Source organism: Cupressus sempervirens, chromosome 6 (assembly GCF_028749045.1).
Source record: "Cupressus sempervirens isolate cs-2001-9-10 chromosome 6, ASM2874904v1, whole genome shotgun sequence".
Taxonomy (NCBI): Eukaryota; Viridiplantae; Streptophyta; class Pinopsida; order Cupressales; family Cupressaceae; genus Cupressus; species Cupressus sempervirens.
The window spans coordinates 243,192,944-243,337,122 of NC_143123.1; the positions used below are offsets into that span (position 1 = coordinate 243,192,944).

General features: G+C 35.6%; 2 protein-coding genes across 2 annotated transcripts; both read left to right on the top strand.

Moving 5' to 3' along the window:
- The first annotated feature begins 4,383 nt into the window (after positions 1-4,383).
- Positions 4,384-82,627, top strand: GTF2H2 (general transcription factor II H2). The gene is made up of 4 exons (XM_089787634.1): positions 4,384-5,288; positions 46,487-46,948; positions 47,037-47,406; positions 82,123-82,627. Exons 1-4 carry the CDS (start codon positions 5,016-5,018, stop codon positions 82,254-82,256), a joined length of 1,239 nt encoding a protein of 412 aa, XP_089643760.1. The 5' UTR covers positions 4,384-5,015; the 3' UTR covers positions 82,257-82,627.
- LOC149552158 (uncharacterized) lies at positions 39,357-41,873 on the top strand. The gene is made up of 3 exons (XM_089787633.1): positions 39,357-40,437; positions 40,595-40,759; positions 40,882-41,873. The coding sequence occupies exons 1-3, from the start codon at positions 39,761-39,763 to the stop codon at positions 41,711-41,713; spliced, it is 1,674 nt and encodes a 557-aa protein (XP_089643759.1). The 5' UTR covers positions 39,357-39,760; the 3' UTR covers positions 41,714-41,873.
- Positions 82,628-144,179: the final 61,552 nt, after the last annotated feature.

Genomic DNA, 144,179 nt, shown 5'->3' on the forward strand with positions numbered 1-144,179 from the left:
AAGAGAAAAAAGAACAAAAATGGGATATAAACAAAAGGAAAGGACACAAATAGGAGTACCTAAGACGAAGGGGCAACGAGAAAGGTGAAAAAGGGAGGTGGAGGGCACAACACACCTAACTAAGAGGACCCGAGAGTCGGAGGAGTATAAGAGCACCACCAAGAACCTAAAAGAAGAGCAAAAGAAAAATGAGGGGGGGAGGGACCCCAAAGAGAGGGAGAACCACGATGACACAAATGATGATGCCACCCTAGGGGGAGGGGGGGGGGGGGACCTAAGGATAGGAGGAGAGAGAGGACAAGAGACAAGGTGAGGGAGAGCAACCAAGCAGGAAGGAAAGGGGAGAAAGAGACTAACTAGTACAACGAGGGTGTTTGTCTCTTGAGATCAACATAGGATGCCAAGAGGCGTTGAGAATCCAACCATCATCATGATTGAGGTTGATGGGGTGGTTATTGATTTTGATGGCTTCTTTAAGCTTTCTTTTGAAATAGTTGTCCTCATTGGAAATGATTTGCATATTCTCCAAGCATATGTGATGTTTGGTAGAAAAAGAATGTTCAGCTAATGTCGATTTGTAAACCCTATCGTGCCTAATGTCTACCACATGCTCTTTGAGTGTGGAAGGGGCAACTCGTTTCACCAATATAAGGTGAGGCACAGGAGTAGACCACTTTGTAGACCCTTGAGTTGGAGAACATATCTCTGGGGTCTTTGATTGGTGGGACATGATTCCTGAGCTTGGGGAGGGGTTTGAAAGCAACACACAAACCATTTTTTGATAAGATCTTGGCAATATTTTGGGAGATGCCTTCCACAAAAGGGAGGGAGGCATGCAGAACATGAGGGGGGAAGGAGAGAAGGATTAGGACTTAAGGAGGCAAGGTGGAGGGACCTGGCTTGTTTGAGGGCCCTGGAAATTTGCCTCGAAGAATAGCCATTAAGCCTGAAGACCTGGCAGAGATGGTTGAGCTCAAGGTTTAAGTGATCATCATCACAAATCCTCTGGGTTCTCAAAGCTAGGGTATTAAGAATGCCTATTTTTTGGCTGGGATGGTGGTGGGAGGATGAGTGTAAGTACAAGTCAGTATGGGTGGCCTTTCTAAACACACGATGACCAAGGGTGCCATTCGACTTCTTGATGAGCAGAACATCAAGGAACGATATTTGGTTGCTAGACTCGAGCTCTTTGGTGAACAAGATACAAGGTGCTATGCTATTGATGTGTTGGTGGAACTCTTCTAGTTTGTCTAGCCCATGAGGCCAACAAACATTAGTATCATCTACATATCTTTTCCACCCCTTAGGTTGAAGAGGGAATTGCTTTTTTCTCTCCCTTACTATTAATCTTTTTTTGGCTTGCAATTGTGAGATGTCTTCTTGTTTAGTCTTTCACACCATTTATTTTATTATTATTTTTTCTAACTTTGGGGTGTGTGCAATCCCTTTCTCTTGGTCTCCTTTATTTGGTGAGTTTATGCTAAATCTGCAACTTACATTATTTTTGCATCTCTTGCTCTCTCATCCTGATGATGGATCATGTAGTGTGATTCAAAACATTGATGGCAAAAATCTTTACACAATCTAATCCAAAAACTATCATAACTATTATGGATTGTGGGAATTTGATCGTGTTAATATTCATTGTTTATTTTTCTTTCCTAATGTGACTTTTCACTTGGAGGTGGGGGTTATAATAAATAAAAAAATGATTTGACATTGAAAAGATATAAGACTGAATATTTAAAAAAAATACTTCTCATAGTTGGCCATCCTTGTGTTAGAGAAGATATTTTATCTAGTTTATTAGTCCCTGCCATGGGCAGGAATACTTATGCACATGAGTGCTAATATGACATTAACACTGACCAATCAAATCAATGAATTTAAAAGATTATACGAGACTTCAAATATTTATATATTTTTCTAATTTTTCATTATTTTATAAATCACATTTTTCATTCATTCTATAGTCCATACTATTTTTGGTTGGGGAGAAAATTATTTTTCTTCTACAAAAATACAAATATTTTCTAACAACTTCATCATGCATTAATGAATGCATTAATTACAACTTTATCTCTTTCACATTTGTGACAAGTCGATAAGATTTTTTTTTCAATCATTTTCTCTTCCACCTCACACAACATGTCTAATCAATATTAATTCTCAATAGCAATATAATTTCAATATGTTATATCTTTGTATTTGAATTTCTAATTTTTTTAAAACTTTGATTTTTTAATAAAAGTAGTTAAATTATTACTATTATTTTACTTTTGTAAAAATAAATTAAACAATATATATTTTTTAAATTATATTTTATAATAGTCTTTGTAATATGTATAATTGATAAGTGTTACAGTTTGTAAATTATATCATTTATTAATATTAATATTTCTTATTTAAACAATTTATCATTTAGTTTAAATATATTTAAAACTTAAATATATATTTTAATATTAAATTAATAATTATATTTTACATCAAAATAATATACTGAGGGAAATAACCACAAAAAGAAATAATTCAATTCTAAAAGATATATAAATTTTTATAAACTATGTATTAAAATTAAATAGTTATATTCTATTTCTTATGTATTACATCATATTTATTCATCAACATCAAATTTATATGTATTACATCTATTTATTATTTACAAATGTACATATTAAATTATATAGATATTATTTCATAATTAAAATTTACTTAATTTTATGAAAAAATTGGAAATACAAAACATTAAATAATAAACCTTCGTAAAATTAAACAATTAGTTTTACTTATAAAATATTCTTATATTTCAATACATTTCTTTTTTCTTATACAAATGTGAGTTTTAATATAAAAATTAAATTCTTAATTTCATTAATTAAAATATAATATATTTTGATTTTTTATTATAAACATGATTTTATTGTGACTATTTGTTTTGTTAAGAAAAATAATTATATTTAATTCTCTCTCTCACACACAAAACTTATGTTGGTATCACTCTATCTTATTATTTTATCTCTCTTCCTCTTCCTCCTCTATATTATCTATCCTTTTTTCCTTTGCATATATGTTTATGTTGTTATTGTTCTATATTGTTATTTATCTCTATCTAATGATTAAATATAGTGTGGCTTCCATTTGATAATCAAGATGAGAATAATACATAGTTAGGGGAGTTTTTCCAACTACTTATGGTTCTCTAGTAGCATGCATAACATGCGTAAACATATAATGTGATAATCCAAATGCTTCATCACTTCTTCAAGTTCTATAATTCAAATATTGGTATGGATATCTTTCCTCATTGCACATATTTTAAGTTGTCAATGTAGAAGGTGCAAATTTGTCTAAATCATATGTATTGATAGTAGTATGATATTAAGTACTTAGTGCCATATTGGGGACTTTAGCCTCTTATTCTTAGGCTTAAATGCCCAAAGATATAATAATATAACATGAGAACTTAACAACAAAATATGAGTCATCCCATCAGATCACAAGTGCATTTCTAGGACGAGAATTTAACAACAAAATATTAGTTATCCTATCAGATCACAAATGCATTTCTAGGCAAAAAATAATGCATTCACAATGTTAATTTATAATTATTTAACCTTATTCTCACTCATCTATACCTCTACAACCATTATGCGTTAGGCAGGAACTATGACACATTGCGTCTCTTGTTATAGAAAGTCTTTATTGTGTTAGAAAACATGATTTACTATAATACATTAAAAAAAGTGCATCAATAAATAGTCCTATTAACTATATTCAAATTATATATCCTATATAATATAATACTTTTTGAAATTCTTACAAGGTTCTTAAATTTGAGATTCAATTTCCGATAAATCTTCGTTAGCTTTTGTTTAGATATCAAAGTAGGTATCCCAACAATCTATGGGACTAAAAACTCAAAACCATCTTTACAAGTCACTAAATTCCAAATCCGGTTGTTTCCTTAATTTCTTGAATATGTAGTTCAAAGACATTTTTGCTTAGGACAAGGATCTTCAAATTTATATAAATGAAAGGATAAAACATCTAATTTTTTCGATTTTTCAACTTATCTCCATAAGCATGTACATATGTACACAAAATCTAGATAGATCATGTTGTTACCTCGATTTTTTTGTTATACTATTTGACAAAATGCCTAGAAAAAGATGTGACCTAATGAAATGCTAAATTTGTAAGATATTTTAAAAATAGATGTATTGGAAAGGCTTTAGAAAATTACAACAAAATACTGACAACATAGATATTGAGTGTTGGTTTTCTATGATTTAGATTATATGTTTTTTGTTTTTGTTTCTTGTATGTGAAAATAATGCTCTTATAATAATTACATTCAAAAAAATTTCTTACAATAGTTATTTTGATTTATTTTGTAAATAATTTTCAGCAAATCCGAGTTCTTCGGCGTACCTATCGCACATTTTAGGGAGAGGGAGAACGCGAGGGGCTGCGGACGTTGCAGTAAGCCTGAGAGATGACTAGATTTGAGAAGCATTGCTAAGAATTGGACCTCAGTCGGAACAGGCTATCTGCTTCTCTTCCACCGGAGAATGGAAATCTGGTGGACCTTGAATCATTTAACGTCTCCGAACACCACCAATGTGGTTCTCTTACACCAGCGATTGGAAATCTGCTGCTTCTGGCCAGTAACTGTCGTCTTTGTCGGGATTGGCAAGTCTTTCAAAATTCAATTTTACATTCAAACGATTCAGGGGCCCAATTCCTGCTGCGAAAGCTTTCGCGAAGGGTGCATGAGAAAGCCCCTTTGATGGTAAAAAAGCCCTGTGCGCTCCACAATTAACCCTAGCCATACAAAATTATAACACAGGAAATTTGTTACATTGTTTGTGGCTTTTACAAATTTGGTTGTTAGCAACGGGAAAATGCATAAAATTCGGTCAATAATTTGAGGTGCGGGAATTCCTAACAGTACATTGCTTTTTATATTCCATTTACCTTGGGCCTGATACAGACGGAGAGGTGACAGAGAAAAGATGAACAAGAACAGGAGGGGGACGGAGGTGGAGGAAGAGGAGGAAGGGGAGGAAGACGTTGGAGGAAAAGAGTTGGAGGCTTGGGAGAGGGCTTATGCAGACGACAGGTCTTGGGAAGCGCTGCAGGAGGATGAATCAGGCATTCTTCATCTGGACAAAAAACATCAGCAACTGCAACAGCGCCAGTACAGACGCCGTCTGCAAGCTGTTGCCGCCTCCCATATTCAACGCGGACTGATTCGTTATCTTTACATCATACTTGATTTCTCTCGGGTATTTCTTTATTCTAATGCCTTCTTGTATCCAGTTAACGGTACTGAGTATTCTTGGTATGTTCAGGCGATTATTTATTTAGGTTAGATGTCTCCGTCAATGTGAAACTCAGAAATTTAATTTTAAAATTAAATGTTTAAGAAACAGACTTTTCTATCTTGTGGGTTGGACGATCAACACTAAAAGCTTATTGGTCACCCTTTCCATTTAGTGCCCTAGTTGATAGATAGATAGATGATTTTTTAACGTCCATTAGGCTAAACATAGCCTATTATGCTTTGGGCGTGTAGATAACATTTTATTCTAAATTTTGAGTCCGGAAATCTTAAAGCTGAAATTGCATCTTATCCTTTCATTTGTTAGGATATTAAAACATTTTTATTGGCAAGGTTTGTATGTTGAGACTTATGAATGAATGAATGCTTTTTAATGACGTCCATGAGACCATAGCAGTCGAAGGGACTGAAGGACAACTGCACTAGATAATTTTCGAATTCCTTTCTATTTCTAATCTTTTGATATGTATCTTAACTAAAAAACCAGTAGTCTGCTTTATCTTATCCCTTTCAAATAAGCTATGCATGTTGTCCGCCTTCAAGATGACATCATAGAGAGATCAGATGTTGTTGTATGCCGCGCATTCTAGAGAAAATGCCATTCTGTTTCAACTGCTCCAGACCTGCAAATTATGCAAATTCTCTGCTTCCAAGTCTGATATTGTCAAGATTCAACTTCAAATGTTCAAGTTTTCTTCCCATTTCATGCCTTCTGAAACCCTAAACTTTTAACTGAAATATACACTTCCTGCAAATGTTTAAGACCCAAGTGTTTTTCCTAGTACACAGAAATGGTGAAAGATTATTGGGCATTTGTCTTCATTACAGGCCTTTTTCTTCTCATTTTGTGGTGATTCATTCATTGCGAATTTAGAATTATTTATTAAACCCATCATGTGAAAATTCAAAGCTAAAGATGCATTCCATTCCATTCATATTTTAATTGTAACATAGATTATGCAAGGAGACAAGGTGAAAATTATTGGGTATCTTTAATGGTCAATGCCATTGTTCTTCCATTTTATGTTCCTCAATTACAGGAGAAATTAGGATACTAAAAACCGATTAATGCATTCTTTGTAAATGTTGAGGCACTACCATCTTTTGTGAAATGAGGTAATTATTGGGTGTTTTATGCACATGCATTGATTCATTTTTAAGGATATTTTATGACCTTGAAATTCTCAACTTGAACTCAAATATACATATATATTGTAAATGTTAATGTGTAAACATTTCCTATTATAAGGTATGTGTCTGGAATTTTGGAAATAATGAGGAGATAGTTGCCCCTCGTAACATTTGATGTCCGTTTCATACCATTTTATAATGACCACTCTTCGCAAAATTAGAGAATAAATCCTCTCTCACAAAGACTTTTCTTACAAACGATAAGGAACATATATTTTTGTTTCTTTTTTCAAATTAAGTGCTTATGTGACCAATGACACTAGCACGACATGCCCTCTAGCTCCATGTGAAACACTTTGACCTGGAGCACTGTGGAAGGAAGCCAAAGTGCAGAAATGCTTTTAAATACTAAGTCTAACAGGAAATATATTGCATAAATTTCTCACAAATCTTTGAGCTTTTCAAACTAGATAAACACATACATAAATAGATAAACACATAACACTAGAAGAGTAATCAGTTGTGATATCTAGAGTAATTCTGACAGCATAACAATGCTCCTTTAATACCTCTCTCTCTCTTTCTCTCCATTCTCTTGAGTAATACATTGTATTTATAGAGTTTTCATGCAAAAGGAAACAATTTCTAAAGTGTGTACACTAGTGTATTTACAACTTAATTTGGAAACTTACTTTGTGCACAACTCTTTTATAAAAAACAAATCAAAGAGTTTAAATTTGAAAAAAGATTAAATTTTTTCTTTTTTTCTTACAAGTCTATCCTTGTGGAAGTTTTAGTTTCATTTAGCATCTTTCCAAAAAAATGCATAAATAAAAAAAACCAATAAAACGTCCTAAGGTTGAGTCACCTTATCCTAATAATCTCCCACTTGACGAGGACCTTACAAGATTCATTGTCTCACAACTTAGGCGCTAAGGCCCATGGAACCAGCACACCATCTGAACTTCTTGGTGCTCACTAGCTTTGTCAACGCATTTGCAACATTCTCCAAAGTAGTAACCTTTTCTGATTTCACTTTCCTATCTTCCACCATATTATGAACAAAATGATATTGTACATCAATATGCTTTGTTTTGGCATGAAAGGTAGCATTCTTTGCTAAATAAATAGTACTTTGGCTGTGACAACATATAGTAATCTGTCCTGCATCAAAACCAATATCAGAATACAATCTCTTAAGCCAAATGGCCTCTTTAGAAGCACGAGTAGCTGCCATATACTTTGCTTTTGTAGTGGACAAAGAAGCTACAACCTCTCACTTACTCATCGAACTAATTGCACTGCCAAACATCATGAAAACATATCTACTGATAGATCTTCTTCTGTCAATGTCACTTGAACAATCTGAATCCACATACCCATGAATGCAAACAAAGTGTCGAGATCCAATAATATTACCATGAAAATATAAGCAATACCTGCCCCTTAGATACCCGAACGCTCTCTTAACTGCATCCCAATGCACCCTTCTAGGATTAGCTATATACAGACTAAGGACTCCTACTGCTTGGGCAATGTTTGGCCTCGTACAAACCATAACGTACATCAAGTTGCCAACAACACTCACATAAGGTACTCGGGACATGTCCATCTCAGTAGAAGATTTTGGAAAATCCTCCTTATAAAGCTTTGTTCCTATAACATTGGAACAACTTACTGCTTGCAAGCTGTCATATTGAATTTCTCCAACACAGTTAACATACTTCCGCTGGCTCATTCAAAGCTCTTTGCTAGCTTTATCTCTAATGATCTCAATCCCAAGAATATATCTAGCTACACTTAGATCTTTTATTTCAAATTGTGTTGCTAATTGAGACTTCAAATCTGAAATCATTCTTTTATCATTCCCAATTAACAACATATCATCCATGTACAAGACTATTATAAGAATTTGACCATTTTCAGATTTATAATATACACAATGGCCCGATTTCAATCTCAGAAATCCCAAGGACAACACATAGGTGCCAAACTTTTGATATCACATTCTAGGAGACTGCTTTAAACAATACAAAGATTTTTTCAACTTACAAACAAGATTTTCTTTACCTTTCACAATGAAATGCTCTGGATGTAGCATATAATTTTTCTTCTTCAAATCATCATGAAAGAATGCTGTCTTTACATCTATTTGCTCAACTTAAAAATCATAAGCTGTTGCAAGTGATAACAAAACTTGAATGGATGTCAACTTCGCTACAGGTGAGAATATTTTGCCATAATTAATTCCTTCCACCTGTGAATACCCCTTCGCAACGAATTGTGCATTATACTTCCCAATATTGCCATCTGGAGCCAACTTCTTCTTGAACACCTATTATATCCAATAGGTTTTTGCCCTTCAAGCAAAGGTACTAGATCCTATGTAGCATTCTTCCTCAATACTGCCATCTCTTAATTCATGACTTCTATCCAAGAATCTACATCATTCATATCCGTATCCTCTCTAACAGTCCTAGGCTCATCAGTGTTAGCAATCGAAGCAAATATACAACTGGAATACAACAAAGAATATCCAAACCTTTTAGGTAAATAACCATATCTATAAGGTTGTTTCTATCATGAGTAGACCTCCTCAAAGTTTGAGGTTGAGGTTGTTGTTGTTCTTCAAAACTTTAAGATTTTCTTAAGCTCTCCTCATTATCAGGTCCATTAGGAGCTCATAGTTCTTCCTTAGGGGTAGAAGCAATAGGGCCACTTCCTCTTTTTTGTTTCTCTTCCTTATCTAGCTGCAAATTAACTGTGGAAGATTTCAGCTCACGAAATATCACACTTAATACTATAGAGCACCTTCTTTGTAAGGGTATCCCATATTACGATAATAGATAGTTTCTATTATCTTTGTTTAGTATTTAGTGGTTATCTATTATAACTTTCTGTAAATATTAGAATGTTTCTAATCTTTAGTTTTCTGTTTCTAGAATAGAATGTTTCTATTCTTTAGTTAGTTGTAGATAAGTGTTAGTTTTCTCTTAGCTAGAATAGAATGTTTCTATTTTTTACGATTGTTTCTTAAGGAAACATCGTTTAGTCTCTTGTATAAATTGATCTCTTGATCATTGTTAATAACAAGCAAATATTTTCCAATTACTTTATAATATGGTATCAGAGCCAATACTAAATATTTTTGAAAATAATTATAATATTTTGATTGAAATTATATGCTTTTTATTTTCGAAATTATTTACATGCATATTTGCTTCCAACTTTCTATAATTTGACTAGGGTTTTTGTTTGAGAGATTTGAATCCACTGCCTTTTGATTCCTTGGTGGGTTTTTCGAGAGTTCAGCTGGGTTCTCATCGGATTTTTTTGGGTGCCTTGAGTCTCATGCCTCGATTTTCGAGCCAACCGATTCAGAAACTGACAACATATTCTTTCTGAGTTTTTCAAGCTCTCTTCTAGGTCACCCTTCAAGTTTTTTGGGTCTCTACTTTTTGAGGGTTGCATGTGTTGCTTTACCATGCAAAGTCTCATGTTTTGCCTCCCATAAAAATTCTAGAGGGTTTTCATAAGTTTTTTCCTCAAAAAAAACTTTCTAATGGGTTTCTATAAGTTTTCCCTTAAAAATTTTTAATTCTGTAATTTGCAAAGTTGTGTGAGATTCCTCTGTTGGGTTTGTAATTTTTTTCTCAAAAATTATCTATTGGGTTTTACCGTTTTTTCTAAAAAAACAAAGCTTTGTAATGTCAGGTTTTGATTATTTTTTCACCTCAAAAATCATGTTGTGTTTTGATTGTTTTTTCACCTCAAAAATTATGTTAGGTTTTGATTGATTTTTCACCTCAAAAATCATGTTGGGTTTTGATTGATTTTTCACTTCAAAAATATGGCTTTTTGAGGTTTGTTTTGGGGCATTATCCAAAGTACCATTAGCATTCTTCTCAGAAGACATCCTTTGCTCTAGATTCGAAAGGCTCCAGAAAGAAAAACATTCAATGCAACTATTGCCACAAGTTTGGGCACATGAAGGTTGAATGTTGGAAGTGCTTAGCTGCCCTATTTAAAAAATCTGGTTTGCAACCCACAATGAACAGTGCGGAGCACCTTGAGTAGACAAAATCTGCCTTTTACACTTTTTGACAGCTTCATGCTCTGGATAGATTAACCATTAAGGGAGGGTATTATGATAATAGATAGTTTTTATTATCTTGTTTAGTATCTAATGGTTATCTATTGTAATCTTTCGTAAATAATAGAATGTTTCTAATATTTAGTTTTCTATTTCTAGAATAAAATGTTTCTATTCTTTAGTTAGTTGTAGATAACTGTTAGTTTTCACTTAGCTAGAATAGAATGTTTTTATTCTTTACAATTGTTTGTTAAGGAAACATCGTGTAGTCTCTTGTATAAATTGATCTTTTGATCATTGTTAATAACAAGCAAATATTTTCTAATTACTTTGTAATATCCTAAAGCTTGTAATCTTTCACACCAACACCATAGCTAATGAAGATACACTCAACTACCTTGTTCTCCAATTTTGATCTTTTCTCATTTGATGCATGAGCATATGCCTCACAACCAAAGATTGAGAGATGTCTCAATGAGGGCTTCTTGCTAGACCAATTCTCCATGGGTGTCTTCTCAACAAGTGCTGAATTGGAGATTGGTTAATTAAATAACATGCAATGGCTACAACTTCAGCTCAAAACTTTTGTTTGTGCCCAACATCACTCAACTTACTCCTAGCCCTCTCCATCAGTGTTTTATTCATCCTCCTTGCAACTCCATTTTGCTGTGGAGTGTATGGAGTTGTTTTATGTCTTTTAATTCCATGATTCTTATAGAACTTGTCAAATTATGTTGAACAAAGCTCACCGCCATTATCAGTTCTCAAAATTTAATTTTCTACTTGTCTGATTTTCAACCAAGGACATAAATTCCTTAAATCGACTAAAAACTACAAATTTACTTATGGGAAAATACACAAATGTCCTTATACCATAATTTTTTAATGATTGAGACAAAGTACACTTATCCAGATATCGAAGGAACATTAACTGGACCAAACACATCTGATGAATACAGTCTAAAATCCCAAAAGTCTTATGAAAGCTAGAATAAAAGGAAACATGATGTTGTTTACTATAAATACAATATTCACAGGAGTCAAACTTTGGATTACAATCATCAAGGCCTTCAACAAGGCTCTTATTTTGGAGGTTTTTAAAACCCTTCTCACCAATGTGACCAATTCTTTGGTGCCATAACATTGTCTTCTCAACTGGGAGCTTGATGTCCAAAGCATTTGCACTCTTAGGTACATAAAAGCACGACCATCAAATGTAAGAGCAACAATCTTCTTTTCTTGATTTGCTAGTGAGGATAAAGAATCCACAACCCTTTTCTTGGACTCTACAATAGTACTATTGCGCTGAATCATGCATGCATCCAACCTATACAAGGTGCCAATTCTAACACCCTTAACAAGCACCATAGAGCCTCTTGTCATCTTGTATCTACTGCTCGAGATAATAATCTACACACCCACATTACCAAGCTTGCTGACTGAAATTAGGTTCCGTGCAATACCAGGGATATGCAACACATCACCAATCCCCTTCACACTACCATCTGGGAATTTGATATTGACTCTACCACAACCAACAATATCCTGGTGGGAGTTATCAACCAAACACATCTTTTCACACACTAAACTTTGTGAGATGTCATGTGGAAAGAAGCACATGAATCTATTAATCACACATCTTCTGATGCATGTGTTGCCAAGGCTGTGACAAAAGCATCTACATCATCTTGAGAGGATTTTTTCAGAGTAAGAATTAGAGAAATCCTTTTTGCCTTTTTTTTCCATCTCCTCTTTGCACTCTTTTCGTAGATGACTAGATTTGCCACAATTCCAATAGTTTGCCTTTGATTTTTTACTAGAAGATTTAGACCTCCCATAAGACTTGATTTACCCTTGTTGTCCTTCTTACCTTTCTCCATTGTTCTACCACAAACAACTAGGGCCTCCTTAGCCATTTCAGAAGATTTTCTTCGCATCTCTCCAAATAACGGTGAACCACCACATCCTTCAATTTGAAAGTGGTTGTTGTGCTTCCAATGGCCATAACAAGGTGATCCCATCAGCCTGACACAAAACATAAGAAAAGCATATATGTGTCTTGATTATCAATCTTATCACCAACAAAATTCAACTAAGCAACTAGCATATTGAATGCATTCAAGTGATTGTCAACAAACCTCTTCCCTCCATCCTCAAAGAATACAATGTCCTTCTCAAGAATAACTTATTAACCAAGGATTTTCCCTGATAAATATCACCAAGCTTCTTTTACAGATCAGTTGTAGTCTTCTCTTCATGGACACTTAGGAGCATTGAATCAGCCAAATAGAGCCTTATCAAACCCTTGGCTTTTCGATCCATTTTATCTCAATCATCATGCGATGTAGTTTGGGGTTTCCTTGAAGAGACTACAGCCCATAGATCTCTATTGATAAGCATGTCCTCCATTTTGAGTTTTCACAACTCAAAATTGCTGCCATTTAATTTATCCATCTCTACTCTACTGGATGTGCTTGCCATATCTAACCTGCAAAAAGATTATGAAAAAATCCTTTGCAAAACTCCCGCTGAAATTAGATCAGCACAAAAAACTTGTCTACCCAACAATAATAACAAAGTTGACTAGGCTCTGCTACCAATTAAAAGGAAGTCAAAGTGCGTAAACACTTCCAAATGCTAAATCTAATAGGAAATATAGTGTATAAATTTCTCACAAATCATTTAGCTTTTCAAACTAGATAACACATACATAAAACATAGACAAACACATAACACCAGATTTAGGTGGGAAAACCCTTTTTGGAAAAATCCCACCACTCCAAAGCCAAACCCAATTGTATTATCAGCAACAAAACAGTTACAATACAATTTGAAGAGCCAATGCTCTCCAAGAGTAATCAAATGTTATATCCAAAAGAATTCCGGTAGCATAACAACGCTCTTCAAATACTTCTCTCTCTCACCATTCTCTTTAGTGAGTTTTCGTGCAAAAGGAAACAATTTTTAAAGTGTCTACATTCAACCTATTTAGAACTAATTTTAGAAACTTCCTTTGCTTAAAAAACAAATCCAAGAGAATAAATAAAAAAACAGATAAACTTTGTTTTTTCCCTCCAAGTCTACCCTTGTGGAAGATCAGGTCTCATTTAGCATCTTTCCAAAAAATGTATAAATAAAAAATCAACAGAGTATCCTAAGGTTGAGTTACCTTATCCCAACACAATAAACTAGTGAGGCCATAAATGGGGTACCTCATCCCCATATTACAATGTTGAGGCTCAAACCCATGAGCATATTAGATCAGCGGAGGCATAAACTTGTGATCATAATGGCCCAATGGAGGTTTGAACCTGGGCAGGGACAACAATATCACCACCACTTAGCCAACACACTATGTGGTGAACCCATGGGATAAGGAACACATATCTTATTCATGTATTGTCATCGGTTTGTTGGGTCCATTAGGGATGTTTGACGCAATGCAAGGCAGGAGTATCCTCAAAGGAGATGTCCTAGCCCCCAGCTATATAACCACATAGTGGAAACACAACAACAAGAAGCAACAATGCAAGATTTGATACCAAATTACAATAATTTATTCATAAAATATAATTGATTACATGCAATATGCCGGGTTGTAAGGTCTTCCAGGTTAGGGCCAAATACAAATAGCAATTACAAAATCAGTTCTGCAAGATCCCTCAAGATCCAACCCAAACACTATCCCAGCCAGCCCAGATCTGTAACATAACAACAATCTGGAAGAAACCACCAAGGAAATCTAAACTTGTTCTCACAAGCCAACCAAACAATCTCCTTGTTTTCCAGCCGTAGCCCTAGCTTTGCTCCAAGTTTATCCAAGATCCAAGTGTAAACTGCCTTGGCGCTCTGTCCACACAATCACAACTCCATCATAATCCTGCTGTAAACTGCCTCACATTCGACGCTCTGTCCATAGACTCAGGAAAAACTCGCTCTTTAGCTACTCTCCACACACCAAGATGGATCATAATCCCCAAAAAACTTTCACCACAACCCCTACTTATACCAATCTAAGCCACAAGTCGGCCCAAAATGCCAAAAACCAACATTAAATACTTGAAGAGCCACAAGTCGGCCTCCAACAGAAATTAACTATCCAAAAATCGATATTCGAGCAAAATCGTGATATCTCTTAGCTCCGATTGAATTAGAACTCAAGCTTCAAAACAAAGGTAGAACTTTAGGTCCACTACAACTCCTTAAAGGTGCAAAGGCTGAATCATCAAGGATATCTGCGCATCCATCCTGAAAGTCATGCACAAAAACCTGTTGCGCAAACTGCTAGAAATCAATACCCCAGGAGAATTGCCATATCTCCCAACTTATAAGGAATTAGAACTTGCGCCTTGGACCATAGATAGTACTCTAGGCCCTCTTCAATCCCTGAAGTGCACATTCTCTCATTCATTGCGCAAAACTAGTTACACGGCCTGCAACAGGCACCCAGAAACCATAAAAACACAGTTCTAGCAAGAAGGTAAAAACAACTCAAACTTTAACTCAATCCATCCAATCTCTATGCAGTCATGAGGAAAGGTTCCCCAATGTGTCTCCAACACACCCTCAACCATGAAAAGCATAACTCCACCAAAATCCAAACTCGATGCTCTTGCATCAGACTCCCCAGGTAAATAGAAAAGTATGTTCCATACTTTGATGCCCAAAGAAAGATTTGCAACCAACTCCATTTTTACCAAAGGCTTCCACTTCATCAAAGTCAATAGAACAAATCTGAAAATCATCCATCTACGCTTTATCCATTGAAACATCAGAATCAAATACATAGCAGCAACCCAATCATCATGCTCATACCCAAGAACAAATTGAACATAATGCTTCATCAGCAAACGCTCATTCACATTAGCAACTAGTGAATCCACACCAGCAGCAACAAACTCCATATCAACAGCAATATGTAGATCTCCATCAACACATGTCAAACTCTCAACGCCAGCAACCTCATTGGTTACAACAAGATGCTCTACAACACACAACTCATCACCAACAGCAACCGGATCATCCATGACCAAGTGCTTTGCAATTTCCATGTCAGATCCAACCAATTGATCATGAAAACCAATGTCTATCCCAACATCAACCAGGTTAGGAATATCTTCAGCAATAACCTCCTGCTGCTCTACAAGTTCTGTATTAGACTTCACAAATTGATTAGCAAAACCAACCTCTTCCACCTTGACCTTGCTATGCCATCTTCTCTCACAAACAAGTCTCTTAACCGGCCAAACAACTCTCTTCCAGATCGGTAGACTCCAACTCCACAAACATCTACAAAATGCCTTCCTCATCCTATCCTTATCTCGATCAGCCAAACTAGTTTCAAATTGAGCAACCACTTTCTTATTTCAATCAGCCAAACTAGCTTCAACCTGAGAAGACATCTCAGAAAACCTCCTCTCCAGCACATCATGGAGATTTGCAATCATCTCAGGATCCAATCCTCTTGGAGCCATCTTCCAAGATATTTGCAAACCCTTTGCAACAAATCCTTTCCATGCTCCTTGTGACAACTTTCAATTGTTTGCAAGTCAGATCGCAACTTGCCACCTCGCATGAACAATCAAGAACCACATACACAAGTCTAGGACCACGGATCTGCAATCCACAACTCTCTACGATCCAGAAAGAACAATCCACAATCAGATCAAGATCAACTCATATCTACTTCTCAACCCAAATCCTAGTGCAAACTGCCACAACTTCGGCGATTTGTTTACACGCTTAGGAACAACCTTCGCTCTAATACCACCTAACGTAGTACAAGGCAAGAGTATCCCCACAAGAGATGTCCTAGCCCCCAACTATATAACCACACAACGGAAACACAACAACAAGAAGCAACAATGCAAGATCTGATACCAAATTACAATAATTTATTCATAAAATATAACTGATTACATGCAATATGCCCGACTGTAAGGCCTTCCGAGTTAGGGCTAAATACAAATAGTAATTACAAAATCAGTTCTGCAAGATCCCTCAAGATCCAACCCAAACACTATCCCAACTAGCCCAGATCTGTAACATAACAACAATTTGGAAGAAACCACCAACGAAATCTAAACTTGTTCTCACAAGCCAACCAAACAATCTCCTTGTTTTCCAGCCGCAGCCCTAGCTCTGCTCCAAGTTTATCCAGGATCCAAGTGTAAATTGCTTCACATTCGGCGCTCTGTCCACACAATCACAACTCCATCATAATCCTGCTGTAAACTGCCTCACATTCGGTGCTTAGTCCACAGACTCAGGAAAATCTCACTCTTCAGCTACTCTCCACACACCAAAATGGATCACAATCCCCAGAAGACTTCACCACAACCCCTACTTATACCAATCTAAGCCACAATTCGTCCCAGAATGCCAAAAACCAACATTAAATACTTGAAGAGCCTCAAGTCAGCCTCCAACAAAATTTAACTGTCCAGAAATTGATATCCGAGCAAAATCGCAATATCTCCTAGCTCCGATTGAATTAGAACTCGAGCTTTGAACCAAAGGTAGAACTTTAGGTCCACTACAACTTCTTCAAAGGCTCAATCTTCAAGGATATTTGTGCATCCATCTTGAAAGTCATGCGCAGAAACTTGTTGCGCAAACTGCCAAAAATCGATACTCCAGGAGAATTGCCATATCTCCCAACTTATAAGGAATTAGAACTTGTGCCTTGGACCATAGATAGTACTCTAGGCCCTCTTCAATCTCTAAAGTGTGCATCCTCTCATTCATTGTGCAAAATTAGTTACATGGCCTGCAATAGGCACCCAGAAACTAGAAAAACACAATTCCAGCAGCAAGGTAAAAAGAGCTCAAACTTCAACTCAATCCATCCAATCTCTATACAATCGTGAAGAAAGGTTCTCCTATGTGTCTCCAACACACCCTTAACCATGAAAAGCATAGCTCCACCAAAATCCAAGCTCGATGCTCCTGCATCAATGTTGCCCTTAGACTCCCTCTAAAATTGTTCGATTAGCTAACTACTGAACAAATTTGAGTTTGCAAACTATGCCTCCATCTTTGTCTACAATATCATCATCAAATTGGATAGTCTTCCCTAATTTTACTTAACGTTTTTGTGTATCTAGTACCTTCAAGAAGACAATTTTTTTGAGGGGGATCGCGTAGTTAGTGAACAATGCCTATTATTTTATTATTATAATATTGATAGTGATGATATTTTTGAAAATCAACGTGTTGGTGTTTGATTAGTAATGGTCCATTGTTTTTTATATTAGTCAATAGCAAAATAAGGGTTCTTTTTCTTAGAAAACTACAGGTTAAAGGCATAGCAAACCCAATAAACAATACACTAACAACAAATTAACATAAAAAAAATTTACTAAGGAAAATCAGCAAATTGTGAGCAACAACTATCTGCACATAGTCTAATAGTATTTTCACATCTAAAACTAACAACAAACTATAAATAGAACGAAACAAAGTCCAATGAGCTCGTAGTGAAGACTGAAAATATAGAAAGTAAAATGATGTTAACACTGGAACCAAATGATAGTTTATCAACATACATGAAAATAAAAGGTTTTCAAACTAAAAGCTCCTATAGGTAATGAGCAACGTAAACAAAAAAAATCCAAAGAGAATTATGTATGGTTTGCTAGGTCTATGTCACATCTTGATTGTTAGAGCACATGGCTTTAGTTATCCATAAGGAACTTGAATAGTTCCTTGTAGTTTTCTCCATTCTTTGCATCCTTTCCCAACACCTTGTACTATATGAGACACAAGAAGCTTGCCGAAGTGTGCATCACATGTAGGTTAAAACCTTGAGATGCAACCCCATCTTCTTTTCCATGTTGTTTGTCTTAGCTTTTAACCCTCCTAACCTAGTCCTCAACATAGACAATTCAATAGCCACAATTTGACAATCAATGTAGGTGTCGTTTGCAATACCCATGTTAGTATTCTCCTCCTACGACATCATATCCCCAATTAAATCAATATGTATCATTTTCATACTGTTAGAAATGTGAGTGGAGCTATCAGTTTTAGATTTCTTAGAACTGTTAGTGGTTTTGGTTTTTCCTCTTTCATCATCAACGATCTCCTTTTCCTCAACTTTCCCCATAGTTTTTCCGATCCCTTGGTCCTCTTCCTTCTCCTCCGAATTGTAATTGACTGATTGGACTTTTTTACTTTATCTAGAGTAGGTTACCAACCTATTTGTCCATTGTGGATTGTTATGCTCTTCCCTAGCCTCATCTTCCTCCTCACTTAACACCCTCCTAAATGGAGAATTTGGGCGTTTTGGTTGGAAAGAGGGGCTTTTTCCTTTCCTTTTACTAACAGTCAGGGGTTTAGAGGCATTGCTTTTCAAACCACATAATTTCATAGTAATCATAGATAGAGTGGGAGTTTCAAGAGTCCCTAACCCATAATCAAGCTTAGAGGCATTGGTGGGTGAATGCACTTCATTTTACTTGGGCCAAGAGGGTCAATGATGTTGCTAGGTGGGGGGGAGCTTGCGTTAGGGACTTCTTGGAAAATAGGGGGATTTGTGTAGAAAAACAACCAAGTGAAAAATGGACAACTTATGAATCAACCCTTGGTTTAGGGATTGGTTTTTTGCACTAGCTTTTGTAAGCTCCCACCACTTAAGAAAACTTGCTATGGAGTTTAGCAAGAAAAATACGAATGAAATAAGGTCATGGTTCCTACAGTGATTAAGATGTGGCATATGATTGACATTTTTATTTTTCAATTTTAATATGAGTTTGACTAATTGACAATGTAATATTTTTTTTTTTGGCTGTCTTGTTTATTATACAATATGTGATGTATGTATTGTATTTTGAACTAAATTATGTATCTATACATCTATACACAAATAAATAAATAAATAAATAAATAAATATACATATACATATATAGACATATATACATGCACACACATATATATACAACTTTAAAATGTTTTTATAGGGATGGATCCAATATGAACCTAACCCTAATTGTTTTTTAACCGAACGTGTGAACTGAACACTAGAACTTGAACTTGAATCGGAATTGGAACCTGAGCCTGAACTTGAACGTGGATCCTTGAACCTAAATATGAACCAACTTAGATCATGTAGTTTGTATGTGGAGAATGGTAAAAATTATTGTTTATTTAAAATATTATGAAATCTTCATCCTTCAAAGCCTTAGCTTGTATTTGGTTAGTGGTTCAGCAATAACTAGTAATTACTAATTTTTGCATTAGAGCTACAAGTATTGCATAATATTTTTGATATTCAACTTTATTTGTAAGTTATATGGGGTCATTAAAATCATTTTAGCATCTTAAGGTCTTACTATATTTGGCTTGTTCTTCTAGAACCTTAATTAATGGTCATTTAGGAATTAAATTATTTTAGTATCTTAGGTTTGGGCTATATTTAGCTTGTTGTTCTAGAACCTTAACTATTGGTCATTTAAGCTTTTTCTTATTAGTTCTTTTAATCAATTATATTTTAGATGTCGTCTTTATTTAGACAAATTTGCTTTATGGTTCAAGCGATTATTAGCTTTTGTCCTATTTTTTGGCAGTTAGCGTCATATTTTTCTTTGTTTTAGTTGCCTTGTCACCATATGCTGTCATTAGCACATTTTTTGTTTCTAGAGTCAATCCTCAAGTTGTACTCAATTATACCAATTCAAAAAAACATGCCATTCTTTTTTGCATCGCTTTGCTTATTTCAACACATTTTATTTCTACACACACGCTTTTCACTTCAAAACAAAAATCTTGCGACTTATCACACTACAGGTTTTTTTTATCACCATTTTTCTTCAATCCACCGCCATCGTGTCATATTTTTTATTAGAAACCCTAATCAACAAACTATGCATTTCTAGATTTTGGTTTTCCTGAGATTTTTGGAATTTTGGTTTTTTAAACCTTAATCTTGATTAGGGCCTTTATAAAGCCTAAAACAATTTTTTTTTAAATGATGAAATTTTAATTTTTTAGGTTCATCGAATGTGTTTTTAGGTTTCAGCCTTTCTAGCATGTTCTGTCTGCCTAAATTTCTGTGTCCTCACAGGGTTGACTGGCAACCTTTCTTCAATGATAAATCTTTCACCAACACTATATTGGATGGAAATCAATGGTTTAATGGCCGCAATTAGTATGCTTGGAAGCAACACATGATAACGATATTTGAATATCATTTTCTTGATAAGATTGCTCTGGGTATGGAGACATGTCCTACCCAAGTTTGGATATATCAGGACAATTGGAATTAATGTAATTGGGAAGTTGTCATGGTGCTCAAGCTTTTGATCATAGATGGTCAACTCCCTCAGGTGCTTTCTAGTAAAACAACTAAAGAAATATGAGACATCTTGAAGGATCTTTATGAGATGTTCGAAGATAGCTGCGCTTTCTTTTCGAAACATGCTGTTTTATATTATGATGAATGTGAGGGCATCTCTCTAGGCACATCTTTCAAAAATCAAGGACCTACCTAACTAGTTAGAGGCTCTTGGCTGCAAGATGGAAAAAGAAGATATGGTAGTAATCACGCTGAAAAGCCTGCTCCTATCATATGAACACTTCATACAGACAATCAATATCACTTATGTTAATGCTGCTTTGACATTCTTAGATCTCTGCAACAAGCTTTCGCAACAAGATAGATGGAAGTAACAATTTGGATGTCATGTCAGTTCCTTAGATAAGAAAAAAAAACCCTTTGTCCACCCCATAGAAAGGTTCATCTAAACCTCTTGATTCTTCTAAGAAGAAGAGTGTTCAGTGCAATTATCCTCACCAATTTGGTCACTTGAAGATAGATTGTAGGAAACAATTGGTAGTTGCGCAGTCTTCCTAGAGAGGGTCTCAAAGGAAAGCCCAAGCTGCTACACATTTTGATTAGGAGTCTACCTCTTTTGCGTTCATGATCATATGCCCATCAGATCATGACACATCCTCAACTTTGTACATTGACTTTGGTGCCTCTCAACATTTCACACATTGTCAGGGTTAGTTCATAGAGTTCATGCCTTTTGCCGATTAAGGTGTTTTTGGAGGAGGTGAGTATACAATTGTTGATAAAGGAAATTTACAGATTTTACATTGTGGGAGGGATTTGGCATTCTCCTCTCCTAGATGTCTTTAGTTTGCACAAGTGTACTATTGTTTACAAGGAGTCTCATATTATAGTTGTAGTTGGCCTTGAGGATCATAGTCTTTATGGACTCATTGATATAGGTGATTCTCCATAGCAGCCAAAAGTACTTCCATCAACAATCGTTGGCATCGACAATATGGGCATTTGAATATTATCTCTCGTAGTTGGCAGGAGATAGTCTAGTTGTTGGATTGCTTGCAATTCAAACACAAAATCATGGAGTTTGTGGAGCATCTCAGGTTGGGAAGTAGCATCAAACTCCGTTTTTAGATGGTGATGCTTTTGTGGGCATCTAAGCTCTTGCAGTTGGTCCATGACCATTCACTAGTCACAAGATGATTTTAGTAGGAAAATGTGGGTGTATTTTCTTCAGCATAAACCAGAAGTGTTCAACATATTTCAAAAGTTCAATATCTTCATGGAAAAATAGTCTGGTTGTCTGCTTGTCACTCTTAGGTTTGACAATGGTGGAGAATTTTGTTCAATCTGAGTTCCTCAACTTTTGTGCATCATGTGGGATTAAGCATCAACTAACTACACCTTACACCACACAACAAAATGATGTTGAGGGTAGGAATTGTATAGTCACAGTGATGGATTGATTGATGTTGGAGTATCACAATTTTCCAAAGAGATTTTGGGCAGAGGTAGCTTTATAATTGTTTATCTTTTGAATCAGTCTCTCACACAAGCCATTAAGAAGATAACTCTAGAAGAAGCTTGGTCTGGATGGAAGCCTAAAATCGATCAACTGAAGGTTTTTGGCTCTACAACATGTGTTTGGATTTGAAATGCCAAGCACACCAAATTGGATTCCAAGACTCATAAATTGATGTTATAGGATACAATGATGCACATAATGCTTACTGACTTATTGATGTTGACACTGATGGTCTCATATTCAGTCGCTATGTGGTGTTTGATGAAGCTTGAAGTCCTCTAGTTTCTAGCCCCGAGGATCAGCTTCCACAAGCTCTAGAGATGGCTGTTTGTCTTCCATTTGGTTCTCATGATGGGAGGGTTTTAGTTGACATTGTGCCATTTGCCCCTATGCGAGATATTCAGGCTCTAGATATAGTGATTCTAGGTCATGTTGTTCTTGCTATAGCGGATATTGGTTCTACTCTCCAGTCTAAGTTGTGGGCCAAGACCATTGTTGATATTCATGATGATGAGCTAGTTGAGAGTATATCTGCCCAAATTTGAAGGGCAAGCAACATACCACAGTCAAATTTTCTCTTATTGCCAGTATTTACAACATTTGTGAGCCCCATACGTATTCAAAGGCTAAGGATATACCAAAATGGAAACAAATTGTGGCAACTAAACATAAAAATCACAAAAACAACACTTGGGTGTTGTTTGATCTTCTATTGGGGAAGAAACCTATTGGCTGAAAATGGGTATATAAGGTCAAGTATAAGGTTGATGGCACACTTGATAAGTACAAGGCATGATTAGTTGCTAAAGGGTTTTCACGAAAGTAAGACATTAACTATGAGGAGACTTTTGCTTCCAATACCAAAATGAGTACCATTTGTCTTGTCCTATCCCTTTTCACTTAGTTTGTTTGGTGCATCCATCAAATGGATGTCAAGAGTGCTTTTCTTAATTGTGATTTGTAGGAAGAGGTTTACATGACACAATCTCCAGGTTTTTAGGTCACAGGTAAGAACATCAGGTTTGAAATTTGGTTAAAGCTTTCTATGGCTTTAAATAGGGACCTTGTGCATGACAGATCAAGATTGTTAAGTATTTGATTGATCAAGAGTTTTAATGCAATCTTTTTGATTCTAATTTGTATGTCAAGCTTTCTAGTGGTTAGATTCTTGTCATCTATGTTATTGATTTGATCATTACTGGTGCACTACATTTGGTTGGGAGGCCAAATAAAATTTGTGCCAAACATTTGACATAATAGATTCAAGACTTTTCCTTTATTGTCTTGGTGTAGAAGTTTGACGGACAGATACTTCCATTTTCATATCTCAATCAAATTATGTCAAAATTTTGTTGGACAAAATTTGAATGCAGAATTGCAAACCCGCATCTACACCTATGGAGAAGGGGTTGAAACCTTTAGGTAAATCAAAACTACCAGTAGAGAATGAGCCAACATTTAGGCAACTAGTGGGCAACCTTATTATTGAACTTCTGTCACTATTTCCTAATGGTTGAATTTTTATGATGTATTAGGCTTTGGTATTGGCTTCGGTGCCAGTGTTGGTGAGACATACATTGTATTGTATCGAATCTCAAGTCTATTGTCAGAGATGATGAGGATTACTGATGGAGATGTTGTGTTCATCTATTGGATCTTTCGACAATAAAGAAACAATGGATGACTAAGCACTTATCACGAAGTTGCTTCCAATGAATTTTGGGTCCAGGCAACACCATTATTACACACCTTGTCAGTTTGTCTAGTGCATTGATGCTCATTTATTGGTTGCAAGGGCCCTTGTGCTTGTTCTACATTAAGGACGAAATGTTGTGTGGTGCAAGTGGTAATGTATGGGCCATTTCTTTAGTTTATAGGGGCATTCATTTCACCTCTTCCTTTACTTCTTAAAGTCAATTTGCACGTAGATTGGATTTGGTTTGATCAGTTCTTCCTTTTGTAACCTAACCCCAAAGTTGCTTGAACTTCATGTGTAATAGGATTTCTTCTTGAATTCTTTAAAAGGTAATTTTCTTTCTTTCCTCTAGGTTATTCATTCTTTTGCAGTGGCTAGGCCCTGCACTTGTAAATCTACCATTGCCTTATATCAAGTGCATCTTTCTCGCTTATGTCGGTTGTTTCTTTGCTGTCTTCAGAATTCATATTTTGTGTCTAATTTTCTCATGAATGCGACAAAGTGAATGTTAATTTCCTTGTTTCTCATCAGTTCAGACCTGCATGTGAACCTTGTAATTAGTGTATTTAGGTGCTTTATGGGTATTATGTGCAGTCTCTGGCAAGGAGAAATCAAAGTTACAATTTGGTGCATCACCCCCCCTTCTTGTTTTGCATTACTTCTCTATTTTCTCTCAAAGCAGTAGTTTTAGGTGCATATGATTGTAGAGATAGCCAAAATTCTTTAGAGACTCAACCTTGCTTGTTAAGTACCACACTTGGATGTTGTTTTCATGTTTCATGAGGTCATTTAGGTCGCTAACCACCACCTAAACACGAGTGTAGATTTACATGTTAATGTTTCTTTTGATGCATTGAAATATTCAAACTAGTTTTTGAAAGCTCTTAGAATATCTATCGATGGATCATTTAAGCTATTATTCATTAAGATTTGGTTGTTATTCTTGATGTCGTCAACCTTAAGACGTAGTTCATCAACACTATGGTGCCTCTGAGTGCAAAATCTACTAGGTTCAATTCCAAGTGCTGGTATGTGTAAGATCATTTTTTGATCTTCTGTGTTGCTTCAAATTTTCTATGAACTTGCAGCCCTATGGAACCCTATCATGGACCTGTTTCATGAAATGCATAATTCTCTCCCCATATCATGAGATTTTTGTCCCTCAACCCTCATATTATCAATATCATCCCTAGCTACAACTTGGTTATGGCTTGAATTCGTTTACAATATCAAATGGCCAACATGTTCAATATACATATCACACACCCACCTTTGCTCCATCTCCCCTTCCTACAAACAAAATTGATAAGTCGGTATCCATATGTTGGCCTTTCGAAGCTAAGAGGTCATGAAGCCTCAAGAACAAAGTGAGAGATTGCAGGCTTGAGATTTGCAGCTTGATGAAATTCAAAGGCAATAAGAACTTAACTAACAATAGGGGGAGATGGCATACCAAGTCTAACTCCAAGAAGAGAAAATAAGGAGGCTCAAGCTTGCTCAAATGCAGGCATCTAAAGCACTAGAGGATCCCAGGTGTAAATTTGTTAGCTTCAGATAATACAAGCCTTCCCCCTTGTAGGAGCCTACTTATGAGTCTATGGTCTAACCTTCTAGTTTCCTTTTACATCCTTTTTTTGGATAAGAAATTAATGTGCTAAGCTTCCACATGAACGAGCATCTCATTACTGCAACTCCTTAGGCAATACTGAGGAAGGTGGAGACAGGGTTGCCATGTGAAGTTGAATTGCACCCTATTGCTCATATACCCTCACATGAACTCAAAGCACATGATAAAGATTAGTTACCATAGGATGACATTGAGAAAGTTTTACCCATCAGAGATCGAAGGAATGGAAGAGGACACTGTTCGCTTATTCGAAGAGCTTCACTGTTTTGTTGAAGAAGAAGATGAAATGGTTGTTTCTACTCTCAAGGAACAAATCTTGGCTAGTGAGCCTTTATTTGAACCACAGGTTTTCTGCAAGGAAATGAAGGGCCAGATTAGTTGTTGGAGCAGGTAGTCCTCTATGATATGGAGGATAAGGAAAAGGATCTCAAGGACATCTCTATCTTGGAGGAAGAGAACATATCAATATGCATGAGGTTGCACTCCAACCGATGTATATCATTGCATTGTTAAACAAGAGATTGACGATGATGAAGACCTACTAGATGTGTTTGATGCTATTTGCTCATCTATTGATATCAGGCCACCACCTCTTTCAATTGAAGATCATGAGTTGCAACAGTGACAAGAGGAAGAACACATGCCACATGTCATACTGTCAGAGTGGCTTTCAAACTGGTAGGGTACCGATGTTGTAGGCCACAATAGTATGGTGGAGGTTGATCTTTTTAACTGAGTGCTATCAAGAGGATGCCACATAAGGCATCTAGCTTCTCAACAATTTTGCAGGTTGCCGCTAGTCATGCTTGTTTCAGAGCACGAGGATGCATATCAAAAGAACAAGCAAGTTTGTCTTGCTTGTGAAGCCCCTTTGTCAATGTTGGAGAGCTTCTTTGTTCTCAGTATAGGGAGTACACCCCACCAAGCTATGGGATGCTTGTCATGCTTGGTGCCCTATCTAGTTGCCCAATTGTATGAAAGAAGCAAAAATTTAGTAAGACAAGGCAACTACTTCAGCAACCCAGTTAATGGCTTTGCTTAATATCTTGTATGTAATAGTAGGCTAGTTTAGTTTTCAGCTTTCTGAGAAGTGCACGAGCACATTCATTTCTCTGAAATAACAAAGTTTTGATATTTTGTCCAGTTATAGAAGGTTACAGTTCTTGAAATTTCATTTGCTAGGCTACTAATCTGTTTATACTTAGCAGACAAGTATTTCCGCAAGTTGCCAAAAATTTTGACCTTTTGTCACCATTTCCTTTTGGTTAACTTTTTAAGAGCGGTCTGGCTTCGGTATCAATTTTGGCATTGGTTTTGGTGTGGGTGAAATGTTTTTGTCTCACTGAAAGGTTGTAATGATGGGGCATTGCCTATCGGTTTCTGCATGGAATGTTGATGAGACATACATTTTGTCCCACCAAATTTGAGGTCTATTGCTAGAGATGATGAGGATCACCAATTGACATGCTATGTTTGTCGGTTGGCTCTCTAGACAACATAGAAATGATAGACAACCAAGCATTTATTATGTAGCTACTTCCCACAACTTTTTGGTCCAGGCAGTGCCATTAATACTTTCTTGGTTAGTTTGTTTAGTCAATCAATTCTTATTTATTGGTTGCAAAGGCCCTTGTGCTCTTTCTACGCTAAGGACGGAATGTTGTGTGTTGCAAGCGATGACGTATGAGTCATTTCTTCTGTTTGCAGGGGCATTCATTTTGCCTCTTCTTGTCACTTCTGAAGGTCAACTTGTACACAGATTAGATTTGGTCTAGTTGGTTCGTCCTTCTATAACTCAACTGGAGAGGGGTTTGAACTTCAAGTTTAATTAGAGTTATGCCCAAAATCCTTAAAAGGCAAGTTTTTCTTTTCTTTTGGGTTCTCCTACGTTTGTTGTGGCTATGCCTTGCACTTATTAATTTGCCATTACCTAATATCAATGAAAGTCCCAATTTTACCTCTTTTTGCAATCTGATATCTAGTATATCTTGCTTGCCCAGTGTCGGTTGTTTCTCTTTTGTCTGTCAAATTGGTATGTTATGTCTAATGTTCGCTTGGATGCCACAGAGTGAGTTTCTGTCCTTGTTGTATCTCATTAGTTTTGACCTGCATGTGAACCTTGTAAGGTTGATTAGAGTGAATTTAAGTGTAATTGGGTGCTTAATGGGTGTTTTGTGCAGTCACCGACAGGGAGAAACCATGATATTGCCATTAGGATTCAACTGTGTAGTTTTTTTGAGTCAAACTCATTGACCCATGTTTCATGAGTACTGTTTCACACTAATTTTGTCTCTCATGAGAATAAATGAAACACTTAGCACTCATTGGATCTAGGTGATGCTCACAGAGGTGAAGTACTAGGACTTCCCGGGGGGTCATCCATCATAGTACTACTCCAGCTTGAGCGCGCTTAACTACGAAGTTTCCTCCATGGTTAAACCCACTTTGTTTGCAACCCCATTCGCATCACCTAGGGAGAAACCATTGTTACAATTCGGTGCATCACCCCCTTACCTTTCTGCATTCCTGCTCCCTTTTCCCTCAAGGCAGTAGTTTTAAGGGCAACCTGATTGTAGAGGAAGCTGACCTTCTCTGGAGACCCAACCTCTCTTGTTAAGTCCCACACTTGGAGGTCATTTCCATGTTTCACGAGGTTGTTTAGGTTGCTAATTATTACCTAAGCATGGGTGCAGGCTTCTGTGTTGACAATTGTTTATCTCACCAACACTAGACCTGGCCCACCTATGCTGCTAGCTGCATTTCTTGCTTCATGACAACCCCTAAGGCTGAACATTGGGTTGCTGGAAAGCGTGTGCTGCGATATGTGAAGGGCACTCCTGATTTTGGCATTCTGTATAGTAGAAGTCAAGATCCTTAGCTCATTGGTTATACAAACTTAGATTGCAGAGTTTTTGTTGATAATCAGAAATCTACTTCTGGGTATCTTTTCAGTTTGGGCACAGGTGCAGTCATGTGGACGGGCAAGAAACAATAGGCAGTATCACTCTCCTCTACCGTAGCTGAATATAGAGGAACAGTGAAGACAGCTTGTGACACAGTTTGGCTTAGTCGGATACAAACTTGCATATGCCTAAAGCAGGACCTACTCCCTTGCTCTGTGGTAATCAGGGAGTTCTGAAGTTAGCCTATGCTTCCGTGAGCTGACAAAGCATGTTGACCTTCATCCATGATGTTGTTGTATGTATGCATTGAGGACAACACTGCAGACATCCTCACCAAGTTTGTCAAGTTCAGGGGCAACTTGGTGTAGTTGATAGAGTGACCATCAAAGGGGGTATTAGAATTATTTTGGCATCCTAGGTTCTTACTATATTTAGTTCGTTCTTCTAGAACCTTATTTAATGGTCGTTTAGGCTTTCTTATTAGTTCTCTTCATCAGTTCTAATTTTTAGATGTTGTCTTTATTTAAACTATTTTACTTTTTGGTGTATGCTATCATTAGCGTCTGTAAAACTCTATTTAATTCTGCGTTTGTAATCTAATAATTCATTCTGTTTTAATAATTTCAGTACTGGTTCCATAGCAATGTTTTGGATGATTGCATTTTTTGATTAGTTTATTAAACTATTTCATAGCAAAATAGTAAGAATGTAATACAATGTATATTATTATATTCTTATGCTACCAAATGCCAGAAAATATTGGACTCCCTGGTTTCTGACTCATTCCGAATCAAATTTGGGTATGTAATGCCTGTGGAATTGGGTGGGACACATTTTTGGGTGTTGGATTTGTTTGAAGTCATCAATGATTATATCTGGGTGATTTCAGGTTCGACTGTGTTTGTCCATGGTTATTCAAAATATCCAACAATGGACAAAAAATTCAATGCATTTTGCGTGACTATAAACATTTACTTGAAACCCTAAATGGTGATTGCTTAACATTTTAGTGCTTTTTGTTTGATCCACAGCCAATAGAACATGAGTTGCAGCAAACCTAACGTTTTCTGCATACACTTGTAAAGCATTTTTTATTTTCTTAACATTTTCTTTCAGTGAACACTGTTTTCTGCATACACTTTTAAATCTTTTTCTATTTTTATCCTTTTTTTCCAACATTTTTCTTTTCAGCAAACCCTGTTTTCTGCATACACTCATAAATCATTTTTTAATCTTTTCTTTGAACAGTCTGTTCAACTGATCTGATTGTAAAATAATCAGGGTAATTTTTTTTTTTGCTGTCTGTCTACTTCTCATCTTGTGCTGCTCTGTAGAAGTGCTGTGTTGCCCTCTTTTATAGCACTTAATGTCCATGCTGCCTCAAATGAGCAGATGAGGAACTTGTGAGTCGTGACCATGCTCTTTTGTATTAAATGAGGCTGCAGTCAGGAGCCTGCCAAAAGCTCATTGCAGCTATGTTGAGATTGATCAAATTGTTACAAAATAGGCCTTTCCTAAAGTATATACAGCTGTATGACTAGGAAAATGAGAGTGCAGTGTGACTTTATTTTATACATATATGTATGTATGTATGTGTATATATGTGCGTGTGTGTAATCATTACAGTTCTGTAAAAGTAAAGTGAAATTATAATTTAAAAATAATGTACATGTAATGCCTCCTTAATTTGTGCTATAATCACTATTCGAACAAATTAGGGTTATGGTTAGATCGTACCAAGTAAATATTCCTTTAAATAATGTGATCCTGATTTGAGTTCTGCAATCATAACACTAGCAACACACACACACACATTCAATTGTTTGGGTTAGATAAATCTCATTAATTGAAATATCCCAAACTGGATATTTACTCGATTTTTTCTCAAGATATATTCAGAACTAAACATATGTAGAAGTATTACAAAATACAATAAAAACTAGTAGAAACTCAAACTGATATTTATCCAACTTCTTCTTGAATATAATATTCAAAATTTAAACATAGACAGCTATAATATGATACAGCAATAAAACCAGAAGATTCTCCATAGGATAATAACCCGTTCTTTTCAAAATAATATTCAAGATTTGAGCATATGAAAATGCATTACAAACTAGTAATATAAAAACTAGTGAACTCTTATACAATTCCTTAAAACACGTTATTGCATTATACAACAGCAATACAATAACCAGCACTAAGAATCCAATCTTAAACATAGTTTAACAATCAGATTGGAACACTACGAGAAGAACCTGTAAGCACATACAAAACACTTGAAGTGATGTCTCCTTGGACAATGGGTTTGCATCCACTGTCTATTGGCATGAGGGGTTACGTCCTCACACTGATTGAAAGTTGAAGCTTTCCAAATACTCTCGCAAGAGGAAAACTGAAATTTAAATCATAAATCAAACATACCTAAGAATGAGCCTCTTTCCCTTTTTAATACACAAACTGAGACTCTTCGACTCCCCTCTGGCTTTTGTCTTATTCTCGTGTGACTCTTCAACTTCCCTCTGGCTTTTCGTCGTATTCCTCCTTGACCTTTAGCACCCCCCTTATAATATTAAATTGCCCCATTTTATTCCATCTCTCATAGATAAATTTTAATATTATAAGGGTATCTCTGAAAATCCTCTAATGTCCCACAAAGGGACATTACAAATCTCCCCTCCTCATAATTGCTTGTCCTCAAGCAATTAATACCAGGATCCCATATAAATCTGTAAGTAGCTTTGTAGCCCGATCTGCAACAAGTCCTGCCATATTGCGAAGCAAGTTGTCAAACTGCAATCCATCCATCAACCAAATCCCTGGATCTCATGTTAAACCAAGTAATGTCACTGCACCTGAGGGCTGTAAAACTTTGAATGTCATCGTATCTGATAGTGCCTGAATTTTATAAATTGGGGTCTCCGTTTAGATAATTTCTTTTCATTCTCTTTCATTATCAATTTTATCCTTTTATGCCCTGCATAGGATTAGATTGAATGATCATCACACATCACCAATTGATGAAGCATAATGATGTCAAAGATTCATATATTGTCTTATGATTGAAAAGGTTATATACTTAGAATAAAAGATAGGGAGTGCATCTTACACTTCCATATAAAAGGTAGAAAAGAGGCAGGAAAGCATGAGAGACTCAGCTGCCCACAAATATTAGTATTCACAGACACACAATTCTATAATTGGACATGTACTACTAGGAAATCCTAGTTTAATACAGCAATCTCTGGAACAAGCAAAGAAAGTGTGAATGATGAAAAATATCAGATGGGAGAACTTCCAGACATTGAAATTGCATACAAGGGTGTTATAATTGCTCTATTAGTTCTAATTGAGAAAGAAAATGTGTTTTTCATGCTTTTCCTTGTTATTCTATGTATTCACTACATCCTAATGATCTGTACAAAGGAGAGCACGAATAGAATGATAGAGATAGACAATCCCGATCAAACCTTAACATAGTGACAAGTTAGAACAACATGAATATCAATAGTGATGGAGGAAAGAGCCACCTCTTAGATTTTATTGAAAGTGAACTTTTGAAAGCATCAAGAGCAAATTTAGTAGAAGAAGTGATGGTTTCATACCGTAAGTCAAAGATGATTACTAAAAATGTTCTAAAGCCATCGATAACATTCTTGAAAGCCCGATAAAAGGATAGATGTTGTGTATGGCAAACTTGAGGGTAGTGAGTTCCAAACATACATTCGTCTTTGCACTTTCAAAGAAAATAATTACAACCACGAGGAAGGATATGATTGAATTTTGACATATCATCATCCATGTGCCGGCAAAATAAGTTTGGAAACAATGCAACATATAAATACAGTATGGAGTCAAATGTATTTTCTTCTGAATACACCACAATACCCTTTTATGGACAATAAAAACGAGGCAAATATTTATTTAATAACATGGTTAGCTCGTAAGTAAAAGCACTGAAAACTATATTGAGGAGTAGAAATCAATTGTCGTGATTGGAGGAATGGGGAGTTTGGCTTCAGGTAATGAAAGCAATCTGTAGTGCATATTAAATAGCGGACGGCACAGTGAAAAGCAACATCTTGAAATTGTCGATAATGTTGAGAGATTCAGGAATTGATGTCCCTGTCTTTGCTGGGCCGCAAATATTCCAGAGCTTGTTAACGTAGAAAGTCTAAACATACTAGTTTCACTTGGATTCGAGCAGGAGGATGGAAGTGGCATCAATAATCCCTCATAACATTTCTTCGTCCGCCCATTTTCTATTCAAAGACAAAATAAAATATTATACACCAAATATCTTTATCACAAATTATTAGTAGTTAGCAATTTACATTAAGGATTAAGATTAGAATTTACGGGTCAGTCACTTGTTATGAAGAGACATTTTTTATGATAAGTCATATCTTATAATATTTAAGATATAAATATGGGTTGAGTTATGATAGAAGAACATACGAACATTCATTTAGATATTCATAAGAAGTATTTATATTATTTTGTATGGAGGGATAAGGGCTATATTATGACTTTGTAATACAAATTTTATTATTTTATTTTAATAATGAAATGAAATGTTTTTTGTTTATTATTAAAGGTGTGGAGATTTAAATTGCAGGCGAATCGTCCTTTGTAATTATTTTTTGGAATTCTGTATACAATTTATATATCAGATAAGTGGACAAGGTCATTTAGCATTTAAATTTAATCATCACAGATACTGTGAAATATTTAAATGTTTCTGTATCTGTGTCCAGTTTGTCTCCCAGAAGAGTTAAAATTCAATTTGGACTAATTTAAAGATTATGTAATAATTGATCTGTTGCATCTTGCTTTTATAATTGTTGGCAGTAAAGTGTGTAAAACATTATGAAGTTGTATGTGAAAATTCATTGAAGTTGACTCTATTGCCCGGATGAGCAGAGGCACTAGTCTTTTTATTATTGAAGTCAGAAAATCTGTAATATTCCTTCTACAAGCATAAGATTCATTATTGACAAACATCATACAATTCTTTCAGTTATTTCAAAAACTTAATATTCAGTTTCAGTGAGATCGAGTTCAAGGGATTTGCCAACCGAAAAACTCCAGAAGTTTAAATTCGCTATAGAAAAGCCTTGAACCAGGCAATCAGCGTTTGAGGTGAAGGATTACCTGCTTGGGTGTAGCAGAGCCTGAAGTGCGGGGGAATCGAGAAGTATTCCCATTCATTGGTCAGAACTGATTGAGAAGTCCTATCGGAGAAGTGACAGGCTCTTGGATTTCCAATCTGCGGTTTTGGGAACCAACAATATCAAATCTCAAACTGAGTATAACTGTGATCCAACTCTCAACAAGCCATAGATACATACAACCAACACCTGGATCCCAAACATTGATGGCATAACCAGATGATATGATGAGATAAAAATATATCCAGAAGCTATGTATACCCCAGTAGGTGGTGATGATCCATCCTAAATAGATGATGTAGGAAACGAGCTACCCAAAAGCTAAAATCAACACCAAGGTCGCATAAAAGATAATACTGCCATCATCACTCTGAAGAATCCCTAAATACATTAGGGTCATGAGAAAGAATGAAGCTGAAAGAAGCATTCCCTATGATCAACACATAACTCTCCTCAATCCTCCACTAGGACTTGTTTAACTACTGAAATAAGAAATCCATCCAACCTGTATATAAGTTAGAACTCAGAACCATGTAAAGGCTGAACGAAAGAGGGGCAACAATAGTCACTTCACCTCACCAATCCTGTGACCAAGGTTCGCTTTTAAGAACTGTAGCTTGATCCGAATCTCTGAAGTCAAGGTTATCCTCTTCCTAGAAATCAAGAGGAACTCTCTCCTCTACCTCAAAAAGTGGTTTATCGGAAATCCAAACATCTACCTCAAACAAAGGGTTGTCTATAAGCTGAATGTGATCTGAAGTTTTGGAACTTGGTCGCTTGGGGCAACTATCCAAATCATACATCTACTGAATGCTATCAAGATCATCAATTACCTCTAGGAAAAATTCCTACCTCTCTTTATCCTTATGTTCCCTAAAATGATTTGTGCTCCGAATTTGATTTTCCACTTCCTGAAGAGAAAACTGAGTATTAACCAATGCCTCACGAACATACTTAAGCTCCTTGTTGAGCTCCTTAATCTCATTCCTTTCTTTATTCAATTGGTTGATATAGGATCCAACAACCTTAAGAGTATAATCCTTGACGGAAAGCAAACATAAGTAATCTGATTTCATAGATTCAAGGGCTATTTTGACCACCTGTAGATCAGCAACAAGCCAATCTCCTTTCTCTTCCCTTTGTGCCATCTGTAGAGATCCTCAACCATCTTGTGAGTGTTCTCATAATGTACCAAAGATGTCACAACTCTATCTTCATTAATCTTTAACTATTTCTTTAAGGTATGCATTTCATGATTGTCATTTTGAAGTGGTTCATTGTTTTGCAGTGTCATCTTGGTATGTTCCTCTAATTTTATGTCATGGGCATAAGAAATACATGGTTCATCATACAAAGATTCCAATCTGCTATTACCTTGTGTGCTACCGACCTCATCAACTTGCTTGTCAAAGCTAGCCTCCAAATCACCAACTTAGAAACTTGTACCTTGAGTAACATCTTCTATGTGATCGCGAGAAGGCTGCAAATCAATGGTAGTTGACTGATTTTCTTTTTCAAGACCCTTTATTCGATGATTTTGGTCTGCCGGAAATTCGTCATACCCACCTTTGCATTGGTCTTTCGCAAGGAGATCCTGAACCAATTCCAAATACTTTCTTTTTTCCATATCAGTCTTATTTTGCTGCTCTAGATGAAAATCTACGTAATCACTGAATAGTAAATCATTATGAATTCGGGTAAGAAGTTTTTGATACTCCTTGTAAATGTCGCATATTTCTATTCTTATATCTGCTGATTGTGGCACCCCCAGTGCATAATTTTCAGCTCTTTCTATATCTCTTTTTTTGTCTTCGTGTTTCGGACTGCACCATCTATTTTCATCAAATCCTATGCTATCATCTCCAACCTTCTTTACATTAGTATCACTTCCTGGCGACAAACTTCTTGTATTTATACGTCTCTTGGAATAATTGTGAAGTTTTGCTTTTCCCCATGGCAATCAGATGTAAGTCTGCATAAGCTTAGTTTTTTGGGACTTGCTTGGGCTAGTGTGCGTAGTTGGTCTGAGCTTTGAATCTTTGTCAACTGGCACTCCCCTCCTTTCTGGAGAGCATGTTTGGATTCTCCTATGTCCACTTACTGCAGTATGAGCCCATCTTGAATGTCTTCTTTGCAATGGCATAGTATCAGATTGGTGCAACATTTTTTTGTCACTAACATCTCCCCCATTTTCTGAGGTGTAGTCTACAATTGAGCCTTCTTCTGCCTTCCTTGTAATGGAAACGACTGATTCCTTAGAAAGATGCAACCCTCGGACAACCTTTTGTACTGTAGCTCTCATTTGTAAATCATATCCTTCTATACCAGTAGAAACAACTTGACCTACAACCTTCTGGAACAAAAGACCACAGATGTCTTCATGAGCAACATCAACTACTTCCTGTGGGATGCAGAGCACTACTCTCAAGTATAGTAATGCAGCCACATCTTCCTCACTAAATCACCATCCGCAACACATTGCTGAAGTTTTTGCCTATATACATCTTCACGCACTTCACTGGCTTTTTGTAGGTCAAAATATAGGTTATCACAGAGGCATTGAAGAAAAACTACTTTGCTAGGTGCAACCTCCAAATCACCTCCACTCATAACCTGAGAAAGCCTTCTCCAAATGTATTCTTTAATTGGTTCAGTGCTACAAACTTTTCATCCTCGATATGTCCAATAGATAATGCTTCAGTTAGATATGCTCTATACAGCTGCTTCAGCTCATCCATCTTGTGATCATGATCATACTCACCACCTATCACAGAAACAGGTCCAATCCTAGGAGAAAAGTGTTCCTTGTTTGCATGTTGAGACAAGGTTGTGAGAGTGATTGTATGCCAAAATTTTATCAAGCTCCTCAATCACACTTGTTGATGATCCCTTGTAATTTCGATCGGACTCCTTGCCTTGGTCTAACCATCATCCACGATTCGACTATCACTTTTTTGATGTGTATTTAACTCTATTACTGGCAGGGGGAAATCGCAAACCCGCAAAACCCACATACAACAACCTGTTTAAGACACTTGACACGTTCAAGGATGAGCAATTTATTGGAGTGTGAGTATCTTGGTAGTGTTCCTTTGCACGAGATTTTGAAATACTGACTCCACAAACAGTGCAACGCTCCAAATTTCGTATATAGTGAGCAGGGTGAAAATAAGAAACAAATAATGGATAAATACCCAACTATAGTAACAACAGTCTATAGGTAACGCTCTTTCTGATAGAGCCTCGGTATCAGGAGTCTGGAGAATGTTGCAACGCTTGTAGGGAGTAACTCCAACAATCTGCTAGCTATGCCTTGTATCATTCATTCCATTGATAAAACAACAATCTTCCATCATATGTGGCAATCTGGCACTCAACAAAGATCACCCGAAAGATTCTTGTTTTAATTTTGGCGTTACACTCTTGTGCATGAACTCCAACTATAAACAAAACGTCCTGCTATACAAAGAACTCTCGACGCCATGTTTCCTTCCTACCGTTGGCTAATTTGTCGAAGATTCTAGTGAAGACGAAATGCTATTATATGAAACTTTAGAAGAGCACTTATTATGTCTGGTTATCATTTGCAAAAAAATCTTCACCGCACAACATTGAGATATTATCCCAATTGAATATTTGACATGCTCGGGTGAGTCTTTCTTCCAGATATGAAGACTAAGCCAACTACAGTTCCACTTTGATTGTATTATTATATTCATGAGGGTGCACGACACTTGTAAAATCACGTCTTAATTAAGCTGCTCCAAGTAAATATTTTCGGCTACTAGGATAAATTTCCTCTCGTAAACAATTGATGAAAACACTCAATAATATATCCACGATAAGCCTTCGTTTTACTAGGCCAATATTTTGCATATTAGTCGCTCTAATAATAATTTCTTCAAATATGAAATTATGCCAAAGGAGCAAGGCTCAAAAGAGAAGATAAAGCGCCAGTATTGTAAAAACATGGACCGGAATATTCACTATGATGCCAATGGTGCCATTCATGTCAACCAGTGGCTCCTTCAAAGCCACAATTTAGTCCAATACTGTGACCTTCTTTCTTAAGTTCTATAAATGAAGAACTCTTCAATATTCTTAACTTTTGCATGGAAGTAATCCCTATCATAAGGATTGCTTGGAATGGAAATGAAATAGCTAGGCATCGACCATCTATTTTCATACATATATCAGTCCATTCCTGAGAGGAACTTCGAAGGAAAAGGATCCTTCTGAGAGCTTCCTCCATTTCAAATCACGTGAAGCTAATGATCTTGACTCAATAACTGTATTACCATTGCTACATGCAAATATTTTATTTTGGATTTCTGTTGCTAATATCACAACATCTGTCCCACCTGTAATGTTCTGAGAACAATATTCAAATATAATTTCTCAAACAAGGACCAAACTAATTGTTTAGAAGGTACTTAATTCAACTTCTTACAAATTTGCCTGTTGATGAAGCTTTACCAAACTCGCAGATTTTGTAATTATTTCTAAAACCTCATAGGTTGCAGAATACAAAGCGAATACCACTAAAATATCCCAAACCGGATATTTACTCTATTTTTCCTCAAAATATATTCAAAACTAAACATATGCAGAAGTATTACAAAATACAATAAAAACCAGTAGAAACTCCAACAAATATTTATAATTTATCCAACTTCTTCTTGAATATAATATTCAAAACTCAAACATAGGCAACTGTAATACGATACGAGAATAAAACTAGAAGATTCTCCACAAGATAATAACCCGTTCTTTCGAAAATAATATTTAGGATTTGAGCATATGAAAATGCATTACAAACCAGTAATATAAAAACCTATGTTCCCTGGGGATGCATACCCGACCTAAAACCCCCTGTTTCGGGGACGGGGATGTCCCAGGGACGGGGGGACGGGTATGGGACGTCCCCCAACCGTTCCCAAATTCCCTTTTTTTGAAGGGGACGTCCCCGAAACTTGGGGACAGGGGGGGGGACAAAAGGGGGACGGCTAGTCGTCCTCGGTACGGAAAGGGGACGTCTAGCCGTCCCCCAACTATACCGGGTATGGCCGGCCGTCCCCCTTTTTTGCAAGCTCAAAATATAAAAAAAAATTTGTTGTCTTTTTTGGTCGGCCAGTGGGCCCCACTCCTCAAAAAACCCCAAAATGTATATAACTCAACACATTTAAATTGTTTTAACCATTCTTTGGTTTTCATTTTATGTTGCAGCCGGCTGAAATTTTCATTTTGCAAGTAGAGGAGGTAATAGTTTTGCTTCCAAGAGCTTGACCAAGGGTTTGATTTTCTATTTTGTCCACCAAGTATAAAACTCTTTGTGCTTTCATCTATCATTTTTTTAATAAATTTGTAGCTTGCAAAGTCTGATTTTTTTAAATTTTTTCATTGTTTCAGCTCATATATCTATTCGATTGCATTTTTAAACACAATGAGCAGCAGTGGGAGTACAAGTAGTAGTAGTGAAGAAGAAAATGTAGAGGTTGATGTTGTTAGTAGTGACACTAGGCAAAAATCCAATCCTAAAGCTGATTTGTTTAAATGCCCTTCCGACGTTAGGAAGAATTTTGCAAAGGGTCCTTTCAATAGGAAAAAACCTCTTCTCCAATATGTCACACCTAGGCCAAAAGATAAAAAGAATTCGGGAGGGACTAGGGTGTGGGATTGTCATGTTTGTCTTGATGATTTTAGGGGTAGCTATACAAGAGTGAAGTCACATTTTTTAGATGTTACATGCCAAGGAGTCAAAGCTTGTCCTAACCTAACCGATGAACAAAAATTAGAATGTCAAAGATTGGACTTAGAGGCTGAAATGGAGGGGCAAAATTTGACAGTGACATCACCATCCATTCTCTCACAATCATCTAGGCATATTTCATCCGCCATTGGTACTAGTGGTAGCCCTAGTGGGTCTAGAGGGAAGAGAAAGATAAGTAGTAGTGAGAAGGGCTCGGTGGAAAGTATGTTTAATGCACAGGCAAAGGAGAAGTGTGAGCATTGGTAGATTCTTTGTTGCTAATGGTATCCCATATAATGCAGCCCGTTCCACTTATTATAAACAAATGGTGAAAGATATTATGAGCATGAATTCCTCATTTGTGCCCCCTGGTGAGCATAAGCTACGAACCACTATCCTAGATGAAGAGTACTCAAAGGTTGCTTTATTATTTGAGGATATGAGACGCACTTGGGTTAGGACAGGCTGCTTTATTGTGATGGATGGGTGGACCGATGTTAGACATCGGCCACTCATCAATATCATTGTCACATCCCCTGCTGGCTCTTATTTTTTGAGAGCCATAGATTGCTCAGGAAAGAAGAAGGATGCAGATTTTCAGTTCACCATTTTGCGAAATGCCATAGAGGAGATTGGGCCCTCTAATGTTGTACAGGTTATCACAGATTCTGCACCTGTGTGCAAATCAGCAGGTTTGATTATAGAGGGTGCTTATAGGCACATATTTTGGACCCCTTGTTGTGTTCATTCCTTGAACAATGCATTCAAGGACATAGGGAAGATTGAATGGGTGAAGCAAGCGGTGCTAGAAGCTAGAGAAGTGCAAATGTTTATTTGCAACCACCACACTTCACTTGCTCTATTCAGGTCCTCCTCTAAGAAGGAGTTCCTCAAACCAGCCGAGACAAGGTATGCCAATTATAATTATAGTTTACTTTTAGTTTGTTTTAACTTTAAGTTATTTAAAAAAATTATTTATAAGTTCACTTACATGTGATGCTTTTTGTTTTAAATTTTAATCATTAATGTTTAAGTTTAAATTTTAAATTTTAAATTGTTGCTATAGGTATTGCACATATTTCATCTTGATGGAGAGGATGATTGAGGTGTATGAGGCCCTTCAATTGATGGTGGTGAATCCAGAGTGGGGACGATGGTCCCATTCTAAGTCCACTGAAGGAAAAGCGGTGAGGCAAAGGATCCTTGATGAGAGTTGGTGGTCCATAATGAAGTAAGTTGTTGGTTTTTAAATTTACTATTAGTCTTTTGCTTGCTGATTTTCCTACTAATAATTTTAAAATTCTTAAAATTCTAATTCTGATTTTATTTTTTGTTGGCATTTTGATCTTGCAGATACATTTGCTCTGTCATAGCACCCATTGTTGATATCATTAGATATGCTGATACTGATGCTCCTAGTTTAGGAGAGATCTATGAGACTATTGACAGCATGTTGGGTAAGATGAAGAGAATTGTTGCGGCAAAGGATCCTACATTGGGCTTTTATGAGGAGCATATTAGGCCTATTGTGACGCGGAGGTGGAACATAATGAATACCCCGCTTCATATGGTAGCATTTGCTCTAAATCCCAAATGGTATGCACAGTTGGGTGGAAGGGGCCTCCCATGTGATGATCCTGAGGTTTTGGATGGCTTCACAAAAGCAATTGATAAGATGTATTCAGCTCAAGATGCCTCTACTCTTTGTGCACAGTTCCTTGACTTCACCAACCTTCGTGGCCCAAACTTGGGTAAGCCACAAGCAAGGTTGGATAGAGTTGTTTTGGCACAGAGGGATCCTATTGGATGGTGGACTTGGCATGGGAGAGATACACCTGAGTTAAAGATACTTGCCGGTCGCCTCCTTTCACAGGTTGCTAGTTCTTCAATTGTAGAGAGGAACTGGTCCACATATTCATATATCCACTCTATCAAGAGGAATAGACTTACCTCTAAAAGAGCGGAGAAGCTAGTGACAGTGCATCATGCTCTTCGACTTGCCGATCGCCAGACTCTAGAGTATAGGCAGACACCAGCTTTGCAATGGGATGTTGAGCCTGAGGATGTGGCCCAAATAGATGAGGATGACATAGCACCAGGACTGGTTGGGGTTCCATTAGATGAGACTATGCTTCCTGTGGAGGATGACAGTGAGGAGGATTCTGATTTTGATGCCATGGATTAATAGAGGCAGAATAGGAGCAGCAGTCTGCTTCATTTTCTATGTTTTGCTTTTTATGTTGAACATGAACATGATTATGATACATTGATTATATGATACTTATTACTTTATGGCAGCCTATAGCTTTGGGCATATTTTGATTTTGATTTTCAGATTTATGATTTATCATGCTTATCATTATGAGTCTTATGATATTGACAATGGTTAATAACTTAATGTTCATTGTTCAGTGTTCTTTGATATTGTATTGATATGCATTTTGAGAATTGGATACTAAAATACTAAATAGTAAAATACTAAAATCGGATATTATTTCATAGATGGCATTCAAATGTTGTATGTTATGGTTCTATAATGTTTAAATGACATGCTTTGTGCTTAGTTTCATATGAATGACATGTATATTTACAAATTTCAATGTATATACTATATTTTAAAATTTTTCTATATATATAGCCGTCCCCGTCCCCCCCCCGTCCCCAAAATCGCCAAAAAAATTTGCCGTCTTGGAAACCCGTCCCGCTGTCCCCCGCCGTCCCCGTACCGGAAACTTGGGGGAACATAGATAAAAACCAATAAACTCTTATACAACTCTTTAAAACACATTATTGCATTATACAACAGTAAATACAATAACCAACACTAAGAATCCAATCTTAAACACAGTTTAACAGTCAGTTTGGAACATAAAGAGAAGAATTTGTAAGTGCACGTGAAACACCTTAAGTGATGTCTCCTTGGACAATGGGTTTGCATCCACTATCTGTCGGCACGAGGGGCTACGTCCTCACATTGATTGAAAGCTGAAGCTTTCCAAATACTCTCGCAAGAGAGAAACTGAAATCTAAATCATAAATCAAGCATACCCAAGAATGAGCCTCTTTCCCTTTTTAATACACAAACTGAGACTCTTTGACTCCCCACTGGCTCTCGTCTTATTCCCCCTTGACTCTTCAACTTCCCTTTGGCTTTTCGTTTTATTCATCCTTGACCTTTAGTGCCGCCTTCCCCCCCCTTATAATATTAAATTGCTCCATTTTATTCCAGCTCTCATAGATACATTTTAATATTATAAGGGTATATCTGAATGTCCTCTAATGTCCCAAAAAGGGACATTACGTTAATATCATATAGTATCAATAATATCATGCAAGCATATTAGAGATTGGAGGAAGAAATATGATAGGTCCTCCCAAAGCCATTTCTTCACTAAGCCCAAGTGTGGATGTCTGCTAGAGCCCTCTTTGTTTTCTTAATGGTTTGTTTGTTTCCACTTTTCCTATCAATGTCTCATCCTCCTAAGGACACATGCCATCTTGTGGAGTTGGGTGGAGGTCATGGGGGGTTTCTCGGTCCTATGTAAGTTCCCTCTTGTCCCTAGGAGCTAGTTTATGGTCAACTCTAGGATGGCCTCCTTACATGACCCTCTTATACACTCCTCTTACACCCCAAGCCCTTCCTACAAGATGGGTTTCAGTCAGACATATCCTGTATTCTATCATGAACATTCGTGAAATATTATCTATTGTTCATAAGACATGTCTATATATATACCACAGTTGTTTTCAAGAAGGAAAAATGCTGTGTAAGTGTAGATCTGCTATAATTTTAATCTGTTGATATGAAGATAGATTCTTTGGGTGTGCATGCCAATCAACCTTTATGAATTGATCCTAGAACTTTGTGCATTTGTGCTGACAGCTTTTGAAACCTTAGTGATTGTACCCATCACTCCTTTGAGGAGAGGTGATTCTTGAGAGGAGACATACCACTTTCTTAATTGCAATTTTTTCTTTCTTTCTTCTTGATTGCACCCCTTTACAATTATTAACAACTTATTATTGTTTACTATTGTCTTGATTGCTATTATGCTTGAGCACTCTTTACAGATCTCTGCCTCTATAACCTGGTCGTTTTTGTATTTTCTGTTTATTACTTGTTATCCTTTCACTGGTGATAAAACATTACTGTAATTTTATATCAATATTTAATATGTGTAATTTTGTAAAAACATAATTTAAAAAAATATAAAACATAGTATATAATCATTTATTTTAAGTTAATTTTAAGAGTAATAATAATTTTAGACATGACTCCTGTCTTTAGGTTCCATACATCATTTTAATTTCTTTTTCCCATAACAGCGCATTATACCCATATTTCTCTGCTTTTACCTGATACCAAGTCAGCAACTTTCATCTGATTCAGCATCTTTCAATTCAAGTTAAATGATTGTATTATCCTGCCATGAAAATGTGTTTTTGCTTTCACTTTTCCTGTGTGTAATTTTTGGCAAACAGTTGTCTTTCCAAAATTTCCACAGTCAGACACATATATCTCTGAAAACCCAAATTGTTGTTTATGTATTGTTTCAGATTTGTAGGTTCAATTTGTTGCTTATAACAATATTAAGGAAAATATACAGCTAAGTCTGGAGCTCAATACCAAGTAACAATTACAAGAAATTCACTGGTAACTGACTCTATATTTCAGATTAATTCATTACTCCAGCATGCATGAAGAGAAATAAGAATGCTTCTCCTGATAAGAATATAGTTTCAGACATAACAGAAGGAAGTACAAATATGCTGACCTGGATATATGATACTGCCGAGATAATGTGTGTTACTGAATTCTTACCAGCAAATTCACTAGGAACTGATTCTATCGCTTGCCTTCGTTGCTATACTCAACACTGCAGTGTTCACTTCAGAAAACAGTCTTTGGCAAGAATGGGTTAATACCAGCATACCTGACCACATCTCAACTGTTTCCCGCAGTTATAAATGATTCAGTCTCCAATTGAATTTAGGCAATGAATGGTACTTAGTGCCCATTCAAGGGACACCACGAATTGTTACTTGGAGTAGATACAAAACACTGGAGAGCAAGATCAAAGGTTACATTTGATTCAAACACTAATGTCACCAGTATAAATACCTCTGCTTTGGCATATACAAGCAATCTCTATGATAGGGATATACTCAAGCCTTCATCAGCATTATTCCCGTGGTTTCCCTAACTTCTTAGCTGCATACATATTGGCACTGTGTTGGTAATATTGAAGCCAGTCATTACCAGCTGAAGACATCAGAAGGCCCGTATTAAGGAAAACCCATGCCAAATATTCACAGCATTAACATTGTCTGTATAAATGTATTCACGGCAAATGTTTCCCTGCGAACCTTATTTATATTTGATTATAAGGGTTTATATCTTATATTTGCCAGCAGATATGGCAAGGCCTCAAATATTAAATAAATTGCTAGCCCAGAATGAATTGAGCTCCTCACCAAATTTTAATTAATCCATGTCTCCAAGTAAGTTGCTTCCAGAAAAAAAATTGTTTGCACATTAATAATACACAAGTTAAATTGGATAGATGCTGGCATAATAATTGAGCTAAATACTTTGGGAAAGACTTTTTAGCTAAACATATATCAAACCCAGCCTTTGCAAAAGAGTCACAATATTAATCAATTCTCTTTTGATAACGGTTCCCACAAATCATTTGACCAGAATGCACAAAAATACCAACAATAGAAGTATAATATAAAGAATAATTGATCTTTATTTTCTCAAACCAGACATAATACAAAATACCTCCAAATATCTTGTTTTCTGTAAATTTGATTCCAAAAGAGCTTCACACATTTACACCAGTGTAGACTCTGTTGAATTTACATGGTATCATACCTTAGGAAAACCAGGTTTCCATCCGGCTCTTCTATCAAACTCTTCTTGTGTCCAGAAATTCTTGTTAATGTCAAAAGCATCAACAATTTTGTCAAATACAATAAAATATCTGAACCTCCTCTGAATAAGCCTCTCCTTGAAGTTTTATAGCATTCATCAGGAAACTCTTGGTTTTCCATCAGCTTGTCTCTTGGCATTCCATTTCTTTGTCCTTTAAAGTGACTTTTATTTTATAATTGTGGCTGGCATAAAAAGTCACTTTAATTGCTCTATTAAATAGTTAAATTAAGCCATCATTGTGTTTCGACAGCTTGAATTTTTAATTATTCAATTAATTTTCAGATGTCCCATAAAGGGACATTACAAGGATATCAGCAGCATGAATTTTTCTTCAACTGTTAGAAGATATCTATCCACAGCTGGTTAAAATTCATAAGATAATGAAAAACGGCATCATGAACTTCCCTGTGGTCTTTGAAGACCTTAATTTAGGTCATATCCATAGCCATCCAAGTTTTAGAAAGCAAAAAGTAAATCATTTTGTGCTGTGCTGGATAGAAAATACAGTTATTTTGCCTTCTTTTGCCTTGAAATAACACAAAGAAAGCATTTTTGCTCTACTTTAGTTAACTTTTCAATATTCTAAGTGATTTGTTTATACATTTGGTCTGCCAAGGCAATTGCGATTCTGAGAAATGTTGCTATGATCCAAATATTTCTGGATTCTTTGAATTCATCATTATGCATCTCACACAATATTTAAAGTTGTTTTGTGTGACCTGCTGCTTACTGTTTTTTATTTTCTGGTTGCCTTAAGAATAAATATTGTCTGGTATGGAGGTATCAGATGAGGATGCTTTCTTCCAAATGTTTTATAAAAATTCTGATCACATTTGATCATCATTTAGGTATCATGCATTGAATAGTCAAACAAAGATTCACAGGTGCTTTTATGCGGGTGCTTGATTGATGCCACAATTTCATTGTAAAATAGCATTGACCATATAGTAATACTCTGTATTAGTCATAGTGATTTCTTTGTGCTAAAGCTGGTGACATTCTGGTGTATGTTCCACATAGGCAGCGGGGGAAAAGGATTTCAAACCAAACCGTATGGTGGTGGTTGCAAATTGTGTTGAGGCTTTTGTGAGAGAATTTTTTGACCAGAATCCACTTAGTCATCTGGGTATTATTATAATAAGAAATGGAATTTCGCATCGCTTAACGGATCTCAGTGGCAGCCCAGAATCACATATAAAGGCGTTGGCCAATAATCTGGAGTGTTCAGGCGATTCCTCTCTACAGAATGCTTTGGATCTTGCTCATGGTTACCTGGCCCAAATTCCATCTTATGGTCATCGGGAAGTTCTGGTCTTGTACTCTGCCCTAAGTACTTGTGATCCTGGGGATGTTATGGACACTATAAGGAAATGCAAGGATGCAAAAATGCGTTGCTCAGTAGTTGGATTGTCTGCAGAGATCTATATATGTAAACATCTCTGTGAAGAGACAGGAGGAATCTATTCTGTTGCATTAGATGAGGTGAGCTTAATTGTTTAGTAACTTTAGAAGAGCAAATTTATTGGATTCTGTGCTTATTTTTTTCTGTCTTCATTATGCTATATTTCAGTCACATTTCAAGGACCTTTTGCTTGAACATGCCCCTCCACCACCAGCTATAGCAGAGTTTGCAGTTGCCAGCCTTGTTAAGATGGGTTTTCCTCAGAGAGGTGCAGAAGGGGTTATTTCTATTTGTGCTTGTCATAAAGAAGTGAAGGTAGGTGGAGGATATACATGTCCTAGATGCAAAGCACGTGCCTGTGAACTTCCAACTGAATGTCATATCTGTGGTTTGACTCTTGTATCTTCTCCCCACTTAGCAAGATCATACCATCATCTTTTTCCAGTTACGCCTTTTGAAGAAGTAATTGGTAGGGCAGACCCAAAACAGAGGCTTCCAAGGACATGCTTTGGTTGCCAACAGTTTCTTCCAAATCCAGGTGAGCTGTTTGACAGGTTAATTGATTTGTTGCTGACAATTGTAAGCCATTTCTGTTAATATTTGGTGTTGATTATTTCACTATTTAAGCTTTTTCTTTTATCATTTTTATTTAGTGGCCAGTAAAAATAAGGAAGAAATTGGGAATTTGCAGTGTAATTCATATGCTTTTCAACTTAGATGGCAACCATAAGTGGCTTTATGCATCCCATTACCGTCATTTGCCTAATTTCTAGCCTTAAATACAAGCTTTTCCGCAATTAGCAATTTTAGGCTGTGACAGACCAACTCTGATAAAATACAAAGCATTAAATAAATGTTCAGTTGATACAAATGCATTGAATGATGTGTTCCATTGCTGCAAGTAGCCTGATTTCTAGCCTTAAATATATGCCTTTTCACTATTGGCAATTTTAGGCTGTGATTTACCAACTGTGATAAATTACAAATGCATTGAAAATATGTTCAGTAGATGCAAACACATTGAATGAGCATAGTAAAACCACAGCACTGTGAAGCCTAAATTGATGCACACTGATGTCATAAGCTGGGTATCTATATATAGTACTAAAGGCTAAAACCATAAATGAGTAAATTCGTAGTCGAATGTAGTATGAAGATTGTTTTGAAATTATGCATTGTAATCCCAATAAATCATCATATAACCTGATACACTGTGAAAACATTATTCATACAAAACTTTACAGTTGTTTTAAGTTTCAAATTTTATTATGATGATGCTTAGTAGATGCATTTGGTATGCTTTTTCCCATGTCTTAGTTTCTGACAAATTCACTTGGGTTTTTGATCTGGTCTCTTCTCTTGGGGTATGCCATTCCCAATACTTATCCTATTTGAACTCTGTCAGATTTCTTCGAATTTGATTCTGGGGCTCTGTTAGGAAGTTCCTCATATTATATCCCAAAGATTGTTTCTACCCTCTTATAGCACTTTGTAACTCATCTAGTATGAGGCCTTGGAAGTCCAAATCAACAACTAATCTCTGAATACATGTGCCCATGCCAACTTGAACCTTTGCATCTGTCTAAAAGTATTGAAGAAGTAAATCTTGAGATTCAAGTAGTAGGTAGTAGCATAAATATGTTGGCGAGTTGTTAGTTCAACCTATGATTAATTATGTTCCATATGGGTTTATATTTGGTCTCATTTGACTAATACACGTGTTGAATGACCTCTTTGGCCCTATCAATGGCTTCATACAGATTCCCCATGGGGATTTTATGCCCATCCACCATTTAGCTAAGTTGTCGATTTGGGTTTAGGGACGGATGTGGGTTTGTGGAATTTTTTCCCCATTTGGGCTTGTGGGTGGGTTTGTGAGTATATATATATATGTATATGCATTATATATACAAAAAAAAAGAGAAACATGCATAATTGTAAAGCTAAGTCATTTCATACTATGAATATATGTTGCTTGATCATAGATCAATGCCAAATGTCAAAGATAAACGTTAAATACTCGCTCATTAATCTATATTCATGCTTGTAAAGAAAATCATATATTGATTGAATTACTAAATTGCAAAATAAAGTTTTAAAACATAGACTAGTTCATCAGATTATAAAGTTAGAAACATAATGATAAATGACAAATGTTTAATAGTTTATCAATGATCAATTATCATTGTATCAAATGCCCTTCAAGGGTCAAATGGGTCATCAAAAAATGAGGGATCAATGACTTCATCCCCGACTGCAACTATATCTAGATCCTCATTATTGGAACCCAAACCAATTCCAATAGCCCTAGATGCTGCCATATCCTCCTCTTCCTCTTCAACATCTAGCAAGGTAGTTCTAGCTAGACTTTGGGCGGTCATATCCAAGTCAACAGACTCAGGTAGTACATCCGACAACTTTTCTGGCCCCTTGTATTTTGGATATTTGCCTATTGTGAATATATACCAAGTCCTTTGCTTTCTTGGAACTCAACCGGTTATGCTTCATTGAGTGGATAAAGGAGTATGTACTCCAATTCTGCTCAACAGCAAAAGAGCATGCAACTTAGAGCGGCAACCAACAAAAAAAAATAAAAATAGAAATTGTAAATTGTAATACAATAGGAATTTAAGAGTGCTAATTCTACAAGCTAAGTGGCCATTAAAAAGGTTTTAAAAAAAGTAAAAAACTTACACGTGACAAGATCTTAATGGTAAAAGGTTAGAGGTACATATAATCTTGCCCATGTAAGTACCACCATCCAATGGCATCCATTCTACTTTGGTTATTGATTGCATTAGGGTGTGCATTTGTTTCTTGAGGTGAACTCTACAAACTCTCTCCTGACATTTGATGCCACCTCAGGATTGCTAAAGAGCTTGCTCAATGTCTTCTTATACCCACTAGCAACCTCAGGATCTCCATATGGTGGTATTCTACTAGGAATAGCAAGTATCTCATTGGTATAATACCTAGGAGAAAGTGCATATGCCAGGTGTAAAGGTCTAGTCATCTTGTTCTAGTGATGTAGAGCAATTACCTCCACCTTTTTGTACAAGGTGTCCTTAGGATCTTGCTCTCCTATGAATAACCTGGGATGTCAACTGATGTATATGTAAGTTACCTTGATGTAATGTTACAATTAAAAATCAAAATTTCTCAATAAAGAAGGATAAAATATTGTATAAAAATTTAAACTTGCTGTTTTCCCTCGCTAGCATGGAGTCTATGGCATCATATATGGCCCCCAAATAAGGCTCATCAGTGTCGGCAAACCGAAGCATACACTCGATGGGCTCGGTGAATTCTAATACATAATCCACCCTATGCACCAATTATCTTCCAAGATCATTGCCCTTACCTTTTGAGCCCTTGTTGTATTGGATTGCTTCCATCCACTCCATTGGTTGCTAATAACCATTTGGGACAATGCATATTTCACCCTCACAAGTTGTCTAAGGACGATTATGTGAAGCAAACCTTGTTTCAGAAACCTATTACCATGTTAATTGTTAGTTAATAACACATTTCAAATATGTAAAGAACACAAAAATGTTTAAAATTTTTCTTCAATAATTCCAAGAGGGAGAAAGTTCTAAAAATCGCCTATGACATATGGTGGTTTGTCACAAACATTTGGATCTCCCCAACATCTTCATACACCTTTTTCACTCATTCAATTTGGGTGCCAATTGCTTTCACTCCAAGTTTAATGAGTGGACAATGAATGGTGTTCAAAAGATATGATCATATTGTGCTTCTACCAAAGCACCCGCAACCCTACAAACTTTAGCATTGTTCGTTATTACTTGGACAACATTGTCAACTCCCACAAACTCTATGGACTCGATGAGAATTAAGGCAATAAAATTTGTATCCTTTTCTTGCCCATCACAATCAACCGCCTTCAAAAACATTGCCCCCTTGGGGGAGACATCAATCACAATTATTAATGGACAGTTTTTGCAATCTTATCATCCATCAGAGACAATACTCACCCCTGTTTGATCCAAGAATCTCTAATTGGTTTGAGGAGGGTTTCTACATTCTTTCTCTCACAATGGTGGTTCTCAACTTTTCATATCTAGGGCCAAGGCGCTTCATTTATTGCTTCCACCATCTCTCTCCAATAAGGTGATTTCACTAGATTGAATGGAAGAGCATTCGTAAAGAGGCAACGCCCAACCTCTATGTCAACAATTTCTCTCAGTTCATTTTGAAATGCCCTATGTAATGGGCCACTCTTGCGGCTGGTGGATTGGGGTGCTTCTACTTCTTCATCTGTAGAAGGGCTAGGTAGGAAGGGATGTTGTCTAGTGGTTGTTTGAGAGGGTAGTGTTGGTGGTTTGTGGTTTGTTCTTTTTTGTTTCTCCCTCGACACTAATCTATCAACATCTTGTTCTTTTAACATGGCTTCTATTTGAGCTAGCGACAACCCCTTCTTATCTCCATCTAGGCCTTCACACATAGTAATCCCTTTACCCCTAGGGCCTATTAAATGATGTTTAACTCGGTAATCGGAGCTTCTATATTGGGTTTTGTGAAAATTGCATTTCCATATATACCCCCCCTCTTCAACACATTGTTCAATTTTTGTCGTATACTTGCATAGAGGAGAGCTTTTATCAATTTTAAATCTTTGGGATCCTTCCCCACCCACTCTACTTTGACTACTTATTCTTGCAATCTATTACAAAAATAAAAATAAAATATTTCAAAACTTGTACAAAAACTTGATAAATTTTATAACAATAAAAAAACTTCAAACATACTATCAAAGAAGCAAAAGGAAGGATCAAATGTATACCTAGAACACTCAACACTCATTATTGGAAGGATTTGAGATTCCACAAAGAATCTCTACAACCTTCTCCTCAAACTTGCAAAATGGGCACACCAATGAGAGCAAAATGAGAAAGCAAATGAGAGATTAGATGAGTGAAATGTTTTTTATTAGGCTCCTTTTAGGGTTTCAAAAAAAACTAATAAAACTGCATACTTTTAAGTGTTTTTTTCATTTTATTGGCCCCATTGTTGTGGGTCTGTGCAGTTCCTTCCTGGATCCGTATTGGTGTGGATTGCGATGGACCCACAATCCGAAATCTAGACCTTGGTTGGACCCGCAGCAAACCTAGGCTCGAATCCGGACCTGTGCGAATCCAGACCCAGATCTGGCCTCCAAGGTCCGAACTCAATAATGCATCCATTTAGTAAATTTGCAATAGCGCATTCAAAGTGTTGCATTTGAGATCTTTGAAGTACATGTGGTACAAGTTATTTGATGTCAAATGGCATTAGGGTGTGGTGCAACAGGGTCGAAATGTGTTGTTGAGCAAAAAGCTCAATGCAGGCATTGCTTAAATTGGGTACATAAGATTTACCACGTTTAATTCACAGTGCAGATATGGGTACAAACAATTTTCTGACTTCAATTGGTTTTGTGGTTCTTGAGGTTGGATTAGATTATGGGTTAATCATTTGTAGGATTGGGCCATTTCTGTAATTTGAGATCCCCAACCAATTGAGGTCCCATATGTGCATGTGATACTAAGACCTATAGAGAAATGTATGTGTGATCACAGTCTGGCAAATGTGAGTCATTTTAGTGAGGGATGCTTGGCACATGGTAGAGGAAATTTGGCTTGGAGCGGCAAAGCAATTGACAGTTTTTACCAGGAATAGTGTAATGATGAACTCCAATGTATACTTAAAGCTAAAGATGGCACTTTTTGAAAACATGGATATGTTAGATTGTTGCCAAAGTGAATCTGTATCATGATCAACTATTTGGTGATTGCTAATATATATGTTAGTAAAACTTAGAAATGAGTTTGAAACCGAGAGATATTTATCTAGAAACGTGGAAAGACATGTAGTAGTCTTTTATTTTGAAGGTTGGGCTTTGGTTAGCTTGTAATATGCTCATTTTTTGTGAAGACTACAGACACAGGAGGCCACAATGTCTTATATAATGCCTTCTTTTTTCAGCTTCAAAGTAAGATTTCTTGGTGTATCTCAAAAATAGGAACATCTCCGATGTGCTCCCCATGTTTTGTCCAGGCTCTCTTCACTGCAACCATGTTGTTAATGGCATCCGCTGCTAATTGCAACCTGCCCTCGTGGTGTTTGTGTTTGCTCTCGCGTGCTTCTTTGTGGTTGCTTTTTGCCCTGGTCGCTTTCGATAGTGCTCGCTGTGTCCTTCCCTTCCATGTTGTCTTCCCCACACGTCTTCCCTTCTGCACCTCCCGCTGCGTCGCCTCTCTCTGTGTCAGCCCTTCTCCTTCTCCCTCTCCGTTGGTGGCTTTCTCTGACCCCGCGTGCTGTCGCTTCCTTCTGGTCCTTGCTTCTCTATGTGCTCAACTTCCATTCCATTTCGTTTTCCTACGTTGGGCCATTGCCTTTTCCCTCCCGTGCTTTCTCTCTCTTTCTTTGTTTGACTTGTTGACGGGTGTCTCTTGGCCCAAGGTTGCTCTCTGCTTGCTCTCTCTGCTGATCCACAAGTCTAGGATTCCTGTTTTCCTCAGCAGACTTTGATTTTTCTATGACTAGACCCATCCAACCTCTGCAAGTTCTTAGTATTATCTTGCTTAGACGATGGTTGGACTCCTTGATGGTGAAGCCAACTCTGAACCTATTTTGTTAATGCCATCTTCCCCTATTACCTACCAAAGGATGATGGACCAGATCGCTAAGCCAGAAAGCAACAATCTGAACCTGCGTGATATTGTGTTTTCCTTCTCTGCCACAATGACTTATCTGAAGAAACAACTGGATTGTAGAACGCAACAAGAATTAGACTTACCAGATAAACTTAACACAGTCATTTTGGATATCGTTGACCTCAAAATCCAAGTGAACAATATTAGGCTTCTTGTGTTTGATATCCTTACCCTGAAGGAGAAACAATCTGCACTTGATAAAAAACAATGCTCCTTATAGAATGAAATAGAACAACAACTAAAGTCGTGGTCTTCCATCTATAGTAACCCTTCCACTTCTCTCTTCGGGGTGGAGAAGCTGGTCCAAACTAAGTTAGTTGATGAAAGAGTTAGGTGGGCACGTGAACTAAACTTGAGAGTGCGTGGACTCCCTCTGCCCTCCTCTGAACCTTTTCAAATAGGTTATTCCTTTCTCAAAGATCAACTTGATATCATCGAGATCACAATAGATAGTGCTTGGATAGGACACAACAACACTCTCTTTATCCAATTCCTTTCACTTGCTGACCGCCTTTGGGTTCTTCGTGCGAAGAGGAAGCTCTTCCTCCTCCCCACCAAGATCTATCTTGATGAGGATCTTACCTGATCACAGGTAGCAAAACTTAAGCAAGCCCGTGCTCTTGTTGTGGCAGCATGACAGGAGGGTAAATACATAGTGATTAGAAACCTTTAAGGCGGTGGTTCGCAACATTTTCCTTGCTAGATGGTAGTCGAGGTCGGCCTCTAAGGTCAAATGACGTGCACAGAGACAATTGGACACATGCGAGCCTCTTGCTGGCTCCCTATGCCTCAACTGTTGGAAAGGCAACGATACCCTATGGTCCTTGCCTAGCTTACTTAGTGATGTTATTGGCTTAGCTGACCTTTTTGTTATGGAGACACATGAGAGTCCCATGCATCCTGTCCCTGGTGTTACTGGCTTCCAGTGACTTTCTTCCTTCAGAGACGAGGTCAAGTATTTGGGTGGTGTCAGGGGTTCTGGTGGGGTCGCCTGTCTTGTTAGAGATAGTCTTCTCAACACTATTTCTTTGGTTCGCTCTTACAACTATGCTAGATTCATGTGGATTTGTATCGATCGGGTGACCTCACTCTATAGAGATATCTACATTGCCGTTTTCTATTTCCCGCTAACATCTTACTATGCAGTTGACAACACGGAGGGTGGGGACCCCTATGAGGACCTTCTCAAGCATATTATTAGATTCTTTGGTATGGGTGACATCATAATTCTGGGAGATTTTAATAGACGGACTAGAGACCTTCAACCTCCCCTCCATGACCACAGATCAGATCCCATGTGTATGACTGCTTCTAATCTAGGTTCAGTGGGGTTACATTGATCCTCCGAGGATAGTCAGGGACCCCTCACTCAGAATGGCCGCCATCTACTACAACTATGCGAGTCTTCGGACTTGATCCTAAATGGACTCTCTTGTTTCCCTGGCTTTGAGCTCTTCACATGTTGGCCCCACTATGGCGACACTAGCATTGTGGACTATGTTCTTTCTATTGCCTGCTCCATCCCCTTCATCAGCCACTTAACCATCTCTCATCTTCCCCTGGCTGATCATGCCCTCCTTAGCATCTCTCTTCGAACCCCTCCGCCACCTCCCCTTCCTCGCTCTTCCTCCACTTCTCCTTGCCCCCTATTTTCCTGTAGCCTCTCCCCTCTCCTTACCCACACTTTCTTTTGCTTCATCGACAGTGACTGTGAGGTCTTTATCCACCACCTCAAACGACTTCTCCCCTAGGCTCCCTTCACCGACTCTGCGGAAATTACCTCCATGCTTGGCTCACTTACGTCCGCTTTGTGGGATTTTGCCCTTCTCTCCGTTCTCCACTGCACTTCCTCCCTCACCCATAGCCCCAAACCCAGATCTTGCCCCATGAACCAGTGGTTCAATGGGGACTCCAAGTCCTAACACCACACACTTCGTTTTGTTTCACCTACCCCCCCCTTCTCCCTCTTCCACTCAATTGAGGCTCGCCTATCGCCGCTTTCTTTGCCACAAGAAGTGGAAGTTCACCTTACTGCAGTGTAGATCCCTTTGTGCCTCTTTCTACTAGTCTCCAAAGCTCTTTTGGCACACCATGTTTCCTCGCCACCCCCCTCCGCCCTCCGTTTGGACCATAGCTCCCTTGCTTCTCATACTTCCATTCTCTACAATATCCTTGGCCAGTTCTCGCTTCACCTCATCCCACTCCCCACTGTCACCTCTTCTCCTTTTCCAACATCAGTGAGGCTGTTAGAGTTATGAACAGTAGCAGAGCACCGGATGATGAAGGGTTCCAAGCAGAGCTCTTCAAGCTTGGTATTTCAGTCCTGGGCTCCTCTCTTACAATACTTTTCAATAGAGTGATTTGCATCGGTTACGACATATTATCTATCCGGTCCATAAGTCCGAGTTAACTTTTACCTCGACAACTACAAGACCATCATGGTTGGGCACACTTTTGCCAAACTCTACGCCATTGTGTTGAATGCCATCTTATCCAGGGAGCTTGATCAACGACATTGTTGAGCTAGAGGCTAGGTCGGGTTTCATACAAATTTTCAGACCATGGATCATATTGACTTTACAAGCCATCATTGAGGAAGCTCGTCATTGCTCTACAAAAGTTTATTGTTGCTTTGTAGACTTTCGCAAAGCCTTTGATTTTGTTCCTCGGGCGGCTCTCTTCCAATGGCTTAGGGCCATCGGGATTTCTAAGATTCACTTGACTGCTATCATGAGGTTATAGAAGAGTGTGGTGGGTAGATTTCAGACTCAATAGGGCTTCTTGATCCTATCCAGAGCACCATCGGGGTGAAGCAGGGCTGCCCTCTCTCCCCCACTCTTTTCGGTACCTAGATTGATGAGCTTGAGGCATTCCTCCGGGACTTCTCGCTCCTTGGTGATGGATGCTACTTACAACAGGTGTTGATCTCCATTCTTTAATTTGCTGATGATGTGATTTTCTTAGCTTCTTCCCCCGATGGGCTTCAGTGACTTCTTGATGGGTTGGCCTCCTTCTATGACTCACGCGAGCTAGTAGTGAACCTGGGCAAGACCCGGGTTACGATCTCCAATTGTTTGAAGACCTCACACCTCCATTTTCATTTCTAGGGTGCTGAGATTGAAATTGCATCTTCTTATACTTACTTCGGGGTTAAGTTCTCTAGACCTCGTTTTAGTTTGAGATCGGCCATGCAGCCCCGAGTCAGCAAGGGGCTCAACTCCCTTGCTATGCTCGAGAGACAGTGTTTTCATCACCACTTCCAAGACACCACGACCAAGATGTCCCTTTTGGATTCCCTAGTCAAGCCAACTATCCTTTATGGCTCTAATGTGCGAAGCCCTTCCCTCTTGAAGTCTTACTGGGCCTCAGTTGAGACTCTTTTCCTTCGACACATTATCAGATGTCATCGATCCACACCTCACAACATCATTTTGGCTAAGTTTGGGGCTCACCCTTTCAGGTTGGGGACCATTTTTTATTTGGTTTGGTTACTTCACTGGCTTTAGAGATTTGTTGACTCTTTCGAAGGCCATTACAGATATTCCTACTTGGCTTACTGTTCTTTTGAGGCAGTCGTGGTCTTAGATGTTGGTAGCAGGTCTCAATGTTAGTTCGTCCAGGCCAATGCCCTTGTTGGCTCAATTGGTATTTCTATGGATCGCCTTCCTCCCTTTTAGTTTTCTCTAGATGCTCTGGCTCATCTCCTTCCACCTTAGCGGAAGCTAAATGAGCATGTCAGACTTGACATCTATAGACAATATGTTATCACGACTTGGAGTCACCCTTCTGGTGGGCTTCGTCTGCGTATGGCCTTCTATGCTGAGCACTTCCTTGATATCCAGGACAAGGTCATTTTGCGCCCCTGGTACGTCACTCGTCGCTGGACTCACACCCTTTGCATCTTCTTGGGATCTTTCAGAGTGGGTTCCCATCGGCTACGTATTCAGACTAATCACTAGACCAATAGGGTGGACAGGATCTTTCGCCTTTGTCACCTCGAGGAGGTTAAGACCAAGATCCACTTTATTTTCCGTTGCCCCATCTATTATGATATCTAAGGGAGGTTCTATTGTTTGTTCAGAGAGTACAAGTCCCTTTCTTCATTTTTCTGATATACTGACCAGCAGTGTCTCGCACTCTATCTTCAAGAGACCTTATGGCTTCGTGACCACTCTCTCCAGCTCCAGTTTCCCTCGAGATCGACCCTTGTACAACTCATCACTTCCTTCTTCACTCATTCGGTTCCCGCCCGAGGGTCGAAGCGGTCTCTCTACACTAGCTCGAGCCACAAACAAATCTGTGAGACCCTGCAGAGATCACACTCGACAACACCTCCCTACTTCTGGCGGGCTTCAGAGGCGACATTCCAGAGCGCCTTCTCGTTTTAGAGCACACCTGTCCATTCTAGACTACTCGCTTGTGAGGAGTACCTAGCTCTTTCTTTCTCTCTTTCTTGTCTTGGTTTGCTGTTTTTGCTTTCATGTTCTTTCCGTGGACACCATTTGGTGCTCCCTCTCTTGTTGGCTTTTGCCTTTTGTATTGTTCCCAGTCCCTTAGACCCTCTTGGTTCTCTTGTTGGACATTAATAAATTTATCATATCTTATCTTAGACTGCGGTGTTCATGTTCATCCATGATAGTGATACTCCAAAATTATTGATGCTTTGGCTTGTCCGTGATAAAGAATACCTCAGGGTCTATTCGTTCTATAGTTGGTGGTGTGTCTAGGAAGTGGAGAATAATAATATATGTCACTCATTCTCATTGGCTGAAGAAACAATAGTTTTTTATGCGAGTGCTAGCGACTCTATCATTCATTCTACAGGGCAACATCACTTTCAAGTAGCTGAAAATAATAGACATGACTTGTTACTTGAAAATTTGAATGTGTATAATTTGTCAATAAATACAAGAAATCAGTCCCAAGAGTTCTTTGCAATGGATCTCTATTTTGAGTTCTTGCCTCGCTTCATGTTAAGTTCACTGTTGTAAAGTCTACTTTTGGTGAAGGTTCCAGACTCTAGTCATGAAGAAATATTTGCTGGAATATCTAAGCCGTATCACTTGGAGGTGCATGGTGAAGAGCAGAGATGTCTTGGAATGACATCTAGTTGTGGCGCCATAATATCTGCTGGAAAAGAGTGATATTTGATGCATGTTTCTTATGCATAGGAGTTAACGGGTAGAAGAGCTGTAAGCCCATTCAAGAATAATTGGTATAGGGCACTGTCAAAACCACTAAGAATTATTCAGAGACAAGTGTTTTATAGATTGTACCTTGAATAGTGATCAGATATAATTCATGCAATACTATTGAAGAATACTGAGTCATGTATGCTCTTAGCTTTGATCCATATTTCTCTTGAGGATAGTTTGATTATATGAAGTATTACTAATCTCTCTAAAATGCTTCAGGACGGATCAAGGAGAAAAGGGATGATGGATTAATTATTTGAAATCACATGAGGAGGAAGAGATTATGCATCCAGTGTGGATGTCATGACGATTGGAGATATGGTCATTCATGAGGACTTAGCTTGCAGTCACGAGTCTAAGTTGATGCCTCATAATTGTTGGGTTAGCCTTGGATGAAGAGTTTTCTTTAGGAAGGAAATTGAGAAAGATGAAGACACTAAACAACAAAGTCCTTATTGTTGTGATCCTCTACTTCTAAGAGGAGGATATGCCATTCAAAGGGAGTCCTGTGAAGAAATAAAAATGTTAGCTAAATAGGTTGCAGTGTTGTAGAGAACAAAATTGCACAACCCATCTGGCTTCGAACTTAATAGCTTCACAAACCTCTAGTAGAGGATGATTTGGGATGAGGTTGAGGAGGATGACACTAAACTTTAGTATGTCAGAAGATTCAAAGGTGTGCGTTGAAATTCATTTCTCTAAGGCAAACATTGATGCAATATTTAAATGAGGTCAAAAGGTTGATGCAAGAAGATTCAGAGAGAGCTTGAATGTGTCATGGCCCCTCTTGGAATGGGGCCCAACAATAATAAATGATTAAAATCTAGAACTAAATAACATGGTACCATTAAGAATAAATGCCAAAGAGCTATCGATTATAGATGGCACGATGTTAGCGAAAAACCCTCATTATCGCAACACCATGATCACAATGTTGCTATGAAACTATTACATTCTCAAGTCTTATATGATGGGAGAAAAGAGTCTATATAAGTGATTAGAATACTTCATTCGAAATAGGAAAATTCAAAACTAATTACAAGTTAATAATAGTTAGCATACATATGTATATTTTTTATATTAATAGTTCATATTTCATCATCTTAGTCCATTATTAATAATTTATATTCAAACATATTGATAGTATGTGTTCTTCATGCGCAATATTTCAGCAAACATATTTAATCACAAAATAATTGATTAATCAGCGCCCTTTTTGGTAAGCTATAAGGGAATACATAGAAACTGATTAGAGGAGAAGAGTTGGAAGATAGGTGGCAACAGATAATGAAGATCAGATAAATATAGGGAAGATAATAACACAAAAAACAGCGACTAGAAGTGGAGATCAAACCAATAGCAAACACGTAAGGAGTGTAAGGTATTGAGGATATCTAATGCATAAGGTATGCGGTAAAGGAGTAAACTAATAAGAGGGGAATTGAGGATAAAGCCAATTAATATATAAGGGAGATAATGTAAGTTAAGTTATACAAGAGATATTCAGATATAGAATAAGTGAAGTTAAGCATAAATTAAATTGTATCATTTAAGATAAGGGAGTAAAGAATAATTTAATGGTGGAAATAAAAGATAAAGCCATAATGGAGGAATACATTGATTGATAAAAAGTATTAATCGGAAAAAAGTACATTGAGAGAAAAATAAATAAAATAATGATTAAATCTTATAGAGGATAGCAACTTCTATCAAGCATTTGAAATTAAAGCTATCATTAGGTGATACTTTCCTCTAAGCCTAGCTTCATAGTTGCATTATAAGAGACTAAGTTTCGAAGGGGGCATTACAGAATGGCAGATGGAGAGTGCTAAGTCCTTTGCAAAGGATCAACAAGCTCATGTAGCAGTGTGATTGCAAAAGATTTTTATTTGGTTGAACATTGAAGTCATTTGTAATTTATTACGATAAAGATGCTATGAGAATGCTACCTTTGCTAAGGGGGAGTATTTATTGAGAGGGAGTCTCAACATTTAGTTCTTACTATGAGCTTAATGCATTTTTCTTTGAGAGGGAGAAATTTGTGATGAAAGCCCTTGTAATGTTTTTTTCTCTAAGAGGTAGAAATTTGAGGTGAAAGCCCTTATAATACATTTTTCTTTGAGAGGGAGAACTTTAAGGTGCAAGCCCCCTTATTAATGCATTCTTCTTTGTGAGAGAAGTTTGAGGTGCAAACCCTTTTAATGCATTTGTCTCTATGACAGAAGTTTGAGGTGAAAGGCCTTGTTCAATCCTTTGGGAGTAGCCATGGTGGATCTATCGATTGGGAGTAGCCATGGTTGATGTCATGTGAGAGACTCCATGACAGCAATTGTGTTTATTCATCCTCTGGGATTAGCCACGATGAATGTCATGTTGAGATGACAATATCACATTGAGAGAATCCCGTGATAAGGTTTTGTTGATGTCACATATGGGGTGTAGCCATTGTGTTTGTCATGATTAGAAACTCCATGACATGAAATTTGCAAACAATTTCTCCTTTGCTAAGAGGGGAGTGTTAATGTTGCTAGTGGTGGGAGGAGTTATCACGAGTACTTGTGATAGCTATGTGTATCATTCCTTGCTATCTCTTTTGATTTGAAGTTATCTTGCCAAGCAGTCTGGTTGTTGAGCATCCTTGCTGTTTCATTTGATACATTTGTTGTTGTTTCATTGGATTAGATATAGTACTGTTGCTGTCAGTGACGATGAATTGGCTATATAACTAGCTTCAACTACCTCGTGATCTTTTTCTCTTTTTTGCATATTATCTCCATCTTAAATGATTTGAATGCATATGAAGTTGCATTGTTTCCTAGTCTCTGCTGCCATCATCCATTCTCGAAGGAAATCCAAGCATCGTTAGTTTCTTAGTAATTGCGTGAGAAATACATCGGTTCGGGTAACTACACGATTACATAGTGATGACTTGAGGAATATTAAATGGTATGAGTAACTACCGTGGACGACTTATGTAGCATTGAGTTGTATTCTGTAGAGCTTAGAATCCATCTATAATTGGCGTGGACGACATATGTAGCATCGAGTTGTATTTTGCAGTGCTTAGAATCCATCTATGTATCAATAATTATTGGCATTGAATCATCATCAACTTGAGAATATATAACAGAAATTATTGACAATTGATGACAATTCGTACATCTCGTGAGCTAGAGATCTTATTGTTTCGTATTTCTTGTTCCACCATTTTTGTTGTGTATTGACTGATATTGATAGGTCACACGATTTTGAATTGAGTGTGACTTTAGCGAAGGGAAAATATAGCAAATTTTGTGGTTGTTGAATGGATATATATCTTTTAAAGTAAGCTCCTTGTTTGCTACATTTTTATTTTGTGTATGACAAATCATATATTTGAAGTATTGTATGTATTACAAATGCAAAATGTGTTGCTCGTTTGTTAAAGGGCATGCTACTTGATTGTTAACAATCATTGATTAGATTATCGCTGATTAAACATGGATCATTCTACTCAAAGTTTTGAGCTTTCAATAAAGGATTGAATTTTTTGTGTGGCTTTGTTTTTTCCCTCCAAAAGGAAAGCTTTCCCAAGGTATTTTGTGTCTAATGTCTTGTGCAATCTTTTATTTGTTCCTGTGTTTGTATTAAGTCATCTTCTTTCTACTTATGATATTTTGGGTTTCAAAAATTTAGCATCTACCACATATGCAATGACATTATTAGTGACAATTTGGACGACATTACCCACTCCCACTTTCACCACCACCTCATCAAACATTTTACACAAAGTCTTTGCATTTCTCACCTCATTAGAGGCATCAAGTGGTTTAGAAATACAATCTTCCCCCCTCAAACAACTAGAAAGTTGATGGGCATCCTATTCCTGCCATCTATCCATTATTAGATATAGTCCCCACAACCTTTCTGGTTCATAAATTCTTCTTTTCTCTTTGACAAGTAGATCAAAGATTTGCAGCTCATCTTGCAAGAGTGGACCAGCCACCTCATAACAACTTGGGGCCTTGAACCCTTTATCAGAGACGGTAATTGTAATGACCTATTAATCCAAAGTGGACTACATAAAGCATTGAAGGGAATATCATTCTAGTACTAAAATCTTGCAGCTGCTACCTTTGTCTTCTAGTGTATTTCTTTGTTCCATGCAGTGCCTTGCAATTTGGGTTGAGCACTAGGAGAGTTACATCAAGCCCAAAAGTCTGATATATGCCTGCCCGTATTTCTCGATTCTCACATTTGTGGCCCAATGGAAGCAACAACCCCTACACTTGCTTGTGAGCCGGTAGAACAAAAATCTCCTATTGGCCGTGCCATGGCTTCTCCAATCCATTTTTTCCTTGCCTCCTTTTGCTCATATTCTTCAAGGCTTGATATAGCCTCCCTCATAGCCTCTTCCAGACAACCACCAAATGGTGTAATATCGTGGCCTTAGATCTTTCCAATGTGATAATATAGACAACTTATACCCTCACTTATCTGCTTAGGGCAATGGTTACATTTCACGTTGTCTTTTTGGTTCTGATGTCCCATGTTTCGAAAAAGCATCCCTCCTTATGCTATTAACCATTTCCTAGAGTTACTAGTTCGAGTAAGTCTGCAAATTCAAGGGTAAATAATTGAATATTAGATAAGTTTGAGACGAAATATTAGCCAAATCTATGAGCATTGAGTAGGAAGTTATGATGCTAAAGTAATTGAGATCAAAATTTATTAGTAAAATCAAACTTCTAAAGAGGGAAGTCACCAAATAATTGTCAAAGTCTAAGATCAAATATTAGCCAAGTCAATAAAGTAACTTTTATCAAACTTTTAAAGAGGCAATCACTCAATAGTTGTCTAAGTCTGATGATCAAATATTAGTTAACTCTATGGAGTATGGAGTAACAAAGATCAAAATTATAAGATTTTAGAAAGGGCAGTCACCTAATAGTTCAAATTTGAAATCATTTAAGATCAAATATTAGCTAACTTTGTGAAGTAACTAAGATCAAACTTTAAAGTTTTATAGAGTTTGAGATTTTATAAAATAAATAATAAAATATAAATAAGTCATCTTCAAATTTAAAATGATAATTAGTCAAAAAATTTAAAATGATTATATGTTAAAAAAATTATATTTGAGTTATTGAAATTTGAAATGTATGAATATTAAAGTTTTAAATATTTAATTATACGGTATATTAATTATCTTGTTACATTATTGATTATATTGTTTGCTTTTCTACATAAGCGGCTACACCATAATTAATAGTCTTGCAATTTTTTATTTAACAAGGGAATCCCATTATTAAAAGTCTTGCAATTTTTTTTTATACATGGGAGTAAATTGTTGGCGATTTTGCAAAATGGTGTTTACTATATTGAATGTTGTAGAATATTGTTCACAATGGTGCTGATTCACAATGGTTTTCACATATTGTTGAATGGTGTTAATGTGGATGGTCTTGAATCTTGTCCTCGAACAAACAATGACGATTGTTGAATCTTGTCTATGAACAAATAGTGATGCCTCTACTGCAAAAACTGCCACACAAATGTCACGTTTTGTCACCTTTTGACCACAAAAACCTTAAAAGTTTTGTTGAGTTTTAATTTGACTTAGTTCTTGCTTTCTTCGCATATATATTGAGATTTTTTTCTTTAAAACAGAAATGAATAAATCGTCGTTGATTTATTGCGCGTTATTATCCTCTACAGATTTGACACAATATATTGTGCACTCTGCGATATTCTTGCAAGATTTTCAACCATACTATATACAATACATATAGTACTTAATTTGCTAGTTACGAAAAGATGACTAAGACTATTAAGAAGTAAAATACTAAAATATAAAAATTGCAAATGCCAAAAGTGTTATAATGGTTAGGGTTGCCATTGATTCAAAATATTGACTTATCAATGCTCAACACAACCCATAGTCTTATAAAACTATCGATGGTGGTGAAGCCATGTTGTGAACCCTAGGAGGGCTATTGGCTTGCTACCAACAATTCCCCTCCCATCGTCACTCGCCACGACCTACATAGATTCGAGCTTGTGACCAAGCTCTAACACCACTTGTTAGAATGGTTAGGCTTGCCGTTTCACCAAAAGATTGACTTGTCAATGCTTGGTACAACCAATAGTCTTATAGAACCACATGAGACAGTTAAGCCATGTCGTGAACCTTGCAAAGGATGCTGGCCTACTGCCAACAAAATACTTAATACTCAAGGATTGAACATTGAATATCAAATTACTAGTTAGAAATTAGAATACTAAATACTATAGTTGCGATATTCTATTATATCAAAAATATTATAAAGATGATTCTGAAGAGTAGCATGATATTAAAACAAGTACAAAATATCAAAATGTAGTGAAGGCAGGCCCCTTTAATCATCCTTGAAGGAAAACTCCTTTTCATTGGATTTTAATAAAGTGGGTATAAAAACGTCAACTGGATTTGACTCAATTTACCCATCAATTTCCTCATCAATTTCATGTTTTGGTTTAAAATTTGAAAGAGGGGCTCTTGTGGTAGTATCCTCCCAATGATGTCTTGGGGCAATGCCACGTGCAAGGTCTCAGGGAAATGCCTAGGACGTGCTTGTTTCTTTGATACAAAATGGGATTGAGGGGCAATGTCCTCGCTGCCAAGTACTTGCTCTCTCTTGTGTGGCCTCTTAACTCTTCATTTTGAAATCATTTTCACCCAAAATTGACCTGTTTGGATTCTTTTGGAAATGGAACATTTTTAATGTTTTTGCATGCAAATCAAATGGATCCCAAAGTTAAATTAAAATAATATGCAAATTTTTAAAACCTTTTAAAATTCATTGGCTGTCAGGAAACACCTAGACATCCTTGAAATGGTTAAGGGATGCCTACGCGTCTCCCTCGCCATCCTTGGAAGGCCAAGATGTCCCTGTGTTCCGATGATGAATGGACAAAGAACGGGTGATGGTGAGGAAACTTGGGAATGCCATCTCCATGCCCCAAGGATGTTCTTGTCCCAGGAATGAGGGGTCAAGGGCACATCCTTGGGTTTCAATGCTTTGTAATCACATGTCTGACATATTTTATGTGTAGTTCTCTTAGATTGATCATCCATCAAGTCAAGTATATCACATCACTATAAAGCTTCTATAATGACGACAAGAGAGCAAGATATATCCTAGGTTATCCCAAGTTTTTGGGACGGGGAATGTGTTTTTCGGACAGATTTTTATCGTTGGTAATTTTTAGGGCTAAGGGATGTAAAAGTATCTACATACAATATAGAGAAAATTTAAAATATTTAGAGAAGCTTAAATATTCATATTAAAGCATGGATTAAACATACATATATACATTATATTGATGTGAAAACATGGCTAAACCATGCATATATACATTATAGAACCTTTATATATGACATTTGTGTTAATTGATGCCCTTGTTTGACCACCAGTATTGATGGTATTGATTAGTCTATACTAGCTATTCTCATTGAGGTTTATTTGCAGCCCAAGCATGTGAATTTGAAGGAATATGTGTGCCCTATGCCATTCATATACTTACAAAAAATCTACTCCTAGGACCTCTTCATGGCCTACTTGTTACCCACCTCTTTGAATGCCAATTTTTTTTTTTCTTTCTTATATCCATTATTACTTTTAACATACATTACCATCTATGACCCCAATCAAACAAATTTTGGGCTTATGGTGGTCATAGATTGAGAAAATACAATTGAACATAGAAATGTGTTGCTCGCAAACGTGTTTGTTGCTTCTTATAGGACATCTTTAAATGCTGTCGACCTTAACAAGTGCTCCTCCTGTCCAAAGAGTTGATGGTAATATTTTGTGTAAGGTCATCTTGTTGGGATAATTGCTAAAAAATCAAGAAAGTGTGGGAAAATTGTCGTCCCACACAATGTAATCCTTGCCAATTTTCAATCTCATCACTATTAAACTTAATTAGATCTTCAGAGTTGCTAATTCTTTGATTTGAAAGGTATCTATTGCATGTCAAAAATCAGGCTCCACTTTGGTAGTTGACCAAGTGGGATCTTTTCTCCTTTTGTTGTTTGCTTTGCATTTGTCTTTTCTTTCTAGTCAAATTCCTTGCTAGTTAAGGCATTAGATAAATCAAATAGTGGAGAAATTCTTGATACTTAGGTGCTTGATCAATAAGTCCCTCTTTTTCTCCTCTTCTTTTCCTTTTGTGCATTGCTTTTGGGCTTTTTAGCTTCAAGGTTCTGTGGATGTGAGGGATGATTCATACCCTTGAAACCCGTGGGCCCAAATTTTGTCCCCACTTGTGTTTCGATGTTCAGATTTTTGGAGTTTCAAGGAAGTGAGACACTCTGCCGTCCTCTTCCCTTGATACTTCGACCCTCTAACCCTTGACACTTGTTGGTAAATCTTTCAAGGGGATGACATCATACAAACACCTGTGCCTTAAAAGCTAGTTCCAAACCTATTTTGTTATTTCATCCTTGATCTATGATTAGATGTCTGAGAGCGATCTCAAGCCATTTCATGAGAATCTTACACATGCTTTTTGGCTTATTGCATGTGTCTAGTTACATAGTGCTTGTTTAGGCTTCTTGTCAACTGTTGTTTTCATCCACCCCACTTCTCACCATAGCTAGGGTTTTGATGCCCTCATAATTTTGGTGTTCTCTTTTCTTCTTTTGCCGCCCTTTTGGATTCTTTTGTTTTGCTTTGCTTGTTCTAGGGTTTGGTCTTTTTTTAGGTTGATGTTCAATAAGTCTTCTAACCCCTAGACAAGCAAGTCAAAACACATCCTTTCTCATTCTCAAAAACCACACAATGGATAGTCAGACCAAATCTTTGAAAAAAGCTTAAGTTCATGAAGGCAAGGCAATGCGGATTTCAAGGATCCTAGATCCTTGATGAGAGCTTTTGGGGGTCAGTTGATCATGGAATTTGTGATCCATTAAGCATTGGGGATTAATGATCAAACCTCAAACTCCTTTTGTGTGCAATGTTTATAGGCATCGATGATATCAGGAGTCTCAATCCCTAAGAGGGATTGGCAAATTGATCACCTTCGTCCTCAAATGCCTTACATGGGCTATAAAGGGCTTTGGAGCTATGTCTTTTGGGGCTCAGGTGTATCAACACCCATGAATCCCAAAAGGTTCGAGAATGTTGATATCCATGGACCTCGAAACTACGCTTAGGAGTTTTATCTGACAATGACATTATACATTTAATTATCAAGGGTTTCTTGATGCTCTGAGGGCAGTAAATGCCAATAATTATTTTCCTTTCATGTTGTATAGTTTTAGTAATTTGCTTTTGTGTTTAATAGGATAGTTTAATAAAACTGAAGTTTGCACTTTCTGTAGAAAAGTATATGACCAACATGAGTCCAATTAAGTTTAAATTCATAGGCTATCACAAGCGCTTTGGGCTAGGGAATAACCATCTTGAGATCACTGATACAAATATTGAGCATATGGACTTTAGGGAGTTCTTGAAGCAGACAAATGATCCTAATGGCAGAATTGTAGATGCATCCTTTTGTAGTCTGCTCAGGGTTTATCCAAGCGATAGCTTATCCTATTTTAGTACAATCAATATGATAATAGCACGTGTATAGAGTTACAACCCAAAGGAAAAGAGGGTCTAATAATATTGAGACCATTTTTCAATTTTGAAGATTCATATTCATGATGTACATGGAAAGGTGTTTACAAATTACTAAGAGAAATTTTATAGGGATGAACTGGATTGTGAATCTTACATCAATGAAAATTATCTCAAGAGGCCAAGGAATAGCAACTAGTTGGATAAAATGAATTTGCATAGGGCTTATCTCTGGGTAGACATTAAGATTATGTCACCCTCTTGAGTAGAGTTTTTGGCCTTGCATAAGAAAAATAGCTAAACAGTGAATGATTATCTATATGACAACCATCCAGAGGAGAAAGGAGAAGGTTTGATTGGGTAAAGATTATCAGTGATAACCTAGATGAGAAATTGTAGGGAGTCAAAATTGATCCTAGGTTCTATGTGACCTCTTACATGGTATATCTCATTGCAGTGTAAGACACCTTCCATGGATATTCTATAGGTGGTTCTTTGTTGAATCCGGAACCTTGTATATACTCTCACTATCCACAACTAATCCACTGAGAAGAGGTGGAGACGCTGAATTTATAATTGTCGATGATGCCTTCATTTTTGTGGTTATATGGGCCATTGAAGGCGATTTTTGCTAAGATGTCACTGGAAGTGACTGTCCAAATCATGAATTTTTTGAATCATTGCATTCAGTTCAAGACATTGATATACAGTAGAGTGGCAGGTTGCACATTGCAACACACCAAGCTCCTTAGCTGCCCCTCGTAAAAGTTGATCCTCATGGAGCTATGCAAGTAAGTTGTTGATGCTCATCACCTGATTGTAAATAAACACAAGCCATGTTTCCAATTTCCATTTAGAATAGGTGCTCAGAATGCCTATTGAGAGAACACCTTGGCAACATCTCTGTTTAGAATACCCTGCAAAAGATCATGACAACAATCCAAGTTGCAACACTCCCATTTTTGATCTTCTCGGTTGTTAAGAATATTAGCAGTATTTATGTATTGAAACATTTGTGATCAGAAGTTAGTAATTGATATATATATATATATATATATATATATATATATATACACATTTCTGTCACACTAAATACGGCATATATACATATTTTCATTCTTAATATAATAGTTGTTATGAAAAGACACTAATGTGTATATCTATTTGGGAACATAATTACCTAGGGTCATAACCTTACTTGGTTGTGTTCCAATAGGTATATATATTTGTCTCATTTGTATCTGCAGATCATATCAATCAAAGTGGCATACAGATCTCAGATCAGAACAAATATTATTGCATCAAGAACATATATATAATTGAGAAGTCAAGCACTCAATAAGGAATATAGAAGTCTGCTAAATCATTAAATCAGACTGAAATATAATTGATTTGTCTCCACCAACTAAGATCCATTAAACTTTACATGGTACCAGAGCTTAATTGGTAGAGAGACTATCATTCTGATTTTATAATTAAAAGAGACAATATGTCAAATAATGTAAGAGTAGAGGACATACTTGAAGGAGCAGTGAGTTTCTTTTCTTGGAAAATTCAAATTACTACAATTCTTCAAGAATTAGAACTCGAATCTTTTATTGAGTCAAATATTTCAATTCCTGAAGATGTGGCAAAAAAGGTTACTTGGAAAAGACGAAATAATAAAACCAGGAAAATCATTGTGGATTCCGTAAAAGATCATATCCTTCCATCTATATCAGATCTAAAGAAAGCATATGAAGTATTCAAAACAATTAAGGATACGTTTGAAATCAACAACTCAAGTATATTGATTACATTTAAAAATCAATTAATGAATACTAAAATGAGTAAAGGGGAAACAATCTCATCGTATTTTGGGAAGATTTCCGAAATTAAAAATCATCTAAATGCTATTGGAAGCAAAATAGAAGATCAAGAACTATCGATAATAGCACTTAGAGGATTGCCATTATCATGGGAAGCATTCATTCAAGTAATCAGCAGACCTACAATACCTCTTTTTGATCAACTAAAGAATGATTGCATATCAGAAGAATCAAGGCTAATTTCTAGAGGGATCATCTCAAATCAAGGGGGAGAAAATCAAGCTCTTTTTTCAGTTTCAAATTACAAAGGCAAAAAGAGGAAATTTAAAGGAAAGAATTATGACAAAAGAAAGAAAATCAAAATTACAAAAGAAAATAATATTCTAAAGTTAAATGTTATAAATGTGAGAAACTTGGGCTTACTTTCAGAAATTGTCCGGAAAGGGAAAACATCTTAGCTTCTTTAGCTATAACAAAGAAAGATGACAATCTATTATACTATTCCGCATTATCAAGTGAGATAAACTCTAATGAAAATGTGTGGATAATAGATAGGGGTGCTTCCCGTCATATAACATTCAGAGAAAAAATTGAAACCCTTGAAAGTTACATCTCTGAAGGAGTCACCATTGGAAATAATTCTGCCAATCCAGTTAGAGGAATTGGGACCTGTTCTATACAACTAGGACTGGTGTTACACTAAAATTAAAGGGTGTTCTATTTGTACCAGGTATAAAAGGAAATCTAATTTCAATTTTTGGACTAGCTGATGAAGGATTCCAAGTCACTTTCAACGAAGACAAAGTTCTGTATTAGCCTAAAAACTCAAATCTAGAAAATGCCATCAACATAGGAACCAGAGATGGGACCTTATATAAACTATGCAATATCCCAAAGCAAGCTCTTAATCTTGAAGTAACGAACTCCAATGAAGTATGGCATAGAAGACTTAGACATATTGGATTTAGTTCACTTTCAAATGTAGAGAAAATCACCTCTGGAACACCGAGTCTAAGCTCAAAACACATTGGTGTCTGTAAAGGATTTGCTCTAGGAAAGAACATTAAAATTTTTTTTCCTCCTAGTCAACACAAGTCTAAATCGGTTTTGGACCTAGTTCACTCTGATTTATGTGGGCCCATGCCAACACTCTCTCTAGGAGGTTACTCTTACTACATCATATTCATTGATGATTACTCAAGGAAAACTTGAATTTATTTTCCAAAAGTTAAATAATCTAATGAGGTTTTGTCAAAATTTAAAGAATTCAAAGAAATTGTGGAAAATCAAACCTCAAAGGAAATTTAAACTCTTAAGATCTGACAATGGGGGAGAATATACTTTTGAAAATTTAAAAGCTTTTTGTACTTCTGTTGGGATTAAGAGGAAGTATACAATACCATATAATCCTCAATAGAATGGGGTAGCAGAAAGAAAAAAAGAACTATTGTTGAATCTGCAAAAGCCATGCTTCATGATGAATTTGCATTTTTCATTCTGGGCGGAAGCCACCAATACTGTGGTATACATTCAAAACAGATGTCCCCACTCTATACTAGAAAACATAACACGTGAAGAAGTCTTTATAGGGAATAAACTTGACTTAGTCACCTTAGAATTTTTGGTTGCCCTATTTATATTCACATACCTAGAGAAAGAACTAAGCTAAATCCATCCGGAAAGAAAGGGATATTTGTTGGGTATGGTGAAAACTCAAAAGGATATAGAGTTTATGTTCCTGGACAAAGATCAGTTGAAGTAAGCAGAGTGTCATATTCAAGGAAAACTCCGCATTAAAACTAGCCACAAATACAGAAGATGAGCCCATTACAAACTTAGATGAAAATCCTTTAACTGAAATTTAGAGGGAGAACACATCAGAAGGATATGAACCATCTATAGATACATAAGAGAGAGATACCTCCAATATCAAGAAAAGGCCCTTATGGGCAAGAAAAATGATTGAAGAAAATAATGTTGAACCAGATGAAACTTCCAGGGAAAGCAAGAAAACCAGAAACACATCTTGTTATACTACCCTAGTAATTGAGCTTACAAAATTTGAATGAACAACTGTTGAAGAAGCCATTACTTGTCAAGCCATGCTATGATTGAAGAATATTAGTTGATACTACAAAATGATGTCTGGGATATTGTACCTAGACCTAAAGACAAATCAATCGTGTCTTCAAAATGGCTATACAAAATCAAATATGCAGCAGATGGTAGCATTGAAAAACATAAAGCAAGGTTTGTTGCTCGAGGTTTTTTCCAGAAGGCAGGCATTGATTATGAAGAAACTTTTGTTCCGGTTGCTTGTTACACTTCGGTTAGGACAATTATTGCATTTGCAACAGCTAAACGATGGAAGATACATCAAATGGATATGAAGATTGCATTCTTAAATGGAGTCATAAATGAAAAAGTATATATTGAACAACCTAAAGGCTTTGTTATAAAAAATAAGAATCTATATGTGTGTAAACTCAAGAAAGCTCTTTATGGTCTTAAACAAGCACCTCGAGCTTGGTATGAAAGAATAGACAGCTACCTCGTCAAATTAGGATACTCTAAGCATGAAGCCGATCCTAATATATATTTCAAAATCTCTAATGATGATATGTTAATACTTGTGTTATATGTTGATCTATTGATAACAAGAAATGATCATCTAATTGAAAGATGCAAACAAGATCTTATAGCTGAATTCGAAATGAAGGATCTAGGTCTACTACATTATTTCTTGGGCCTAGAAGTATGTCAAAAGAAAGATCATATCTTTCTAAGTCAGGGTAAATACACTTAGGACATCTTGACTAGATTTGGAATGGTGGACAGCAAACCACTTGCAACTCCAATGGAAACTAATCTACACAAATTAAAAGAAGAAGCAGTGCATTCAAAATCTATTGATCCCACACTCTACAGACAAATTATTGGGTCTCTCATGTATTTGGTAAATACTAGGCCCAATATATGCTATGCCACAAATGTATTAAGTCAATTTATGTGTGAGCTCAAAAAGATACATTTAATGGCAGCAAAACACATCTTGAGATATCTATGTGGCACTATTGGTTTTGGACTAATGTACATAAATGTTGAGATCAAACTTGAAGGCTATATTGATTTTGATTGGGTTGGATGCTCCTTAAACCGTAAGAGTACAACCGGATATTGTTTCAGTCTTGGATCAGCAATGATATCGTGGTTCAGTAGAAAACAACTTACAGTTGCTTTGAGCTCTACTGAAGTTGAGTACATGGCAGCCTCCATGGGAGCGCGTGAAGCAGTATGGTTACAGAAGCTATTATTTGGATTATTTGGAAGGAAATTAGATCCCACAATGATCCATTGTGATAACCAAAGCTGCATCAAACTCTTCACTAATCTAGTGTTCCACAATTGATCAAAGCACATCGAAACTCCATACCACTATGTTAGGGACATGGTTGACAGAAATGTGATCAAGTTGATCTATATAAGCACTAATGAACAAAATGCTGATATTTTTACCAAGCCTCTTGCAAGAGTGAAAATAGAGTACTTCAGAGGTAAACTTGGTATAACAAATTTGAAATTTTAATTTGTAAATTATCTATATATTTATATATTCATGAATATTGAAAATTAGATTGTTTGCAAACTTGTAAAATGAAAGGTGATGATCTTTCATATGTGCTTAATGTCACTATTGTAAGGTGACGATCCTATCAATAGTTGACCAACCTTCTAACACCAAAATGTTGAAGGAAAGTGTTATCATTGTTTTTCGAGTTGGATTTTGTCGGACACATTGATAACTATCATGGTTCTTTGGGCCAGATTTTGCCGGACACATTGATAACCATCATGGTTCTTTGGGTCGGATTTTGCCAAACACATTGATAACCATCATGGTTCTTCAGGCCGGATTTTTTTGGACACCATGAAAATTATTGTTATGGTTATTTAGGCCGAATTTTGCTGGACACCATGGAAATTGTTATGGTTCTTCGGGCCAGATTTTGCCGGACACTGTAATTATTAAACCATACTTGAGTGGTGCCTATATATATATATATAAATGTTTCAAACCCTCATTGCTAAAGAGGGAGTGTTAAGAATATTAGCAGTAGGTGTATTGAAACATTTGTGATCAAAAGTTAGTAATTGATAATATATATATATATATATTTCTGTCACTTTAAAGACTGCACATATATATATATATATATATATATATATATATATATATATATATTCTCATTCTTAATATAATAGTTGTTATGAAAAGACATTGATGTGTTTATCTATTTGGGACATAATCACGTAGGGTCATAACCTTACTTGGTTGTGTTTCAATAGGTATATATATTTCTCTCATTTGTATCTGCAGATCATATCAATCAAAGTGACATACAAATCTTAGATCAGAACAACTATTACTGCATTAAGAACATATATATAATTGAGAAGTCAAGCACTCAATAAGGAATATAGAAGTTTGCTAAATCATTAAATCAGACTGAAATATAATTGATACCTCCCCACCAAGATCCATTAAACTTTACATTGGTGACTTACGATAGTGATTCTAAGGTGAATGCACCTCCACCGACTCTGTGACACGACTTTTGATTTTTGAAGCCCCCTGACAATCAAAATTTTATTGCCTAACGACCCTTATGGGTTTCACATCTTCTGATGAATCTAGCACATCTCACAACACACATGGGATTACTAGATCTACACGTAGAGTAATCCGAGAACCCCCGACATGCAGTCTCAATCTTACACAGTCACATGGCAATAATCACCAGCAATCAACATGTCCCTTCTCTGCATGCAAATTCAACACACTCTCAAGAAGCGTATTAATCCTGTCGCCCTGCAAGCACTCAATTCCAATTTCAATTTATATGTCGTATGTTGCCATCTCATATAACCTTAGTTACTCGGGTTTGCCACTTTGTCCTCCAGATCACATATTGGTTTGAACCAGTTCGTGCTTTAGGTTCAATGCCACAGAAATACGGATAGGGTTTGATTGCTGGGGACACGATACGAACCAGCATTGACCCAGATCGAACTTCCAACAAACTTTTGGGAATCTTGCCCCTCGCATGGCATTTAAGTCATTTTCTTGAACACATTTTATAGTTTTTTGAGGTCCACAACCCTAAAAAGTGAATGTAAATGGCTTATGTTGGCCTCTAACACTCATTTGTGGTGTACAAACAGGTTATTTTGTCTTGAGCAAGAGCAAATTGGTGATTGAGCAAGGGTTTGTTTGTGCAAGGAGGATTTGGAAGATTGGTTTGTGAGCTATCTTAAAGTGCTTGTGCCTCATATCTACACCTTTGCAAGCTTACAATGACAACAAGAGATAAGTTCTTGTTCCATTTTCCTTCTGTTTTGTTTAAGCTTTTTAATTTTTTTTTTTCAATTATCTTTAATTGCCAATAAGATCTAGTCATTGTTTTCCCTAAAATTGTATTCTCAATATGTATAAAATTTCTTGCCATATGAAAAGGAACTTTAATGGGATCTACCTCTTTCTTAGTAGACAATGTCAATACCCCACAAAGAATATAACCCCAATTTGATTCTCGTTTGGGGAAGTATGTAGCTATTATACATCCTCTTCCAGGAGGTGGTGGTTTTCGTTGGAAATGTCGGGGTTGTGATGTAGAAAGAAATAGTTCATATTATCATGTGGGGTGGGCCATTTATGTGGATGCCCTAGAAGAGGAGTGAAGAAAAGTCTTGGAAAAGATATGCATCTGTGCCAAATTCATTTGTATTAAAATATATTGAAGAGCATGAGATGAACTTAGGCAAAATACCATAGATGGCAATAAAAATAAAAAAGAGAGCAAAGGGAATAAAATCCACCCCAGATGTTATGATAGAAGATTTCCCCTTCTATACTACCTCATCCACCCCTGATTCACAAAATGAAGCATCCCTTAAACACAAAAGAAACGGACCACTTGAAGTTGCATCTCAAAATCAGAGGAGGGAAATTGCTAACATTTATACGGCAAGATGCTTGTATGTAAATGGGCTGTTTTCCAATCTTTTTTGCTCTCCATATTTGAAGAGGATGTTGAGAAGTGCTAATGCAACACCTGTAGGGTATCCAGGTCCCCATTTTGAGAGAGTACGAGTCACGTTTGATCAAGAGGTCAAGTTGATTGATGAGCAATTGAAGCCCATCAATGATTCATTGGTTGAGACAGGTGTGGGGTAACAATTGTTTCAGATGGGTGGAAAGATGCTAGAAATCATACATTGATCAATGTTTTGGTAGTGTCCCCTAATGGGGCAATGTTTTTGAAAGCAGTGGATTGTGAGGGGCCACTAAAAGATGGGCAATTTATTGCTAATATTCTCATCTCTGCCATCAAAGAAGTCGGCACTAGAAACATTGTCCAAGTTGTAATGAACAATGCAAAGAATTGTAGAGCTGCTGGCTTGTTGGTTTTAGAGAGATACCAACATATATTTTGGATGCCTTATGCAGCCCATTCATTCGATCTTATGGTACAAAAGATTGGGAAGAGTATTGAGTGGATCAAGGAGATGTATGCAGAAGCTAAGGACATCCAAATGTTCATCACAAACCACCACACCACTCGAGGAATATTCAGAATGTTCTCACGTTTGGAGTTGCTGAAGGTAAGTGAACTTGAACTCAAGTTAGTTATTTAATTTGCAAAAAATAATCTTGCAATTTCTGATATTTTGATTATGTAATGAGTATTCTGTTTTTAAGTATGTATCTAATAGTTGTAGTTTTTTTGTTCTATTCTATGTTACAGGTTGTTGAGACATGTTTTGCATCAAATGTAATTGTCTTGTGATGACTTATGTAAGTGAAAGAGGCACTTTCCAATATAGTAATCAACAACAATTGGGCTATATGGAAGCTAAACAACAGCGCGAGGGCATCCAAAATAAAGCTTAGGATATTGGATGACTTCTGGTGGGAATGTGTGGAGGGAATGTGTGGAATATCTTATTAAGGTCACCAAGCTCATTATGATAATGCTTAGGTACATAGACATGGATAGGCCTTGCCTTGGAGAGATCGATGATGGCATAGACTCAATGGTTGAGAAGATCAAACAAATTGTAAATGAAAAAGAGCAAGATCCTCAAGAGACCTTCACACAATTGCAAGCAATTGTTGTAAAAAGATGGAACAAAATGACCACTCCTCTACATCTGCTTGCCTATGCATTGACGCCCAAACACTATAGCACCCAATAGTTAAACTGATCTACCAGGAAGGCTACCACCCTATAGAGATTTAGAAGTGTTTGATGGACACAAGGCAGCATTTCAAACTCTTCTTGATAATGATATGCGAGATTTGATTATTACGGATGAGTTCATACAGTTTGTGAATACAAAAATTCTAAGTACTAATGTTCTTTGTCATTAATTCAAGAAGAATGCTCATAGTTGGTGGTACCTCCTTTGCCAAATATCCAAACATTGCAGCCCCTTACAATCAAAGTGATATCACAACTAAGTTTAATTAAAATAAATTACTATTAGTTTACTTTATCTTCATCAATTGCTAGAAATTATAAGATCCAAGATACATAATTTAAATTTTATTTTAATTGTTTACATGGTCATGTTTTCATAGCTTAATACTTCATGTGCTTCAGAAAGAAATTGGAGCGGATATTCTTTCATCCACTCAATGAAGCACAATAGGCTGCAATAAAAAAGAGTGGAGAACTTGGTATTTGTGCATTACAATTTGTGTCTCCTCTTGCACAAGACTAAAGAATACAAAGAAGGGAGACAAAGAGGTAGGATGTAAATGCAGAGTTGGCAGACTTGGATGCTTCTACTTCTCAGCTTACAATTGAAGAATTTGGTACCCATACTATTATTGCTGTTGCTGATCCCATTAGCCCCAGGTCTACTGCCGAGTCAACCAATGCTAAAGAACTAGAAGGAGGAGAAGAAGATGATGAAGAAGAAAAAGATGAAGACGATGCTTCTAGGCTTCATATATATATATATATAACTTTTTATAATTTTTACATGTTTTTGTATGAATGAACCCAAAACACTTGCCAAAAATTTTCCCTACAAGCAAACCGGTTCTTCAAAATCCGTATTTCAAATCGAAATCAAACCAGTAACTAAGTATATGATGATGCAAATGGATCTTTGAAATCCCCTTTATAGGCAGGAATCAACTTGCTCTGATACCATGTTAAATTTGAACAGATTTGTCTTTGCTATAACTTGTAATAACACTTATTGATTTTTTTGTGTTTTCCAAGAGCAGCCTGATGAGATTATATATATACCACAAGAGACATGTCTCTTGGAGAGACATATCTCGCACCCGTATTTCGAATCGAACTCTTATCGATAACTAAGCATATAATGATGCAAATGGATCCTTGAAATCCTCTTGATAGGTAGGAATCAACTCGCTCTGATACCATGTTAAATTTGAATAGATTTGTCCCTGCTGTAACTTGTAATAGCACTTATTGATTGTTTTGTGTTTCCCAAGAGCAACCCGATGAGATTATATATATATATACCACAAGGGACATGTCTCATGGAAAGACATATTTGATGCAAGAGCATCCTTGGGCTATTGGCAATCTTGCATTATCCAAAAAGATATTTGTTGTTTATTGGTTACCAATTATTTGTCTGACAATTTGGTTAAGCGGACATTTGTTTGTCCTTTCCAGATTTTGCGAGCTTGGCTTCATATTGTGGACATATCATGGGACATTATCCTAAGTGCACAAAATTTTAATGTACAACTAGCAAAAGTTATGCTTCATCTTCTCGGGTGCTGATTTCTTATGTTGTTCTTAATACAATACTTGTATTTAATTTGGCGAGGTTCTATATTTAAGAGTTAGTTTATGCACTCTTGGATCTAGGTAGTTGGTTAACGTGTGGACCTATACCCGAGGTCGCATAATGTTATCTCATATATTATGTGTCTAGTCATTAATTAATTGAGGGTAAGTCCTATGTTGTATAGCATATTTCCTATTATTGGAGATTGTAAACTCTAAGCTGACTTGTGTGTCTTGATGGCTATATGTGTAATGTCCTTGAGTCTTAGAAGGGCGCAGGAGTTGAGATTAGTATCATGAAGGAAGTAGATACTTGGAGGAAGCTTGAGAGTAGCGAGTTTGGTTTGTAGTCTTGAATGTATTGGTCATAACCAGGAAGGCCTTACAACCCGACATATTGCTTATCATTTTGTATGCAAGTTGTGTAATCAATCAGTGTTTAGTGGTGTATATGAAGATCTCTTGTTGATAAAGTGTGTTATTGTAATTGTAACTTGTCATACCCGTTTGTTGTGTTGCATTTGCTGGGGGCTTGGTCATCTCCTTTGGAGGTACACCTGCCTTGTACTGCATCAATATCCCTACACGTAGGGGCATGTTTCTCCATGAGACATGCTTCATCATTAATCAAATACTTAACAAGGTGTTGTTTTATAGCATACATTTAATCAATTTGATAATCAGCATAATTACTTTGATTAGTAATTATTAAATATCTAAATCAATTATATATATATATATATATATATATCAAGGTGATGTGAACAGAATTTTTTATATACCGATAAAACTATTATTTTCTTTGATCAATTTAATCTGACTGAAGCTATAACGCCAACAGCAATAATATATTCATATAGTTAATCTATTTAGAATTGGGTAGAAATGGTTGCAAGACATATATATATATATCAAGGTGATGTGACCACAATTTTTTATATACCGATAAAACTATTATTGTCTTTGATCAATTTAATCTGACCGAAGCTATAACACCAACAGCAATAATATATTCATATAGTTAATCTATTTAGAATTGGGTAGAAATGGTTGCAAGATAGAATTGCTGATATACCTTTTGAGTTAACGAGAGGTGAAGACTCAACCTGTCTTTTATCAAGCATGCTACCCGAAGATGGAGTGCTTGTGGGGTGGGCTGGGTGGTGTATGTTTGACCTCAAGCTTAGTCTTTGGCGCATTGATGATTACAATTATCAAGCTGGCCACCCTGTGATGGAGCATTCAAGGGTTGGGAGGCTTATGTTGCTTCTAGGCTTGATCAAGGAGGATGGAGTGCCTCCAAGGTGGGGAGGGATGGAGTGGACCATTTTCCACTCATGTCACTATACAAGGATACTATCCTTGAGATTACAGTTCATGAAGTTTCTATCCAATTCCTAATTTGGTTACTAATCCTAATGAAAATAGTTGGCCATACAGATTACATTTCAAATGAACATAAATCTTTTAATTGGAAATTTTGTGTTCTCAATGAACTTTATTTCTTATTTTAATTGAAGGTGTGGTTTTAGGGCATAATATCCTCAAAAGGTGCTCTCACTCAGCTGTGCAATAATATTGGAATAAAGGTCCTCTCACTCAGCATAGGGTGTGCCAAAAGTGTCAAGATGCTTAAGTCCTTCGATGGGAAGCAAGGAAACTACAGTCAAGCAAATATGTTTCATTGACTTCTTTAGATTGCGTTAACAATCAAACCATGCTGGGGATCTTTGGAATAAAGGTCCTCCATTTATCATAGGTTGTGCTCAGATTCTTCAGATTCCAGATGCTTAGGTAGCAAGAAGGTATTGGGTAACTTTTTAAATTGATGGATGTAAAATGATTGATATTAATATTAAACTTTCTATAACCTTGATTGAATGTCTAGATCTGAAGGGGCCAGTAATATTTTTGTAAAATGACTTCCTTAGTGAGAAGATTTTGATGCTACATTTTGAGTGCATGGTCTGAGGTATACAATTTCTTGTTATTAAGTGCTACAATAGAGCTTTGCCTTTTAATGATAAACAATTGGATGTTCTCCATGCGTAAGAACCATCCCAAGGCATATTGAAAAGTGTCGAGTCTTAAGCGGAAATGCTTCTTAACTTGTGATTTGAGTAGAGCATGAAGCCTCCAAATACCATTCTGTTTGAGAAGCTAACAGACTCCAGTTAATAGTATTCGTACTAATTAGCTGATGAAGACAGACAAGATGTCAGTAGGTGTGAAGGAAATACCTATAGTAGTATTTACATACTAGGTGGCATTTTAGATATGCAATGTTATTTGTGAGGATTACTGGGGAGGACCCTGAGCTTTCTCTTCTTGGTTTGAATATATTAAAACAGTGTTCTGCGATCTGTTCTTTGTATAGTGTCAGATTTTTTGATTCTTTTTTTGTTTGATAAAATCTTGGCTCCATAGACCACTAGTGCCCTTGATGTATTAAGTATTTTGAATAACCTCGAAAATCATTTAAGTGTTTGAAATCACCATATACAAGAAGGTATATTGCATTGAATGCCAGATTTTATTTGTAGAAAATCTTGGGACTAAATTTTTTGATTTTATTTATGACAATCAAAATGCATCCTTTTTTGCTTTTACAAAACAGTTTCTATTACATTGGCCCCTTTTATATTGGAGTTATTAAATTGTTGAAACATTTTCTAGCAACAGCTTAACATTTGTGACATGTTTTTATTGGTATGTGAGCATACCTCTGTTGGGATTCTGAGATTACTTTTCACATTTCCCTGGAGATATGAGATACACATCTTCTCATATAGAAATATCAGTGCATTTTAATACCTCTTTCTTTAATTAAACTGGAATTAAGCAAAATAGTAGTAAAAAATGCTGTACGAGAAAAAAGTTAAATTGTCAAAGACACCACATGGATTTAAAATATTTAAAAATATTTGCTTAATTTTTGTTTATGCAACATATCCATGTTTTACGGTATTTAGTTTTTGGTTTGGTACAACCGAATTTATGTAAGAGATTAAGTTCTTATTTTTGTATTCTAATTTTTTTTCACAACCATCATTATGAATATTTGATGCCTTAGAGTGGTTTGTTCTGACTTGTGAACTGAATATGCAGGCAGTAAGGTTGGGGTGCGGCTTGCTTGTACTAGATGTAAGCATCATTTTTGCTTTGATTGTGATGTTTACATACATGAGAGTTTACATAATTGCCCTGGATGTGAAAGCTCACCTACAATCACATCATCATAACGAAGCGTGGAACTTGTGATTGCTTTAGTATCACTGATGCTCTGCATTCCACATATTATCTAACAACCATTCTTCCGCATCAATTTTCGATTTGTTTTCTGGAGTTGAGACGAGAGTAATTTTGCTTCTTGATTCTGACTGGCATATCAATTACAAGGTGTCAAATGGTTAGTGGATGGCTCAGATTTTACACCTAGTGCATTTCATGTTTCTGAACATTAGCAGTCCATTCCAGACGTGCTTGATCATGGGTTTGTAAAACTCTAATGAATGTAGATCTCTATTAGAGAGGAATTTGGATGAGAATTAGTTACTACTTATTGCGATGACAACAAATTTTAATGGATAACAGTTTCCTTTTGTTGTTTCAATGTGTTTGAAAACTGGATGGGTGGATTTTGTCTCGAAAATGGATGGTTGAGAAATGATGACCGTCAGGATACAAATGGTCCTTTCCAACAGCCATTGACTTTTGGCCTGAATATTTAATTCGTAAGTTTACTTCCTAAATTTAAATGGCACTCTCTGCAGTGTTGTGCATAGAAAAGGCAAAGATGCATTTTTCTGCACAAAATAAATATAACAGAATACTTTGCTCTATAGTACAATCTGAAATCATTTTATGAGGTGTCTCTCTCTCTACCTCTCTCTCTCTCTCTATATATATATATAAACCCTTGCATTTCTGTTTCTTAACAAAAATTGTATGATTACAAAACTTTACATATACAAATGGCCAATCTAGCACTTTTAAAATATCAAGCGGCTGATCATAGCCTTTAGAAATCATCAAATGTCAAAGTGGATCGGTTCTTGTTGGTTTATTTTTTAAAATAGTATGATTTCAATATTTTGATATGGCTATGTGATGATTTGTTATTTAGTTCATTTTTCTGTAATGGTGATGCGGCGACTTAATAATAATAGAAGGGCATAAAATGGCGATTTTCTATAAATGCATTTTACACATGGATTACCTTTTTTCTAGACATTGTGTTGCATTATGCAGAGACAAAAGTAGGGCATGCCGTTGGTACTTTGCAAGGTTGATTTATATTTGCAGAATTTTATTTTGGGTTTTCATTTCTTGGTTTTCCGGTTCCTTTTTAAGAAAATGATTGATTTAGACTCGCAAATTTTACCTTCTGAAATCTTGATGTCGACGAGTATACGTAGTGGGTGATTCTAATTCAGTCTGACTTGGGTTCAAGCCTTGTTCTTCATGCTCCTCGTTTATGGCTGGTGGCTAAGGCATTTTGCTAGGATAATATTAAGTTTGAAAAATAATAAATTTGACTTTTGTGGCTAAGTTCGTTGAAATTTCTCTGGTAGGAGGAACAATGTATAATCGAACAATAATTATTACTACCCAATATGAAAATATCTTATAATTGCAAAGCAATTCTAGTCTAAAGACATTTCAACAATAAAAAAATGCACGAACATAGCATTTATAAATGTGGCTTGCTTGCTCTACTAAGATACTCGGTGATTAGGTTTACTAAAGAAAAAAATAGTAATAAAAAATACTTGCAACTTGAAAAGAGAATTACTAGTCTACTTGCAACTTGTAAAGACAATTACTAGTGTTTACAGAAAATGGATTCAAACATCTTTTCCTTACCAATTTTTTCTCTTGTACTGTAGGGCGCTGAAATTTAAAATTTCAGAAGGTTGGAAGAAATTGCAGGTTGGAGATAATCGCTCAATTATCATTTGATGAATTTTGTTAAGGAAACAAAGAATACATGAAGAGGCAAACTTTTCTAGTTGAATATTTATAATTGAAGCCGGATGAATTCATTGACATTTTGAGTTACATAAATTACAATGATCCTCATTCAAGGGTGAACAAGGTATTCTTGTTACAATGATGCTACGACTCTAGTTCTAACTTTAAGGGCCCATTTGGTAAGCGGAATAGGAATACGTACTCTAGAATACGTATTTTGGAATAGAACGTATTCTTGTTCTCCGTTTGGTTCAGCCAATATTTGATGGGAATTCGCGGACCCGAAAATTTATGTTTTCTAAAATAAAAATAAAATGGAATAGGAATACATATTCCAATAACTTATTTGGGCGGAATTGCAAAACCCCATTTTTGGGCCAAAATTGGATTACGTATTCCTATTTTACTTCATATTCCAATCTTGTTTTGGTGCATCCAAACAAGGAATTCAAAATTTTTGGAATACGTATTCCTATTCCGCTCACCAAACGGCCCCTAAGGGTACATATGGTATTCTTGTTTAGAAAGAGGATTTGAGATTTCAATGCCTAGAACTTGCTTTTTAAGTTAGGGTTGCTGTTTATCTATATCTTTAAGGTTACCTTCGTAAAAGCAATATGGTGCAATTGAGAACCCTTTAAATTGGTCTTAAATTGAGTCACTCAAGACTTTTAGAAGTTTTAAGGGGGTTTTGTGGAACTCATACAAGATATAAACGGGGCAAAACAAATTATCTCAAGATAGAAGACATGATGAAATAACTGTTAAAGATAAATGTTGGATTGTTTCTTTCCATAAAGAGGATGAAAAAATTGTGATATTCAATTGTTATATTTAGTGTTGAGTCTAACATACTTAAATATAATGACAAGTTTCCTATTAATACCTTTAATTAGTTTGATGCTTTCTAATTTTTTATCGTTATATAAATGATCTCTTTTAGTAACCTAAAAAAAATAGGAAATAGGGGTCAGAATGGACCTTCTTAGTTTTGGACAAACATATTATTTTTGATTAATGTTAAAAACAAGTTTTGAAGGGACTCAAAACCCTTGACAACATTAAAGCATAAAGATGCTTAACAAAAACCCTCGATTGTTCAATCTAGTGTTGGAGTTAGGAGGCTACCAAACTTAAATATAATGACAAGTGTTGTATTAATACTTTTAATTACTTTGATGCTTTCTAATTTTTTATGATTATATCAATGATCTCTTTTAGTAACCTAGAAAAATATAGAAAATAGGGGTAAGAATGGACCTTCTCAGTTATAGACAAACATATTGTTTTTGATTAATGTTTAAAACAAGTTTTAAGGGACTCAAAACCCTTTACAACATTAAAGCATAAAGATGCTCAACAAAAACCCTAGAGTAAAACATTGCCAATAGTAATAGACTAGCAACCCAAGACAAACAAAAGGAATAGTGCAAAAAAACCCAATACTCAAGACCAAAAGAAATCAACAATATAGGAAAATAAAAAGTTCAAACCAACCTATTGAATTTTAAAACAAGGAACTCATGACTAGCAAGACACAAGGAAAAATTAGGATTTTCCTTTGTCAAAGTTGAAAGAAATAATATGTATGGAAGTTTGAAGCTTTACCAACATAGATTGATTAAAATGGAGATACACATAATCAACTTGTTAACATCATAGATGGGATCAACATGAGTGTTGTAGGGGTGGTGACTGTACAAATCAAGTTTAATAAGAAAAACAAGGGAACAAATGCGTTGAGTTGTAGGAAATTGTCTAGAAGGCAAACAAAAGCTTTCTGTGGAAGCTAACATGTGGTATGAGACTCTTGATGACTTAACCAATAATTTTAATTATCTTTACTAGTCCTTTTCTCTATCCCTTTTTGTTGTGTTAATAGTTCATTGCTCACTGTTGCTAGCTTTCGATATGTTGTTGTTTGTTGACTTTGATGAACTGTTCCTCTATTTTGAAAGGGTTGGGGCTCTTCCCTTTGCTTGTAATATTAAAAATAAATAAAGGAGTGGGAAATACAAAATATTCTAACTTGAAGTCATTTTTTGTAAAATTGGGTTTGTAAGTGTGTTATAACTTGTACACATGATACACACATGAATTATTATGCCGATTATCAACAAATCTATATAATGATATCAAGGGATATCATACTCAAGAATAGTGATAATATAATACATAAACTTTTGATTGTATTTGTCTTATTGCTTAAAGATCTATCTTATGATTAAATGTCATCAATATTGTAATGGATATTCATAACCTCAAGGCTTGTGTAAACATTTAGAACTCGTGGATATTGAGTACAACCCTACAATCTTCCAATGTATGTGGCATATAAGAATTTTGTATTGGAATACATATAACAATTGGATTATACCAATCAAGTGTATTTTATTAGTCAACTTTTCAATTTTTCATTCGAATTGGAGGCAAGACTTGTGAGGCTATTGAACCAAGATTGTAGACAATAACCATTCTACAAATAGAATTAAAAAAAGAATTCTTGGGATGAAGTAGAGAAAACAATGGAGGAAATTGTTATTAACAAAGGTATTTCTTTGAGGAACTCATACAAGATATAAAGAGGGGCAAAAAAAATCATCTCAACATAGAAGACATGATGAAATAACTATGTTGAAGATATGTGTTGGATTGTTTCTTTCCATAAAGACGACTAAAAAGTTGCGATACTCAATTGTTATATCTAGTCTTGGAGTTAAGAGGTCAACAAACTTAAATATAATGACTAATGTTCCATTAATACTTCTAATTTGCTTGATGCTTTCTAATATTTTTCTGATTATATAAATTATCTCTTTTAGTAGCCTAGAAAATGTAGGAAATAGGGGTAAGAATGAACCTTTTCAGTTATAGACAAACACAGTATTTTTTATTAATGTAAAAAACAAGTTTTGAAGGGACTCAAAATGTTCAACAAAATCCCTAGAATAAAACATGACCAATAGTAACAAATTAGCAACCCACGACAAACATAAGTAATAGTGCAAAGGAACCAATGTTCAAGACCAAAAGAAACCAACAATATAGAAAATAAAAAGTTCAATCTAGCCTATTGGGTTATAAAACTGGGAACTCACAACTTGCAAGACACAAGGCAAAGCTAAGATTTTACTTTGCCTCTTTTCTTCTAGGAGCACAAAGTCCTGTCAAAATGTGGAGGGGACTTCTTATGGTGTTTTCCAATAATCGGGGATCCAACACTCCTTTACCATAACTATCTTATCCTGCCAAACCCGAGATTCCAAAACAAATGAATTAGATCTCAATAAAGTGACAAGAATATAGCCAACAACAACTGAACCGATAAGACAGATCTAGACATGTCCAACATTGGAGCCTTTATTAGGGGAATCACATCAAAAATTTGTTGGACAACACCAATGACAACACTCAACAACATCGTGTTGGACAGATCCAACAACAGTTACCTTAGGAGCCCTATGCCATTGAGATTGAATATTTTTAGATTAGAATGGATATTCTTGAGAAAAATAAAGAAAAACATGTTGTTTGTGAAAGTTGCAAGAAATAATATGTATAGAATTTTGAAGCTTTAAAAACATAGATTGATTAAAATTGAGATATATATGAATCAACTTGTTAACATCGTAGATGGGGTCAACGTGAATGTTGTAGGGGCAGTGACTATATAGGTTGTGCCTCATACCGCCACTGTTTCATTAGTGGTTGTGCTAGGGTGTTTTTTAGTGGCGAATATTCATAATATTGCAAATTTTACAAATTTTTTGCTAGTAGTTTGGCTAATAATTTAAGATTTTATTTTTTAAAGAGGGGTAAATGCTTTGACTTGGAGCTATGAACTAGTGAGGCCACAAATAGGGGATCTCATCCCCATTAGATTTGACCTTTGATGGCAAGGATAACAACTCAACAACTTAACCATCACAACATGCCACTATTGGCAACTAATAATTTAAGATTTAATGCAACCTAAATCACCACATTTTTATTAAATTTAGTTCTAAAATATTTAAAATCGCTCAATAATTTATTTTATTAAAAAATTTAAATTGAAAGATTCGCCACAATATTCGATACATGATTAGATTTGATTCACCTAAATATTATATATTATCGAAGAAATTAAAATTAATTCACCAATAATTATCATAATTATTAGTTACTTTAGGGATATATTGCCAATGTTTAGTTTTCACTGTTGATTTAAAATATAATGTAATTATCCTCATAATTTCCATGAGATAAAAAATGTTCAATTTTGATTTGTAATATTCCATGACGATTAGCAAACTTCCTACTATTATTGAGATTTGCCAATATTTTTTACTCAAAAATTATGATTCCAAAATAATCGCCAATGTAAATAATATTTAAAATTAAAAAATTAAGAGATTCACCAATAAAAATAATTTGGTTTTCCAAAATAATGAAAGATTCACCAATAATTTATATCTTTTTCTGGAGGAGGGTTTCTTAAAGTTTACCTTGGGTTGTGCCTCCTACTAGCACAAGAGATCCAACTCAGGCTCTAGTATGTATTTGTTTTTTTAACTCTATTTAGAAATCCCTAACACCTATGTCTACAACTCTAACATTTTATTAGTTACCATATAGGTTGTCCCTCATACCAACATTATTTCATCACTAGTTGTGCCTCCCACCACCAGTGATTCATTGGTAGTTGTTTCTCCCATCGTCACTCTACCTCATCATTTTGTTAGGAGTCCTACCCATCCACGAAGGAGCCCATTACCGTTATCAATCCAAGTGTGGGACAAAGAGACAAGGTAATCAACAACTCAACTACCAACAATTTACAACCCAATTTTTAGTTATTTTCATATTATTTTGAGATAAGATATTTGATATAACATTTAAATTTTCTTGTGCAGACAATTGGCGAGCCACATATTGCATCAAAGAGGCTCAATTTTGATGATACAATATAATCATAGATATTGATAGAGATATACATATGTAGTTGTGGTTTACATGAAATTTATATATATTCAACTTTTGTATTGTATATATTTGACATTTGTATTGTACCTATGAGACATGCCATCATTTTGTAACTTTATAGTTGATATGGCACAATATTGTTCCTTTTGATATACATTAAACTTGAATTTCCATCCAACTTGTTCACTGTGTGCGTACAAATTTGTACTTCATCTTACTTACTTGCAATTAATCAAACACATGAACATTCATTATTTAATATAAAAAATGTAACACGTCTATCAAATTAAGTGTATTATGTAATAAAACTCAAATGTGACTTATTTTGATGTAATAAGACATGAAAAATAAAAGTATGTAATGATTTTTTAAATTTGTTTTTTTGTGTTTGTTGTGTTTTGTAAACAAGGAGTGTGCTTGTTGTGTTTTGTAGTCAATAAGCCCTTATCTTGTGGTTTGACCTCCATTTGGCATGCGTATTTAAGCCAACATGGGAAAGGATCAACCAAGGGAAATAGGTGCTCTTATAATGATGTTTAGAGACTGTTAGGTCTCCTAAGATGTGTAGGTGCTAGTTCCAAAATGTTTTGTAAGTATTTTTTGAAACTTGCTATGTTTGTCATTTTTTAGCAAAAGTTGCAATGTGGCAACTTTACATCTTTTTCTTAAAGAGTGAAATGCCAAAGGTTTTTTGTTTATGTCAAGATGTGAAAATCCTCAAACTGACACTTCCATCATGAAATGGTCGAATCCAACCGATTTTGGTGTTACTAGATTGAGTCATTGAAGTAGTTAACCTTGTAAGGTCACTAATGTTGCTTAGAGACCCATTAGGGACACTTCCATGCAATGTGCTCGATAATGTCCCAAGATCTCTATGGCCAAAATAAGGTTGGAACTAGCCTAAACCTGGCCAATCAGAGCTAATAGAGAAGACGATTTGATCCCATGACAAAGGATTTGAAATATACACAACCTTGCTCATTTGAACTGAGCAACAATGTAACTTTTGGCATTAGGTGAGAAAGGGATGCAAATCCAAAGAAAGTTGGATCTCCTAAACTTGAAATACGTAATTGTAGGCCTTGACAATATAATCTTGTAGCACCTGACTTTTTATCGATACCTCACATGAGCTCTAAGATATGCCTGCTCAAATATCACTTCCCAATGTTGCTTAGAGACCCTTAGGGACACTTCCGTGCAGTATGCTTGATAACATTCAAGGGACTCTATAGATAAAATGAGGTTGGAACTAGCCTGAACCTGACTAGCTGGAGCTAACGAAGAAGATAATTCGATCCCAAGATGAACAATTTGAAATATACTCAACCTTGCTCATTTGAATTGAGCAGCATTGCAATTTGTGGCATTAGGTGAGAAAGGGATGCAAAATCTAAACAAAGTTGGATCTTTTAAAACTTAGATAGGTTATTGTAGGCCTTGACAACACAATCCTATAGCACCTAATCATTTTTCACTACCTCACATGAGCTCTGAGATATGCTCGCTCAAAGATCATTGCCCAATGTTGCTTAGAGACCCTTACAGACACTTTTGTGTAGTGTGCTTGATAATGTACGAGGAGATTTATGGTTGAAATGAGGTTGGAACTAGCCTAAAATTGACCAAACAAAGATAATAGAGAAGACAATTTGATCCTAGGAAGAACATTTTGAAATATACTCAACCTTGCTCATTTGAGCCAAACAACATTGCAATTTTTGGCATTAGGTGAGAAAGGGATGCCAGATCCAAAAAAAGTCAAATCTCCTAAAAATGACATAGGTTATTTTAGACCTCAACAATGCAATCCTATAGCACTTGACCATTTTTCAATACCTTGCACAAGCTCAAAGATACGTTTGCTCAAATATCCCTGCCCAATGTGGCTTAGAGACCCTTAGGGACACTTCCATGCAGTGTGTTAGATAATGTCTAAGGGTATTCATGAAAAAATGATGTTAGCAAAAGCCTAAACCCAGCCAGCCTGAGCTAACAAAGAAGATGACTTGATCCTAGGACAAACAATTTGAAATATACACATCCTTGCTCATAAGATAGTGATAAGATTGATGCATGTACAAAATAAAAAGTGTTTTGTTCATGAAATGATGATCATTCCATGGATGTAAGACCCTATTTACCTTGGAATGATCATACCCTAAATGTATCTTGTCAGGATAACATAATTTTGCAAGAAAATTGAAGAGTTGTAGGTGTACACCATTGGTAAGAGTGGGAAAGGGGCAAAAAAGTGGTGCCATAGGTATTGCAATAGATGATCTTCCTAAAGGAGGTCATGGTTTTATGTAAAATAATTAAATTATTCATCATATACATGGCGTAGGATCAAATAACATGTCTTGGAAGCGAGTTTTTGTTCAGGTTTGAGAATGCCCTAGTTTTAGGCCCTTTTTGGTGATGTTTTCTGAGTAAGTCTATATAGAGAATTGTTGGGTCCAAACTCATTGAATAATCCATTTTTTAGGAGAATTTTGAGATATGGTGCAAGGTTAGAAGATTTGGTGATTAGTATTTATTATACCTCGTCTGTAAAAGTAAGGGGTTTTAAGCCTAAAAAGAGGCCTATAGTTGTATCAAGGAAAATATTAGAGGCCTAATTGGGGATATTAGGCCTAATAGGCATAGTTTTTGGGTTTGGCCAAGTAGATAGATACTTGAGACTTTGAGGATTGATTAAATAGGCTATATTAGTGTATACAAGGCCCTTTGAACTAGGGTGCTGTTGGAATTATAGATGGAGAAACTAAGGGGGGGAGGGGGTGGGGGTGAATCAGTTACCACAAAATAAGATCCACAAATCTCTTAGATGTCTTAAAACTTGATTACTACTATCACTCGATAGCTACACAAAAAAAATGTTGTAACTTGGTAGATTAATTTGTTACTGATATTTAAGCTTTCACAATTATTAACATGCATGAAAAAGTAAATAACATGAACACAAGAGACACTAGATTTAACGTGGAAATCCAATATGGGAAAAACCACCAACTACCTAGCAATTTTCAATCTTCTGAAGTGAGCCCTGTTAGGAGCCAACCCTGTTAAAGGTTACAAAACACACTATTAGGTGTGACTTGGTTAGAGTTAGAGGATTTAATCACCCTATTAGGAGTGGCCTTGCTAGAGGACTTTAGAACAATTTAGTTGAATTGTCCACCTTGTTAGAGGATTTACAAAATAGCTGTTAGACCAACTCTGTTAAGAGATTTAGGAGTTACTACTACAACGGTGAGAAAGTAACAATAAGTGACCTAAATGAGATGCAACTGAACTTTGCTGATATAGATCTCTGCTCTACTTTGATAGATCCTTATTGATCAAATACAACTCTACTACTCCTCAAGGATATCTAATCCTTCTTCAAAATTCACTCACACTTATTCTTCACACTCAACTCACTTGCATACTTGCTCATTCATACATCTATTCATACATTTGAAAACACAACTTGACCTTTTATTTATACATTACAAATTGTCAAGTTGGCTCAATTACAAGTTACTTTTACCAATAATCCACACATCAGTTGGCTACAAACATTACATTAAACAAATAAACTTTATTCCCCAAAACAATGAAATCCTTCGTTGGCCAACCTAGCTCGGTAAATACTGCTCTAGAAATGATTTCCAGTGTTAACCTAGTGAAGCTCGGTAAACACTGTGAACTCTACAAAATCCTTTGTAGACCAAGTGAACTTGGTAAGAACTGATTTTCCTTCGTTGACCTTGCTAGCTCGGTAAAAATCAATTTCTGCCACAACCACTTTCAGCGCCTGAGTGAGCTTGGTAGAGACTGACTCTAGAAACACCCAGTAGATTTTTTAATTCTCTTTGCTAACCTTTTGAGCTCGGTAGACTCTGTCTTATGCCTTGCTGACCAACTGAGCTCGATAGACTCTGACTGATAATTGATATGACATTTTTGTAACATCAAAGACAACACACAATTGAATAATTGTATCCAACAGGGTGCATCATTGGGAATAGTGCAAAATTGGTTTGGGCTATTTAAGCCTTGAGTTTGCATTGGGAAAATACATTATTTTGAGCATTTTGTCATAGTAACTTGGCACACTCATTTTGTCATTTTTAGCACTAAGCATCAATGTGAAGGCACATTCATTGAAATTTGAAGTGGAAAAAAATTGCAATCAATTAAACCTCAAGTGGGAGGGAGTTGAAGATAATTGAATATTCTTTGAAGGAGATGTTATCATCAAACCCATCAAATAGAATTAATTCCACCAATAAGTAATACAAGGAAACAAAGTTTAAATTGGAAATAATTCCTACGATATAACCATGAAATCAATACCATAAATTCTATGTCTTCAACAACTAGATTTAAAACCATAAGTTTATATAGCAATATACAAAGTTTCTATCTATTGTCCATTTTATATACAAGATTTGGCATCTAAATATACACATTTTACATCCCTTATCAATTTTTAATACAAAATATGACATTTAAATATGCACACATTACATGTCTTCTCTTTTTTATATACAAAATTTGGCATCTAGATATGCATATCACTGCAAAGTTAAAACACTTCACACAAGATATATATGAAGTTCTCAAAGTTATTCTACCATATGTAGAATGATTTAGCTATATAGCACACAATCAATCAAGGGAACCTTTTGGACCAGCTCTAACCCTTATTGTATCAAGTATTGATTTGTGATCAGATTTACAAACTTTCCACAACTTCTTGTTAAGAGGTCTACCACAATACGATATCAATTGAATATTTGTTGTAAAAATAAGGTTAGAGTAATGAATAATATATCTTCATGTCTCAAAATTCTCAAACAACCACATCCTAGGATTCTTGATAGCATACCTACATTTAATTATAAAGATAATTTAAATTCAAAATTGATACATTAGATAAGATAAATTGACTTAAAGGGCTCTTAATTCCATTGGACACAAATATACTACCCTCGAAGTCATGTGCTTGTCACAATGACATATCCTATTGGGTACTCAATACCCTCACCATCAATGGCTATAGCTATCAATTTCTTTTTAGCCTCAATACAACAAAATAGAAAGTAATCAATTCCTTCTTCGTTATTCTCATCTACAACAACTTCATATACATGACCTACATCATATGGATAGATAAGTTAATGCCAAAATTGAAATGGAGATTGAACTAAAATAACACAAAAAATTATTTTAACCAAGTATTAAATTGGTAAAGTATCTAGTTCAACTAGGTTAGATAGATGGTCAAAATTTGTTGATACTTCAACTTAGTTGAACTATAGTGTTGAAGGGAGTTGATGTGTATCAACTGGATGCAAAAGTCTACAAGACCATTGTTCAACCTACTCTTTTGATCCACACTCATCTAATAAATGATGGATACAAAGACAAAAGCAATGAATAACTAGTAATGTTGCATTTGAACTTCTAAATAAATGCATCACACTTGATCTTGTAAGTGTACAATGATCTTAAAAAATTTCAATGTTAGGTTCAAATATCAACCAAAACTATATAGAAACCATAGACTTACTTGTATTACCTAGTCTCATCATAGAGTTACACTATTGCACAATTATTTCAACATTTCCTAAAATTGTGCCACCTTCATACTTTAACTCCTCTCTACTAAGAGCTCTTTTCACACATGCTCCAACACCATCACACTCTCCCTTTCCATCTCCCAGATCAGTGAAATTCTAAAAGTGTTGCACTCCACTTGTCACATGCATCCTACTTAACCAATATAACATTCTTGCATTCTTGAATTGTGCAGTGTAATTGTCTAACCATATTACATGTGTTGATTGTATCTTACATCTCTTTGCCTCAAATTGTCATAGAAAACTCTAAAACATCCTTGCACAAACTCTAATGAATGAGTTTGATCATCATTGATATAGAAGTGATACTCTCATAAAACCCTTTTGTCCCCCTTTGTGCTATCATGTGTATGAATAAATGCTATGTGTACAATAATTCACACTTGTATAAAGTTGTGATACATTGGTTGCACTTAATTTTGAGGTTTACTGTATAATTTTCAGCGAAGTCAATAATCGACACAAGCATACCTAGGAGAAAAGTGTCCTTACACAATTTAAATTACTCATTAACCATCTAGCTCTGTGTATGATGTATGCACTCATAAACTATTTTCTCTTGAAAACTTTTCATAATATTAACTACACATAAATCATTTTTTACTAACTCAAACCTCTTTAATTCTTTTCCATCTTTAACACCACATGTAATTGACTTTTAATTTCCAAGTGAAACTAGTGTCTTACCAATTTTATGTGTGCTATTTAGATGTAGGCATCTATGCAACTTTTGCAAACCACCACATTAAGGGCAACAACCTTTCAAACACATGGTCTTATAATAAATTCACCCATCATCTTGTGTACATAGTAAACTTGTAATAAATTATCTTGGTGACTTAGGAGGTACTTGCAGATCACATTTCTGCAATATATCGTTATTATGAAAAGTATAACATATATAATGATAAACATCACAATGCATAGAAAACTCAACATGAACCCTACAACATGTAGTGCGTGTATGATTTATCTTAACATAGAATGGTTTGGTCATCTCAAAAACCTTTGGATGATTTTAATTTGAGGAAATCTTTGAAGAAATATTTCACAGAATTGTGTTTGAGTCATATTCAAATAATGTTTTGCATGTGACTCACGGTTTTTATTTCCAATTCGTCTTTTGACAACATTTTAAATTTTTTTTAGTGAAGTCCTTGTGTTGTCATGCCAAAATTTTTCAATTAATGTTCTTAGTGGATATCCAATAACCTTGTCATTACATTAGAGTCTACATTGGAATGAGAAAAAATATGTATTGTTAGAATCCTCAAATTTCTCTTGCCTCACTAAGGCTTTGACTAACATTGTTCTACTTATCCTTAATGATTTACTTGTTTTTCTTATCATACAAGATTTTGCTACTTTCTTTCCCATTATGGTTGATGTGAGGACATGTCAATTGGTATTACAATCTTTACTACATGATTTTGAACCAATGAATTGATATGCATTAAAGAGATTTCAAACAATGCTCCTTTCACTACTATTTTAAGATGTTCTTAACCCCAAAATTCTCATTGTCTCTCTAAATTTTAGTTTTTTAAACATTTCAACAACAAGTTGGCATATTCCACTTTGATTTAATTTTTCAAAATACTTATTCCAAATCTTTTTACAATTCTTCTACAATTTCTTTTTGACATTTATCATGCATTGGCTTTAAATTATTTTCATCACTATCAGTTAGAAACTTTGGTTTTCTACAAATTATTATAGGAGATGTTGATGTAGGTGCATGCTCAATATTTTCATTGCTTGCATTATGTGCATTCATCATGTCAACTTGAGATGGCATATTAGGTGAAGTAGGTGTATTTTTCATAATCATTTTAATTTGGGTATGTGGAATACATTTATTTGTCAAAATAGGTGCATGCTCACAATTTTCATTTTCTACATTAGGCGCATTGATCATGTCAATTTGAATTGTTATATTTTTATCACTAACATTGGAGGAATTTGATGATGCACCTTCATGTAATCTCCTCATACACTACCTTGTTTGTGTCTTTGTTGTCTCTCATTTTCAATAATTCCTCTGTTGTTCTTTTCCATGATTGTAGATCCAAATTACCATACAAAGAATAACATGAACAAAATACACTATCAAATACAAAATTGAACAAATTTGCATCATTATTTTATTTTGAATTATAGTAACATGCACACACAAGAAAATAAACCAAATTCATCATTTCCAAGTAGAAAATATTTGCATACCTATTGCAGAAAAATATATGAAACGACAAATTTTTATGGGCCATAGTGAAACAATGTAATAGTCATTGACATGTTTATATATTAACACTTTTCATTAACCTGATCGGGTTATTCATAACTAAATTGGGTTTTTAAGTCTCAACTACAACATCCATAGGATCTCATAACCCAATCTAGTTTTACAAAAATAGATTGGGTTATATAGAACTATTATACAAAGAGAGATGGGGGGTTGGTGGAAGGTAGAGGGAGTGAGAGGGAAGGAATGAGGGAGTTAGGATGTTGAGAGAGAGAAAGAGAGGTTAGGGAGGGAGTGAGAGAGAGGGATATAGGTTAGGTGTTTGAGAGAGAGAGAGAGAGATGGGTTAGGGATTAGGAATTTGAGAGAGGGATAAGGGTTAGGGGTTTGAGAGGATAGAGAGAGATGTAGGTTTGGGAATTGAGAGAGAGAGGGGTTAGGATATATATATATATATATATATATATATATATATATATATATATGAGAGAGAGAGAGAGAGAGAGAGAGAGAGAGAGAGAGAGAGAGAGCTAGGTTAGGGGTTTGAGAGGGGGAGAGAAAGTGAGGTTAGGCATTAGTGAGAGAGGGAGGTTAGGGGGTTGGAGAGACAAGGAGTAAAGTTAGATAGAGAGGTAGGCTAGGGGTTTGAGAGGGAGAGAGGGAGAGAGGTTAATGGTTTGAGAGGGGGAAGAGAGAGTGGTTAGGGGTCAATGAAAGAATGATGTTTTTGGTTAGAGAGATGGGGGTAGGAGTTAGATAGAGAGAGATATAGGTTAGGGGTTTGAGAGGGAGGGAGAGATGCAGGTTAGGGGTGAGAGAGAGAGAGAGAGGGGGGGGGGGGGGGGGGCATGGGGGGTTAAGTGATATACAAAGAGATGGGGGTTAGGATTTATACAGAGAGACAGAGGGTTAGGGGTTTGAGGAGAGAGAGAGGGTTAAGTGTTACCTTGGATAAAGAAGGGTTACGGGTTAGAGGAAGTGGGCGTTAGGGGTTACTGAGAGAGTGAGAGAGAGAGATTACGATTATGTGTGATTGTATGTATAAAAATAGAATAAAAATATTTAATTATAAATAAATTTAGTTATATAATTATATAATTATATATATATAATATTTAATTATATATTTATAGTATTTAACTATAAATATATATTGTCATGCCCAAAATATGGGGCAAAAACACACAGAATTTTTTTTTGTTAATTAAATCTACTATGTTAATACTAGTTGACTAAAGACATACATAAGTCACATTAGGTTTTGACACGATCTTATAAGTTCATTTTACAAGTTAAACTATGGTAGGTTGAAATGCAGATATAGGTTTCCCCAACAACATCTTAAGACTACTTTTCAATTTGTATCCAAACGTGCAGGTATAAATAATTTCATTTTCAACATTCGTTATTTAATCGATTTTGACATCTCTCTATATTATATTACACCCCAATATAACATCCCCACTAACTATCTTGCTAACTAACTCATCTTTCAAAATCAATCTTAAATTTCACTATATTAATATTAATAATTTAGTGTTATCAATTGCATCCTAAACATTACTATTATTAATTAAGCCTTACATGAAAAAGTAATATATATTTTAATTTTATTAAATTAATCTAAAGCAATATATTATTTTTATTTACTTTTCAATATTCCATACGTAAATCAACAATTCACTAAATCTACTAGCAAACATAAATTACAACTAAAACTAATTTAAAATAAAATTAACTTCACCAACATAATATTAACTAAGCAAAATACTAATTAACAACATAATTAAATTACTAAAGGCTCAGATAAGGATGTCACTGAGGAAGAGGAGGGGACGGATGCTGGGGAGTTTAGCTCTAACCTGGATGGTTATTCAGATACGAAAGACAAAAATGAGGAAGGGAGAGAGGAAGATACTACTGAGAATAACTCGGAATAGAGCAAGTATAATAATGAGGATACTCATATTGTGTTTGGGGGAGGTGATAAAGAGAAAGAAAATTTAATCGATGATCCATCCATTTTGAGTGAGGAGGAAAACATAGGGATAGCTTCCACTCTTGTAAAGGAGACTGAGGGACATGATAAGGAGGGCCAGAGCCATCATATTCCTACAGAGCCTGGTGAGGAGGAGACATTGGATGGGGAGATACAAATTGATAAAGTTGGCCCCTTACCGTACACCACTGCTGATGATGTGGGTGACTCCCCTGTGAAGGAAACCAAACTTTCCTTCCTTCACTCTGCTAAACAAAAAGCTTACTCTTTCCTTTAGGTCGACTCCTAGATTTATAATGTAATAATGGGGATGAAGAAGAAAGTGGATACCTTGAAACATAACCAGGAGGCTGACTGAGCTATTATTTAACACATGGAGGTGCAATTGGGAGATATCCCAAAAAAACTAAAGGATTATGAGCAGAATCTTAGAATGCTCATCAAGGAAAGTGGAACAAAAATGGAGTAGGTAACCTTAAGCATCTGTGCAGCTACGACGACATTGGGAAAAAGAGCAAATGAAGGAACTATATCTTTGGAGGACCCTAGCAAGAGGACAAGATAGAGTTCGAGGAAGAAATCTTTGATTGCTCCTGCTTCTTTAGTTGCTAACTCCATCCAGGACATGACTAAGATTGATAAGGAGGCAGTTAAGATGATTATGGAACTGTAATAGTTTCCTGGGTCTTCTTTTCTGGTCGGGTTCCTGTTCAGGTCCTGTTAGCTGGTTGTTACTTCTGGATCCTATGTTTGGTCCTATTTTTTGGCTTTTAGTTTTTAAACTGTACTGATGGTTCCAGGTCCTTGTAAAACCTGGGTACTTTATTTGGACTTTATTAGTGGTTTCAAGTCCCTGTAAAACCTGATTTTGGTACTACTTCTAGTAGGTTTAAGGACTCTTTCCTGTTGGATGGCTTGTTTTTTCCTTTTTTGAGGATGTGAAAGGGTTTCAAGGTCCCTTCAAAACCTATTTTTACCGTAATCTAAAACATAATTAAATTACTTTAGTAACAAATTAAATAAATCTAAATCTAAATAATCAAAATATTAATATTAAAATAAAATAACCAACTACACTAATATTAAATCCTAACTTCAAACTTTAACATAATCTAATAAATTAAAACAACTAATTCTAAAATCAATATTTAACAACTAGCTTTAACCAATAATAATCTAACACTAAAACTTACTAACATTTCCTAACACTACATATTCTAACACAAACTAATCTTACTACTAACTAACTTCACCCTTACCTATCTTCTTCTAACACTAACCTAACTTCTAACTAACTTCACCCTTATTTATCTACCCCACACCCCCTAGTGCCTAACTACTCCCATTCCACCCACGTGGGCACATGACCCCATAAACCACCCTCCCCCTCTCCACATTGCCCAAGGAAGGCATGAGGAAGCACTTGGGAAGGATGGGATATTGGGTTAGGGTGGCCCATCCCATAAAAATTAAAGATGTCACCTATCACCCTATGGCATTTAAGTGCCAGTCCTAAAATTGCATAGGGTAGGTACAAACCAGGAGCCAATAGGAGAAAGGTGGGTGGGGTCAAACCATTTAATGTTTTGCACTTGGTCAAAAAGGCCTGCATCTGAGATGGTAAGGAGGAGGGTAGAAGTAATGTTAAAGTTTAGTGGTGAGGCTTTAGGATAGGATAGTCATCTATTATTATTATTTAATTTTAATTTTATTAAAATTTATAATTACATAAATAATGCTTGAAAGAATGTTTAAAAGGCACAGAAGGGAATCTTTAGGAATATGCTCTGTTGTAAAGGGGATATAAATTTCCCCATACAAAGGGCAGAGAGCATATTTTCTCTAAGGAGATAAATTTTCTCAAGTCCCTTATTTTTTTTTTCTAGGTGTTGGATTTTTAAATCTATTTGGTTGGCCAAAGGGGATAAATTTTTTTTTTCTAAGTTGAGTTATAGCATAGAAATTGATATAATGTTTAAGCATTCAAATATGAACATTTTACTTCCTGATAATTACGAAAATACAAAATGAAGTACCATGCATAAACTCCAATTTTATTAACATAGCTTGGAATCAAATTGCATAATTCTATATATCATCATTTCATCTAATTATAATTTAATCAAATGAATACAAATTTGAACTTTAAGAATGCCACAAGAAAGGTACAACATCATTGCATCCATTTTCCAATAAACCTATGCATATAAAATGAAATATAAGAAATATCATATTCAAGGATAATATTGATTTTTTTTCAAAATACGTGGACTAGCCACTTCTCATTCATTTTATTCAATCATCTGATTCAAGGACTTCCTTGGGAAAGAATCAGGGAAGAAAACCCAAGATCATAATAATTTTTAGAAAATAAGTTTAACAATAACATTTTTACAACATAATCATTATCCCAGGGAGAAAACTCCCAAACATCTGAATTGAAACAACTTTGAATTCTTGCTTGGCTCCATAACAAGGTAGCCACTATGAAATCTGCAATTTCATCAAGGTAACCATGGAGAAAATGAAACTAACAGAGAGACAAATAGATTTACATTAAGACACGTTCAACCCATTTACTCTCATCCCAGGTTTGCACAATAGGTTCATCATCGATCCAGACTAGGGAGAAGGTGGATTTGTCTAGGCAGGAGAAGTCGGTCACAACACCATAACAGATGCCCTTTCGAGGCTAATATCATAAGAATTTCTATTCTTTCACTTCTCAATTTTCCAAAACACAACATGGTTTTTACTAATGAGTAGGGGCCCATAACACCCTACTCTCTCCCTCTCCTCATCATGAGGAGAGACTCTGCACTGCTAGAGTCCAACTGAAGCCCTCTTCCTGTACATGGCCACTTCTTCCCTATCCTAGGGTGAGTAATGCCAACACAACCCTTACAATTTTCTCTCAAAAATCAAAATGTAAAACATGAAGGAAAAAATTTAAAGAAAACCCATCACAATCTTATCCCTAACATGTTCATCATACATATGAATGCACACACATGCATAAACCTACTTTAAGAAATGAAACACAACATGAAGGCACGAGCTTGAAGGATTCCTACCTTCACAAATGGTTATGGAAAATTGAAATTTAAATAGAGCTATCCTTCTTCCTCTTTCAATCCTGACTTTACTCTTTAAATCTAGAGGATGGGTGAACACTCTTCCACCCTCAAATCTGCCATTAAATAGGCTCCTAACTCAACCACCTACAAAATGTAATAACTCCCCCACTTGACTAAGGACTTATAGAGACTTCCAACTTAAACTCATCACTAAAGAAAACTTCATGGTGGAATATAACTTGTCAAATTCATGGTGAAACTCCAATTTTTTCACTAAAGAAAAATGAGATATTTGGGTGGTCAAAAATGAGATATTTGGGTGGTCACTAAAGTCAACAAAAGGGGCTAGAGGGGTGGAAAATGTCTCAAACCCATACATATACCCCCTAGGCACTTAGCTTTCATATTTTTGGCCTCTAGGACTATTTAATGACCTATTAAATTGCTTGAAATATTTGGACTTTCTAAAAACCCTAGGAATACAAACCTACCACTAAACCCTAATTACTAACTAATTAGTATTAGGTCACTAACCTAGTCCAACTTAGATTATTGGGTTACTCGGCTAACCTTAATTATCATGCTAACAAAATGATACACACATTCAATTTACGATACAAATAAAATACAAAACAACGGGGTCTACATCTTTTATTAAACTCAACCTTGGTTTTCACAAACTATACATAGGGTCCAGTTCTAATTCTCCATTAGATTTCCTGGCTAATAATCCTGCACGCTTATTTCACACATCAGCAGCTCAAGAAAAATAATATGTATATAATCAAAACTCATTAGGATAATCACATAAATTAAAACATCAATCTTTCATATAAATAACTATTTATCTCATTTATGCTTGTTCGGAATAAGGTGTCTCAACCTTGAATAATTCCTATTCTTATTATTTTTTTTGTAATATGTATTTCTTGCAAATAATGTTGATGTGTCGACATCTTGAATTGTGTATAAGGAGATCATCGCTAAAATGGTTATGACAGATTCCTATGACACGTAAGAGCTATGTCAGGAAGATTCAATGATAGGTGAAGACATGTGGCAACTGATAAATGAGTACTGTACACTCTACCCCAATAGTGGGGTTCAGGGCATCACCCCAAATTTTTTTTTAGGGTTCCTATTTTCTCGAAGAATGGTAAAACCCTAATACAGTTACCTTTGGGAGTAACCCTAAAGTGAAGTGCATGTTATAAGCATTTTTAGGGTTGCGAAGAGGATGTATGCGAAAAAGTGTATTGTTGGTACTGTGAGTTGCTACTAGAGTCTTCTGTTGTCGCTGTTGAACTTGCATTGCAAGTGTATTGTAAACTTGTGTTGAAGATAATACATTGTGCAGGTTTTGAAGGGGTGGGGTTGTTTTACTGAAAGGTTTTTCCCCATCGAAAAGTCTTTGTGTTATGTGTTTCTTTCTCTATCTTTCCTTACAAGTGGTATCAGAGCTTGATCAACTTTTGATCCTAGTTGTTGGGTAGGGTTTTTTGAGCTAATCTCAAGTTGAGTGGGAGTCTTGTGCAGAGCATCCTGAATCTTATTTGTAGATTGAGATGGTGAGTTCATCATATGGAAGAATGGAGGTGGAGAAGTTTAATGGCACTGATTTCAAGTTGTGGAAACTCAAGATGGAAGACATGTTGGAATATCATGACCTATGGGAAGCAACTTCAAATGCTACAAGACCAGCAACTATAGCTCAAGCAGATTGGGATATCAAATACTGTAAAGCTAAGGATCTCATAAGACTTTGTTTAACTGATGCAGTTCTTCTGAATGTTCTAGATGAGAAAATTGCATATAGTTTGTGGGAAAGACTTGGGGCCGTGTATCAGGCCAAATCTTTGGTGAACAAGTTGTTCCTAAGGAAGAAGTTGTACTCTTTGTGAATGGAGGAAGGTGGATCCTGAAAAAATCATTTAAATGCATTTAATCTATTGGCTGCACAGTTGACATCAGTTGGTGTCAAGTTAGAGGAGGAGGATCGTTGCTACACACTTTTGTGTTCTTTACCGGATTTATGGGACCATCTTGTGATGGTTCTCGGAAGCATGTTAGTCACTTTCAAAATGGATGATGTGGTGCCTTCACTGCTATCAAAGGAGATGCGGAGAAAGGCTTCCCTTTCAAAAAAAGAAGCCCTTGCTATTCGTGGGAGATCCACAGAAAAAGGGAAGAAAAATGACAATAAGGGTAGATCCAAATCTCATGGGAAGTCAAAGACTTCCAATAAGTCCAAGGCAAAATGTTGGAACTGTGATAAACCTAGGCACTTTCGTAAAGATTGCAAAGAGTCGAAGAAGAAGAAGAAAGGTTCAGATTCAGCTTCAGAAAGATCTCAAGAAGATGGTGATGCATTCATCATAGCTTTGGCAGCCCATGCATCTGATGATGTGTGGTTGGTTGACTCGGTGCATCTTTTCACATGACCTCTCATCGAAATTGGTTCTCAAAATATGAAGAGTTCGATGGTGAAAAGGTGTACTTGGGTGACGATTCTCACCTAAAGATAGTTGGATGCACTATCAAATTTCTTGATGGATGACTAAAGGGAATCAATGGAGTTATGCACATTCCAGGTTTGGCACAAAACCTATTATCTGTAAGTATGCTAAATGATGTAGGTGTGCAAGTTTTTTTTTCGAAAGAAGGATGCAAGATGATGAGAGGAACGATAGTGCTTGCAAGGGGTACTAGGAGAGGTACCTTATTTCAGCTAGATGCATGTATTACTCTATGTAATTGTTCTTCATCCTCACCATCTGAATGAGCAATGAATAATACTGTGATTATTGGTTCCGATGGCAACACAAACACTTTGGAAGGTAAGCTTCCTACAAAAAAGACAATGTTGTGGCATTTGAGATTTGGTCACATTGGTGAAAAGGGTCTTAGAACCCTGAAAAATAAAAAATCTCGTTGAGGAGTTAAATGATTGCAATCTCGAGTTTGACTTTTGTGAACACTGTGTCTATGGTAAACAAAATCGTGTTTAGTTTTACTCTAGTTCTCACAAATCTTCTGATGTTTTGGATCTTGTTCACTCTGATATATTTGGTCCTGTAAAAGTTCCTTCAATCTCCAAGTCTGTATTTTTTGTATCTTTCATAGATGATTATAGTAGAAGGACATGGATTTATTTCCTTAAAAGTAAGACACAAGTCTTTAGTCAATTCAAGGAATTTAAAGCCCTTGTAGAGAATCAGACTAGTAAGAAGATTAAGTGTGTGAGAACTGACAATGGTGGTGAGTTTTGCTCAACAGAGTTTGAACAATTTTGTAAAGAACAAGGTATCAAGACGCATAAGACAACTCCTTATACCCCACAACAAAATGGAGTTGTAGAGAGAATGAACAAGACATTGATGGAGAAGGCTAGGAGTATTCTTAGTGGAGCTAGTTTAGAACAAAGGTTCTGGGCCGAAGCTGTGGCCACTACTTGCTATTTGGTTAACAGATCTCCTACATCATCCCTTGTTGGTAAGACACCCATGGAGGTGTGGTCTGGTAAGAAGCCTTCAATTAGACATCTTCATGTTTTTGGTTGTGAAGCTTATGCACATGTTCCAAAGGAGAAAAGATCTAAGTTGGAAAACAAAGTTGTTAAATGTATTTTCATCGAATACAGTGCTGGTGTGAAAGGATACAAGCTTTGGGATCCTATGACTAGTAAGGTGTTGTATAGTAGAAATGTTATTTTTAGAGAGCTAACATCTTCTCCTATTGTGCTACAACTAGATAAAAAAGAAAAGGAAAAATATGTTGTTTAGTTGCCTTCTACCCCTGAGAAGACTGAACAAAGAGACCATGTTGGGTCTAATGATGAGGAGAGCTCTAGCAGCTCTGATAGTTCAGAAGAAGAGGAAGAACAACCTCAACCGCAACCCTTGAGGAGATCCACAAGAGAAAGAAAGCAACCAGAAAGTTTTGGTTATTCTATGTTAGATTCCAATTGTGCTTTTTCTTTGATTACTAACATTGATGAGCCTAGATCTATGAAAGAGGCTTTGAGCATGGAAGATGTAGGTTCCTGGATCGAGGCTATGGATGATGAGATGGCTTCATTAGAGAAAAAAAAAACTTGAGACCTTGTACCTTTGCCGAAAGGGAGAAAATATGTTGGTTGTAAATGGGTGTTCAAGAAGAAATTCTGTACAGATGGCAATGTTGAAAGGTACAAAGCTAGATTGGTTGCAAAGGGGTATTCACAGGTAGAGGGAATAGATTATGGTGAAATATTCTCTCATGTTGCAAAGTTGACATCGAATAGATTTCTGTTATCTCTTGCTACATCATATAATTTAGAGATAGAACAGATGGATGTGAAGACAACTTTCCTTCATGGTGATTTGGAGGAAGAGATTTATATGTCATAGCCTGAGCACTACATTGTTAAAGGTAAAGAATCCTTAGTTTGTAGATTAAAGAAATCTCTATATGGTTTAAAGAAATCTCCTAGGATGTGGTACCTTAAGTTTGATGCCTTTGTGTTGTCAATTGGATTTGGAAGATCAAAATCAGATCATTGTGTTTATTTCAGAGTTGAAAATTATCACCTTCTTATTGTTGCATTATATGTTGATGATATGTTGCTGTTTGGGAAGGGTAAGGGTATGATTTCTAATTTTAAATCTCAATTGTCAGCATAGTTTGAGAGGAAAGATCTTGGGGTAGCTAGGTACATCTTGGGTATGGAAATCAGTAGAGACAGGTCTAATAGAAAACTTTGGTTGAGTCAGAGTAAGTATGTGAAGTCTGTGTTGGACAGGTTCGGCATGGCAGATTGTAGACCACTATGTGTTCCTATTTCTGTGGGAACAAAGTTATCTATAGATGATTGTCCAAAATCTCCTAGTGAGGTGGAGGACATGAGTAGAGTACCTTATGCTAGTGTAGTTGGCAGTCTTATGTATGCTATGGTCTGTACTAGACCAAACATTGCCCAACTAGTGGGAGTCCCGAGTCGGTTTATGGCTAATCCTAGACGGGTACATTGGGATGTAGTTAAGCGAGTATTCAGATATTTGAGGGGTACATCAGATTACTCCATATGTTATCATGGTAACTCTTCTGGATTTCCACATTCAGTTTGTATTCATGAGTTTGTTGATTTCGATTGGATAGGTGATATTGACCGTAGGAGATCCACCAGTGCTTATGTGTTCACTATGTTTGGTGGTGCCATCAGTTGGATGAGCAAGCGACAACCTGTGGTTGCTTTATCCACTACAGAAGATGAGTACATGGTTGTTACTCATGCTTGTAAGGAAGCCATTTGGCTTAAGAGATTGTGTTCTAATGTTGGTGTTGATGCAAAACAGATTACTATTTGATGTGACAGTCAGAGCGCTATTTGCCTTGCGAAGAATCCAACTTTCCATGCTAGAACAAAGCACATTGATGTGCAGTTTCACTTTGTGAGAGATATGGTGGAAGATGGAAAGGTAAATTTGGAGAAGGTAGATACTGTGACGAATGTTGTAGATGCATTAACGAAACCAGTGGGCATTGAGAAGTTCAGATGGTGTTCGGAGTCTATGGGCCTTTTGGCCTATAGCGGTTAGTTCCTGTTATGTTCCTATTGCTCTTACAAGGTGTTTGACAAGTGGGAGAATGTTAGGAATAAGGTGTCTCAACCTTGGATAATTCCTATTCTTATTATTTTTTTTTGTAATATGTATTTCTTGCAAATAATGTTGATGTGTCGGCATCTTGAATTGTGTATAAGGAGATCATCGCTAAAACAGTTATGACAGATTCCTATGAGACGTAAGAGCTATGTCAAGAAGATTCAATGATAGGTGAAGACATGTGGCAACTGATAAATTTGAATACTGCGCAAATTTTTTTTAGGGTTCCTATTTTCTCGGAGAATAGTAAAACCCTATTATGGTTACCTTTGGGAGTAACCCTAAAGTAAAGCGCATGTTATAAGCATTTTTAGGGTTGCGAAGAGGATGTATGTGAAAAAGTGTATTGTTGGTACTGTGAGTTGCTACTGGAGTCTTCTATTGTCACTGTTGAACTTGCATTGCAAGTGTATTGTAACCTTGTGTTGAAGATAATACATTGTGCAGGTTCTGGAGGGGTGGGGTTGTTTTACCGAAAGGTTTTTCCCCACCGGAAAATCTTTGTGTTATGTGTTTCTTTCTCTATCTATTTTCTTTATGCTTGGTTTTCTGAAATATTATTGTTTACATGTTATTGAATCTATAAGTGTAAAAGATTTTAATAGGATTTGCACCATACTTCTCTTAAGAGATTAGTGTAGGAAGCTGTTTCCACACCTGAGTTTCCTTACAATGCTCATATATTTAACCATTAAAAATTGCATAATCAAGGTGTTAATCATATTTCTAATTCTGCATTCACTTACTGTACTACATCATTAGTATGCATGTTCATAAAATATTAAATAACATAATTAAACATCTCAAAGTAAAACATCGCATGACATAAAATAACATAATAATGCCCAGTTTGTCCGACAATGTCTCGACATATCGTGTCATGAAGTATCAAAATAATAATGTATGAACTGTAATATGATGGGTTAGGGTGAGGCCTCACATCCTCTCCCACTAGGCATGAACTTCCTCCTAGAGTTCATAAAAAAGATATGGGTATTGAGATAGCATTTGTGTTGCATCCTCCCATGAAGCCATGACCTCATCATAACAATCGCACTAGATCCTAACTTGCTCTAGTTCTTGGCCTTGAAGAGCTAGGGTCTATTAAGCAATAATACAGATAGGCTCTAGTGCTAACTATTTGTTTGACTCCACTTGCAAGGCATTCCAATCTATAATGTGAAACTTGTCATAAATGTATCCTCTTAGTACAGAAATGTGAAACACATTGTGGTTGCATGATAGGCAAGGTGGAAAGGCTAGAAAGTATACAACTGGTCCTATCCTCTTTAGGATCTTGAATGGTCCAAAAAATTGAGGTACCAACTTAGATCCCTTTCCGGATTGAGTCAGACTCTTGTGCGATCACACCTCAAGAAGACTCTATCTCCAACCTTATACTCTTCATCTATCCTCTTCACATCAGCATACTTCTTCTACCTATCTAGTGCCTCTCTCAGGCACTATCTAATCAAGGTCATCTACTATTCCATCTCTTTGACTAACTAAGGTCCAATAGACACTCTATCCTCGATCCTATCCCAACACAAGGGCATTCTGCAAGGTTTTCCATACAAGGCCTAATAAGAAAACATACTTATGGAGGAACAGTGTGCATTATTATAGGAAAACTTGACAAGATGCAATCATTCCTCCCATTTGACTTGATGGTCCATCACATACATAGAAACATGTCCACCAATACCTGATTCACTTGCTCGATCTGACTGTTGGTCTGAGGATGGTATGCTGTACTAAAATTGAGCCTAGTGCACAATGCTACCTACAACTCTCTCCAAAAGGATGAAGTGAATAGTAAGTCTTTATCTGAGATGATCTTACGGGGAATGCCATGAAGTCTGACAATGTACCGCAAAAACACTTGGGCTATGTCTCGTGCTATGTATGTAGTACACATAGGTGAGAAGTGGGAAACCTTGGTCAATGTGTCAAATGTCACCAAAATGGAATCATGATGGTGAGAAGACATGGAAAGACCAACAATAGAATCCATAGATATAACATCCCACTTTCACTCTACAATCTCATGAGGTTGAAGAAGCCCATCGAGATGACGATGCTCTGCCTTCACCCTTTAACACTCGAGGCATCTCATAAAAATGCTAGAAATCTACACTCTCATGCTTGTCTAGTGATATAATTGCCTTAGATATGCATGTAACTTCTTAACACTAGGGTGTGCTACATAAGTTTCTTTGTGAGCCTCAAGTACAATGAGCTCGCACAAACTCCCAATGGAAGGTACATACATATGTCCCCTATGATGCAAAAGTCCGTCAGACTCCAATGAATACTCTAAATACTTCCCTTCTAAGGGTCTTTGAGAATGCATTATCTAACTAACTTCTGCATAAAGCTCATCTGCTGGCGAATGATGTAGGATCCATTCTCTCAAATCGGTGCAAGTAGTCACAAATGAAAGCTTATGGCACCTTCTAGTTAAGGCACCTACAACCACATTCTCCTTTCCCTTGATGTAATGAACATCAAAATCGTACTCAAAAAGGAACTCCATCCACTTCTTTGCCTATAATTAAGATTCAACTGAGTAAATATGTACTGCAAGCTTTGGTGTTCAAAATAAAATTTGAATCTATGACCTAGAAGGAAGTGTCACCACCTCACTAAAGCATGAAAAATTGTTACAAGCTCTAGGTCATGAGTAGGGTAATTGATTTCATGAGTCTTCAACTTCCTAGACTCATAGGAAATAAGTCATCCGTCCTACATAAGGATTACCCCTATACCATCTAAAGATGCATTGGTGCATACCACAAAATCCATAGAAGGAACTAACACTGCAAGAAGTGGTGCACTCTTGAGGGCTCTCTTAAGCTTTGAAAATCTCTATCGCACTTCCTTATCCACTCATACTTCTTCCCCTTTTTCTAAAGAGATGTGATTGGGTGTGCCAATCTGGAGAATTTTGCAATAAAGTATCAATAATACCCTGCTAGTCCCATAAAACTCCTTACTTCAGTGACATTGGTGGGTGCTGGCCAATCCATGATGGCCCTAATCTTTGATGGATCTACTGAGACTCCATTGCTTGATATAAAATGACCCAAATAATGTATCTCAGGTCTATAGAATGCACACTTTGATAAGCTACCATACAAATGGTTCTCTCTCAACTTCTGCAACACTTGTCTTAGGTGCTCTTCATGTCACTTCTCATTACGAGAATATATTAGAATATCATCAAAGAATATGACCATAAGATTATCCAAAAATCTATAGAATACTCCATTCATGAGGCTCATGAATAAAATTGGACCATTCATGAGACCAAATGGTACCACAGTGAAATCATAGTGACAATATCTCATATAGAATACAGTCTTGTGGATATCACTATCCACAATCCTCAACTGATGATAACCCAACTTTAGTTCTATGTTTGAAAATACTCAGGCTCCCTATAAGTGATTGAAGACATCATCAATCCTGGGAAGAAAATATTGATTCTTGATGGTTACTTTGTTCAATTGTCGATAATCAATACACAACCTAAGTGATCTGTCCTTCTTTACGAAGATCACCAGTGCACTCCAAGGTGACACACTAGGGCGAATATGCCCTTTCTCTAAGAGTTCCTCGAATTGAGTCTTTAGCTCACTGAGCTCATGATTAGTCATCTAGTATGGTGCTCTCGATACTAGCTTGGCTCTTGGCACAAGATCTATGTGAAAATCCACTACTCTAGGTGGAGGCATACTAGGAAACTCTGAAGGAAATACATCTGCAAACTCTTGCAAGATTGGAAAATCATTGAGGGATGGCTCTCCCTCTAAATCTTCCTCTCTATTACTAAGGGTGATAGCAAACAACTGACATCCCTTTTGCATACACTATCTAAGCTGCATAGTGTAAATCATATGAAGGGATACTAGTCTCTTCACTCTAAAGATCACTCTAGAGATCCCATATTCATCCACACATTCTACTCTCTTTTGTCGACAATCCATCTTGGCATTGTGGGCGCAAAGCCAATCCATGCCAAGGATAACATCATAAGAACCTAGAGGGGTAATGTGTAGATCAAAAATCATGGTCATGTTTCTAATCTAAATTTGGCAATTATGCACCATGGAACTAACTAACAATCTGGCTCTTGAGGATAACTGTACTTCCCAACTAGCATCTTGCCTAACTGCCACTAGCCCACAATGCTCCACTACATATGGAGATCTAAAAGAGTCAATAGCTTTAGAATCAAATAAAAAAAACCATGCTACCCTATATTATACCTATGGCCTGATGCTCACCATGGCAGTTGTCAACCATTGTACAAACTCTATGGGATCTACCCCTGTTACCAATAGTCAACTCTTAAATAGCCCCTCTCTGACCACTAGATGATTGTCCTTGTGGACACTCTCTAGCTATATGATCCATGCCACCACAAGTATAGCATAGTCCTCAAGTATAAGACTATACACCCTATGATTTGGACTTCTATGGCCCTCCTATCCTACTAGATCCACTGTATCCACCTCTGGAAGATTGTTGAGTCTTCACTAACTGAGACTGTGGGGCCTATGCCTTCTGATACTGTTTAGGACCCTAAGATTGCCACTGTTTGTTCTTGGAGCCCTGATAACCTTGTGAGGGTTTCTACTGCTGTTGTTGTGGTTTTTGTTATTGAGATTGTGGCCCTTAGAGGACCTCAAAACATAGTTCTAATTTCCTTTCCAAGGGGGTTTCTGCTGTCCTGACTGTTAGGTAGAGTTTCAATTTTGAGATTGATCCTGATACTCCTATCTACCCCAATTATCCTCAACAACTAATGTTATCTCAATCACCTATCTAAAGGTGGTAGGGAAGGCCAAATATACTCCACCCTAGAGTGAGAATTTTAAGGCCATGATGAAATGATGGACTCACAGTTTCTCGTCCTTCATGTATTCAACATACAAAAGGAGCTCGAGAAACATGCTTTCATACTGAGCTACTGTGATTCCCCTCTAATGTAGAGAATTAAATTCCTCTATCTACTTCTATTTGAAGTTCTCAGAAAGGTACCTATCTCAGAATTTAACTAAGAATGTCTCCCATGTGAGGGTATCCATCCTCACTCCTATAGTTTCCTCTTGTTGCCACCAATTGGAGGTATTCTCTCTTAGCTAATGGATTGCTAGTCATGCCTTCATATTACTCCCATAAGGATGTCATCCAAACATCACTGCAACATTTGTAACCAGGCCTCTGCTACTGCTCTGTCAGTGAAACCGATAAGCAATGGTGGTTGGAGTTGTGTCAAATCCCTAATCTCATCTCCTACATGTCTAGGAGGTCTATCGAGTGGTGGTCATAACTGATGTATCGACTCACCCTTATGATCACCCTACCCCTTAACCTACCACAGTGGGGGACTCCTACTCCTCTCTCTACCACCTGCCCCGCCTCTTTTGAGATCTTGTGCTTCCCCTCCGAGAATTTTCTACTCTAGTTGTACTATGGGTGGTAGCCTTTGCTAAACTACTCCAATTAGTGTCTGGACGGCATCCAAAATATCCTGATTAGGTTTCGGTGGTGGAGGTGGTGCTCCATCCTCCTATTCCACCCTAGCACTAGCTACTCTATGACCTCTGCCTCATTAGCTATTTTGTGTGACGGGAGACATCCTACAAAATTAATTTTTTTAGATAAGTTGAAACGTAATGGTTTTAGGTTCCTAGTGTTGAAACATGGGCTCTGATACCAAAATGTCATGTCCAAAATATGGGGCAAAAACACAATTTTTTTTTTGTTAATTAAATATACTATGTTAATACCAGTTGACTAAAGACATACATAAGTCACATTGGGTTTTGACACAATCTTATAAGTTCATTTTACAAGTTAAACTATGGTAGGTTGAAATGAAGATATAGGTTTCCCCAACAACATCTTAAGACTACTTTTCAATTTGTATCCAAACATGCAGGATTAAATCATTACATTTTAAACATTCATTATTTAATCGATTTCAACATCTGTTTATATTATATTAGTCCCTAATATAACATCCCCACTAACTATCTTGCTAACTAACTCATCTTTCAAAATCAATCTTAAATTTTACTATATTAATATTAATAATTTTAGTGTTATCAATTGCTTCCTAAACATTACTAATATTAATTAAGCCTTACATGACAAAATAATATATATTTTAATTAAATTAAATTAATCTAAAACAATTTATTATTTTTATTTACTTTTCAATATTCCATATGTAAATCAACAATACACTAAATCTACTAGTAAACATAAATTACAACTAAAACTAATTTAAAATAAAATTAACTTCACCAATATAATATTAATTAAGAAAAATCCTAATTAACAACATATTTAAATTACTTTTGTAGAAAATTGAATAAATCTAAATATAACTAATCAAAATATTAAAATTAAAACAAAATAACTAACTACACTAATACTAAATCCTAACTTAAAACTTTAACATAATCTAATAAAATAAAACAACTAATTCTAACATCAATATTTAACAACTGGCTTTAACCAATAATAATCTAACTCTAAAACTTACTAACATTTCCTAAACTACATATTCTAACACAAACTAACCTTACGACTAACTAACTTCACCCTTACCTATCTACCCCACACCCCCTAGTGCCTAACTACTCCCATTCCACCCACATTGGTGCATGGCCCCATACACCCACCCCCCCCCCCCCCCCCCCCACATTGCCCAAGGAAGGCGTGAGGAAGTGCTTGGGAAGGATGGGGATTGGGTTAGGGTGGCCAATCCCATCAAAATTAAAGATGCCACCTCTCGCCCCCCACACTCCCCCCCCCCCCCTCCTCCTCTTTAAAGCATAACACATCACCCTATGAAATCAGAAGAGAACCAGATCCAGTTATTGAATCCCCAAAAGACTCTGATCTGAGTAAGGTTGAATCAAGCACATCTACTAAAATATCAAAGGAAGTTGAATTAATTGATTTGTTAGCGAAACATGATGAACCTAAGAAAACAAAGCAAGTTGATAAACCTAAGAAAGATGAACCACCCAAAGAAGTAAGATGTGAGTTCAGAGGTAGATGCTTCATATGCAATGTGTAACACCCCGCTAGGGAACCCAAAAGAAATTAACCTAAAGTTTTACTAAGTTTTCCAAACATTCTTTTTTTGAAAGATTATAAACAACAATAGATATAATATATAGGAAGCAATAACATACACATAACACATACCATACAATATATTACATTTCTTAAGGGTCACATGACATTGAATCACATTTAAGTTTAATTAATACTAAAACCAATAGATAACACATCCACATTAAAGAATAACTACAAGTACGAATACATTTAAATAATATACAATTATCTCCAATTTCATTTGTCAATAATTAGAATGCACAATCATCCACTATACAGGTCACAGGGTATGAAAGGTTGAAAGAATATACATCATAAAATAGATTACATGATCTCTTAAGATCAATGAAATAAAATACAATACAATATGTATAACTATCCATCATAGTATACAATAACAGAATGAAAGGAAATATAGAATAGGGAAACTCCATCCATGGCATCGAACTATTAGATCTCAATGGTAAAGGTAAAAAATACTACCACCCGACCTCGTGGAACCTAAATGGTCCACTCCCACCTCGTTGAGGTGATAGTCTTAAGTCCTAAACATGATAACAATCCCAAAAGTCAAAAGCAACATCTAAGTCAAGGAAATTCTAAAAGCAATCTAACTCAAGGTACCAAGGCACAAATGACTTCTAAACCCAAAGACAACAATGGCACATAGGAAATCTACTATGTAAGTGGGCAAGTGTCATTGCATGAGCCAACTCTAAGTTTACCCTGGCAACCTCACTGGACTTCGGCCTCCTAGTGACTCTATGTGGCACTAGTATCCTTTTGTATTGACAAGGCATACTAATGAAGCAAAGTCACAACCAAGCATCCTCTCTACTCCCATCCTCGCCTATACTAGCACTCGAAGCATGGGTGAGTAAAAATAATGACTCTTATTAATTCATTTTACTCTCATTTAATGAAATGTTATCAGTTATTAACATAACCTACAATGGGTTACCCAAGAAGCCTCTTTAGGGTTGCGACCTCCATTGCGAGCCATTTCCCAACATGACATACATATAACCTACCCTAAGCTCAATAAAAGAAGAAGGTCTCATGCGACCATAAATTACATATTAGTTCTTAAACAAGCAACTGGAAAGCACTAAAATATCACTGATTGAAAACTACATATTTCACCAATACAGTCATCCTAACATGACTGATCTAAAAACAAGTACACAAGTCACAAGCATGACATCACCAAAACAATAACTCGCAGCCTCTAGTAGACATCTTGAAACTGGTCAACACTCTAAGTCAACCCCAAACCTAACACACAAGAAAATGTACAACTGGCAGTGTAGTTTCATAGTTTTGTTTGGTTTTGAAAACATATAGTTTTGGTTTAACAGTAAGGTTCAAGTTTATATTTTATTGTAAGTTTTTGATTTGATAAAGTTTATAGATTTCCTATATAACTAAACCCATTTTCACTTTTAAATCCGAAAACACAATCACCACTAACTTACAAAAATTAATGTCTTCGTTATGACTATTAATAAATTAAATAATAATCATTAAACTATTAAATAATAATTAACAAGTTATTAATAAAATAATAAAAGTTTACTAAAAACCATAATCATTGCTTAATAATATAACAAGTTTATTTAAATTTATTGAATAACAATTTAATTAATAATAATATTATTATTAAAATTAATTTTAAAAAATCTAAAACTTTAATTTAAATATTTTATTAAAATATTAATTAAATTAAATTATAAAATTTATTACATTTAAAAATATATATATATATATATATAAACCTTTCTAAATAGATAGCTTAACGTGTTTAAAGGCTTGTTGGCCTATGCAAATGTTGTCGCAATAGTCTGCTATGGCTGCAACAGTGTACTGTTGCACATACAACAACAACCATCGTCGGTGGGTGGGAAAGGAGAGGAGGGGAGGTGGGGTGTGGTGGCCTGCCTCCCACTCAAAATTCAATTTAATTTATTTTTTAAAATTTTGTTTAATCAAAACAAAACACAACCCAATTCCATTTTCCCCATCTTATAAAATTTCAATTTTTTTTTTTGATAATATGTGATAAAATAATCACTATAAAATCGTTTATTGTGGTAATTATATTTATATAAGGATTTTCTTAAATAAACTAATAGGAGAAATACAAATAATTTAATCAAATCTATATAAAAAAACCTGATAAATTTTCCAAACTCTATTCAATTAAAATACCATTCTATAAATTAACATAATGAGGGTTTCTAATTCTCAATTCTCATATACAGATAATGAAGAACAATTAAAATTTACAACAAGGGTTTCAATTTAATTAATTTGTTCACAGATATATTCAAAAACAAAGAATAGTAATTTCAATACAACGGTTTCAACCAAATTTAAAACTTCGAAAATAGATTTATCCAGACATGAAGAAGACAAGAATTTGAAGAATGAAAAACTACTGTGCAAATAATCCACAAGATTCTACCTAAATCTGATGCTAATACAACAAACACATAGAGCACACAAGTAACCCCCTTTCTTTGGAAACCCTTCTCAAAAAATTGCTCCTCCAAAACCTGGTTATTGAGAAATGAACTCTAAATCTCCAATAAAGAGTTTTTCCCCAATTTAGGGCTTTGATTGTGCAATCACGCAAAAGCCCTTTATCTTTTATTATTTTATTATATTTTAATTTTCATGCACAACCTTGTTGCAATTAGTTAAAATATTTTTATTATGTTAATTTCTTTCTTCTCTTTAATTAAATCTCAAGACGTTTTAATAAAATGTTTATTAATTTAACTAATAATAATATTTATAATTTATTTTAAAAATGAAACTCCTAAATATTTTATTATTAAATTAAATAAATATGATTATGCCAAAATTAGAATTTTAACTACATCTTTAAATTTAATCCTTTATTTATTTAATTTCTCAATTAATTAAATATAATTAAATATTGAATTTTCTCAATAAAAATTCAATTAAATTAAATCATTAAATACTCTTTTAATTTGATTTAATTTTAACACAAAATAATCATAGATCCACAAGACTGAATATGAAAACCCATAATAAAGTACAGAAAACTAGATCAAACTCAAGGGTTATAGTCACGAATTTACGTCACTTGACGAGTTTGAAAGGTAAACAACTGAGATACTTGCCCTACTTTCTAGGACAAATGGTTTAAGGTTAGGATTTGGACTCAAGAATTTATCTCCCCTCTTATACCATGGAAATATTGTGATAGGGTACACTCATCCTAGAAATTTAGAGAAGTTGATACTCGGTACCTTTAATCTGCATAAAATTCACACATGTACATACACATATAATCTAAACTAAAAAGGAAATGGTGGGAAGTGGTAAATTGTGTAGATCCCAACTAGCAGGTGACTATGACTCCCTCCCTCAACCATATCAAAAATATCATACATAATTTGAAACATACAGGTACACCATACACATGCAAGTATGGGATAAGTATCCATTGAAAATGCATATAAATAATCCATCTAACTATCATCATGAGATAACTGAAAACACTACATACTAGTATCATTGTAATGCCCTGCCCGAAGATCCTTGGAAACAAGGATGAAATACAAGCCAAGAATTTTTTTTTTTACAAGTATGATGCATATGACAACATCATACAGGGATCACAATGATCCCAACGGAAGACTTCACCACAATCTTGACAACCAACGAATCTCCAAACACCACTACCAAACTAACACAAGCAAACAAAAGCCAACAATGACCATGCACAAGATGAGGGCTCAAAGAAACAACCGCACATCAACAAAACACCAAGCTGGGGTAAAATGTAAAATCCTAAAATTTTGCTAAGCCTGGAATCCTGAAGCCCTGAAAATTGGCCAAGTCTGGATTTTTGAAGCCCTGAAATTTCTTAGAATCTTTATCTTATCTTCGAGAGGTCTGAAACCTATCTCAAAAGATTCGTCGCATATATTAAAATATATCTTAAGTATAAGGAATTAAATATGCGTCAACTTATACTTAAACCATATATTTTAAACCCCTAGAAAATTTGTTTTGAACTAGGAAGGTGTAAAACCCAAAAGGGTGTCCAAAACCAACTTTCAAACTTGCATCCAATAAGCCTAGATAGCCCATGTTTCTCGTGCGAGAAAGTACACTGGTCTCAAGTTTTGCACGAGATCTTGCACCATTGCACGTGAGAAAGTGCATAGCTTCGTGCGAGGACTCCTGAGCATCACCCGAGGGCTTTCACTCTCGCACGAGGATTCCCTGTGCACCGCGTGAGGACTTGCATTCTCGCGCGAGGACTTTCATGGTCTCGCACAAGGACATGCATTTCCACATGAGAAAACAAATCAGTGCGACAACAAAATACAAACCAAAGCATAAAAACATAGAAACCTCCACACCGGGGAGTACCAAATCTATGTAAATCAAGGAATGAACACTCGAGTGCATCAACAACAAGGAAAGAGGAACATCGATCCATCTAAACCATAGCAGTAATGAACATACTGAAATAAATATCGCAGTGAACAAAAGCAACATCGCAAAAACAAAACAACCAAACTAAGTATGTGGTTCCTCCCAATTGTCAATAGCATCATAAGACCATCATGGATCCTAGTCATCCCCCGCACGTAACATTCCAAACCACCAACCAAATCATCAGTACTGTCGTAATAGGGACGTCACCACTAAAACATGCAACAATATAAGCATAAAGAATCTAACATGCTAGTAGAAAAGCATAAGATAATCCTACAGTAGATAACATCACCTATCACATGCTAAACATCAATAAGCAATAGATATGCTACTAAAACAATTCACATCATCTAATCATATGCTAAACATCATAATATGGGAATGTGTCAAGTAAACTAGCATCATCTAAACATGATATCCAATTATTCCAATGAAAGCATAAATCACAAGAAAGCATACTTTGGAACCCGAAGTACCAAGTGAAAACATCTAGCAATAGTTGCACTAGGAAAAAAGACCATCTCTGTACACCGTTCCCTAGCAGTGGTGAAGGTAGTTACACCTCCCAACCATGTGGAACCCATAGGTCCACATCCACCATGCTGATGGAGATAATGATCCAACCACAACCACACATAAAGCACAACATCTAAGGCTAACACTCACGCTAGACAATACGATGGCTACAACCAAGAACCTAGGACAATGCAAGGAGTACAGGTCCTGGTTAGACACTCAATAGGCTACTAAGTAGGGACTGACATCATGGAGAGTCACTTGGCATCGAAAAGCTCAAGCTTGGATCGTGCGGATTCAACATCCCTCAACGAAATGGGTCGGCACAACATTTTATTATCTTTAAGTTTTATTACCATACACACATTTTATTTAGTTATCACTTATTTAAAACTTCATATCCTCCACCAACCTTATGGGACTGAGGTCATCAGGTTGCGAGATAGAAGCCCCCTCAATATGCTACCCTACCCTACCCATGCTCATGCTACGACAAGTGCCCGTGGGCATGCATACTCCCATCTCGACCCCAATGATCATAACTTCTAAAAGTACCACAAAAGATTGGGCCTCGCAAGACACCTAACAAATGTACGTGCGTGTACTCGTGTGTGGTGCACCACCATCATGAAGATCAAAACACAAGGACACGATGAGAACACAATGCAAAAGATAACACCCAACTAAAAGCAACACACGAAGGATGGATTCTACATGAATCCCAAAGCCAATAAAACCATACATCATAAAATCACTCAACATGCCTCAATCTAAGAGTATGGGTTCTACACCAATCCCAATGATGCAACAAGACCAAACACCATGAACTCACTCAACTGGCCTCAATCCGAGAGTATGGATTCTACACAAATCTTAGTGCTCATGAAACAAAAGCAAAGGTCTAAAAGAAACAATAACACCAAGTATAAAATCACTCAACCAAACACAACGTTAGGAGTACAGATGCAACATGCATCCCAATGCAACATAAAAGTGCAATAGTGGTCTGACTGATATCCAAACAGATCATCAAGGTCCACGACCCACATTGTGCCAAGAAAACTCGAGAAAATAGGGTGGCACGCAAAATGAGATACAAACTCCAAATTTTGGAAAAATTGCAAAATTAAAACCCATTTGGTCTTTGGGCACAAAAATCTCAAAAATCTAAAAATAATCAAATTCAGACACCATATGCAAAAATGGCCAGCATAACGATGTAAAACCCCAAACCCTCATCCCAAAAATAGGGAAATGTTCATACCCGCCCAACTGGGTAGAACTAACATATAGAAACGGAGTGGAACACTAGTTCTCGACCTCCAAACAAACGACTACAAAAAATAGAAGCAGAAATGGAGCCGAAACAATAAAATAGGGAAGCCCTACCTCACAGCCAAAAGGGAAAAACAAAAATATAAACCAGAAAATAAAATGCCCACAGAAGTGGCCGAAAATTGCGGCAATCGAAGGTTTCCCCGTGTTGGATCCAACGAGATCAACCTCACCATGATCTCATGGCCATAGCTCCCACAAAGAACAAAATAGTAAATCATCATGAAGAGGATTTTGGGTTTTACTCTCCAACTTTCTAATTCAAAAGTGAGAAGTGAGGAATTAAATTCTTTTTTGGATACTTATTCACTTTTCGAGTGAATATTCGATTAGGGCAAATAACCAGCCGACTTAGTTAAACCCTAAATCGACCCAAACGAAAAATAGGCTATTCCTATAAATAGAAATTCATCTATGGAAAATCTGCTAGAAATTAAAATAAATCAATTAAAAAGCCCAAAAAATCCAAAATCACATAAATTTCTTAATAACTTTCGCGATAATGCGAACCTCTAAATGCACAGACACACTTACTGGTCTAATCACATAATGCAAAAGAGTTCAAATTTAATAATCACCAAAAGGTTTAATTTAAACATTTAAAATAAGGATACATCAACCATACAGGGACGACATTGGTAAAATATGAAAGGTTGAATCACTAACTCCATGTGCCACTGCCAGGGATATAAATCCTGCACACTAAATAACATGATCAAGTGCAATTGCATATAATAACATAGCCGAAGCAATAAATGCATTAAATCACCTAATTTAACCATTTATTTAATTATATTAAAATAATCTATTTACATCACTCACGTTCGCATAAAGCATAACAACACAGGAATGAAGTAAATAACCATAGCATTAAATCCATCACCTAACATAATCAGAGGTATGTCCAAATACCAGATAACCAGATATCATCAAAAAACACACTGTTATCTCAAAATGGCATCATCATGCAAAATGATCAACTGAACAGCATAGTAATCTAAAATCTATGATACTTAAATCAAAGTATAACATCTGACCCTCGAGTCGTCTCAAATGTAAATCATCACATAAGTAACAAATATCTCTCAGATCAAAATATGACAAGGTTATTGTCCATAGCACATAACCAAATAATCCAACATGAACAATCCATTTCTAATTACTTAAGCATTTAATAATGATTGATTAAAGAATCAACAAAAAGGCACTTAAAACACATAAGCAAACACAGTCATAAACATGACTAATCACTGCTATAGGAACCTAGTCCAGTGTAGCATGGTAAAAAGTACACAATGCAATCTCTACACACATCTCAAGGTAATCACAGAACAACCTCATATACCACATTGATCTTGGTAACCACTGGCACAAACCTCAATGAACCATAAATCACATCGAAATCTCATAGATCAGTCAAAAACATAATCAAAGCAACTGATACAGAAACATAAATCCAATCACCTCAATGGTGTAGACCACTCATGGTCACAATAATGACCCATCACAAAAAAAGATCAACAAGGTTGCATCCATTAGGATGACTTACAGAAGTCAAATGGGAGAGGCACTACAATCATCATCAAAAGAATAATCATGCATACATGAAATAACTAGTATTAGGCTAGCTCATCATATAATCAACTGAGTATGAAATAATATCCAACAATCTAGAAATCAAATACCACTAATCATCAAACATAATCATAAAGCTAGGCTAAAAGAGTTCGGCAATAAGAATTGAAAAGTAAACTAGGGGTAGGCACTACACAATGAAGTTGGACATATGAAAAGAGATTACACGAGTAACTTTTTTAAAAATATTACTAATTTCTATTGTTTTAATTGTCATGGTTATGGAAATAACGAAATAGAGTGTAAGAAACCTAAGTTTGATGGTAATAATGCAAATAGTAGAATATTTAGGAACAATAAGGCAGGTAATGAAAGAGGGAGATCATAGAGAAGATCCAACGATGGAGAGAAATTTAATGGAGAAAAGAACCAGTTTGTGTGTTACAAGTGTAACAATCCTAGACACATTGCAAGGAACTGCGAAGCATCTGAAAGTTAGAATGGAACAAATCAGAGAAGAAATGCACCTATATGCTAGTTATGTAATAACTTTGGACACACAACAAGATATTGCAGAATGGATAGAAGAAACTTCAATAGGAATCCCAACTACAGAAGGAACACCAAAAAAATGGTAGAAAGAATGATAAGCACAATGATAATAGTCAAAAGGAAGCAATCAAGGAACATGTTGATGAATTCAAAGAAGCATTTATGATAGCTAAGGATCTAGAAAGCTCTTATACAGTTTTGGAGGAACAATATTTTGATGCACTTGATGAGAAATTGAAGTCATGGATTGTTTGTGACTCATCTTACTTGAATTAAGAAATTTTAGATGAGACAGTGCATCAATTGGTCATAATTGATGTTAGAGAGTGAGTTGGAAGTTGTGTAGTTAATAGGAGGTAGTTGACATAGAGAGGAAGCTATGGTCAAGTGTAGTGTACAAGTCTAGATATGATCACAATAAGTAGGAATTTAGAAAACAAGTTTATTGGTGAACAAAGATAGTATTTCAATTTGTGGCATACACACATTTAATGCGCAGTGTGATTTGAAATGTTTTAAGGATTGTAAACAAGATTGTGTGTACCATTTGTTCATGCGAAGTGTCTTGAGTGAATTGAAGAGTGATTTGATAGTGAAGTAGAGTGTGAAAAGAATTTCTTGAAGTGTGAAGTTGCAGAAGCCCTAAAAATGCGATTTTGAGGTATTTTACGAGGTTAAAACTAAATTTCTCAGTGAATACAGTTGAATTGCAATGGCTAGTTAGACCATTTATGATGTGAGTCAAAGGTGTAATGTCCCGTTTCAGGACATTTTAAGTTTTTAATTTTTTTGTATCCTTTTTTTTAGTATATTCTTATCTAATGATCTTTCTATTGTTTGGTATCCTATATTAATATGCATATCTCCAAGAGTCATGCCCCTTCATTAATATTAATTACATTAATAAGATAATTATATTAATAAGATAATCATATTATATATTAATTATGATTATATATTATATTTAAGCATATTCCCTATTATATTTAATCATATATATTAATTAATATAGTATTTTAATATCTAATATATATAAGTATATATATATTGTATACACATATAGTTATATGATAATATATATATTTTTAATTTATATACATGATTATTCATTTAAATATAAGTATAATACTTATATTATACTTATATATTATTAGATTATATATGTCAAGATGGGGATATCATAGTCCTCCCCTCTCAAATTTGTTTGTCCTCAAGCAAAATTATTCATACACAAGCTCTTATATAGACAAGAAACATAAAAAGGCTTAGAAAATTTTATAAAACATACATCTTTAATGAAAACACAGAGTAAACGCAATGCAGATAGATGAAGACACGAAGGATACACAATGCAGACACATCATATATTCTTTATAATTTTTCAAAATGAAGTAGAGTAAAGGGAATGATTTATAACATATAGTTCCCCATTACACCTTTTGATTGTGGATCATGCACACACAAATAGTTATTAGCATGTACATGTATATAATAGCTTCAAAGAAAAGATTAGTCATGATAAAGTAGTTATGAACCAATTTCTTACCAAGCCCCAGAGCAAAAATTTGGCTCTCTTGGCCTTGATGGCAACCTTTTACATCCATCAAGTTGGTCTACTTGGCAGATTCTTAACTGAATTAAGTTGACATGATGTCAAATCTTAACTTAACCAATCTAAGCCCAAGAGAAAAACTTTGGCCCTCCTAGCCTTGGTGGCAGCTTTTGACATCCATGAGGGTGTTCTACTTGGATGGTAATCTTATTCTTCCTACCTAAGCCCAAGAGTGGAACTTTGGCCCTCTAGGCCTTGATGGCAACCTTTGACATCCATCAAGGTGGTCTACTTCGGAGGTAATTTTATTCTTCTTAAATATCCTACCTAAGCCCAAGAGAAAAACTTTGGCCCTCTTGGCCTTGATGGCAGCCTTTGACATCCATCAAAGTGGTCTACTTAGGAGGTAATTTAATTCACTAATTATTATAATTCATTTTATTACATACATATATGTATTCTACTAAAATTGTAGCTCATCTAGTTCTTGTTGGTCCTTCGCATTTTCATTATGTTCTTGATTATATTTAGGTCTCTTACTTACCTTGTTCTTTGCTTCCTCATCAAGTGTAGCATCCATTCTTGGCTTCTCTTCCCACATGTGTGTCATGGTTCCCAACTTTCCTTACAATAAAAGCATAATTTTTTTCTTTTTAGTTCGTCACAATAGCTCTTGATCTCTCTTCTGCATTTATGGCCACATTCCCATGGTTGCCAATGTCTCATTTAAGGCTATACCTCAGGTTGATCTTAGTTCTAGTTTAAAGACTTTAAATATTTATTTTATACTTGGAATTATATGGAATTTGTAGTTATCTTCAAGAAATTCCAATCCTTTTAAATAATTAATGTAATTATTGAAAACTTGGAGATCAATTGTATTTATAATTAGAACTCTCTCCTCATTGTATGTCAACTTAATTCCAATCTTTTAAATAATTAATATAATTATAAATTATATTTATAATTATATCAACTTAGTATTCTTTCTTATTAATAATTTAATTTAACTTCAATAATTCTCCCTTCACAATAAGGTTGAGACAATAGTGATGTTTCTTAATTATTGTATTGAGCTTACAACAGCTTCACGTGGATCTACACTAAGCAGGGTTGCTTGTACTGGCGACATGACTAGCTTCTGCACAGTGAACTCCCAATTTTACTTTGGTTTATTACCTTTTTTTATTCTCCTCCATAATTTGACTATCATTCACCAAGAAACTTATATATCTCAATGGTAATATTGTCTACTGGAAGTGAGACAAAGAGTTCTACGCATATTCATGGATGACTTTTAATGATGAAAGCTTTTGTAGCCGAAAAGTTATACTTTCTACTTTCCATGATAACTATCATATTCTCCCATTTTAATACTTCCAAATAGTAGTCATTCTATCCTAGATGAAAGACAAAGGATGCATGAACTTCATTTGTTGTATATTAGTGTAACACTTTTCGTGTTTGGTTTGGTGCACCATATCCTTATGTGTTTGACCATTGGATGTGAGTCTTCCCATGTACTATCCTCGATCTACATTCAAGGTAGCACTCAAACTAGCTGCTTGTTGTGTAACGCCCCGCCAAGGGATCCAAAAGAATTAACCTAAAGTTTCACTAAATTTGGTAGCATTTTTTTTTTTGAAACATGGAAGTTAAACCATTCACATCAAACACATAGTAGGGGAAGCAATAACATTATTCAACTGAAAGAATACATAACATGTCACATTCCTTAAGGATCCCTTAACAATGAATCACATTTAAATTAACTAATATTAATTCTATCTAAAACCGCATCCACTTGAAATAATAATGAAAAGTCCAATGTTCTTAAACAATATACATTTGTTCCAAATGTCCCTTAGTAAATTAGTTTTCAGAATGCTCAATCATCCACTATACATGTCACAAGGTATGAAAGACTTAAATGAATATGCATATGCAAAAATAAAGTACATCATCCTATTCTAATCCATGATGCAAGTGCAATAAAGTAAATGAAACCATATACCATGCATGAAACATCCATCGTCATAAAAGATATATCATCCATCACAAAAGATAACCATACATCATAAACACAATTATCTAAGTGTGCGGTTCCTCCCAACTGTCAATAGCATCATTAGACCATCGTGGGCCCTAGCCATCCCTTTGCGCATAACAACCCAAGCCACCGAAGAGATCATCAGTACTATAGTAATAGGGATGTCACTCTTAAATATACTACAACATATGCATAAAGAAAGCTAACATGCAAGGAATAAAGCATAAGATGATCCTGCAAAGTAGATAACATCCTCTATCACATGCTAATCATCAATATAAGGATATGTGTCAGTAAATAACATCCATCATAATGATCCAAGAACAAAATGAAGATAAATACCAACAAAGAATGCTCTAGCCATAGTGACTACGAATGGATCTCAAATGGTAAGAGTGAAAAAGCACTACCACCCGACCGCATGGGACCTAAATGGCCCACTCCCACCATGCTGAGGAGATAATCTCAAGTCCCAAATAGGTTATCAAATCACATAGCCCAAGCACTCTCTAAGTCCAAGAATCCTTAAAGTATACTAACTCAAAGGTTTCAACATAAAGGGTCAACACCTATACCCAGAGGCATACAAGACATGTAGGAAACCTACTATGTAAGCGGGAAAGTGTCATCACACAAATCATGCTAGAGTTACCCTGGTAGTCTCTCAATAGACCCCGACCCCCTAGTGATCCCTGTGCGGCCACTAGTATCCTCTCGTACTGACGAGGCATACTACAAAATGCAAGGTCGCAACCAAGCATTCTCTCTACTCCCATCCTAGTCTGTATTAACACTCGAGGCATGGGCTAGAACATACAATTATCTTATTAGGTTCATTTTAATCCCCATTTAGTGTAAATTTTTTCACTTATTAAATAACTTACAACGAGTTACCTTGGCAGCCACTTAGGGCCTCGACCCCCATTGCAAGCCACTTCCCGACACTACAAGTAGATAACCTACCCTAGGCTCATGAAATTACACATCACAAAATCACCTCAGTCCTATACAAGTGACTAGAAAGCATCATAAAGATAATCAAAATAATCACATCAGTTCTCCACAAGCAACTAAAAAGCATCCAATGATAATCATAATATCCATCGGTTCTCAATGAGCAACCGAAAAGTATCTCAAAGTGATACTGATCGAAGACTCCAAAATGGTCAAGTCAATCATGTCACAACATTACCTCATCAAGATCAAAACAAACACTTCAGTCCCATCAAGGTGACTAGAAAGTAACCCAAGTATAATTGATTGATGACTCAAAAATGGTAAAGTCAAGTGTCTCATACACATACATCTTAGCTTCACACAAGAAGACTGGAAAGCAATAATAATCAGTAAATACAAACATCTCATAGAGCATACCATCACATTACCATGGTTGAGTTTTAAAAAGATCGAGATCAACATCAGCATGACATCGCAAACACATAACCCCTGAGCCTCTAGTAACAACCTAAGACTGGTCAAAGCTAGGACAAACCCCAAAACACAAATAGAATAGAGAAACAAGATACAAACACATGTTTTGGTTTGCTTTTGTAATCACATGGTTATGCCAAGTATGAGGTTTCAATTTTCATTTCATGTATATTCCAAGTGTATAAGATTCATCATTTAATCTACAAGTCAACCTATTTCCCCTCTTTGAGTAAAGCATATAATTATCCCTCCATTAATTTTAATCAATAGTCTAAAATAATTGAAAGAAATTTATTTACTTAATTAAATCATTAAACTAATTCCCATTGACTTATAATAAAATCATTCGTACTATTTTATTAAAATCAATGTTACTCAAACTTCCTTAATTCCAAGAAGCGTCTCCCATTATTCAAATTATTAGAATAATACTTATCAATTTCCGAATAAATAATCTATAATTTCCTTTAAACACTCCAAGGATAATCATTTATCTAAAATAATCTTTGTTGATTTTAAATAAAATAATCGTCAACTTTATTAAGATAAATTTCATTCATGATTCAATAATTATATAATTCCATTAGCCAATTAATCTTAATCAAAATTGCATTTAAACTAAGTTAATTAAAAATTATATAAATAATTATAAAATCCACAAACCAAATTCCTCATTAATTAAATTCAATCAAACTAATATCTCTTTTCAATTTAATAATAATTAACAAATTATTGTTAAATTAATAATACATATTTAACATCACATAATATTTTGATATTAATTACTGAATATATATATATTGATATAGATGTTAAATAATATTGATAACATATATTAATACTGAAATATATATATTATTAAACATAAACTATAGTTAATCTTAATAATGTTAATCATATAATAAATAAAAACAAACATTAGAGAAGCGATTATTACATCGTTGCAAGCCTTCTTTAATGTGGGGTTTGCTGATCGTAGGTACCCTACAATGACGCAGGTACTCTGTGATCACGTAGATCTGCGCCAAGCGCCGCTGGGAATGAAAAGGATGGAGGTGCGGTGGGTTAAATCCTCCCCCTCCAAAATAATATATGTTTTAAATTTTTTTACTTTTTAAAAAAATGAAAACTTCTAAAACGTTTCCCCCTCGAAATATAAATTCATTTAAATTTTGTTTTGAATAAAAACATGCATCCCTCCAACCAGTATCATTTTCAATATATATATATATATTCAAGTGTGTGTGTGTGTGTGTGTGTGTGTGTGTGTGTGTGTGTGTGTATCTATATATATGTATCTATATATATGTATGTATTTATATATGTATATATGTATGTATTTATATATGTATATGTATTTACATATATATATATATACATATATAAATACATGCATATATACATATATATATATACATATATACAAATACATATATACATATATACATATATATATGTATATATATATTTGTATTTATGTATATATATATGTATATAATTTTATATATATATATGTATATATATAATTTTATTTTAAATATAATTTGCAATTTAGTCTGATAGGAGAATCATTATCAACTATTCAAATTTTCTAAGGTTTTTTTTTTAAATTTTCAAAATCAAACCTTTCCCAAATTTAATTCTCAATTCTATTTTAATTTGAACCCAAACCCGAATTAATTTCCAAATCTTGATTCTACTAAGGGAAGATTGCAATAATATTTTTAATTCCCATAACTGGATGAAACAATATGCATTTCCAAATTACAAAATTGAAGATTCATTCATAGAGAATTATTCAGACACACATAACAGACACAATGAAGACAGGAAGAGAAGAAGAGTAATAAAATATGTGAAATAATCACGAGTGCCTACCTAGACACTGATGCTAATTCGCTACGCCTCAGAAAATTGTAGAGAAGATCCTCCTCTTAGAACCTTCTCCTTTCCAAAAATTCCTTCCTTCTCCAACATTATTAATTTAATTATTTTATTTAATTAATTTTCCAATTAATTAAATAAAATAAATATTAAAATATCATATTAATTTTTCATTAAATTACATCATTAATTAAATCTTTTAATTAGACTTAATTAATAGAAAATACACCAAAGACTCATAAAGTAAAATACAAAAAGCCATCATAGCAAAACACATACAAAATCAAACCAAAAGGGTTAATATCACAAATTACGTCATTCAACGTATTTGGAGGGTACTCGATTTAGATGCTTTTCCTAATTTTCAATTAGGACAAATGGCTTAAAGGGTTGGGATTTGGACTTGAGAATTTATCTCCCTTCTCTTACCATTGAGATAATGTGATAGGGTACGCTCACCCTGGCAATTTAGGGAAGTCGATACTTGGTACCTGCAACCTACATAAAATCCATGCATGTACAAACACAATATATACTAAGCTAAATAGGCAATGGTAAGAAGTGGTGCATCGTGTAGATCTCGGCTAGCAAGTGACTACGACTCACTTCCTTAACCACATCAGAAATGCCATACAGAAAGAAAACAAACATGCACACCATACACATGCAAGTATGGGGTAACTATCCATAAGAAAACACATGATAATAAATCATCTAACTATTCATCATCAATATCTGAAAGCACTAAATAATCATCATGCAAATATGAAATATAAAGTACCAAGTAATCTCATCATATATCAACTGAATCTAAAACAATATCTGATAATCTCAAAATAATGTCACTAATAATCATCAACATAAAACTGTCCTAAAAGAGTTTGACAATGATAGCAAATGCGAACTAGGGGCAAACACTACATGTTGTCTAGGATCAGGTTCATTAATATGCTCAATGGTTCTTTCCAAAAATATTTGCACTTTCAATACACAATTGTTACCCTCCGTTCAATGGCCACTGCTTGTATTCTCTTCATTTCTCAAGGTAGTTATGCTTGCAATCCCTTCTTTTCTCAAATCAAATAATGACTTTGTAAATTCAACACTACAATCCTAAAAATGTATTTCTCATAAGAAGATCTACATTGAAACCATTGATTGGCATTAATATATGCAAATGCTTTAAATATATAATAGAGGTGGCAGTTTGAATCTTGACACTGAGCACCAGTTTTAAAATCACGTAGAAGGTTAGAATGTGTTTATTGTATATGTCTTCTCTAATACTTGAAATGCCTTCACCATCTGATAATAACATGCACCACACTTCTACTAATCTCCTCAAACATCCCAATTCACAAAATCTTTGTCTTCTTTTGTTTGCAACTCTATGAAGCTTTCGAAGAAAGATACACTAATATAATTGCTCCTTTGATGCATTTCACATATCCTCATGTTGGATCCATTGGCAATGTGATCTCAAAAAAAATTGGTTGGATTGATTAATATTGCTATCTCCTTTTTCTGTATGGTTAATCTGTCCACTGAATACTTTCCACAGGATGTCAAGAAATATGCTCTGATACCACTTGTAATGTCTCGTTTCAAGACATTTTAAGTTTTTCATTTTTTTGTATCCATTTTTTTAATATATTCTTATCTGATGATCTTTCCATTGTTTGGTATCCTATATTTATATGCATATCTCCAAGAGTCATGCCCCTTCATTAATATTAATTACATTAATAAGATAATTATATTAACAACATAATCATATTATATATTAATTATGATTATATATTATACTGAAGCATATTCCTTGTTATATTTAATCATATATTATATTTAATCATATATATTAATTAATATAGTATTTTAACATCTAATATATATAAGTATATATATATATATTGTATACACATATAGTTATATGATAATATATATAATAATATATATAATAATATATATATTCTTAATTTATATACATGATTATTTATTTTAATATAAGTATAATACTTATATTATACTTATCTATTATTAGATTATATATGTCAAGATGGGGATATCACAAAAGGCCACTATATGTATTCAAGAAACATCTATTTATTTCACTTATGGATGACTCGGTGGGTGCATTTTCACAAATTTTGAAGAATGTACTTCATGTCGAAGATGTCAGAATCTATATACATTGTAAGATTGAGAGCATTGGTAATGAAGATATACATAAGGACTTGGGGACTATGTGTAATAATGACCTATCCTTGAAGTCTGAGTATGTGCACCTAGATGGCTTGAATCTAGTAAAGTATATGTTTTATACAGAGTTTGACAACCACAAATGGACCCGAATCATTTTGAGTAGGGTACATGATGATATGTTCTAGTTAGGTGATGCTCAAATAGCAATTGATAATGACCTAATTCACAAGGTTATAGGATTGAGCAAGAGGGATGCAATCTCATAAATGAGAAGAATGTAAGAAAGATGGTTGAGACAAACTTGAATACAAGATTCAATGGAAGGACCATGAAGGTAGACTCCATACAAGATAAAGGAATAAAATTATTAAGATATTAGGGTACAAGTTTAGCTATGCCTCTAGGGTTAACTTTGTACTAGCTAGATTTTTACATGCAACCTATGTGATGGAAATTTAGGGAAGAAAAAGTAATCTATGTGAGATTATCAAACTAAAATTGTTGGATAACATTGCAAAGTTGAAAAAGAATAAGAGCTCAATCTTCATATTTGATCCCTTACTAACTTATTTGTTTTTCTATGCTACAAGGAAGTTCCTAAGAGTGAAAAATTGGGATAGCAATTAGTGTGCAATGAAATTGGTGACTTAATGCTACAGATCTACCCTGGAAAATGTTAGAGATGATGACATTAACACAATGTTGAAGAGTTTCCAGTCTGAAATGAAACAGAGGTACATAATACCTCCATCCATGGTGGAGAAATATAAGGATGAAATATGTTTCATGGTGGAGATAGATAACACCTATATAGAGGTTGTGGTACCAAGGGTTAAGTTCATTGAACCCATGGGATATGAGATGAGCACAGAGCTCATAGAAGTGTATGCGTAGATGATACTCCAATCAGAAAAGGACACAGAATGCCCTAGATGGGGAACCTTTGAAGAGAAAATGAGAATAGCTCATTCTGAACTTCATAGCAAGGAAAGAAAGAAGAAAGTGGAAAAGGCTATTGATCCCATCCTTAAGGAATTAGGAATGACTGAAGAGGAATTCAATGAGGTGAAAGGGATAGAACTTAAGATGAAAGCTAGTGGGTAGTCTGAAGTGATAGCAACAACTCTTATTGCTATTGTAGGACCTTTAGAAGGTGTGACAATAGCACAACCATATGTCTAGGCCCCCATTGCACCATATGTAACAGTTGCACAAGTGCAACCTGTGAGGAGAAGAAGTGATCAGCCAAGGAAACAGTAAGAGGTGGAAACACCTACTTTGAAAAGGAAATCAGAGAGATTGGTAAAGGTGAAGCAAGAACCTACACCATCATTAAAGAAAAGGGTCAAGCAGACCACAAGTGGACTAGGCAAGAGAAGGAAAATTATAAGAATAAGAAGAACAAGTTGAGGATAGATCAATTGAACAAGATGCAGAGGAAGGAAGACCATCAGCTAGAAAGAGAGCATGGAAGCCTAAGGTAGAGAATCTTAACATGCAAATAATAAATAATGATAATTTTGTTCAATTAAATAAGTGTTATAGCTTGTATAGTAATATGGATAGAAGGAAATTGGAAAATGCCATTGTAAGGAATATGATTATGAGATATACAAAGTTTGATAATATTCAGAATAAGATACCTAAAGACCTATATAATAGGCTAATAAACAGAAAGAAGAGAGTATTGGAAGAAGATCTAAATTTAAGGATAACAATCATAAATAAACTATGTGAGGTTGACTCCAAGGAGGACTCAAACATAATTTTGAAGGGTATTGAGCCCTTGCTGAGGAACAAAAGAAGAGAAATTCTTTTGATGGGAGGCAACTACGAAGATGTCAGGAAGGAGATAGAGGAGGCAATTGTAAAATTCATGACCTTAGTGCCAAAGGTAAGTGCACAGTCCAAACCTAAGAGCCTAGTGTATGTGGAAGCAAACACACTATCCAATGATGAGGAAGAAGTAGAAGAGCAACAATAGGCACCATCACCACCACACATTGTTATGGGTATCGAATCCATACAAGTAGATAGTACACACATACCTATAGATGCAAATGAGAACCCATTTTTAGGTTATGGAGAAAATATTGTTGGCAATATCAGCAATATTACAACTTACACTAGCTTAGATGATGAAGAAGAAGAGGACAAGAAGAAACAAGTTGAGGAAAAGAAGAGAGAAGAAGAAAGAAACATAGAGGAAATCATAGGTAAAGAAGTCAGAGGAAGAAAATAAAAAGAAAGAGGAGAAGAAGAAAAAGAAAGAAGAAGAAGAGAAGAGAAAGAAGGAAGAAGAAGAAAAGAGAAAGAAGGAAGAGGAAGATAAGATGAAGAAAGAAGATGAGGAAAGGAAGAAGAAAGATTAAGAAGATGCAAAGAAAGAAGCTAAAAAATTGGAAGAAGAGAAGAAGAAAGATAAGGAACAGAAGAAGATCACAGAACTGAAAGTAGTTACATCTATTCCTATTATAACTCCAATTATAGCAACAACAACAGTATTAGTGCCATTAGATGATGATGATAATAAAAAAATATTAATGAGCTCACTAAGAAAATTGTTTGAGAAGAAAAAATGTGTAAAGTCTTTGGAAAAGACTCTTACTGAAGTTTTGAACATAACGCAGAAGATAGTTAACAAAATTGTAGCTAATCCAAACTTATAGGTAAAGTCCAAAGGGTCAGTGAAGATCTTTGATGAAGATTTCAAAACTTTAGTCGAAGTAGCTTTAGTGCAAGCACAGATAAAACATGATGCAACACTATTTGATTCAGTGTGCACCAATGTGAGAAATGACTTGAAGGCACTTGATGAAAGCTTCAAAGAACTAAAGAAATAGATTGATGAAGGGAAGAAGTTGTATGAACAGTACACAGTATCATACAAGTACTTGACTGACTTTGAGAGTCAAATAAAGGGTAGGTTGAGTGATCTTGAAACACTAATTGTGAAATTACAGCTCTTAGAGACCAGCATTGAAGATTGTGACAGAAGTGGAGAAGATCCACAGTGTAATCAGAGGCTTGGAATCTGACAAGGAGAAGGTAGCAAAGAGATTCTCTAGTCTTAGAGAAATTTTGTCACAAAAGATAAACACTTTGCAAAGGCAGCTGGAGAAATGTCTTGTAGAAAAGACTTCCTATGACAACTTTTCATATATTGACTTGAGCGCAGTTGAAGTGGCATCCTATGCACAATGTACACTAATCAATATTTATGATTTAGTGAAGGAAAAATAGAAGAAAGAAGTGGATAAAACTTGTTTATGTAGATTTTTTTTCCAGAATGACGAGTTGATCAGCAACAAGTTACACAGTTTTTGGCTACAATTTTTTTGACATCTTTGCAATTGACGTCAAAGGAGTAATATGTAAAGGAAAATTGTATGTATTGTATATGTAAGGGGGAGTACACTTATGTACTTATGTATCAATGTAAAGGAGTGGTAAGGAATTTAATGATCCATCAAAACATGAATAAAATTATTATGTTCTAAAGGCAATTTTGTATAGTTACTTTTATTTGTTTTTGTTATGTATGAAATTATTTTGGGACTTAGCCAGTTTTTCCAAATGTTGCCATCAATGCCAAAGGGGGAGATTTTTTGTAATATGGTCAAATAGATGTTTTGAGAGTTTTTATTTATGACAACATATATTCATCATTTTATTTATGCATTTAGAGATAGAAAATTGTCTAAGTGTTAGACAGTTTGCAGTAGCACAAAGAGCATATGTGATTTGTACAGATGATTCATTAAGAGTTAGCTTATGCATAGTTGAGGAAAGTTCTATGATAGTTTCATGATGGCATACACAAGTGCACAGGTGTGTACAAATAGTACATCATGTGATATGATTGAAATACCAATATAGGTATTAGACAATGTAGGATAGAGTATAGCAGATAATTAGAATGTGCAACTTTAGGAATTATTTTGGTGACAAAATAATTACTAAGTCATGATGAGCTGACTATATGGATATTATTCTATAAGTTATTTTATATTATGCCAAGTGTTTGAAAGCATGAAGGTCGACTAAGCAGTGAATTATGAATGTGCAAGGTATAAGTAAAGATATTATCTAGCGAAGATAAAAGTGTGACATATGTATGTTCTATGTGATAGTTTTGATTGATGTGAAGTCAATGAGATGATATATGAACTACATTTGATGTATGATAAGAGTAAGTACAAAATATAACAAACAAAAAGTATTGTATGTATATCTGTTCTTGTGAAGAACTAAATTGTATAATTGCATGTTAGGGTAGTGGGTGTAAAAGTTGATGAAAGCCAACTTCACAATATGCCAAGATCAACTGCATGCAAATAACTTGTCGAAGAGAAACCAAAGAAGGAATGAATAAGATCTTGAAGCAAAAAAGAGAAATTATGTTGCAACAATGAGAAAAATGAAATTGCTATACAAAAATGAAAAGAGAGAGCTTGTTTATAAAGGCCTCTAGGAAGCTTGTAGAACAAGCTTAGAAAGTGCTAGAAAGTGCTAGGAGATAAGAATGACAACTAAGCATACATCCACAAAAGGTGGACTATCTTCGATCAAGGTGAGGAGATAAGTATGAATTAGATAGGAACAAACTCTCGTGTTGTCAACAACTCCTAGACTACAACTATCAACTAAATGAATTAACCTAAATAAACTTAAGTAAAAGAATAAATAATTAATAAATAATTATTCACTCTAATACCCCCCCTTAAGTGAAACTTAGGGGAATGCATTAAGCTCACAAAAGCTAAGATGAAATGTAGAATGGGTCCCAACAATGAGGCCATGTTAGGTACCCATGTACAATGCAAACAAATGAAACCTCTAAAAATAGGGAAAGAGGGAAAACCTCATGGGAAAAACCTCCCCCAAAAAGAGGTAAATACAAACATGTTGAAAAAAACAAGGAAGGAAGGCCTCAACAAGACCCCCCAAGGACAACTTCCACTGGAAATGTTTCAAGAGACTCTCTCAAAACCATAAGTACAACTAGCCCCCCATGAGAGATAGAAAAGACACCAAAGCCCCCCCAGAATAATGGAGCCCCTGGAGAAAGAATCAAACCAATGAAACTCTAATGCAGAGAAAACAAGGGAGCAAAACAAGGGAACCCCTGAATGAGAGGAAAAACTGGAAGTCCTAGTTGATGCTCAAAGGAGAAAATATGAGGATCCTAAAAGGGAATCCCCAAGGCAGGTGTGTTGATACTGTCATGAATGTCCACTATAGAATCTGCAACAAGTGCACTTGAAGGCTCAATGAATGGAGTTGGAGGATGAGGTAAAGTAGAAGAAGAATCCCACTGAAGAGAAAAGACCTCAACTAGATGTGGTGTGGAAGTCAAAATAGGGATCCCAGGAACAATACAAAGGTTCACGTATCTTGATTGCACTACATGATGCTCTTGCGAAAGAGAAGAAGTGTGCTTCAACAATGGAGATGGTGGACCAAAGTATGAGAAGGTGTCGAGACAGGTGGAAGGATCAACTGCCCCTGTAGCAATAAGACCTCCTGTTGTATGATCCTGAATGAAGACTAAATCTGCAGTGAACTCAACTATCTTCCCTGATCCACTGTATGTAATATGAGAAATTGAGAGAAGGTTTGCAAATAGAGATGGAACATAAAATACATCATTGAATATACCATCCTGAATGCTAACTGAACCTTTCAGGAAAACTGGTAGGGCAGTGTTATTCCCCATGCGAATATGAGGAATGGGAGAAGCCTCAAGAGTAGAGAAGACACCATGAGAAGATGTCATATGGTGAGAAGCACCTGAATCTAGTATCTAAGGGACCTAGAAAGGGGATGCAATGGAAGCCTCTAATGCATGACCCTTTCCAAGATCCAGTGTAGATGTCGAAGAGGTGGAAGAAGTCTGAAAAGAAGACTTTTGTGAGGTAGAAGAGGATGGAGAGGAAACAATGCTCTTCTGAAGGAGAGCTTGCAAATCGACAATCTATTTCTCATGGCCATCAAATCTCTTTTGAAAATAACGTACTCATCATGAGATCCCTTCTAACAATAGGAATAGGTAGGAATCTCAGTCTTCTTTTTCTCCTTCTTAGAAGAAGATGATGAACCAGTAGAGTGCTAAGAGGAGGAATCAGATATCTGCTTCATCTTTTGCTCTTGTGTATCCTTGGAAAGAAATGCCTATGACTGTGAACCTGTAAGTGAATCCATCTGAGTAATCTTGGACTATTCTCGTATCAACCAATCACAAAATGTCTCAAAAGAAGGCATCTAATGTTTGGTACCCAAGGCATCCATAATGGAGTAGAAAGTGGAAGAAAAGATCTGATATTATCCTCGTAACTTTGAGAGTATCAAAAAGATACACTCATCATCTGTTTTGTTTTTTCCACATCCCTGCAAAACTGTACATAGAGATTTGAACTTCATCAAGAAGTCCTCAATGGTGGGGAAGTTGGTAGGTGTTAAAGAAGTCAATTCTGCATCAAGCTGTAGTGCCTAGAACTCATTCACTATGCCAAACAAGTTGTGAAACTTGGTCCAAATAGCTCGAGGAGTGGTCAAACCATCGAAGTGAAATAGGAGACTATCTAAGATGTTCAGTGTAATCAATCCCATGGCTTGATCCTTTTTTTTTTGTGTTGAAGAACTTCAAAAGGGCACTGTAGAATAGGTCAGTTCTCATCCAAACATGACCATAGACCTTGTGACATGAGAAGCCTAGTCATTTGTGCTTTCCAAGTGTGATAGTTGTGTGGTGTTAGCCAAGTCACAGAAGGATCCAACATTGAGATAAGAAGACAAAAGAAAAAGGGTCTATTCTAAAGTAAATTACAAAAAAGAGAATGCTCCCCCCCACAATGTATAAAGATATCCCTCAAATACCAAAGAAACAACTATAGAAAGCACAAAAAATGAGAAAAGAACCTGGATTCCGGATGCAGAGAGGGAGGAAACTAAAGCCTCTACTTCAACACCAAAAATAGGAGCTCAATATTACTCCAAACTAATTCTAGATCTAGAAAGTAGACAATAAATCATGCACTTTTTAAAAATAGCATTGAAATATGTCTCCATATGAGCCCGAATGAAGCCTTTGAAGGTGCAAAAAATGAGATTTTTGAATTTCAAAAAAATTGAGGAACAAAGATATCAAACTTCCTACACCAATGTGTAGATCACAAAATTCTACCCCAAAACAAAAAATATTGCTTGAAAAAATGAGTTCGTATGAGGGAGATATCGTTGTTTGAAAATCACCTCTGTAGTTATTTTTTTTGAATCGTCATCGTTGCACCTCCAAAAATAAATTAAAAAGCCCAAAAAATGTCAGATATGTTATGTCAAACCCTCTTTCTCCTTTTTCTTCAAATACTAAAAAAATGCTCTTCCTCCCAATTGAAGAAAAAATCACAAACAAACTAGGGTTTGTGTCTCTGAATCGCGGCTTCAAAAATCCTTCAAACCAGGAAGCAGCAGGGAGGCTCTAATACCATGTAGAAGTTGATGAAAGCCAACTTCACAGTGTGCTAAGATCACCTGCATGCAAATAACCTGCCGAAGAGAAACCAAAGAAGGAAGGAACAAGATCTTGAAGCAACAAAGAGAAATTATATTGCAACAATGAGAAAAATGAAATTATTGTACAAAAATGAAAAAAGAGAGTCTATTTATAAAGGCCTCTAGGAAGCTTGTAGAACAAGCTTAGAAAGTGCTAGAAAGTGCTAGGACATAAGAATGACAACTAAGCATACATCCACAAAAGGTGGAATATCCTCGATTAAGGTGAGGAGATAAGTATGACTTAGATAGGAACAAACTTCTGTATTGTCAACAACTCCTAGACTACAACTATTAACTAAATGTATTAACCTAAGTAAACTTAAGCAAAAGAATAAATAATTATTTACTCTAATAGTGGGCTCTTCTTGCATACTTTGTATTTGATCTACCAACTCCTAACAGGGTTGAAGGAACTTCTAATAGGGTTGAGGCTTCTAACAATTCTTAGTCCTCTAACAAGGACTCAAGACACTATATGTACTTCACAGACTCCTAACGGGATAAGTATCCTTAACAAGATCCTTTTGTTTAGTGAATCATCTTGTGGGTATCATCCCCACCAAGGTTTTCCCTTGGCCAGAGTTTCCCTAGTTAACAAATAATGGTGTTATGAGTTCTCTATGTGTATGGTTATATTTACTATTCAACATTGTTGGTTTACTTTCATATGCAAGTTATAAAGTAATTAACAATATTTAGTTGTGGGAAAAAGTTTGTAGATTATTGATTCACCCCTCCCCCGCGCCTAGTATTATCTATTTCTAACAACTCCACCATACATAACGGTGCCGCAATAAAGGAATTAGGGAAAACATTATTCTAGTTGTGCAACTTGACCATCATAGTCATCATCATGGATTTGCATTTCCATGCATGTATCAATGTAGTGCAGAGGTAAGATGATGTTGAATTGATTAGTACGAAGGCAAAGGTAAAAGAAAGCATCTACAAGGAAGTGATTGGTTAATGAACTGATTCCTATGTAGATTGAAAGCCAAACAATGAGGAGTCGTACATGTATCCAATAATCGTCAACAGTTAATAGCATCATAACCAACATAGATATTAAGAAGCAACTTACATGGCATCATATCGAGCATTAATGGGGGATTATCAAAGTCATAAGCATGTATCCAAACCTCCTTGTTGAGGCCAATAATTCTTTGGTGAATTAAGAGAATCATTGGTGACTTTATTCTCCACACTTGTATTAATACATTTGTCTTGAAGAATATTGTATACATTCATTGGCAACAACTAAAGGAATAGGTAGCTTAAAATTTATTGTGGATGAATTTAAGCATTTATCTCCAAAGCATATAAGATCAGATCAGGGACATTACTATAAAGGGGGAAATGGGTGAGTGACTAAAAATTCTAAACAATGGAATAAGTGGGAATTTACATTGTGAGAGGGAAGAATAACAAATGTCCATTCCCATTGAATCATCTTTAAAAAGGAGATGTTCCATTTTAAAATGTCTATGAACCCTCATGTAATGATAAGCATTCCTAATTTTTACATATATCTAATCATTGTTGTCTCTCTTAATTGTAATTCTAGACATACTATAAGAGTTATTTTTACTTGATCTTTTCCTTTGTATCTGAAGATGATTTTGCAGGAAAAGAAGAATGGTACATTAGGCATATTGTGAAAACTCAATCTTATGACAATAGTTCCAAATACGTTTTGATTATTCATCTAATGATCAAACATGATCAAGTGAGGTTCTTGAAATGAATATTCTTGATAATTGAGATTATGAGTATTCTTCCATTAAGAGGGAGTTTGCCATTTTTTCAAAGGCAACATAGGAGCTCAAAAGATTAATACTTAGAATACATGTGTGTGACGTTGATGGGCCTACCATTGTGTACATCATGAGGAAATAATGATTTATCACCAGAAAGTCAGAAGATTGATATAAGATTCAAAGGTAGTCCGATAGACATCCATGGGTGAAGAAAGCTTCTAAGGGAGCAACTAGAGGACCTAACTTTCCAGAATCTTTTGTTCAAAGGGAGAATTATGAGGTACAATTCCTTGTTAATGATTCTCCATGAAAGAAAAGTTTGAAGTGAAATTCTTTGAGAGAGAAGTTTGAGGTAAAAACCCTTGTTCCACCCTCTGAGAGTAAGCATGATGGGTCCAGCCTCTGACTTGGCTCTTAGTGGATAACATGTGAGTTACTACATGTTGTTGTTGTGATTTATGTCATGAAAGGTGATGATCTTTCATTTTATATATGTGTGAGTTCACTATTGTAAGGTGACAATCTTAACAATAGCTTGACCATGTTATCATGATAGACTTCATTGAGTTGTTATCTTGGAATGTGTTGGTAATCATGTTAACATAATGTATCATGATCAAAAACATTAAATTGTCATCCAAGAATGAGCCAAAAATCATGATACTATGGTTGTTGTGTTGTATTTTCCATTGTCATGATAGAATACATTAACTTCTTGTCCTGAATTGTGTCAAAAGTCATGACAATAAGTAAATCACGATAGTCCTAGATTTAGCCGAAAATCATGAGATCGAGATTGACTATCTGATCGACTATGTTTTTGTCCTAGAATGTGTCAAAAATTAGATAGTATATATTCTTAAAGGGATATAATTGTATGATATTATTGAATTTAAGAAATTGATCATATCCTCCCTTGCTAAGAGGAAGTGTTAAACTAATATCTTTGGTTGGATCTGATAGATCAGTTTGTGGAACATACACACACATATGTATATGTATATGTATATATACATGCATATGTAAATACATATGCATATATAAATTTGTATATGTTTCATTTAGCTCACATACTAATATTTCATGTTATTTGATACTTTATGATCATGCTCTGATCGAGCTGTATATGTATATATATATATATATATATATATATATATATGTATGTATGTATGTATGTATGTATGTATGTATGTATGTATGTATGTATGTATGTATGTATGTATGTATGTATGTATGTATGTATGTATGTATGTATGTTATACAATAGTTCCTCTCATCAATTCATGACATTAATGATACTATATTTTTTATTCTTGTTTTATTATCACAATAGACTAAATTAAATTGTCCCTGAATGTGTTGGAGATCATGATTGTGAGAATTTTTCTTAGGGAAAAATGACACCAAGATCAAGAAGCTCAAGAACTTAGCACAATATGGACCAACAATATATGATCATAATCACAATATGAGAATAAATAGTTGATTTGATTGATGTAAATACACACTAGAAGTGTGTGTATATAAAGGCCTCTAGAATGACTAGGAGTTAGCAAAGTGATAAGCCTTACAACTAAGCACATGTCCATTACAAGTGGATTATCCTCCATTGAGCATAGGAGTTTGTGCGATGATGAGAGGATAAGCTTACATAGGTGTATCTCATAAAAAGATGTTGTAGACACCATGTGCTCAATTAGAGTGCAAACAACTATGTTGTCTACACGACAACTCAAATGAATATACAAACTCATGTGTTGTCAACAAGACAACTCATATGACTACGCATACTCCTAGGTGTCTACATAACAACTAATTTAATAATGCATTAACCTAAGTGAACTTAAGTAAAGTATAATAATAATTGGTTATTTACACTAACACCCCCCCGCCCTTAAGTGCTACTTAGGGGAATGCACTTAAGCTCACAAAAGCTATGATAAAAACACATGATGGGTCTCGACTACTAGGCCATGTTAGGTACCCATGTACAAATGTAGTGATGTACATAGAATGCTATGTAATCTCTCTGAAAATGTAGAATTTACCCAAGACCAAGGAACTCAAAACACAAGCACAAATTATACCAGAGTATGATCAGAATAACTGTATAGTATTCAATTCTATGTCCAAGTACACTAGGAGTGCCTAATATAAAGGCCTCTGAGATGCATCTAGAATGCCTCAAAATCAACAACCAGGCACATGTCCACCAGATATGGGTTATCCTCCATTAAGCATGAAAGTAAGTGTGATGATGAGAGGATAAGCCTACCAAGGTGAGACACGCACATCAATGTTGTAGACAACATGTGCTAAATTACAAGTGCAAAAAACTGTGTTGTCTACATGACAACTCAGTGAATGATGCATACTCCTATGTTGTAGACACCATGTGCATAATTAGAGTCACGTACTTCTGTGTTGTCTACATGAAAACTCTAGAAGATGAGCAAACTCCTAAGTGTCTCATAAAGAGAAATAATAAAATAATGCAAAATAATAAAATAATGCACTAACCTTAAGTAAACTTAAGCAAAGTGTAAATAGTAGTATACCTTTTTACACCAACACCCTCCCTTAAGTGCAACTTAGGG

What these genes read in the sequence shown, in the direction of transcription:
- GTF2H2 (XM_089787634.1), top strand. Translation starts at nt 5,016, where the DNA reads ATGAACAAGAACAGGAGGGGGACGGAGGTGGAGGAAGAGGAGGAAGGG. An exon ending in TCATACTTGATTTCTCTCGG is followed by an intron (nt 5,289 to 46,486) that starts GTATTTCTTTAT and finishes TGTTCCACATAG; the next exon opens with GCAGCGGGGGAAAAGGATTT. An exon ending in ACAGTTTCTTCCAAATCCAG is followed by an intron (nt 47,407 to 82,122) that starts GTGAGCTGTTTG and finishes CTGAATATGCAG; the next exon opens with GCAGTAAGGTTGGGGTGCGG.
- LOC149552158 (XM_089787633.1), top strand. Translation starts at nt 39,761, where the DNA reads ATGCACAGGCAAAGGAGAAGTGTGAGCATTGGTAGATTCTTTGTTGCT. An exon ending in CTCAAACCAGCCGAGACAAG is followed by an intron (nt 40,438 to 40,594) that starts GTATGCCAATTA and finishes TTGTTGCTATAG; the next exon opens with GTATTGCACATATTTCATCT. An exon ending in AGTTGGTGGTCCATAATGAA is followed by an intron (nt 40,760 to 40,881) that starts GTAAGTTGTTGG and finishes TTGATCTTGCAG; the next exon opens with ATACATTTGCTCTGTCATAG.